Source organism: Mustela lutreola, chromosome 4 (assembly GCF_030435805.1).
Source record: "Mustela lutreola isolate mMusLut2 chromosome 4, mMusLut2.pri, whole genome shotgun sequence".
Classification (NCBI taxonomy): domain Eukaryota; kingdom Metazoa; phylum Chordata; class Mammalia; order Carnivora; family Mustelidae; genus Mustela; species Mustela lutreola.
Window position 1 is genome coordinate 185,227,349 of NC_081293.1, and position 142,531 is coordinate 185,369,879.

Genomic DNA, 142,531 nt, shown 5'->3' on the forward strand with positions numbered 1-142,531 from the left:
CAGAAAAAACAAAAGGCAAAATGAGAGAACAAGGAAGCAGATATATGGAGAAAAGCAGAGATGGAGAGAAAATGCTGCTTAGTTCTGGATACCTTTCCTATTCCCCATCATTGTCCTCTGTATCTCCATAACATACTCCCATATAGTTTACACCTATATGATTTGGTTGTTACAGTTTGGGACCAGAGTTCCACTTAATATAACAGATAAGGGTGAACTCAGAAGGCTGAGAAGAAGGAAAAAGGTCTTGCTTTGGAAGTGTGTGTGTTAATGGAGGTCGTTGAATGATTTGAAGACCAGGAGCGGGAGGTGGCCCATAGTATGAGAGGGTAGCTCTGTGTGGAGACAGGATGAGGAAAGGTCTTCTAGAACTCAGTCCACCCCAGACATGTGACGAGCATTTTTTGATTCCTCACGTTGTCTCATTTGATTCACACAGCAGGTCATCGGGGAGCTGGAATCAGCCCCATTTGCAGAGAAGGAATGCGAGCCTGAGAGAGGTTAAGCAGCCAGGAATGAATTGGACACGGCTGTGCCAGTTTCCAAAGCCGTCTAGCTTAACCACTTAAGCCTCTAACCTCTACAGAAAGTGCTCACTGCGGTTACATGACACACCCGTGGCACTTTGGAAACCCACAGCTCTCCCCGCCCACAGATTCTGCGTGGGGTCTGGGTAGATTATGTTGCAAAAGCGCCACGGAGGATTCCCCTTTGCACATAGGCATGGGATCCGCTACTTCTGCAGTCCTTCTAGGTGACCGAGTCCTAAGCCTGGTTATGCATCAGAATCGTTGGGGTGCTGGGAGTAATCTAGATCCCGGGCCCGACCCAGGTTTACAGTAGCGGGACTTGGGAACTGGCACGTCCTAGAATCCGAACCATCAAACCTGTAAGTCCAGGCCTGCCTGGGACTTGAGGTTTCTCCCAGCCCCGCGGGCCTTCTCTCCTAGTCGGCCAGCCCAGGAGGTAATTCCGGGGCTCTCCGCCAGGGGGCGCGAGGGCGCCGCGCGCGGCTTTGGGCGAGGCTAGGAGCGGCGGGAGGCGCGGGCGGGGTCGGGCGTGACCCGGAAGCCCACGGCGGGTTCCGCCCCCTCGCTCGGGGAGAGGCAGGCTCGGACCGGCCCACCGAGCTGCAGCCGCCCTTCGCGCCTCTCCTCGCCGACGCCATGCTGCAGTTCCTGGTCAGTGCAGTTGCCCTGGAGTGGCGGGGTCGCGGGGAGTGGTGGGGGTTGGTTCGGGGCCCGGCCGGCCTGGGTCCGGGTTTCGGGGGGTCTGGGCGTACGTCCGGGTCCGCGCGGCGCCCGCTCGTCGCCTGTCCGGGGTGGGGAGGGCGCGGGGTTTTGTGTGTGCGGGGCCCAAGCCCCTTTGCCCGTTCTTGTGGAGTCGTCCGAGTCTCTCAGGCGTGGAGGTGTCGGCGGGCATTTTCGCAGCCACTGCGGTGCCGTCCCGGCGGGCACTGTGGGACGCCCGAGTTAAAGCTGTGGGGGCCGCAGAAGACTAGGAGGCGCCCCTCCCGTGCCCTCCCGCCCGCACACCCCATCCCGGCCTCGGAGCCCCGCCGGAAGGTTTTCTGGAAACGTGGGAGGGCCGGCCGCGGACTCTGAGTTAGCGAGCCACCTCACGAGGCGGAAGCACGGGGTCCGAGCTGGGGCTTGCGGAGCGCTCGCCGGGCCTTGTCTAGCGTCCAGACTTTGAGGGTGGCGGGCGGCCGGCGCGAGTCAGACCCTGGTGTGCGCGGAAGTCCCGCAGGGGGCTCATTCTGGGGGGGAAAGTGTTAGTTTGAGTAAAGAAACTCGATCGCACGGCTGTTTATTGCGGGTAAAAGCTGCCTTTCTGGCGCCGCGCGTTTCCGGCGGCCGGCCGAGCGTCGCCGGGCCAGAGTCGGCCTCGCCAGCGTTCGAGGCTTCCCAACTCGGTGCGTCCTCCCTCGGGTTCGGTGAGGGGCGCGCCACGGTGCCAGGTTACCTCCCCGGTTATCCTCCACACTGAGTGCTCTGGGGAGGAGACGCTTTCCCCAATGTCAACGTTCTTTATCGAAGAGAATTTTTTCTAAAGTGCCCCCCCCCCCCGTCTTCTTTGAGGTGGTCATTGATTTTTTTTTAAATCCTCAGAGGGAAAGAGATATCCTTGACTCACATCGCCCAAGTAAGACGGGGCTGTTCCTTTGCCTCGGGAAGTTTTCCCAGTGTCCTAACTAGGTGTTAGCTTAGGAGTCAGTAGGAATCATTCCTGTCTTTTTGTTGGAGGAGACAGGTTAAAGACAGTGTCAGCCTCAGAGAGTGAGATGATAGCGTTGAGCCTAGTATAGCTGTAGCGCATTGACAGACTGGGAGGGCATTGATTATTATTATTATTTGTTTTGTAAGTCTTTTTTTAAGATTTTATTTATTCGATAGAGAGTGGCAGAGGGACAGAGCATAAGCAGGGGGAGAGGGCGAAGCAGACTCCTCCGTGAGCAGGAAGCCCTTTGAGGGGCTGGTTCCCAGGACCCCCTCTGATCATGACCTGAGCGGTTGGCGGACACAGCCGTCTGAGCCACCCAGGCGCCCCTGATAATTACTTTGTAAGTGCTTTTGCGGAGTGAATTTACTTGGTTTTGGAATAAACTTTTGCTGTGTGTAAATATGCGTGTACCTGATTTGAGAATTCAGAATCCTCAGCATTGAAGGCGAAAGGCTGCAGCCATGCATTAAATTCCTAGCTCAGAAGTCGCTGGAACAGGGATGTTCTCGTGTCCTCTTGTTCCCCCTCTCCTCATCGCATCTGTTGGAAGAAGCAGGATAGTATGACTTCTCACCTTGGTTCCACCCCTGTCGAATGATTCACTAATTCTGTGAACTTGGGCATGTCTTTCTCTTGCTATAAGCCATTTGATTTATAAAACAGCGAGTTGAAGCAGGTGATTCCTGAGTTGTCCTCGAGCTTTTAGCCTGTGCCCAGCTGTCTTGTCCACTAGCTTAAGAGGTCAGATGTCTGGGTTCCAAGCCCAGCTCCATCATTGGCAAGCTGTGGGAACTCGGGGAGGTCCCTTGAATTCACTCTGCTTCAGTTTCCACAAATGAAAATGGGAACCTACCTCATGGTTTTGTTGTGAGGAGTAAAAATGAATTACTACATGAAGGTGCTTTAGAGAACTTAGTAAGGACTCAGGTAAAATTCAGTTTCTCTTTTACAAGATACCAGCTGATACGGTTTCTTCTCAAATTGGGGGTTCCTTTGCCCTCAGGAAAGTAGGCGATGGCAACGGGACAAGTTTTGAAAGGGATGAAATTATTACAACTGAAGCCACAGTCATCCCGCGTTTTGAAACTGTCCAGGTTGCTTCCTATATTTGTCACTTCCTGGAACTCTATTCCAAACTACCGCAGCTGAATGGGCTGCTTATCTTCTCCTTCATTGTTCATTCCTCCGTGGATTAAAATATTTGCCCATCGTTCCTGTCCCAGAAACCTGTTCTGTGGTCCTGCTGCCCTTCGCTTTTACTACAGTGGCTTCTTTAAGGTTTCACTCCAGGTTTTGTAAGGAAACTTGGGAAGCTTTTCAGGGCAGCCTGACAGGACAGGCGCCGCTGGGAGCTCAGTGTCCGCTGTCTGTCGGACTGTTACTGGCATTGGCTGTTGCTGGTCACTTTCTGAGGTGGCAGCTCTTGGTGCCCTTTATCACGACCTCCTTAATCCCTCCTCCCTTGGCTTTTGGATCCTCCATCTCCATATTTTCTGACATTCTTTAACATTACAACACATACGGATTTATCTTCACAGAAGAACCCGTGAAGGTGACTGGCTCGGGTGCTGGCCCCTCCAAGGGCTGAGAGGATCAGTATCTTGGTGCAGCAGCTGGGAAGGGGCCCTATCTAATCTCGCCTGTTTGTGCTGACTGCTTTTCCCTTTTTTTGGTTACTAGGTGTTCCTCAGGGCTCAGTCCTTCACTCTTCACTCTTTTCTTCAAACCCACCCTCAGGGAGTGTGTTTCTTGTCATGCTGCCACCTTCTCCTCTTTGCTGCTTCCAAAACTACCTTCCATCCCATTTCTCTGAGTTCCAGTTGGCGGTCATCAGCTGTCTGCTGAACATCTCTCGTCATCCCCTCTATCTCAGATGCAGCACCTCTGGACCCATTACCTCCTCGTTCCCCACCCTGCAATGCATGCCTCACACCTAACTTCTCTGTTCTCCCATCCTGGCTTTCTCAAATTTGAAATACTGACATAATCCTTGATTTATTTCTCTCCTTCATTCTCCATATCATTTAGCTGCTATGCCTAGCACATATATTTGCCTGTGTATTCTTTTTTTTTTTTTTTTAAATTTCATTCATTTATTTGACAGAAATCACAAGTAGGCAGAGAAGTAGGCAGAGAGAGAGGAGGAAGCAGGCCCCCTGCTGAGCAGAGAACCCGATGCGGGGCTCGATCCCAGGACCCTGGAATCATGACCTGAGCCGAAGGCTGAGGCCTTAACCCACTGTGTATAACCCACTGTGTATAACCCAGGCGCCCTCTCTGTGTATTCTTTTTTTTTTTTTTTTTAAAGATTTTATTTATTTATTTGACAGAGATCACAAGTAGGCAGAGACGCAGGTAGAGAGAGAGAGAGGAGGAAGCAGGCTCCCTGCTGAGCAGAGAGCCCGATGCGGGACTCGATCCTAGGACCCTGAGATCATGACCTGAGCCGAAGGCAGCGGCTTAACCCACTGAGCCACCCAGGCGCCCGTCCCTGTGTATTCTTGAGCAAGTTACTTTTCTGCTCTCTGCCTCAGTTTCCCCAACATAAATTGGGCAATAATAGTATCTGCTTATAAGGCTATGAAATTCATTCATGAAAAAGAGAATACTGCCTTGCACACAGCTCTCAGTAAATGTTAGCTATTGTTTTAAGCCATTGGGTCTTCTCTACTCACCTTATGAGAGTTCCATCTTTATGTTCCTGCTGCCTGGTTTGTAGAGTAGGTGTCTTTTTACTCCACTGTGGCACTAACTACACCAGCCTTGCTGGGGTACGAATGTGGGTTTTGAGTTGGAAGAGTTGTTTTAGTTTCTCTACTTCTGCTAAGATGCTGACGTGTCAGTTTCTACTACTAAGGGGGCATCCGGTTTATGTTTCATCACCTCCCATTGAAATTGGTGCTCTAGTTCCTCAGATGATCTATATCATTTTTGGTCAGTGTCTCCCTAACTAGTTCTTGGTATTAAAGAGTAGTTCTTTTTTTTTTTTTAATAGTTTGCATTTTTTGAAGATTTTATTTATTTATTTGACAGAAATCACAAGTAGACGGAGAGGCAGGCAGAGAGAGCGAGAGGGAAGCAGGCTCCCTGCTGAGCAGAGAGCCCGATGCGGGACTTGATCCCAGGACCCTGAGATCATGACCTGAGCCGAAGGCAGTGGCTTAACCCACTGAACCACCCAGGCGCCCCTTAAAGAGCAGTTCTAATCCACATAACAACCCTGTACATATTTGAAGAGCATCTTGGTACCTCTCTCAACCCCCCTGACCCCCATTAGTCTGTTCTTCAGATGAAACATTTCTGATTTTTCCATCTATTCTTTATGGTTTCAGGTTTATTCCAGTTAGCCTTCTTTCCCCCAAATATTACAGTTTTTCGGTTCTCCCCCACTGTTCTTATTGAAACATGGCACTCCTGTTCCAGTCTGATCAGCCATAGAAAAGTAAGGCTGTCTTCTCTAGTTCTGTGTTTCCCTTGATACTTTTGGTGTTCTGTTCAGTCTTGCAGCTGCCAAAGTAATCATCTAGTAGTAATTGTCTAATTCACATGCTCAGAAACTGTCAGTGGTCTTTATGTCCCTGCACATCAGGTAGTAACCACTTGCACTTGATTTTCAAGATTTGCTCATCTGACTCCATTTTCCCTTACTACTGCCCTTCAACATATCTCCTGTGTTTTAGACTGACCAGGCTATCTTACCAACCTGGACCACCAGTGGACCTTCCTGCCTTCAGACCTTCCCATCTGGTTTTCCCTTTGTCCTCTGTTTTTTTTTTTTTTATGCCTCCTCAACTACTCTCAACTCCCATGTTTTCTCAGGAGCTTTTCTTTTCATAAAGAAAGCTCATGGATCACTTATGATCCACCTACCTGTTAATTTAGTCTTAAATGTCTTTCATCATTGTTTTATTGTCCTCTCAGTAATAGCCTTTTTTTTTTTTTTTTTTTTTAGTATTTCCAGGTGCTTTTTAGTTGTTGTGAGTGGCATCCTTTTTTTTTTTTTTTTTTTTTAAAAGATTTTACTTATGTATTTGGCATGTAGAGATCAAAAGTAGGCAGAGAGGGAGGCAGTGAGAAAGGAGGAAGCAGGCTCTCTGCTGAGCAGAGAGCCCGATGTGGGGCTTGATCCCAGGACCCTGGGATCATGACCTGAGCCGAAGGCAGAGGCTTTAACCCACTGAGCCACCCAGGTGTCCCGTGAGTGGCATCCTTTTTAAAATTAGATTTTCAAATTTGTTGCTGATGTATGGAAATGCTAAGTTTGGTGTACTGATTTTTGTATCTAGCAATCTTACCTATCTTTTAGCTCTCATAGTTTGTAGATTGACTTAGAAGTGAATGACTGACAGGGTGCCTGGCTGGCTCAGTGGGTAGAACATGCAACTCTTGATCTCTGGGTTGTGAATTTGAGCCTTACGTTGAGCTTAGTTAAAATAGTTTTTTAATTAAAAAAAAAAAAAAGTTGGGCACCTGGCTGGCTCAGTTAGAGGAGTGTATGGCTGTTGATCTTGGGGGTCATGAGTTTGAGTTCCACATGGAGTATAGAGATTAAATAAGTAAGACTTTTGGAGCACCTGGGTGGCTCAGGGGGTTAAAGCCTCTGCCTTCAGCTCAGGTCATGATCCTAAGGTCCTGGGATTGAGCCCCACATCCGGCTCTCTGCTCAGCAGGGAGCCTGCTTCCTCCTCTCTCTAACTGCCTCTCTGCCTACTTGTAATCTCTGTCTGTCAAATAAATAAATAAAATCTTAAAAAAAAAAGTCTTTAAAAAAAATAAGACTTTTATTTTATTTTTTAAAAAAGATTTTATTTATTTGACACACAGAGATCACAAGTAGGCAGAGAGAGGGGGATGCAGGCTCCCTGCTGAGCGGAGAGCCCGATGCAGGTTCGATCCCAGGGCCAGAGGTCATGAGCCGAAGGTAGTCAGTCGCTGAAGGCAGTTGCTTAACGACTGAGCCACCCAGGCGCCCCTAGATTAAATAAGTAAGACTTTTTAAAAAAATTTAAAAAAGGAAGTAAGTCAATGAATGCAGTACTGTGAAGGCAGTCATATTTCTGGTGAAGGCAAAAATGACAGTTTTGTGTTCTTTTCCAATTCTTGTCTTTCTCGAGTTAGGACTTCCAATAGGAGAGTGGATATCCTAGTTTTTTCTAGGAAATGCTTCTCAGGTTTTTGTATGATGTTTGTATTTCTGGTATTTCCTAATATTAAGGGAATTCTCTTCTATTCCTTTCTTTTTTTTTTTTTTTTAAGATTTTATTTATTTATTGGTCTCATAGAGAGACAGATCGAGCACACAAGCAGGGGGAGCGGCAGGCTTCTGCTAAGCAAGGGGTCTGATCAATGTAGGACTCGATCCTAGGACCCTGGGATTATGAACTGAGCCAAAGGCAGTCGGTTAACATACTGAGCCACCCAGGCATCCCCTCTCTTCTGTTTCTAGTATAAGAGTTTTTGTTGTGATTGACTATTGAATTTTATCATGCTATTTCCCCCTCTGATGATAAATGATTTTTCTCCTTTAATATGTTCATACAGATTATGTTCAATTTCTAACATGATGCCCTTGAACTATGCGGCCCATTCAGACCATCATTTGGAGATGTGCTGCTGTGTTTTGTTCCCTGCGCCTCCACTTGTTTTAGTCTTACCTTTCTAGAATAGATCATAAATTCCAGGGGAAGAAGCAACATGGCTTATGCTTAGATTTCCTAAGCACATGGCACTTAGCTAATACTGTGTGATTGATTTAATTAGATATTCCTTCTTTACTTGATTACTACTCTTAGATATTCATAAAATACTTGAATATTTGAATCAGCTTCTTTGAGAACGGGCAGACCGGTTCTACCTGATTGACCTCTTTCCAAAGTGTTAGATCTATCTTTTTCATGAATGTCCCTATTTAATTTACTGGCTCAATTGAAGAATTAACAGCCTCCTCCTTTCACTATCTAAGGAAAATTATTGAATATAAAACCGGCCTTATATTTTAAAAATGCACATCTCTGTGGTGGTAGTAGAAGAGATACAGGTTATATCCTCAGCAGGTTTTTGTTTTAATGTATAGAATATGGGTTTTATTATTACTTGAAGCAGATGTTAAACACAGTTTCTTTGCAACAAGTCTGAAACGTTTAAAGACTAAAGATGAAATTTTTTCTTGCCTCCTTGGAATGAGCAGTCTTCAGATAGTTTCTGTAGGTCTCTCGATTTAAATGGAGAAATAAAACTATCAATTTATTTTTTTATTAATGTTAGATAATGTATACTTCTGGGTTTTCTTGTCATTGTGTAGCTTTTCTCACCTGAGACCATACAACATTTTTAGGTATCCTGTTGAATGCTAGTTGTAGCTATATTTGCTAAATAAAATGAGATTACTTTTATTTTTTATTTTTAATGAGATTATTTTTAGATTTCTTAAGCCTTTGTCAGTGAATATGAGATGGTTCAGATTCTTTGTCATAACTTGGGTTTGGGTGTGTACTCATTGAAAATGTAATTTGATGAGTCTTTCAGAATTGTTAGGTAGTATTCAGTTGGGGTTATTGACAGGATCCATCCCTGGGTAAAAATTATAGCTTTATTTACTAAATGACAGAAGTAACTTTTTGATTGGGGAAGACATTAAGCAACAAATGATGAGAAGAGTCAGATTGCTCTGGAGTTAGCTTTCTTATTTTTAAGACTTGGTGCTTCTTTATGTTGATACAGTGTTGAGATTAACTTGCTTATGTGTCCTTACATAAAAAAGAGTTGATTTTTTGTGGTTTTCATATACAAAGCCAACTGTTTATCTCAGTGGTCCTCATTTTTTTCAGTCCAACATTTTCATTCTTTTTAAACATTTGTCCAGTCTGGAAACCTTGAAGTTGTCTGTGATTTCCAGTTTTATCCCATATAGCTGATATTTTACCAAATATTAATGATTTTTTAAAAAATATTTTTTAAAGATTTTATTCTTTTATTCACAAGAGACCTGGAGATAGGCAGAGGGAGAAGCAGGCTCCTCAAGGAGCAGGGAGCCCGATGCGGGACTTGATGCCAGGACTCTGCAATCAGGACCCAAGCTGAAGGCAGATGCTTAACTGACTGAGCCAAACAGGTGCCCCCAAATATTTTTAAGATACAATATTCGTCATACAACTCACCCATTTGTAGTGTAGAATTCCCTGGTTTCTTACATATTCATAGAGTTGTGCAACCATCACCACTATAATTTTATATCCAATATTTCATTGGCCCCCAAAGAAACCCCATATCCATTAGCATTCGTTTTTCATTCTCCTCTTCCCCAGTTTTGGACAACCACTAATTTATTGTGTGTCTTTATGGATTTACCTATTCTGGACATTTCCTTTAAGTGGAGTCATGTAACATGTGGTCTCTTCCGACTGCTTTTCACTCAGAACAGTGTTACCAAAGTTCATCCATGTTATAGCACAAATTAGTACTTTCATAGCTGAATAATATTAAATTGTATGGATATACCACATTTTATTAATCCATTCACCAGCTTATAGGCATTTAGGTTGTTTCCACCTTTTGGCTATTATGGATAATCTTGTGAACATTTGTGTACAAGTTTTTGTGTGGATGTATGTTTTAGTTCTCTTGAGTATACACCCTACAGTAAGATTGCTGCATCATATGGTAACTGTATGCTTAACTTTGAGAGATTGCCAGACCACTTTCCAGAGTGTCTCTATGATTTTGTATTCCCATCAGCCGTGGATGAAGGTTCCATTTTCTCCACTTCTTTTTCAACACTTTTTGACTGAAGTCATCCCTAGTGGGTGTAATATGGCACCTCACTGTGGTTTTGATTTGCATTTCCTTAATAACTAGTGATATTGAGCATCTTTTCATGTGCCCATGGGCCATGTATATCTTATTTGGAGAACTGTCTGGGGCGCCTGGGTGGCTCAGTTGGTTGGGCAACTGCCTTCAGCTGAGGTCATGATCTTGGGGTCCTAGGATTGAGTCCCACTTTGGGCTCCTGCTTCTCCCTCTCTGGTTCCCTTGTTTGTGCGCTCTCTCTATCAAATAAATAAAAATAAAATCTTAAAAAAAAGAAATGTCTATCAGATCCTTTGCTCAGGGGTGCCTGGGTGGTTTAGTCAATTGAGTGTCTGCCTTTGGCTTGGGTCATGATCTCAGGGTCCTGGGATCAAGCCCTGCATCTGGCTCTCTGCTCAGTGGTGAATCTGCTTCCCCGTCTCCCTCCCACTCTGTGATCTCTCTGGCTCTCTCTCTCTCTCTAAGATAAATAAATAAAATCTTAAAAAAAAAATCCTTTGCTCAGTTTTAAATTGGGTTGTCGTTTTATTGTTAGGTCATAAGGATTCTTATATTCTGGATACAAGTCCTTTATCAATACGTGATTTGAAAATATTTAATTCTATTCTATTGGGTTGTTTTTTCATTTTCTGGATGGTATTCTTTAAAACATAAATATTTTTAATTTTGATGAAGTCCAATGTGTCTTTTTTTGGTCACTTGTGCTTTTGATGCCATATTTAAGAAACTGTTGCCTAATGCAAAGTCATGAGATTTAATACTTTGTGCTCTTACAAGAGATTTATAGTTCTAGCTTTTACATTTAGGTTTTTTTTTTTTAAGATTTTATTTATTTATTTGACAGAGATCATAAGTAGGCAGAGAGGCAGGCAGAGAGAGAGGAAGAAGCAGACTCCCTGCTGAGCGGAGAGTCTGATGATGCGGGGCTCAATCCCATGACCCTGGGATCATGACCTGAGCCAGAGGCAGAGGTTTTAACCCACTGAGCCACCCAGGAGCCTCTACATTTAGGTCTTGACCCATTTGGAGTTAGTTTTTGTTTATGATGTGAGATAGGGGTCCATATTCATTCTTTGGCTTGTGGATATCCAGTTGTCCTAGCATCATTTCTTGAAAAGACTATTCTTTTTCCATTGAATATATCAGCACCCTTGTTAAAATCACTTGACCAGGGGTACCTGGGTGGCTCAGTTGGCCTGTTGACCCACCCAGGTCATGATCTCCGGGTGATGAGATCGAGCCCCATGTCCACCTCTGAGTTTGGTGGGGAGTCTGCTTGAGATTCTCTCTCCCTTTGCCCTTCCCTTTTCTTCCCTTACACACTCTCTCTCAAATAAATAAATCTTTAAAAAAAAAATTATTTGACCATGAATGTAAAGGTTGGTTCCTGGACTCTCCATTCTATATCATTGGTCATCATTGATTTTTATTTTATTTTTTAAATTTATTTTTATTCCAGTATAGTTGACACACAGTGTTATATTAGTTTCAGGTGTACAATATAGTGATTCAGCAATTCTGTATATTACTCCGTGCTCACCTATTTCACCCATTTCCCCACCCATCTCCTTTCTGGTACCCATCAGTTCTCTATAGTTAAGAGCCTGTTTTGGGGATTATCACTGACTTAAGAAGAAAAGCAATTTAGTGATGATGTTTGCTCTCTGTCCCCTATGCTACCACACTAATCTGGGCCTTCCCGATCTGTACTTACTAACTGTTCAGCCTTTTTTGAGTACAGTTGCTAGGTGAATACTTCCAAAGCAGTGCTTTTATCGTGTTGTTGCTGGTAAATAGTAGCCATTGGCTTGATATCAAGGTTACTTGGGAACTAAACTACTTTGCCTGTTTTGAGGTCCCTGAGCCAGCCCTATCCAGGGCTCCATAATTGTTTCTCTGCATTTCTAAATTCAAGTCCTCTCCTAATCAGTCCTATTTCTTTTAGTCATCACCTCCACATTCATACCTTATGCCTTGATTCTCCACGTTCAGTTCCCTTCTCAGTTTAAATTTTTTTATACTTACTCAGCATAGTTAGAGGCTTGAATAAATTTGGGTACATTGATCTCTTTCAGATATGGTTTCTTAGAAGAATCACTTCTGTTTCATTCATGTGACTTCATGCATGACCCATTTCTGGTTCTTCCTGCATCTGTTATATTCAGGGTCCTGTACTGGCTGCTGCCTCATATAACTATTTTATGTATCTATAGCTTTTTTTCCTATACATTCCTGTACACTGAAATATGTAGGTACTGTTTTAGAATCCCTTCACAGGGCTGAATATGAATTTATTTTTAGTATATAAGGGTCTTCAGTCTTCTAATCAAAACCTTTGGGGGCCAGATGTATTTGAGCGATTTTTTAAAAGATTTTATAAAGGTTTACGCTGCATATACTTATTATTTAACCGATAGCACTCTGGGATAGCACTCTTTAATGACATACATTAATATTTACTGTTACACATATTCTCCAGTGGGATGTAGGGCAGGATCCTTTGTTTAAAGATTGCTTTTTCTGTAGCAAAAAGTGAATATTCACACTGAAATGTGATAGACTATAAATAGTATCATACAGGTTCTGGTCAGGTGTGATTTTGCTGCCAGTTGGATTACAGTGAAACAGTTTGAATAGAGTTTTGCCTTTCAGAAGTGTGGATAATGGATTGAAGAACCTCACCGATTTTACCTGTACGGTACCTGTATGGTGTAAATGTAGAGCTGGAAAATTCTGTCTCTTACGTGCGCTGCCCTGACCCAGTCTAGACTTGCCTCCTGTGTCTCTTAGCTGCAGCCTCTTCCCTCCATCCATTTGTTCTCAACCACTTTGCTCAGGTCACTCCTGTGTCCCTACACTTGTGATGTCTTACCATTTATTGTCCACCATGTGCGTGTGAGAAGTAGCCACATATTCCTAAAGTCTCAAAATGATTGCAGAAGGAATGCGATAGTCATTCGTTTAGTCAGTGACTGCTGGGGAAATCATTGCCTTTTCTCTACACTGCCTTCCCTGCAGCGCCTACTGTGGGGGGGGTGTCGGTGAGTTGGAGGGGGCACCGTGGAGGATTACAGCTATCTGGATGGACGCCTGATGCAGCGTCCAGGTCTTGGCCTGGAAGAAGTTAAGCAATCTGGGCATGCAGGGACGTTGCAAACTCATTCAAGGCCTTCTATAATCTGGCTTCAGTCTAACTTGTCAGACTAACGAGTCACCATTCCTCAGATTTATATTTTATGTTTTTTATTAGATTAAGATGTTTTCTCTGGTAAACTTGCCTGGGGAGCATCCCATGGATAACATATAAATGGTTTTCTGGCTTCATGCATTTCCCTCAACATTTCACTTAATACGTGACATTTCTCTTATGTTGTGTATTTAATTTTACAATATCCCAGTGGTAGATCTGGCAGTGTTCTGAAACTGGAATTGGATACCACTTGTCTAGAGGCCCGTAGTTTTTATTTTGTTTGTGTTTTAAAATAACTTCTATTTTCTCATGTGCTAGTGAAATTGCCAAAGTGAAGCCACATTAGATACGCCATATTTTATGTTGAGACACACGTGGTTAAGAACCAGGAATCCTAGAATGTTGGAGCTTGAAGGAACATTGTTTTTGTTGTTGTTGTTTGTTTGTTTTTAAAGATTTTACTTATTTATGAAAAGAGATCACAGGTAGGCAGAGAGGCAGGCGGGGGTGGGGTGGGGTGGGGAAGCCGACTCCCTGCCTAGCAGAGAGCCCAGTGTGGGGCTTGATCCCAGGACCCTGAGATCATGACCTGAGCTGAAGGCAGAAGCTTAACCCACTGAGCCACCCAGGCGCCCCAAGAACACCGTTATTAGTATAATGTTTTATAGAACAGGAAACTCAAATCAGCTACAGCTACCCAGCTAGGTAGTGAGTAGTAGAACCAGAACTCTGTTTTTCTTGAGAATTTACACCTTTCTGTTTTTTCTGCTTTGTGTTAGAGCTAAAATTCTCGGTTGATCACCCCCCCCCACCCCCCCGCAGTTCTTACAAGTAAATTTAATACTCTTTCGGATTTGGAAAACTGTCTACCTGGTTTCAACCCACAGGAGTAAAAAAATCATTTTGCTTTTTGTGCCACCTTGGTAAAACTATTACTTGAGAGAATGTGCCTAATTAATCAAATTATTAGAAAATGGACTCTGGTTAGAGAATGGATAGCTGCTTTTATGTTCCTAACATCAACTAACAACCAATTTAAATTGTGCTTTTGGTATTTAAAGCTCAGGAAGGCTTTCCCTATATGTTTCCCTATATGTATCTCTGACTTGAAGAGAAGGTTTGACCACATTAGGTAAACTGACAGTGTTAAGTGCCACGTTTTTCTGTTAAGCTCTGCTACTTATTGAATAGGAGAAATACTGATTAGAGAAAATGATAAAAAAAAAAAAAAAAGATGCCAGTTTGAATTTATGAAATTAGAAATTAGGCGTCCTGTTGGAGATTCTTAATTATTGGAGGAAAAAACCCCAGGGAGTTATGGAACATTAGAACTCAAAGTTTAATGAGCTTTGGTTTGTTTGTGGTAAATTGAGTGCTTTAAATTTTCATGAAACAGTTTTTAAAAGTTCAGGAAAATAGTCGCCCAATGGCATAAGCATTTATAGTTCTCTGAAAATCATGCCTTTCTTTCCTCACTGAGTAAGAGCTGGTTAGGGAATCTTTGTCCCCCACAGGTCTTAAGTGTTCTGCCCATCAGGTTACACCCACGGCAGAGTGCTAAGCCATATGCTGTCTCAGTTGTATGTCAGAGTTTCCCATGCTTTTCTGTCATGATACATTTTCATTTTTGAATGAGAATCTAATTTAGGTCTGTGTTCCTTTGTTATGAATGACCCTGAAAAAGTCACTTCACTATCCTAGGCCTCAGATATAAAGAGAGTAACTGTGAAAATGTCTCCATTGTCCAAGATAATAGAGCTTAGCTGAGTATTTTTTTTTAATCGGATATTTTTTATTTGATGTAGTAAGTAACAATACTTATAACCAAAAAAGAAAGAGAAAACAAATTACTTTTAACAACAAAATCATTAGTGTGGCTTGGGTTTCTGGAGCTGACAGTTAAGTATTTATGGAGGTTGTGAGGGGACAGGGAGAATCTAGGGTAGATTTGTTTAGTGCTGCCATTTATTCTCACTTTTGTATGCTCTTTAACCTTTAGGGAGAGTATTCCTATATTTATTTTACAAAAGAATACTGAATCTCATACTGTCTAGCCCTAGACTGGAAACTGGGTGTTTTTTTTTTTTTTTTTTTTTTTTAAGATTTTATCCATTTATTGGCAGAGAGACGCAGTGAGAGAGGGAACACAAGCAGGGACAGTGGGAGAGGGAGAAGCAGGCATCCCACTGAGTAGGGATGCGGAGCTTGATCCTTGGACCCTGTGAGCATGAGTTGAGCTGAAGGCAGATGCTAAACGACTGAGCCACCTAGGCGCCCCTGGAAACTGGGGTCTTGAACTGTCCGTAGCTACTTTAAGACTACTGTCTGTATAGTTTGGCTTGGTATCAGATGGCACAGAACTTGGGATCCAGTATAACTCTTCCTGTTCTATTCTTTCAGCTTGGATTTACTCTTGGCAACGTGGTTGGAATGTATCTGGCTCAGAACTATGACGTAAGTGATTGTATCCATGTCCTCCCCAATTCCATGTCACAAATTCATATTGACTTGTCTTTGTTAGAGTCAGATATACCCTCCATTGTAAATGAAGTCCATAGATTGAGGAAAATGTCCTGAACTTTGTAGAAAGATTTTCCGTTGTTAGAAAAATACACCTCACAGAAGCATCTGTCCTCCATATCACCACAAGAGGGCAAAATTCCATCAGTTTAAGATGTTCTTGTGATCCTGAGCTGTGTTTGTTAGCCCAGAGCAATTAATTACTAAGTTAGAGTCTTCTTACAGTTCTATGGAGAATTATGTGATAAATGGGAATTTAAAGACCAATTGGATAATATTTTTAGCTCCTGCTACATGGTAATATTGGTAATAATGACTGAGAATTTTAGTGGCAGATCTTTACAGTGCAGCTCAGTTAAGGAGATCAGAGTTTTGTGAAGTGGAGAGTTATATTAGCTTCATTTTATAGACAGGAAGTTGAAAAACAGGTGAAAAAACTGCCCATGAATGGGGATTCTGGAAAGGTTGTTGTAAAGAGAGGGAAAGGAAGGAAGAGGCGGGAAGAGGGAAGGAAGGGAAACATGATAATAACTTTAGATTTTTTTGTTGTGAAGCTTTTAATGTGACAAAAGAAATTCTTTATCAACCTTCACTTGAGTTATATGGTTTTCTAGGAAGGAGCTTTATTTATATGTACGGCTTCTACTTGGTACTGGATTGAGGTGTTAAGTGAGTATATAAAGTAGAAGTAGAAAAGTAGAAGTCAGAATATCGCTTCCAGGAAGGGAGCATACATTACTTAACAACTCCTGAGATCCTCCTTATACAGTTAGGAGGCCAAGAAATTCTATTTAGCCGGTCACTTTCAGAAGAAAATAAAGACTTGTACAACAACCCTTTATTGTTGGACGAAGAAAAGTAAAAGACTATTGATTAGGTAGATGCAAAATTACAATAACCTTTTTTCTTTTTAAAGATACCAAACCTGGCTAAAAAACTAGAAGAAATAAAAAAGGACTTGGATGCCAAGAAGAAACCCCCTAGCTCATGAGGCGGACTCCAGCACTGCCTTCTGGATATACCGATTCTGCTGTTCTTGAGGGCCTCCTTACCATCTGAACCAAAAGTTTTTGTTTTAAATTCCAGCCTCAATAATTTTCCTGTTAGATCCTGCATTGCCTGAGAGCACAGATGGGGCCACAAGTTAAGAGCCACCCTTTTCCAGCTTCCTCACCTGTCCCTTCCTCCTTCCAGCCACTTGAGACGGCCTAAGACTGGAATTATGGTGCTAGATTAGTAAATGTGACCTTTAATTACTAGTCTCTCCTTTATTCTGTGGAATTTCTACTCTTTTCTAAAGAAAAATTGATGAGTTTTGTATAGCTGGTCAGACATAAATAACGCTGATTTCACAGTTTAGCAATTATAATGGATGTTTAAACATTTGGTACTAAATTATGTTGTTTTAAGGTCATTAAAATTAAAGCCAAGAAGCCAGTCACTCCTGAATTTTCCACTTATTTTATGCTGTTGTCAGGCAGCTCCATAATTGCTAATTTAATCAGTAAATCAATTTATTACTCATTAACTAAGAAACTATACTCTGAGAACTCTGTCAGGAACTAGGGAGTTTAAAAATATGTAAAATAATGGCCTTTATCCTCCGTAGAATTCATAGTCTAGTATGCATGTTTTCCTTAATTGTGTCTTTGATTTGGCTCTTTTCCCTCAAAAGAATCCTACTTATCTTAGGGGTTTACAGGTGCATTTGACGTTACATGACAGATAAATGACAAGTTGTAAAGGAAATTTTATGCCTCTTCACATTAAAAATGTATTTACAATATATCTTTATAGTGATTCTCATAAGAAACTTTGAGAGTTTTTTTGTTTGTTTCCTGCGATCAGAAATCACCATTGTATGTTGACCCATAGCTAGGGACATCTCTTAAGTCCCTCATTCAGCAGGAAGAAGCTAGTGAAAATGAGACCTTCACCCAGTTGCCAAAGATTTGTTATTGTCAGTCTGTCAGGGTAGAACACAGAAGCCACTTTTAGGCCATGGGCTTGCGCAATAGAAACCTGAGCAAGGCAAAGGGGCCCACAGTGACCACTGAGCTGATGCAAACAGGCTCATTAAGCCATAGGCCTTACCTGACCAATGGGCTACTTAAAACCAGTCACGGTCCCTATGATTGCCATAAAGGGAGAATTCCATAGTCCCTTACTTTGCCCCGTGACTAGCCCCTCACCACCACTTCTTGGTAGATAGTGTCTCCCTTGCTGTCCTGCCCGTTGCTCCCTTGCAATATATTCAGTAAACTTCTACTGCTTTGAAAAGAGTGAACAAAAGAAAGAAAATCACCATTGTAATCTGTCAAATATATAATTAGTCCATTTTTTAAAATTAAATGTTTGTAAACATCACTTTTCCCATGGGTCAGGATACAGAAGTGATTCAGAACAAAGGGCCTGTCATACTCCTGACCTTCAGTTCCTAGTTCTTCTTCCTGGAGGCAAGCACTGTCAGTAGTTTCCTATATACTTTGAGAAGGATTATGTGCCTAAACAAATACATGCATGTAAGGGGGTTTTTACACAAATCTGAAATTGCACTGAGTTCACCCCTTGCCCTTTTTTCCCTCCTCCTTAATGGAGATCATTCCATATCAGTATGTACGGGCCAAGAAACCTCTCTCCCTTTTTTGGCTACATGAGATTCTATTGAATGGATATACCATAACTTATTTAATCTGTTACTGATGAATGTTAGATTTCCTGTCTTCTGCTGTTACAATGATAACGTTTAACCTAAAGTTAAACATATCTGTGCAGGGTATAGCTGTAAGCTAAACCCTAGAAGTGTAATCTGCACAAACTGTAGATAAAGTCCCATTTGATTGTGTGTTTTGTTTTAGGGACTTGTCGGGAAGCTCACTGAAAATGCCATTTCTGAAGACATTTTAGCGGATATCAGTAAACTGGAAGAGTAATTTAGAGACACCTTATTTCAGACAGTGATGATATTAGTACTGTGTGATTCTAAAACAGAGGGGTTTTGCTGCTCTTTGGAAACAGGGTTCTCGTACATGGGTGTAGGTTTTATCTCTGGCAGCTTGTCCTGGTGTGTGATACAGATTAGCAGCATGTTATGGTTTGGCTTCACCCTAGAAGGGAGAGCATGGGCAAGGCGCTTGTTTTTCTGACACTGTTGTATTCTCTAATATGTGGATGCAATATCTACCTCCTATGGTTCACACCAGAAACAGGTGAGATAATGTATGTGATATGTTGCACAGTGCTCTGCAAATTGCCCAATAAATAATAGATATTGGTCCAAACATGCTGCTTTTGGTCAGAATACTTTATTTTTCTGCAGTCACTTTTGGAACCAGTTTATGAACCATGCAAAATTTGTCATCCTGTGGTCACTCTCTTGGTTGCTGATGAAAATCTCGAGTGTCTACCTTGATCATACCTCCTGGCTCACAAGATTTTATCTTGGATGAGGAAGTTGTCAGCAGAATGAACGACAGCCTTGAAGGATAAAGTTTTACCACCTTTGAGTGTATTGAAAATACTGCAAGTTTAGAAAGGTGCTTCCAAACAGATTCCTTGTCACAGTTACGGTAGCATGATTGCTCTTGTGTGTCTCCAGAGTGGCTTTTTTAGGGATGAAGGTAACTTAGGTATTAGGAAATGAGGTGTCCCTATATTATATCTAATCTCATTTGGATGTAAGGCTTCCTCAAGAGTGATGGTCTCTTTCCCTGGCTACTAGGCTCCTTTCCACCAGTGGAGCCATCCAGCAGCTTCGTTCTTGCTCTCGCCTTCATGTGAACTGCGACACCGTGAATACAGGCTGCCTTAGTGGTCGCTCTTCAGGAAAATTATGGTTTTAGGTTGCAGCAGCAAAAAGGGGCTCAGAGTTCTCAGACGAGATTATCCTCACTGAGACAGAGGAGGAGCTCAGAACCATCACGCATTGTAGGGTGTAGTTGAAACTCTGTAACACGGGGGCGGGTTGCAGTGATTGTGACTGTGTCACTAAGAGTTGTGTTCCCTGGGGGTTTTGTTGGGACTTTGGCTCACAAATCACTGGAGGGATGGGAAGAATCACCTCAAGATATACTCTTCTCCTTTTAAAAATATTTGAAAACTCCTGCTGATGTGATTTAAGAAAACTTTTGACCATACCTGATCATAAAAGGAAGTTTACCGACATGTACAAAATAAGACTTTAGGATTGATGTTGGGAACTTCATAAACACAGTGAACTTGAAAAGTTTATCCTTAAACCACCATCCTCCCAAAGAAAGGGAGAGAAAAACCCAAACAGCTGCATTTAAAATCACCAAAAGGGGCTATATTTTAGGCCTTGAAGTTACCAGTTGATGCCTTTAGACATTTCTTTTGATTTGGTGTTTTATGCAATTAAGCAGTGACCTGATTTAGAGGAACAGTTCCTTTTTTTCTAACCCATTTACTCATTTTCATTTGCAGGACTGTAAAAGTTATGATGTGTATTTTTTCTAGTTGTTTTGCATACAGGTTCGTAGAGCATATGTACACGTATATATAGTTTTCATTTCCACTAAGCATTTCACTCCCTAGATGCTCTGCTGGTATTTGTTTTTCCACTGAGGTCTCTTGCCTTTTTAGTACTTCTTCTGTTACTCCCCCGGCAGGAACACCACAGACCTTACTGGAGCAAATGAGGCTTTTCTTAACTTCCCATCTTGGACTTTGCACACAGCATTTCCATTCCTTAGTCATGAATGAGTCCTTTTTTCCCTAGTGACTGTTCGGGCCTTGTGGACAGCAACAGGGTGGTGAAAGGAACATAAGTGTCACAGTCTTAATAGGGGAGATTGTGACACTTAGATATTCATGTTTACTCTATACCTTTTCTAAATCTCCGTGCATCATAATTTAGTCAAGTCCATTTTTTTTTGCAAGGCACTGGGCAATGGCACAACAGCAGGGCTTCATGGAAAGTGAACAGGGTGGGGCATTGCAAAACCTCAGTCGTGTGTCTGCTTGGATCACTGCCCGTGTGGCAAGGCCTTATGAAAGGGGCAGTGTGGTGGTGTCATTCCTGCATTTATGGTTGTACCAGCATTGGGACAAGAAGGAGTCACCATGGAAATAGCTGGGCAGTTGTGCTTTGAATTCATTTAGTGATGGCAGCCGCAGGATCGGTAATCTGTGTACTTGGGTCGTCTCGGGCCTTTGTGTGCCAATGGTTTGAACATTTTGCTATACAGTTACTCTGTTTAAATGTTCTTTTTTTTTTTTTTTTTTTTTAAAGATTTTTAGAGAACGGACAGAGTAAGCATGAGCAGGAGATAGGGGCAGAGGAAAAGGGAAGAGGCAGACTCCTTGCTGTAGGGAGTCTGACCTGGGGCTCGATCCCAGGATCCTGGGATCATGACGTGAGCCAAAGGTAGATGCTTAACTAACTGAGCCACCCAAGCACCTCTAGATGTACTTTTTCAAACATGGTCCCTTAGTGTGAGGCCAGTGATGTTATTTGGTATTCAACTGGAAAAACAAAAACAAAACAAAACAAAAAAACAGATTGATTCTGAGATTGCTGAGGGAAAACTAGCTAGCTTTTATTAATTAAAAGATGGTTCATGAGTCTTTGCCATGTAAATCCCATTATAAAAGATTGTACCATGTACTTCATGGGTGACTTTACAGGAATTTCAAAGGCAATTTTCAAAGGCAATAAGCAAGTTTGATATATAATTGACTTGACAGTAAGGTGCAACTATACTTAATGTCTTTGTTTCTCAGTCATCTATAAAATTGAGCTGGTATAAGATGATCATTACTGCTTTCCACTCATAGTGTGATATTAGAAGACAAAAATCAAATTAGAATATATTTGCAAGAGACATAAGTCTACTAATACTAAAGAGAACGCTTAGTTTTTGTCCACCAGTGGAGTGGTTTTAGATGACAAAGAGTTGTTAGTCATCTCTGACGTCTCCTGTCACGGGACGGAACAGGCTTGGCTACCCTGCGCTCTGGCTTTGGGCAGGACAAATGTTGCTCTTGAGAATATTCAGTAGAGCCGACTGAAATAAATGCCATTTCTAAACCAAGGGCACTAGCTCCTTGGAGAATGTGGCCACAACCGCCCAGGGAAGTTATGCTCCTTTCACTGTAGGACTGAGTGAGGTTTTCAAATGCTGAACAGTGGCCAGGAGTTCTAAGTCACCTCTTCTTTCTCTTTTTTAAAATTTATTCTCCCAGAATCTTATTATTTGTACCTTTGTCTTAATGTCACTAGAGGCTTGGTGTCTAAGTTCTGCAGTGGAACAGACAGTTGAAAATTTGGCAGCCATAACAATACGAGAACACCCTAACTCTCTGAACATTTTATAGCAAAATGCCTGCTGTAGAGATGCTGACTTTATCAAAGCAGCTATAGTGTACATAACACCAGTATTTTATTTGGGCTCCGTAGGTCTTTTTAAGGAGTCAGATAATGTGGCTTCTTCCAATGGGGTGAAGCAGTAATATTCTTGGTTACATCTGGCCAGTTGTGCTGTGGTGAGAGCATGTGAGTGTTGGCTGGCACGAAAATTTTAGAATTCATAGATAACTTGATAAACTAAGGAGGTGACTTTATTGATAAGTTACTGTATGGGAAAACTGCTATCAATAGTAACTTAAAATCAGTTAAAAGAATGGAGTAACGGTGGGGTTATTCCTTTTCCAAAAAGACTGATATAGCAAGGAACTGGTGGTAGAAATCGGAAATATGTATTGCCTACAAGCCAGGGGGTATTGGGAGCTGTATCCAGTCGTATAGCAAGGACATTTATAATGGAGAAAATGGCATGGTTTTTAGGAAGAAGCAGGAGGTCTTGATTTCCAGAGTGATTTCTCATGGGCAGCATTTATTGAGTAGTTAGTTCACTATATTGTATAAGTTGCTGGAGACTTTAAGGAACATAAGACATCTTCTCTCTCCTCAAGGGGCTCATTGACTTGTAGAAAGTGACAAGATGGGTTTGGAACTTTCTGTACTTGTCTTCTCAGGAACAAACTCCTTATATCCAGAAGAAAGCTAGTCAGTCATTAATAGTACTGTGGTCTTAATGATAGTTTTGGCCTCATTAGTAAGACAGCTGTGAGTTTTTACTCCCTCCCAACTGACCCAATGCAGTGGTATTGAGGATTAGTGGTAAGTGATGAGAGAGACAAGTATCCCCTGCTATCCAGAAGTAGAGCATTCCTATGAAACCTTTTGTAAGCTGAAATGACATTGATCAAAGAAGCAGTTACCATTCATTTATGTAGAAAAATATTTGAGCATTCACAGACCCAAAAAAAAAAAAAAACATCTCTTAGGTTCCTCTAATACCTTTGGACACTTTCTAGTGGGTGCACAAAATAAAGCACAGATATTCACAGCTTTGGCAGCTGAATGCTGAGATGCTGGGTGTAGGTTCCCAGGAGGGAGCACGGTGGCCCCACTCCAGCCGCTCAGGTTGTGCACTGCTCCTCTGAGGGCTCACTGCAAAACCAGTGCTGAACGCTACTTGGACATTTCTCATAAACCCAAAAATCCTCTTCAGATTTCTTCCAGTTAGTGAAAACAGGTACTAATGTAAGTCTTTTGTGAAAGTGAAGTGGTACAACTGGAACTTTTGAAAAGTGGGGGATACCTGTACTAATATCAGTGTGCCTTCTTCCCCTTTGACCAAGAGAACCCTGCTCACCCCTTTCTAAAGGAGGACACTATTTCTTTATGGGAATTTGGTGCCAAAGGTAGAGAGAAGCCATTGAAGGGAGATGCTTAAGTAATGTTAAAAGAGTACTGAATGCCACAAAGAGGACTTACCAAGATTGCCTTTTTGTGGTGAGAGCTTAGGATAGAAACACTGAAGGGAAAATTCTGAGGGGAGATTGTCCTCCAAAAGAGGAGATGTAACTGAAGGGAAAATTCTGAGGGGAGATTGTCCTCCAAAAGAGGAGATGTAACTGGTTTCATTATTAGTGCATAGGGAGGATGATTTGGATTTCCCCTCAATTCCTAAAAAGGGATTAAGATATTAAGAATAAACCTAGTGAGGCTAGTTTGTGAGGCTTAGCCTCTGAGGGGTAACTAAGGTTTTCTTCTCTTCTGGTCTTTAGAAGGAATTGGAGAGCTCAAGATACAGGAAGTGAGCAAGACCACAGGTTTTCCTGAACTAGGGTGCTAAGGAAGGAGAGCAGAGCAGAAGGCACTAACATCCAGGCATGTGTTTCGGTTGTCAGAGGCTTGCTGCACTTCACTTGAGGTGGCAGATGGCAGAATCCTCTGGTGTCGTTTGTGTGCTCCTGGTGGCTTTCTTGGCCTCTTGGTCAGATTCTGGTAGGTGCTGGCAGCTCCTTCAGTTGGACCGTTTGCCCACCTGTGTTAGGCCTGATCAGTGATGTTACTGACCTTCGCCCAGGCAGGAAAAGTGTCCAAGTGGAAGAGGCTGACTCCCCATGTGTTGATGGCCACCATGACGATCACCAGGCCAATGACATTGACCCCCAGGCCAGCTTTCACCTGTAGGACACAAACCAGCCCACTGTAGTCACTGAGCAGGCAGTAGCCCAGACCCCCCAGTGCTCCTTAGCAGTGCCCCCCACCCAAGCCTTGGCCCTGATCTGTGCCCAGTCACTGCCAGGGATCTGTAGTGCTGCCTCCAGGAGTGGCTTGGGACTGTGGAAGGGTGGGAGAAGCCCTCAGGACCATCTCCGCTTGGGTTCTCACTCCCAAGTGGAAGCCTGGAAGGCGTGTACTAGGAACACCAGGTCTTAGAATGTTAGGAGTTAACGCTACGCAAGGATCCTGTAGCTACATGATCGGGAAATACTTTAAGGCGGGAACTTCTTGAAGCCTTTAATGTGCTGACACATACGGGGACCTGTAGGAGAGGCCTGATTTTCCGAAGCCTCTGCTACTGTTAACTGTTTTTTCCTTCCAAAAGGAACAGCTTATGAAAGGTGGTGTATCTTGGGTTCACCTGGAGAACTAGGTCAGCTGCCTGTGCTCAGCCCTTCCATGGGAGGGTGACACAGACATGTTAGCTTTGCTTCTTTCTGCTGAGGGAATGTCACCTCCATGACCCTGAACCCTCCCATTTCTGCCATGGAACTGAATCAGGCTGAGGGAGGTGTGAGGGCTAATGGATGGCAGAGCCAGGGCCAGATGGAAAAATGGACAGTAAGCATAGCTGGCAGCCTGTCAGGGAGGACCCAAACACACTGCTGTAGCCACCACGGGTCTGCTGGCTGGCACAGAGTTGGGAAAGCTGTGAGGGAAAATGAATGCTAGGAGATTGTTCCAAGCAGGTGACTAGATGTATTGCTTCTCCATTTTCTGGCCAGAGCCCCAGACTTAGAAATCATTTTTCCCCTGGTCTTTGGGTGTGGAAAACTGCCCAGGTCTGTAGCCAGAGAAGGCAGGTTCTAAAGGGGCTCAATTAAAGTCCTCCAGACCTGAAAGGAACCCCACAGAGCATATAACCTCCATCTTTCGCAGATGAGGAAATGGAGGCCTCAGGTCAGTGCCCGGGCTGGAAACAGAACAAACGACTGGCCTACTTCTTGTCATCTGGTGCCTTTGAAAGGCGCTGTCTCTGATTGCTTGATTCCAGATAAGATGGCGGGGGGTATTGGGGGGCAGCAGTGAATGGTGGGGTACCCAGAAGAGGAAGTGGTAGAACGGGAGAGTTAGGACTGAGCTTGGTCCCAACTCTCCTGAGCAGACACTGTTGTGCACTAAGAGATGGGGCGGGGGGGTCGTGGCTGTGACCTCCCTTCCCTGAAGTGTCACAGATGACTTCCATGAGCGGTTTGATTGGTAGAAAGGATCTGAGCATCTGCCACTAGCCTGAAGCTCTCCCTTTCCTCCGTTTGCTTTTTACAGGGCTGCTGGGAACAAGTTTGGACTTTAGTGAACAAAAGTGTGTGAGACCCTCAGCAAGGCAGACTGAGCCCTATTTCAGACAGCCCAGCCCCAGTAACTAGGAGTTGCTTTCCCCTTTCCTCCATCCCCCAGTGGCCTGGATATCCAGGAGCCCAGCAGTGAGTATAGGTTGAGGGGTGGAGGGTAAACAGGCCCAACGCTGACCAGATGTCTCCTCAGCGCCATCTTGTGGGGGGGCCAGCTGAGAACTAGGAAATGAAGTGTGGGCGCCCCATTTTGCCATTGTTGCTTCAGGGGCTGGCATTGGGGAGAGTTCAGTGGGAGCGCCCTGTCCCCTCAGACCTTTCATCTTAGGTTCCTATGGTTTCTCCTACTTCGCTTCTGTGAGTAAACCAGCAGCTTTTGCAATGAATGTCCCCACTGGCCCCGTGAGGAAACTGAGGCAGAGCCTTGAGCCTCCCCTGGGCCGCATCTCGCGTCTGTTCCAGCTGTCTCTGTATATCCCGGGTAAGGGTGGGAGAGCACACTCCTGCTGTCCTCGGTGCTTGTGGGCCGGCAGAAGGCCTTTTTGCCAGCACCGTTCTTCTGACCACACTAGACAGTGTTGACAGACCACAGACACTGCTCCAAAGTGATAAGCTTCAGGAGGCCGTGGAGCCACTGGCTCGTCCCTGTCCTCCCTGCAGCAAGAGGGTGCCCATGACTTACCATATCTTTGATCTGGCAGTGCCCATAGCTGAAGACGATGGCATTGGGGGGATTGCCCACAGGCAGCATCACTGCAAAGGAGATGCACATGGTGACTGGGATCAGAGTGTAGAGTGGATTAATGTGCAGCGTTTCAGACTAGGAGAAGAGAGAATTCACAGAAACATCAGTGTTGAGATGCAGCTTGCATTTCTTGGGCTTAACATCACAAACATGCTTTAAATGCTGGCTTGGTGGTGGCTAACCGTGGCTGGATACTGTGTGTTGGGGGCCGTGAAATCACTACAGTCGAGGGCATACAGTGCTGGGCAGCCCAAGTGGGCTTAAGCTGCTCAGTCACTTCCCGTGGAAACATGGGCTCTGAGTTCCTTCCTAGAAGGGATGTTTCATTTCTTGGTGCTGGACTAATTTTATCCTTTTGCCAAGAGAGTCATTCTTCAAACTCAAATCCCATGAATAAGCTGCTTTGGTTGAGGTGGGGGTCCCTCATCCGTGGAGTGTAGAACTAAGGTGTTTTCTAGGTGATGCTTGCTTTGGATGGGGTTTGAAACCTGTGGTCTCGCCCTCCGTGTCGCTGTTTTCACTGCGTGCACTCCCGCGCTCACACAGATGAGAGGGCAGCGCAGTTGGAAGGAGACATCCGAGCAGACAGCGAAGACAGGGGCTGGGGTAGTTTGGGATTAAAGAGAGTGGAAGGGTTTCATTTTGTTGGGGGTGGGGAGGAGCCTTCATTTGCTGGGTCCACCTCACTGGTGGGACAGAGGCAGCCCTGTGTCTGGTGCATTACTCGAGGGGCTGCTTAGCCAGGCTGAGATCTGGGAGATGCGCCCCTCCCCTCACTCATGAATAACAGATTGTTCTGAGACCATGCGGTAAGGCTGGCGTTGCCTCAATTCTCAGACCCTCCCAGACAGAGAAACGGGGAAGGCAGTGATGGAGCTGAGTGTACTTGTGGGAGCATTTTGGCCCCATTTTCTGTAGTTACTCCTCCCTCTGGCCCTACTCTTAGGTCTTAGGAGAGAAAGAAATGATGATTGTGAGGAACTGGAATCCTAGGGTTTTACGGATATTCTGTGCATTCTTGTTTCCATTCAAGACTGCCTCTAAACTAATCCTACTCTTTCGGAAAAGGGTTTCTAGGACATTTGCTACAATTTATGTCTGTCTCTTTGTCTGTCTGTCTATCTGTCTATCTAATTTGAAATGCTTCATTTCCAAATTGTGGCTGGAGCACCCATCAGTGAAGTCTGTGGCAATGACCGGAGGAGAGAGTAGAGCTGGGAAGCTGTTCGCTGGGCCCGAGGAAGCCCGTCCTGACATCTGGGAGCCCTGCCCTACTCACCAGGCTGCACAGGATGGGCAGGAAGATGGTGATGGTGGCTGGGTTGCTCACGAACTCTGTGACAATGGACACCAGGATGCATGCCAACAGGGTGACAGCCCACGGTGGGAGGCCACTCAGAGACAACATCTGGTGCCCAATCCACGTGGAGAGGCCAGAGCTCTGCAGGGAGATGGTGATACAGTAAGGAGAGGAGGAAGAGCACATTCCCCCTGGAATTCTTAGACTCCAGAATGTCAGGGATGTTGGGGGGCTGGAAGGAAGCACTAGGAGTCATCTAATCTGCCTTCCTACTTTCAGGCACACTGGATCCAGAGGCATTCCTGACCTGATGATGAGGTGGTTTTTACAGCCTAGAAAATTCCTTATGATCGTGTAACATTCAGTCTCGGGGTTTTCTGGACAATCATCACAGCGCATGGAGAGCTGCCCATCCTATTGGCTATGATTCTTGTCAGGATTATGCAGGGGCTGGAGATCTTCGGGGCCACAGGCCTCTCAGCTTCAATCTCCTCACTCTCTCCAGCCTCTGACATTCTCACTCTGTGCATCCAGTCAACGGTGATTCTGACACAGACTCCGCAGTATAATCCTTAATTCTGCTTTTGAAATCTAGCTCTCTTATCACTAGTAAAAGGGGAGAAATTATCAACATCCTTGGACAGTAACCTTTCCTGTGGTTTGTGGGGAGTCAGTGGGCAGGGCTGAACACCAGAAGCTTTGCATACACGGATTCCCAGTCTATCCGCTCTCAGTGGGAGAGTGCCACCTGGCTGGCCTACAAAGCTAGTCATGGTGGTCTGTCCTGTGTCAGGTTCAGTCTCATCACGGCTGACGACGGGATCTGCAATCCACCAGTGCTTTTTCACAACACAAGATAAGAAGGCATGTTGCCGCTCTTGAACCTTTTCCATTAGCAAAATTTATATAGATCTACTCCAATAAATGAGTTATTTCCCACTTGGACTAACTTTGGTTGGAGGCTGTTCCTTTGCCAGTGGTGAAGATTCCTTCCCTCCCTTAGAAAATAAAGGACACCGCTGACATTTTGTACTAAACACAGGTTGCCGTGTGCATTCTCCTGCCCTCCCTGCCTTCTCTCCCTTCTGTGGGTGATGTGCTCTGTTTCTGCTGACCCTAGAGCCTGCAAATCCACTAAAGACATGGAGAGTAGGGCCCAAAGCAAGGAGGGACATTTTATGATTCCTCAAGCCTTAAGTCCTACTCATATTTTACTGTTAAGGACAGCCTCACCATTGCCGGCAGACTGCTTTTTCTCCCCTTTTCCGAATTCACCAAAGACTATTTGATGTTGACAGCACCCTGGCCACCATAAGGCAAGCCCGTAGTAGACAGCTGGTGCCCAGAAGCCTTCAGAATTCTCTCTGCTGTGGCCATTTTACCTGGGAGCACTTTCTTTCTTTCTTCTTCTTCTTCTTCTTCTTTTTTTTAAAGATTGCATTTGTTTATTTGTTAGAACACAAACAGGGGGAGCAGGAGGGAGAGGGAGAAGCTGACTCCGCACTGAGCAGAGAGCCTGATGATGTGGGACTCATTCGCAGGACCTTTGGATCATGACTGGAGCCAAAGGCAGATGCCCAACTGACTGAGCCACCCAGGCACCCCCTTAGAGCACTTTTCTCTTTTTGTTCTACTGCCCGTGAGCTGCAAATCCAACGTGTGAGAACTACAGCAATTCATGGTTGGTACAGAGCCTTGAGGCTGACAGGAACTCTGTGACTGTTACCTCTTAGAGCACATTAAACCTTACCCAGGGGACAAAGGGGAGGAAGAGCAGTTAGCTGAGTGGAAACAGCACTTATAAAGAAATGGGGTTCCACTGAGCACATTATCCAGATAGTATTCAGAAGTAAAGTGGAAAAAATTTAATAGCAATTTTTTCCAGAAGCTATTTTATACTGTAATTTGAAATAAATTGATAAATTAGATTGCCAAGTTAGAAAAAAGCACAACAAAGGAAGTCTTATTTTTTTAAACCTTGATACAAAAACATTTTATATGAGATTTTCCTCATATCAAGACTGAAATTATTTCAAACTTGGTAGGAATCACCTATAGCATACTTGAATTCTATTACTAAAATGAGTAGAGTCAGTAGATTTTATAGAAATACCAAGTATGCTATCTGTAATACATAAAAATTTTGGTTAAAAAAAATTTTCCCAGGCTGGACTCGGGCCAAAACTGACAACTGAAATTCAGTAAAGGTAAGTATGATATTTTGAACTTGGAATTAGAAATAACGTATACAGGATTGGTTGCAAGATGGGACATTTAATAGTGGCTAACAATTAAAAGAATGAGGGTTTTAGTTGGCTGCAAGTTCAATATAAATGTTGATCTGAGTGCCAGTGATGCCTTATAAAAGCTTCCACAAAAATACAGATTGGTGCTTGCATCAGAGGTGAGAGGTAATACGGCTTGGGTAATAGGACTCCTTTACTCTGCAGCAGACTGACTACCTCTGGACCACGTTTAAATAAGGCCAAGGGCAAACTGTATTGAGTCCTGAGGAGAGACCAGCATGGTAAGGCGTCACTACTTCTTGAAGAATGGTTGAAGGAACTAGGGAGTTTTAGTTTCTTGGGGGGAAAAAGATGATCTAAGGGGATCTAGTAACTTTTTATGACTTTGATAATTATTACCTAGGCTGGGGTTTCAGAGGACAGAGCCAGAGCCAACAGTGGAAGGCACACAGAAGATCTGAGCGAAAAGAAAAGAACAATTCTTCATTCCCTGCCCAGGGAGGGCCCTGTCACTGGTGCTGTCCAAGCCCAGGGGTGTCACGCAGGGAACTCTCTCACCGGGTAGGAGACCGGACTCGGTGTCCAAGGTTCCTTCCTAGTGGAAAGTTCTGTGATCTTACTATTAGTGATGCAGATAGGCGTGGCCCTCAACGAGTAGGCAAAGAGTGAGCCACATTAATGAACAGCGAAAGCCAAGGGAGAAACTGTGAACCTGATTGATTTGGAGGATCATTTCCTATTTCAGGAAGGGCTAACATTTGAGGAAACCCAACTATTTCCCACCGGCCCCCTTTATAAGATTGCATCCCGGCTCCTCCCCATCAGGAAATCAGGGCACGTGCACAGCAGGTACATCAGCTTTAGCACACATTCTCCAACGGGGCTGAACGTAAGCAGATGGACTGACTGAGGGGCAGTTTGCTGTGTGTCCATGTGGGGTGTCCTGGACCCTTAGAGACACATGTCTTACCACCACTGTCAAATGCCCAGGAGATGACTATACAAGCCGATAAATCTTTTGCCTGTGGCCCTGTGGGCCCGTGAGTGAGGCGGGAGGGACTCCCTAGCACAGCTGATCTGTACGTCTGTTCTCAGCACGAGCTTAGAAGCTCAGAGCAGGACGGAGGATCCACATCTGGCTCCACTGTTCCCTGGGGTGAACCTTCACCTCTCCCTCAGCGCCTCTGAATCTTCCTCCCGGAATAAAAATGACTCATTAGGTAAAGTGGCTTAAAAAAATCTTTGGTCCAAGAGCAGAACTCAAGAGTTACCTTGCTGCCAGAAGCCAGAGCGTAGCCTCCTCCCACCAGAATGACAATCTCCCAGGGCATGGTCTTCTGGAAGTCCTTCCAGGTGATGATGGGCTCTGTCCCCAGTGAGGGCTCTTCGTTCTTTCCTGGACCACAGGTAGACGGGAAGAGCCCGATGAATCCTCATGGGTGGGCTTTGTGGAGATAGAGCCTAACTAATGAACCAATGACTCGTGGGGGGACTCAGAATGGCCTTGGTAAGGCTCTTCTGAAAATTCTAACTTGGGTCTGATTGACCAAAGCCAGCCCTGACCTCTTCCCTTGAACTTCTCTCACCGTCCGTCTTCTTTCCAAAGCAGGGCTTCTTTGCTGGGATCAGGAAGAGCAGGAAGCCGAGGAAAACAGAGACGGTGGCGTCGGTGCGGTAGCCCTTCCTAGCAAAGAGAGGAGCAGGGCTGGAGGCGGAGGGTCAGGACGGGGGTGGGGGTGGGGTTGGGGAGCACAGTGTTTCAGGACTGTCTGGACACAGTGCCTCTTTTTAGAACCCAGTGTAGGGGCTGGTCAGCCTGCCTTGCAGCAGCTGCTGCCATGCTAGCCAGCAATGGATTCAGCGGGCAAGGCTTAGAATCTGGAGGCTGGGCCTGGCTAGGGTAGACGTCTGGTGTGGCTGTATGCGCCTGTTCAAAGGAGAGAGCGGGAGTTATTTCGGTCAAGGAAACTCGAAAAGGATGAGTTCTCTTTCCTGCAAGGGTTGCATCTCTGTGTGTGTCTTTGCTCAGCTGAGAAGCCAAGCGGAGAGATCTGTGGGCCGGCCTTCCGGGGTCCTGCAGGGGTGGCCCGGGGGCCAAGGCGTTGGCCACTCCCTCCATCTCTTCCAGGGGCATTTGGTCTTTAAGCGTCAGAGCCACCTGCAAGACGACTGAGGTTTCCAGAGCTTAAGTAACAAGACAAGGTCACATGGCTGGTCCTTGGCATCTGGCAGCACCAGATGCCAACCCCGTACTCAGACGCAGCACACTGTGTTTTCTTCCTGACTCCACGCTGGCTTCCCTGAGAAGGGGGCACTTTCAGGGGGACGGAGTGCTTCCTGGGCTCACCGCTGCCCCTGCGAGTGCAGGAGGGACGCTGGTGGGAGCCACCTGAAGGGTCCAGTCGGGGTGATTCTTAAGGAGGGGACAGTACCACTTACTTTTCAAAGAAAGAATCCCAGCCAGGAACAAAGCCAGGCTCGCGGGTAAACCACAGCACGGTCATCAGGATGAAGAAAAATCCAGTTACCATTTCAGGGTAGCTGTAAGATACAATAGGGAAAGCCGCTCCAGGACCCGGGAGGTTTCTGTGCACTTTTTCACTTTGCGTGGGGCGCGCCTGCGTTCAGAACCCCCGTCCTGGAGACAGAACAGTGGCTGCCCCACTGCTCCAAGTGGCTGAAGCGGAAGAAGGCTGAGAAGAGGCCAGAAACCGTGACGTCACCCACGTCACCCACGTCTCCTAGCGCAGCAGAGGCGGGAAGGGAGGAGGTGGCCTGGCGGCACACATTTCTACGACACAGAGTATGGCCTCCGGGAGAAGGCCCTGGAAAAGGCCCGCAGTGCTTGGCGGGTGGGATTGGAGCAGCTGCCACCTTTCAGAGGGAATCTGATGGTGTATTAGCTATTTAAAAATTAAACACTGAAAGTAGAAGCAATCTACGCATTCAGTGGTACCCCGTGGAGTCAGCTACTTTTTGGTGTAACTGTAGGTTCGGGTGAGATGGGCCCAGCCATCAGGCCCGCACTGCAGAGCTCACGGCCTGGGAATAGAAGGACAGTCTAATGCTAAGTGAAAAAAGACAAGCTATAAAACCGTGTTCAGTTTGGACTGCAGTTTAGCCAAAATACATAAAATTTTGTACAAAAAAAGCATGGAAGGAAGAGTACATTATGGTAACAGTTGTTAACAGTTAACACTGAATAAAGAGAAGTCATTTTTAGTTTTTTCTTTATATTTTCCTGTATTTTCTAAATGCTCTACAACGAACGGGTATTCCTTTTATAAATTAAAACATTTAAAAAATACTGCTTATACCAGGATCCTTTTGCCCAAAGCTATAGCTGCCTGTTGCCCTAAAAGGAGAGAAATGGCACCAAATAGGCTGTGGGGGTCACTGAGGGAAGCTGAAAATGGCTGGCGGGGTGGTGAATCCTCGGGCCCTCTGTCTTCAGGCCTGTATTTGATGGCGTCAAATGGTCGTGGCCCATGCAGAGCAGTGTGGGGTGCTGGCTGTATGGGGAATCGGACCTGCCCCAAGAGGGTGGCTGTGCTGTCTCACACTCCTTTCCCCAGCCACCCCGTGCGCGCCATCCCTCCCTGACACCGCGGCTATACCTTGAACTTGGGAAATGGCAAAGGGGAAGGGCGGCCACCTGGAATCTGGCCCACTAGACTTGGGCGTTCAATAGCATCTCTAAATGCCTGGATTCACAGCTGTGGAAAATCCCCCAGCTCCAGGGGCCGCGGAGGACCAGGCTGCTTGTGTGCTCACTACACCTGCTATGTTTTCTCTCCTGGAGAAGGAGAGAGGGCGAATGGCTGATTTTTACCTAATGGCTCCCAGCTTTTCATATTCCTCTTGGATTCTCTTCTCTGACACCTCTTCCCTTTTGGTCTTCTTCTTCTTGCTCAGAGAGCAGGTCTCTCTAAAACTGAGAAGGAAGAAAGAAAGAACAGAAGAATAAAGGAAACGGGTTTCTGAGGCCAGGAGAAATCAAGGATTAAGCAGATGCTGAACTCCTGGCTTGCTGTGGTCACTTGTCCCCTCTTCTCTCCTGTGACTTTCATCTGCCAGGTTACATGGCCTCCCACCAGCCCTCCCCTAGGCTTCCGGGTATATCCATTCAGGTACATCTCTGGTGTATCGATGTGAAGTATCATGTCATACAGACTTGGGTGAGTGTGTTTATGTGCAGTAGTTTCTACATACCGGAGATACAGAATATACAGCTACCACTGTTTGACAGTAGCCTTTGAGTTATTAAAAAAAAAAAAAAAAAAAAAAGGCAGCTCAGAGAACATTCCCTGAACAAAGGGGGTCATATATATCTTCCCTTTATGTGTTTGAGGCTGATTGAAATATGGTTATGAAGAAAGCTTGCTAGGCAGATTAATGTCAGAAGTAACATTGCAAGGGGAGTATCTAACTTACGATTTTGAGAGGTACATGAATATTTCATGCAACTACTAAGTGTGAATCGCTCAGGTCTATAAAACTAAGCCTCAGGAAACTTCTACTTGGAGTCACATTTCTGTTGAAGTTAGTTCAAATTACTCTGTTTTGAGAGAGATGAAACTAAGTTAATCACCCTCCCATTCAGACTTTTTATAAGTCTGACGGTTCCTTTAACCAGTGAGTTGGAATTAAGAACATTCCATGGCAGAGCTCATAGTGAGGTGCCGAGGCCATGTACGTTTAGACTGTCTAGAAGGGGGTGCCCTGACACCTCCCCCAACCGTCTAGTCCGGTGTCTTCTCCTCACGCATCCTCTGTCGTCACTCAGCAGCTCCCCCTCAGGTGCTGCTCCCCAGGGCTCCTGCCATGACTGTGGACGGATAGCAGAGCCTCGGGGCCTCGCGGGCAGGGCCCTGGGACTCACTTGCAGCCGAGGAACAGCCAGTGCATCCAGAACCAGCTGACCACCAGCATGATGAGGGAGATGGGGAAGCTGAAGAGGAACCAGGTGCCGAAGTTGACCACCTCCGCAGCTGGGTACTGGCTGGAGGGAAAGAACCAGGTCAGTGATGAGAACAGGCTGGATTCCCATGTGGTTTCTGGGGGCAATAAGCCAACGGCTCCCTAAGAAGACACACATCAGAGCTAATGGTAAGGGCGTGGTGACACATTAGAACTCACGTATGTGACAGCTGGGAACTGTACAGGGCCCCGCCGAGCATTATGAAGTAAGCTAGAAACGGCACTAAGCAAACAGACTTGACACCACTGATGCCCGTGTGCATTGCACTCAGGAAAACCATGCAGGAGCTGTTTTGCTCTTAAATTATGTAAAGATTCTTACAAGTTTACTCATCTGGTGTTCAGGACAACAGAGAATGCAAAGGGGCATCTGGTATACTTGGTTTATAAAGTCCCTGAAGGAACGTGAGCTGCCCTGAGCTGCGGTTGGGGGCATGCATGGCACTGACTTGGGACAAGTCTGGACTCTAGAGCATCATGAAAGTTCCAGGTATGAATGGCGCCCCTAGGAGAACCGTGACTTAGAATCTCCAAACTGTTCATCAACGTCCACTGCTGTCCCAGGGCTTCAGGGAGGTGACCTGGACGACTCGTCATTTATCAGGAAGAGCTGTGGCCCCTTGCGCAGGTGTTGTTTCCTGGGGAGCCTGGATGGGCTATATGTGAGCCATGACTTCAGCCTAGACAACACCTGTGTTCCTTTCCTCTTGGGCTCTTTTCCCCCCTCTAAGGTGGGAGGAAACTGCCCCTCTTTTCACACTAGGCGCTGTGTGGAAAAAGAGAAAGACCAAAAGCAGAACCCCCCCACCCCGAGAGAATGCTCTGGAAGCACAGGACGTAAAGAGGGTTTCATCGTCTGTCCTTGCAGGGACGTCTGCTTTTTTGCCCTGTGGCCTTGTCAGGGACTTACCTTTACCATCCACACACTTCTTGGGAAATTGTAACAGCTTGAGCCTACCCTAACGGCCAGTGAGTCACTGTTTGCGGGGGTGGGGGTGGAAAGAAAGGCTTTAGGATACCAGAGGGTAGAAGTCATTGAGTGACTCACTCTGGCCTGTACTGGGCTAACAGGCATCAAGTCTGTTGCATCGTCTCTTCTCCACACACAGAAATCTAGGCCCTATTCCTGGACCCAGGAAAGGGAATGAGTTTTAGAATAGATTAAGTAACTTCTGTGGATACATGTGTGAGCCTATTCCCATTTATAGCACTTTAGAAAGAGTAACAGCTAATTTCTAAATTTTTGAAACACAGCCAGAATGAACTGTGGGGGCGGTCTGTTCACCAATGCCAAGAAAACCAGCATGGTGGCTATTCAGACCAGTGGAGATCCTTTCACAGGATCCCTGTTGTCCACATAAGCCACAGTTACGACTAAATGTACCACGACAAAACCCAGGAAGGAGACTAAGAGAATATGAATTTGCCCAACCACAGAGTAAATGAGAAACTAAAGAGCAGAAACTCAGAGTCTGGACAGAGTGATGAGGTGTGAGGAACGCTGAAGCTCAGATCTTGGAGACTTGGGTCTTAACCTTTCATTCCTCCTCCCCAATCCTCCCTCCCTTCCTTCCTGGATTCTTTCCTTCCTTCCTTTTCCTGCTAAAGTGGAAGGTCTATTTCTCCTCTTGTCTGTGATCCGTTTCCCTACTCTCTGCTCTCGAGGCCTTCTTGTGTTCTCAGTGACATCACTCTATCAACCATCCCCTTTCTCAATCTTTAATTTTCCTCTCACTTGGACACCCCATCAACATTCCAATGTGTCCCATCTTAAACCCTCCTTGGCCCCACTCGACTGGCCCTGTATCATCATCCCATACCTCCTGCTTGTCACAGACCGCTCTGTCTACACACCTCCGGCTCACTCAACTCCCTGAGATCTGGCTTCACTTTCCAATCACTTGGCCAATTGCTCTTGCCTAGGTCCCAGTCACCTCCACATCACCAACTCGAATTGACACATTTTGGTCCTTCTTTTGCTCAGTCATTCAGCCACTGTAAACAGTGTGGTCCACTCCTTCCTCCTTGAACACTTTCTTCCCTTGGACAGAATGACACCAGATTTTCCTCTTCCCCGTGTGATACCTATTGTTCTCTCATTTATAGTCTACTTTAAATATTTCAGTTTGATATTTATGGCCTCTGCTCTTCTTACTTTATACAGTCTCCCTGAGTGATCGACTCCTTCCCTCCCCTGGATTCAGTTTCCATATGCATCCCAGCAGGACCCACTACCATCTAATTTGTGGGCCCTGGTGCAAAATGCAAATATAGGGCCACTTGCTCAAAAATGATTAAGAATTTCCAGATGAGAGGAGCCTGGGTGGCTCAGTGGGTTAAAGCCTCTGCCTTCAGCTCAGGTCACGATCCTGGGGTCCTGGGATCGACCCCTGCATCGGGCTCTCTGCTCAGCAGGGAGCCTGCTTCCTCCTCTCTCTGCCTGCCTCTCTGCCTACTTGTGATCTCTGTCAAATAAATAAATAAAATCTTAAAAAAAAAAAAAAAAAAAAAAGAATTTCCAGATGACGAAAGCAGGGCATAAAGCTAAGTGTGGGGCCCTTCCCAGCACGGTGGTCTGGTGTGACTCTACAGGTTGGGTGCTCATGAAGACAGCTCTGAAGGCCACTGACTCCAAATCTATGACTTTAGCCTAGAAACTTCTCTTAAGATTCAGTGCTGTGTATCCACCTGGCCATCTCAACCTCTCTGTCAATGTTTCCTTACTTTTTTTGCTCATTTAGATCAAGGGCAACTCTGTTCCCCCAGCTGTGGAGGCCTTGAGTCTGACAATCAGACTTGGCCTCTCCCTCTTTCTGGTTCTTTCTGGTCAAGCCTACCTCTGCCTATCTCTCAAATCTGACCATCCCTCCTCACCACTGCTTCGGTCAGCAGGCCACCGCCAGCTCTCTCCGGGGCGTCTGCAGTGGTGTCCGAGTTGTCTTTCTGCTGAAAGGAAGCATGCTTTGTCTTCATTATTTTAGTCCAGAGCCTGCTTTCAAAACTATAAATCTTATCACCTCACTCCCTGCCTACAATTCTTCAAAGGCTTCCCATGGCCTTTCAGATGAAATCTAAGGTCCTTCGTGGGCCTCAAGAAGTCCTCTGTGATCTGCATGTCCACCTCCCTGGCCTCCCTTTGCCCTCTCCCAGTCTCTCGGATCATTACATGTTCTGCTCTCTTGCCTCTGAGTCCTCCCACTCTCTGCTGTCTTGGTCCGGAACACCCCCCTTCACCCAGTGTGGCCCACGGTGCTTCCAGTCTTGCTTCCCTGGCTGCGTCCTTGGGGAGGCGTGTCCTCTCCGTGGACTGGGTGGCCCCCGTGGTCTCTCCCAGCAGAACCCCACTTGTCTCCAGTCACCCTGAACTGTCATGCTCCATTGTCTCTTTTCTCTCTCAGCACGGAAACGGCTCTAGTTCCTTTTCCAGCTCTATCCTCAGCCCCTGGTGCTGCTCCTGACACACAGTGGGCAGTTAGTACATCTTTGGTCGGCCAGGCGAGCTACCTACTTGTTGAAGTGTTCCAAGAAAATCAGGCTGGTGGACGTGCCGATGATGGTGGTCAGGCCCCCAATGGTAGCAGCGTAAGATATGCTCAGCGAGAGGCACTTGCAGATCATCTGGTCATGCTGGGACTTGTACCTTCTGTTGAGCTCCTGGTTCCTGGAGCCGGGGAGCAGGACGAGTGGCTTTTCCTATTAAAAAACAAAAACAAAAACAAACAAAAAAATCCACAGTGAATCTTCCTAACCCCACGTGGGCTGTCCAGCACATGAAGCATGAAGGCAAGGGTACCAGAGTGCCGTGGAAAGGTTTTATGTTTGGGTGTCAGAAAGACAAATCCCAATCCTAGTTCTACTGTGCACCAAATTGGGCGGCCCCTCTGAGCGGCAGATGCTTCTGCAAAAAGAAGAAAATTCTCTTTTCTCCACCAGATCATTGGGAAGAGTCACTGAAGTAACATATGTAAAGTGCTTAGAACACGTCCTGCATTTAATGCATGGTAAGCTATTACTACTTGAGTTCTTAGTCTCCGCATGCTGTTTTCCCTTGAACTCCAGCAAAAGTGGTTGCTCTCCGCTTTGGGTGTGAATGACACATGGAAGACGGTGGTTCTTCCTGGAGCTGGGGGGAGGGTCCGGACTGGGAGGTGACCGAGAAAGAAGCCTTGGGTGGCAGAGGGAATCCAGTGTGTGATTCTCTCCTCACTCTTCTCTGCTTCTTGCCTCTTGGTTTTCCTCCCTACTTTCCCCGTCGCCTTGCATATAAGGCTAGCCTTCGGGGCTCCTCTCCGGCCCTGCTTGGCCCAGATGGTGGCCTTGCTGACCTCTGGCCTCTAGTGTAGATAAAGGAGCAAGTGGGCACCTGGGTGGCTCAGTGAAGTGTCTGACTCCCATGTCAGGCTCCCAGCTCGGCATGGAGCCTGCTTACGACTCTTTCTCCTTCTCCCTCTGCCCCTCCCCACTGCACAGCCCGCTCTCTCTCAGATAAATAAATAAATATTTAAAGAAGAAAAGAGAAGAAGAGAAAAGAAAAGAAGAAGCAAAAACCCTCTGCCCCACACCCCCACCCCCAAGCCTGGGCTCCCCCCACCGAGTCTTTCTGAGACCAGGAGCTGCCTGCGGCAAATGTCAGCAGGAGAGATCCTGGGAAAACCTGGAAAAACCTCCCTTCTCAAAGCCCTTAACCAGTGCCCCACCTCATAGGAGGGCCCAAGTCAGTCTGGACCCTTGAAGCCTTCCTGAGACATTCATTATCAGCGCTGTTAAGAGACCTCATAGATTCTCTGGGCCCGTGGTTTTCTATGATCCTTTCTTCTAATGAAAATCTTTATGGACCTCTGATATATAAGACATAATGTAGCATTTAATCAGCATCCATCTGTTTTATTACTGAAAGCAGACACATGTGGTCAGGGAGACTTGGATTTGAATGGAGATGCTCCTCTCTCTACTGGCTCCGAGGCCTTGGGCACGTGACGTCATCTCTTTGCCTCATTTGCAGGAATGGAATTCAAGACTGCCACCTCCCTGAGCCCAGAGAGGGACAAAACGCTCAGCAAACTGTGCTTGGTACACAATCAGAGTTTCAGAAATGATGTCGCTTACTTATACTGATGATGGATGTGAAGTATTTGAGGTTATTTGGATGGACACAAAAATGTGCAATCAAGGATTATAAATCAAGGATTACAATTTTAGGCCAGCTTCAAGATCTATTTTGTTCCCGCATTTTGTTTCCGTGGTATAGCAAGTAACAGGAAGATACTCATTCGCACAAAAAAGCAGTTTCCTTACAATCTCAGGACACTCAAATATTTGAGTATTTGCATTGTCCCCGAAGCACCTTCGAGAAAATATTTGAACACCTCTGACCTAGTCCAACCCCCAGCTTTTAGAGTTGAAGAAACAAACAGGCTCAGATGGTGGCATGACTTGCTAAATTAGACCTTTTACCTCCATGCAACCCACAGGCCAGACTTTGTGGTTGGAGGGCCTGGTGACAGCACCAGACCGATGTCCTCATTACCTCAAGACTAGGGCCCCTTGGGAAGCTCCAAGTTCCATTACGTGGGGCTGAGTTCCATTACCTGGGACCGGCGCTGCTTCTTGCCCTGGGGATTTGCTGTTTTGCCCGGGCTGGTGATCGTGGGCACACCATTCACGTTCTGTGGGGACAAAGACCAACCCATCGTCAGGAAGAGGACATGGTGGGCGTCAAGAGGGGCCGCGTCACCGCCCCACAGCATCCCACGCCTCAGCACTGTGGCCGTCGGAGACCAGAAACCAGGGAGAGGGTGCCGCGGGGAGCCAGTCCACCAGGCCTCCAAGACACAGAGTCCCAACCAGCGGGTATGAAGCAGCCCATTTGCAGAGACTTTTGAAATCTGGCAGGATAGTGCTCTGTCCTTGTCAGACAGCTTCACTTTCTGGCACTTCATTAGCTAATGAAGAATCCTTCATTTTTCTTTAACACAAAGAAAACAAAACAAAACAAAATAATCTCACCACAAGAGTCTACAGTTGGGTAATCAAAATTTGGGCTGATGTAAGTAAATGTGAAACCAGTTCTGGGGGAAGAGGTAAGGCCATAAACTCTGCTTTCCTTTATAAATGTGACCCTTTTGGGGCACCTGGATGGTGCAGTCGGTTAAGGGTCTGGCTCTTGGTTTCAGCTCAGGTCATGATCTCCTGGCCAGTGGGATCGATCCCTATGGCGGGCTCTGCACTCAGCAGGAAGTCTGCTTGAAGATTCCCTCCCTCTGCTCCTCCCACCACTCACACACAGGCATGCTCTCTTTCTCTAAAATAGGTAAGTAAATCTTTAAATGTGACCCTTTTTATATGGAATCCCCACTGCGGGGAATCTTGAGGGTGAATCTGTGACTCTTGGAAATCTGGCTGGCTGAGTACTGGGTTTCCACGGAAAAGGCTAGCCTGCCCTTTAGGAGGCTAAGCTGTCTCAGAGCCAAGGTTCAGAGGTCCGCAGGCCCTCGCCCAGAGCCGGTCCAGCCCTTCTCATATTCGGGCTTGGGTGAGCATCTCTGTGTCCTTGCATCAGTGGCTGCTGCTGGGCTCCAGGATAAGCTGCCTGGCATCTCTGTCCCTGAGGTATCTTGAGGGACTTCCCAGGAATCTTAAAGCACAGAAAAACCCCAAAGCCTTACCTTGCTGTGCATCAGCGAGGTGAAGTCTGCAGTCGATGTGCTGGAACAAAGCAAAGGAAATGGGAAAACACTAGTGGACCGGATTTTGTGAGATGGGAATGCCCCCACCCCACTGGTGTTTGGTGTAAGTGGCCGCTCTAGAGTTGGGTAAGATTAGAAGACTAATCTCACCCGAGTCTTCCTGGCCTTCCAGAGATGCTGTCAGGATTTGTGGGGACACAGCATTTCCTTAGAAGCAGTGCTGACCCTCCTAGCAAATAACAGGGAGGGCTTTCTAGGAGCCGAGCACTTAAATATGGACCTCAGTCCTCATGACACTGTTATCGTCACCACAGAGGGACGGCGCGTATTACTACCATTACTACCTGCACGTACACAGTAGGCAGTGGGCCCAGAGAGGAGCCCCGGGGCTCCTGCAACCCCAGATGAGCATTTTACAAGTTTCTCCTTCTAGACAGCGACCTTCACCGAGTCAGCTGGTGAGAGTTGCAGGAGCAGGGGGGGCCTGGGCTGCACGTGGAGAAAGGCAGGTGAGAGCAAGAGGTTGGGGGTGAGAGAGGAAGGTGGGAACTGGACCACAGCAGTACTGGCTGCGCTCAGGGCTAAACGTGTGCTTTGGTTTGTCGTAGTTCTGAGGACAGTGGGTACCGTGAGGTCTGTGTGAAGATAGCGGTTGGACACGTGTGCAGGACTGAAGTCCCGTGGCAGACAATCGTGTCCAGGCTACCCAAGGGGAGGGTAAGGAGTTGATGGGGCTCAGAGGGAAGCATTCTTCGGAGGGGGTTGCTAGCGTGGAAGGAGTGGAGCAGTCCGATGTTTCCCCCATTCCTTCCCAGGCTGGGTGAGGAGGGCGGGCCCGGAGCCCCTCAGACAGCATGGGAGGTGCCGGCCACCCCGGAAGATGGCCGTTCTCACCCTCACTCTGCTGAGGGAGTTCTAGGGCCAACTTGAGCTTTTGCTTTGGAGTTTGGGGGACATAGATTTAGGTCTAGAGAAGAACAAAAGCAGGTCATGATTCTGAGTCTCATAGTGGGTGGCGCACACAGAAGGTGGCCAGGCCAGAGCTGTCTCGAAGAGGCCCTACCCAAGAGGCCGAGGCCACCCCAAAAGGAAGAGGCTGTGGGGGACTGAGGCAGCAGAGCACAGAAGCGAGGGCTGGGGATGCGTGGTCATCCAGGAGGGCCTCACCGCTGTCATCAGGCCTGGCGCTCTGCAAAGGGCACCCCAAGGGGACGCTCCAGAGGCGCTGAATGTGGGCACTTGGCAAGGGAGGGAGCCAGGGAGTCTCAGAGGGGGAGGGCACCGGGAGGGGCCGGAGGCAACAGAGGGAGCGGCAGGGGTCCGGAGGATGGGGGGAGGAGAGGTGAGAGTCTGTCCCCACGCACTCTGACCTCTGACCGCCTGGGTGACAGCAGGTAGGACGTGCTGTGGCTGAGAGACGGAAGTTTTGGGGAGTCTGGACCAGACTGCTGACTCTCTGCAAAGGAGGTCATTCTGCTCTAACACCTTAAAGAACCAGAGAGCAGTGAAGTTTGCCTGAGATCTCATCCAGGGCCGTGGAGGGGAATGGGCTGCTGTGACTGAAGGCCACAGAGCCGGGGAGAGCAGAGCTGTCCCCCACCCTGCCGCGTTCTCCCCTCACACACACTGGTTGTGCTCAGGGCAGCTCTCATTGCCCAAGAAGACACGAAACTGCAAAACTCAGCTCTGCTTCACACCCAGCCTTTAAAGGCAATATTCATCACAGTAACCCTTGAAGACCACATTTTGACATAGAATTTCTGGAAGAAATAAGCTCTTAATGGATCTGTCTCACATGAATGTTTGGGGGGTGTATTTCTCCTTTTTTAGCTTCTCTCCACCCTCACACAGCTCTCTCATCAATTGTCCTCAGATCTGCCACCCGTCACCTCACCCTTCTTTGTCATATCTGACAAGGCTAAATCTAGTGAGACCACAAGTATCTAGAAGATACTTCGCGATTCTCTCAGAATCTCCTGCGACATCTATTCTGTGAATGTTTTTCTATTAATTAGTTAAATGTACTATTCTTCTACTTCAGTTCTACTTGGTAGGCGTGTAGGCAATCAGATTGTCTTCCTGTCTCTTCCCTCATGGCTGCAACGCCCTGTGGTCGAGGGAGTTGTCCTCAGGCTCCTGGCAGGTGGTGCCCAGGTACAGAGAGGAACTCAGGGCAGAGGGGAGGGTGGTGTGGCATGACACGAGCCTGGCCCATACTTCTAGAAGAGCTGTTTAGGAGCTCAAGGACTGGCTTTCCTGACCTCCGGGATAGACCTGGCCAGGCTCTGTCTGGGAGGAGGGCAGTCATACTTACTCTTCATTGACAAAGATGAGTTCCAGAGAGGGTGGGCTGTTGTTTGCCTCAAGACCTACAGGAGCAAAGGAAAGCAGACGTGAGATGCGGAGGCTGGAGCCGACCATACTGGGCAGGGGCTCAGGGATGGGGCCGAACGGGGGAGACGAGGGCATGTCCTGCTGGAGGCAGGCTTGACCTCCACCCCTCCCTCCGCTCTGAAAGCATGGCAGGGCTTGCGGGCACGGACAGGCCTGGGGTGTTGTCAGAACCCTTGGGTGCTTCCTCCCCCCGAGGAGCAGCGGTGGCTGCCGTGAGCAGGGGAGGAAGGAAGAGCCAGGAACGCAGGGTCAGGAGGGAGCTTCAGGGTCCAAGGGCTGGCCTGGGATGGGGGGGAGGGGCAGGGCACGGGTGAGGATCCTGGGGGCAGCACTGAGCCCGGCGGTGTCCCGGGGAGGGGGGGCCCCGGGGCAAAGGGGAGGTGAACTCCAGCAAACTGTACTGATGGGCTCGGCCTCTTCGGTGCTGGAGCTGCCAGCCACGAGCTGCTCCTCCTCGGCACTGACCAGCTCCTGCAGCACGGCCTCCACGATGGGCATCACCATGGCGGTGGTGGACGTGTTGGAGAGCCACATGGACAGCAGCGTGGTGCAGCACATGAAGCAGAGCAGCAGCCTGCAAGGCGGGGCAGTCAGGGCGCCGGGTCACAGGGGGGCTGCCGACCCAGGGTGGCCCCCCGCTTCTCTCACGGGGATCCTCTGGGGCCTCCTACAAACCCGATGGAGCTGGCCTTGAGAAGGGGCGGCGCGGTCAGGAGGCGCTGCCGTGGAGCCAGAAGGTCAGGGTTTTAAGTCAAGCTTTCGGCTTTGTACTCCCAGGGCTTGGCATGGAGTAAACATTACCTTCGTGTTTGTTGAATGAATAAATCACACCTCTTGGGCTAATGGCCTCAGCCAGCAGGAAGCCCTTCCTTAAGCAAAGACTAGCTTTGGTTGTAGGGTCACTCAGTCTGGGACTTACTGATGGCTCGGCTCTGCAGATGTTGGCTTGGTAATGAGGTGTGCTTTGGGTGCATAAAGGAATTCTTTTTTTTTTTGCCCTCCAGCCAACAGTTCTTCAGGGCCCATGACAGTCCCTTCTCTGCAGCCTCATCACTCTAGTTACTAGTGACCAAACAGAGACTAACATATGGAGGTCACAGTTCTGTCCATCACTTGCCCGCTGCCCACTTGCTGAAAGGCTAGCGCCCACCCCCGCCCCTGCCCTGCCCCAAGCCACACAAGGGTCCCATGTCACTGCATGAATCTCTTCAGCCGGTATCTTGAAGAGTCAACCCTTGGAAAACATTAACAAAAAATAACCGTCAAGTTATTTCACTTTGGCTTTGGAAACACAGTGTGTTGCTGGTATAGACATGGTTCTGACTTCCGTGAGACCAGCCTGCATAGAGACTCCCCATGTTTCTTACTTGAGGTGGGATCCCTGGCATGGTGCAATGTGGGAGCACCTTTTGTGTGGATTACGTCAGGCAGGCCAAATGGTGCTGTTTCTGTTTAGGCTGAGCGCAACAGGAGTTTGCCTGCCCCATGGTGGGGGGGCAGGTGTGGAAACAGACATGGGGAGGAGTTTAGTGAAGAAGCATGGAAATGCAGTGGGATCAGCTTTCTTGAGTTTGAGTGTGAGTACACAGTGGTTTCAAAGAGCTGCGGAGTCCCCAGCACAACTGCAGATGCCGTTGTGTGTCTGGGAGGTTGAGTGTGGAGTCCAAGATGATTACTAAGTGACAGGGCAAGTGACACCAAATTAAGCTGTGGTTAAGTGCAAAACAGGAACCTCCTTTGAGGCTTAACCTGTATTCATCCAGAGGACTCATGTTGGAAACTGGTACCATGTTGTTCATTTATACCCCATCAGACTCCCAAAGGAGTCAGGGCCGCTTACAGAAAATGTCCCAAGAAAGCTGTAAATAGGAGGTGGGACCCAGATGCTGAAGGAAAGAGAAGGGTAGGGTTGTTCCACGCAGCAGAACTGTCAACACAGAACTGTCAATCCCGACTTTGCCACACATTCCCCAGGGTTGGGAGTGTTTCCCTCCAGTGTTGCCAACAGCAGACAAAGAAGAGGACAGGGCTGGGGGCCTGCAGGGCATCTCAGATGCCTGGTCAGAGCCAACATGTCTGAGCTGTGGTCTGAGCCAGTGACAACAAAAACTCAGGATGGATGGGAGGAAACCTCCACCTCTCCTTAAGGAGAGGAGAAGACAGAGCCGAGGAGAAGACAGAGGAGAAGACACCATTTCCTTGTCCAGCCCGTTCCCTGTTAACACCGGAAAAAAGGTTGAGAAACAACTTGCATTGGTCCATCTCCTTTTACCCAATGGGCCCCTTGGATTTTGTAACCTGCTGCCTGTGAAGTCTACGTGGCCCGGATAAATTATTGAGACTGTGGTAATAAATGACACCAACGTCACCCGCACATCTCTCTTCCATGATCGACGGCCCAGCAGCCCTGACGTCATTCCATCCCCATTAGTAGTAAAACACCCGGACCCGGAGTCACCCGGGGACCCAGGAGCCCTGTCCAGGTGGCCCCCTGGCAGCTGGGGGCCGCAGAGTGCTTGGGTACCCCAAAGGCTACTTACATGCCCGGCTTGGCTCCGGCCATCATGACCATTCGCAGAGCAATGCGCTTGTGCAGGTTCCACTTCTCCACGGCAGCCGCCACGCAGATGACGCCCACCAGCAGCAGCGTGGTGTTCTTGAAGTACTCCGCGGCCACCTGCGGGAAGGCAGCGCGTCGGCCCCTCCCGCCCGGCCCAGCGCATGTGTCCGGCCCGGCGCATGCGCCCAGCCCGGCGCATGCGCCCAGCCCAACTCAGGATGCTCCCCTAGAGACCCCGCAAGCAGGAGGCACGGACGGAGGTGAGGGCTGTTGGCGTCGCCGACCGCTTGACATTATGTCTGTTTGACGTATATAATATAAACCCTCTTTAAAGGGGGGAAAACAAGGACATTTCTCATTGCAGGAGAAATGAAAATGGCAGGAAATGTAAATATAGTAAAATATGTGGTGTTGGAAAGAAACAAAATCTGTATAATCATACTGTTAAACTTTGATGACTGAATTAACCAAAACCGTGGGGGTACCTATACCGGGAAGCCGGAGGCAGAAGGAGAGGGTGCTAGGAGGATAAAATCCTCATCGGCTGTCGTTGGAAATCAACTGATAATGTCTACAAGTGATAACTCAAGAATTAACATAATATCAAATAAGAGGGGCGCCTGGGCCCCTGCCTTCGGCTCAGGTCATGATCCTGGAGTCCTTGGATCGAGACCCTCATCAGGCTCCCAGCTCTGCAAGGAGTCTGCTTCTCCCCTTTCATGCTCTCTCTCATCTCTCTCAAATAAATAAATAAAAAGAATATAAAATAAGAAGGGCGCCTGGCTGGCTCACTAGGGATAGCATGCGACTCTTGATCTTGGGATTGTGAGTTCCGGCCCCAGGTTGGGTATAAAGATTAAAAATAAACTCTTAAAAAAATAGAATATTAAATAAGAATACTATATGGTGCTTAATTCCAGAAGAATCTGTTAATAAAGATGGAAGTTGTTGACCCTGGATGGGGGTTGGGCAGAGGTGGGGGACTTGTTGGGGGTCACAGAGGGGGAAGGCAACCCCCTGCTTCTGCTTAATCTAGTTCTTGTCCCCAAACCCAATCGCCAGTTGGCACTGTCACTAATGTTTCCCGAGGGGAGAGATGTGCTGCTGGGCTGGTGACTCTAGGGCAGAGTCCCCTCTGGGAGGGGCGGATAGGCCTCTGGGCTGCGTGGGCATGGGTGAAGTTGCTGCCCCCTAGTGGGTCGTGGAGGCACCGCGGGATGCCCGAGGCTTAGGCTGGGGACTGGGAAGGGGTGCAGGGGAGGAGTTGAGAGAGGGATGCAGGGGAGGGGGTGGGGAAGGCTGGTATCTAGGACCTTTCTCACTGCACCCTAACTTTCCTAGAGGTCTAGGAGGCAGCTCTGGGGGCGGAATTGGTGTTCGCTTTTCCTCTGTCTCCCCAGGAGGGAAACCCACAGAAGACACAAGACTCAGTACAGGTTCCTCCCCTGGCCCTGCGACTTGAGGCCCCTGCAAGGCCTTCCAAAAGGTCAGTGCTATTGTGGTTACTTTCCCAGGGTACTGGCTGGCAACATTTTCCTTTTCTGCCTCTTTGGCACATATCATAGTAGAATACCAGTTTGTGAGGGCCTTTTAGGAGCCCAGAGCCTACAGGACAGGCGAGGTCACTTTCTCAGGATTCCTTTCAGGGGGAAGGAGAAAGGAACCTCCCTGCTGAGAGGGCCCTCTCGTTGCCAGGAGATTTCCATTTCACATTCACTTTCTCATCAACAGTCTAGGAGGCAGGCGCTGTTAGTACCTCACTTCGCAAGTGACGAAGCTGACTCAGAGGGGTTAAGGAAATCTTCCAAGATCAGAGCGCAAGAGGCGGGGCAGGGGTGGGATATCAATCCAGGTGTGTCTGAATCCAAAGCTACTACACAACACATCTGGGTGGGCCAACCGGAAGCCGTGCGTCTAATTCAACTCTAGGGGAGTCTTCTTGGTCTCCGTGAGAGCATGCGTAGGCACACATTGCTGTCTTCATTCATGATCACAGTCCTGACTCTGGCCCTAAATAGCTGGGACACGGGCTCTGGGCTGTTTTCATACTTGGTGTTTGGTGGGCTTAGGTCTATTTGCGTGCCGTCCTGCCGCCCCGTGATGGGTGTCATGTGCTTGGGCCACGCAGCCTGGCTGTAGTCTGTGCTTAAGAGGCAGCACAGCCAAGTAGGCAAGAATGAGGACTCTCGAGTCAGCCAGGACTCAGCTGTGTGACCCCAGGCAAGTTAGTCAACCTCTCTGGGCTTCATTTAGGCATCTAAGATCATGTGCGTCTCTACCTTTTGTAAAGCTGTTGTCAAGAGTAAATGACAGATGCAAATCAGCTAGCCTGTGGGGCGGGCGACCAGGATTTTTTGGCAGCTCTTTCCGTCCCTCGGTGTTCCACGCAAAGGCTGACCTGCTCTGTGGCCATTAGCACACAGAGTGGACCCAGCCACGAAGCTGCCTTTCCACCTTCACAAATCAAAATTCTATCCGATAGTGGTGTTTGTTAGTTGTGCAGCCCAGTGGGTTTTTTTGTTTGGTTGGTTTTACAATAAAACCTTGGTTATTCAGAACCCCTCAGGGAACACATGGGTTCCAGGATTCTTGAGGGTTATTTTCATCGTTTTCCAACCTGCGTTGCTTACTCCTGCTTGCTGTGGGCATTCCTTTCCCCACTACCTAATTTCCAAAACTGATATTCTCTGAGTTGGGAAACTAGATAACAAAGCTCGTTAGAATTGTGTGCCAAGAGGAACAGGATCTCCAAACGCGCGCTCCTTTTGGGAGCAGAGTCCATGGTGTCTGTAATGTTTGCAGTAGTGGTTTTATTCTTGCCTTTTCTGCTTTTCTGCTCTGTGGTTTTTCTCTGTTTGCCCGAGCCCTGAGCTTGGAGAGTAGAGGTGTTCCTGGACAGTGTTTTAGAAGAGATGTGCTCAGGGAGGCCGCCTGGAAAGGCGGGGCAGAGAGGAGCAACACCGTGGGCTCTGGAGTTCTGATGAGCTGGGTTTGAAGGGTGGCTTCCCCGCAGAGGAGCTGGAGGCTCTTGGGCAACCCATGGAACCCCGTGGCCCCGTCATTCCAATGTCTTCCGTGGCGAGAGTCAAGATACACAGTTCGTTTAATCCGTCACCGTGTGGCCTCGAGTCAGATAATGGAGGCAGGGTCTTAGAATGGTGCCTGGCATACAGGAAGTGCTCAATAAATGTCCATGTTATTAAAGAAGTGGAAAAAGGATAAAAAGCTTCAAGATGAGATTGAGGGCGATGCCAGGGAGGTCAGCACAACCGAAGGAGGGAAGAAGAGAAAGAAATGAAATAAGGAGCAAGGTGGGGCCTGAAAATCAAAAGATTCCCCCAAGTTTTCTCAGCGAAGTGGGAGCCGGGCTGGAGGCAGAGGCCCAAGGACAGAAGGGCCGGCTCATGGGGTCCTTCACTAACTAGCTCAAAGTGAGTGAATCACAGGCGACATCCATTAGTGATGAGCTTTTAAAACACTATTTTCTTTGAAGGTGGAGTTATTGGTTGATCTCTAGACAGGTTAGGTTTTAAATGTTTAGAACAATTTTTGTAAAGGTTGTGGCTCTGTTCCTAGACTTTGGAGAAGGGCACTCCGGACAGCAGGCTTAGCTCAGGAGGAATGTGAGTTGGCCTCCCTGGGGCCACCCCGATGGAGGAGGCCTGAGGGCCAGCCCATCCTCCCTCCCCCTCCTCTGGAAGGCGCTTGCGCATGGGGAGAACGCTTAGCTCCCTGAAAGGTGGCTGTTTTCTAGATCCTCCCTTTTCAGGCGAGTAAAGAGTAAAGGGCAGTTTGTACAGATTACAACTTGTTCAAGACTGGTTAGTGACAAAACTGGATTCAAACTCAGGTTTACCCTACTCCCAGCTTGGACCCCCAACCCTTTCCACACTGCCACTCTACTTGCTCCTGGTGGCAGCAGCCAGAGACCGCAGGAGGTGGGGTGGATCTCACCGTGCTCTGACGTGGCCATCTGGCAGCTCTTGGGGGAGGGACCCCAGAAATGCAGACGCTCTGCAGGTCAGCTGTGGGCGCCTCTAGGAATGGTGGGAATATGGCAAGCTCTCAGGAGACCAGGGGTGGCCTCTGGCAACGGACTTACTTTGAGGCTCTTCTGGACATCCAAACAATTTTGCAGGAAAATCCTCTAGACCCCAGGAGTGGGTGATGGGGGTGGCTCTCCCTCAGCACGGAGCTAAGCCCCTAGCCCGAGCTGGAGCCCAGGGAACAGCATTCCAGCCAGTGCCGCGGCAAGGTGGCCAAATCCAGCGCACCTGACTCCGGGACTTTCCCTGGGGAAAGGAATGCTGTTCCTGCTGGATAAGCCTCTGCGGGCTCCAACACGCTCCTGAGCACCTGATTGCACTCCCCAAGGCCAGAGGTTTGCCAACCACACTCACTGTGTCTGAAATGTCAGGAAGCCCGTGGGAAGGGCCTCTGCAGCCGGGGCCCTGGGCCTCCTTGCCCAATTTGAGCAGGAGTTCCTCTTCCATCTGTTTTATGTATTGAGTCTCCCAAGATGTGGTTTAAAGCGAAGGTTTTGTTGCTAAAAAAACATTCTTTGCAAACCTTGCCCTAGAGAAGCTTAAAGCAGGGAGACTCTGATGAGCGCTGACCCGGGCCGGAAGTCTGTTTAGCTAACTCGTAAAGCATCCCCAGTTTCTTCTCTGGGACCTCATGGACCACCTCCAATGGAGGAAACTGAGGCAGGGGGCTGGGCTCTGAGTCCACTGGTAAAGGGGCTGGCTCCTATGTAGGGAGTAGCTCTTGGCCCAGAAGCATTAAGTTGGCCTGAGGAGGCCGCAGTGTCTGGAGATTCCCGGTTCCAGGCCCCACAGGAGCTCAGCTCTGGGCTGCATCTGGCTGGCTGTGGGTGAGGGATGGCTGGGGTTCAGGCAGGGGGCCGGGCCCCGAGGCTCAGCCTCCCTCCTCGTGGGCCTGTATGGAGGGGGTCAGCCCCCGTGGTGAGCAGAGACCAGAAAGGCAGAGCAGAGAGTGGTACGTGGAGTGTGCCCAGGTCTAAACAGACAGAGAAAGTCAGGGTCTGGGGGCTGGTCGGCAACCTGGCAGGTCAGAAGGATCAGGAACCGACAGGGAAGCAGATTTGTGACATTGAACTCCGGTGTCATGGGGCTGCTGAGGCTGTTCTGTTATCGCAGCTGGAGCCGCCCTGCTCCCTCTCCTCTCCTGGCGGGGGCTGGAATGCCACGGACACTTGCCAGGGGCCGGCAGCACAGGGCCGTGGATACAGCAGAGGGGGTGTGTTTGTGTGTGCACACCTGTGTGGGTGTCTGTTGGGCAGGGGAGAGATAGAAAGCAGATGTCATCTCTACTGGAAGTCGTTCCTGCCCCTGGACACCCTGGAGACTCCTCCGGAGCCGCAGCATTCCAACCATGCCTCTTCCTGCCCCAGAGAGTGCTCTCGCTCCCGGCCTCCTAGAAACAGTAAATCTTAGCTAATTTGATTGTCCCCGGCTGTGGCAGCACCTTAGAAAGGCATAGATGATTCCTGAGGCAGATACAATGATAGTCGTGAGGGTCACAACAGAGGTAAAATAAAGAACAAACCTAAACTCCTGGCCTTAGCTCTGTACGCCCACAGGCGGAAATAGCGGCAGGATGCCAACCCGAAGACCATGGAATCCCAAAGTCAAAGAGCCCTTTGAGTCCGTCCCCTCTCCCAAGGCACAAAATCTACCTCGAATGTCCCTGACTTGGTCACCTGGCTTGCCTTCGCAGGACCAGGAATACTCAGACCCCACCTGGCTGCCCAGTCCGGCATCTTCCCACACATGGAGTGGGTCTCTCTTACCGTGCGTGGACTCTGGTTCTGGTTTGAGCCTCTGAGCCTTGTGTGCTGAGATGCAGAAGCCAGAAATCACGTCCCTCTTGAGTCTTCTCATCTTTCCTCGGGTGACTCACATTCTAGATGGGGGACATCTCAGCGACCCACCACCGCACGACCTCCTGATCTAGAATCTGACGCTCTGGGCACAGACGTTTATTAACTCAGCAGACTTCAGTACCTATTGGCCAGTGGTTAAGAGCACACGTTCTGGGGGCACACACTCCTGGGTCCAATCGTGACTTCTCTGAACTTCCATTTCTGAACTTGTCCGTAAAGACAGAGCTGAGAACCTCGTTACAGGGAGTTAAGTGACACGGAGCACGTCAAGAACCTCCCAGAGTGCTTGGCATATGGTACGTGCTCCAGATTTTGGCAGCTACGCTGGGCTGATAGATGATTCATGCTGCCTCTGGACTCAGCTAAGAGCCAAGGTATTTTCCACACACACTGTGAACATTTATCCCTATGAAATGTCATTCTGTCACTCCCAGGCCATTGTCTCATCCTGTCAGCCTTGTTTCTGTCCTCATTAATCAGTTGGCCCATCCAGCTTCGGGTCATCTGCAGATCTGATAACGTACCTCTCGTATTTCCACCTGGGCTCTCCCTCTAGTCTACTGCCAATACGTTACTCGAGATTCTTAAGGTTCAGCTGGTCAGCCAGCACTCGAGTCACTCGACTGTGCCATCATCCAGTCCACACTGGCTCTTTAGATTGAGAAATTTTTTCCCCCTGGAAATTGTGAAGTTTCCGGAGAAAAAGTTAATTTGTTTTCAACAACTTCTGTTTAAAAGGCCGGGGAAAATTATAAAGCCTCCTAGAAAGACGTCGATCAAAAAGTGGTCAAAATAAAGTTTGGCAGGTGGGGTGTATTTCATTTATCTAGAACATTCCCTCTTGGGGAATTGGGTGAATCCTCCACAGGGCCAGAAAACGAGGCATTACCGCATGGGTCTTCTGTGTTTTCCCATTTGGCTTGTGCCTTCTCTTTTTTAGAGGAGAAACTCTCAAGGTCAGGAGTCTATCATTTTGTATCACTTTTTAGCAAGGCAGAAAGAAGGAAGTCTAAGCTTTGCACACAACAAACTCTTAACCCCTGCTGACTATCAAGTCATCACCATAAAAATGAACCATTTGTATGCATACATCAGCTGTGAGACTCGAGAGGGCAGAAATTCCGTGTTTCATTTTTGCCACAGTCAGGGTCCTGTAATGTCCCAAATGGTGCCTGGTAGATACAGAACTCAGGAAATATTTTTCTGAATGTTGAATGAATAACATGAGGGACAAAAGCCACGGTTCTAGGGGCACCTGGGTGGCTCAGGGGGTTAAAGCCTCTGCCTTCGGCTCAGGTCATGATCCCAGGGTCCTAGGATTGAGCTCCGCATTGCATCGGGCTCTCTGCTCAGTGGGGAGTCTACTTCCTCCTCTCTCTCTGCCTGCTTCTCTGCCTACTCATGATCTCTGTCTGTCAAATAAATTAAAAAAAAAAATCTTTAAAAAAAAAAGCCACGGTTCTAGATTCACACTGATCCTACCCACAGGCCTTCCTTCAGGTGGAAAGCACACTATTGCACACCGTCTGGAAACCCTGCAACCAAAAACCCTTCACTGAAGGCCAGCACAAGGATCTAGTCCACAGATGCCACAAATCCCAGGGGCTGCAAATCTTTGTGGTGAGGTGACATGTCCGCGGAAAGTTGCTGTCAAGTGTGTCTGATGTACCCCTTCAAGGCTAAGGACATCAGATCGGCTCCAAGGGAAGGGAGCAACACTTTTAGCTGAGGTCTTTGGAAAGGCTTCACTGTAGAGGGTAACTGGGCAGGATTTTAACAGTGGAGGAAAGTGGAGAGAACTTTGAGTCAAAGCAAGATGAGGCAAGCACAATGTGGGTTTGGGGAGTGACAAGTAGATGATCTGACTGCCTTTTCCCGGGGAGCCCTGCACATGCTGATGTGGGGGTGTGGCTGCTGGTGGTGGACAAGGTCTCCATCTGCAAAGTTGAGTGGCTCACGAAGGGTCATAAGCCCTGTCCTCTACTTACTGGCATTTTCCTCTACTCTGAGTTTAAAAAGCTAACTAAACAGACTACCTTTGGCTAAATGTGCTTCCTATAGACCAACTGTTAATTATCATTGCCAGCCACCACTACTTTTTCAGATGGGGTAGGAATTTTCACCTCAAATGACAAGATTTGCCCTCTAGCTCCTCCAGAACTTTCCAGAACTTGCCTAGCCTTTCACCGGACAGTCTTCCTTTTCTCCTCACAAAGTCATGTTATGCCCACAAACCACTGACTCAATAGATGCCTTCTAGGTCAGGCCTTCCTGGCTGTGCAGAGGGGCGGGCCCTTGGATGAACCATTGCCTAGCAACATCTCTACTGTGCAGAGGCACTGAGTGGGCCACCCCTCTGGACGACTCCTGCTGCAGGCAGCCCTTGGAGAAAGAGGGACGTCATCTACTTCAAGGCTGTCATGCTGTTGGCTTTGGGGCTGCCCATTGTGAAATACAAGATAGAAATCTTTTAATTAGTAGTTAGCTCACGTTAAATGTTAGTTAAGATTCAATTCTTTCTATAATGTCATTTTTTTCTCTGCCCTCTGTTTTCACCCCCTGATTCATGAGCTTCTGGTGTCTCACTTTTAAAGAGAAATCTGTAGAATACGTTTAAATGCTCTTCTTAAGAACAGTCGTGTTTAAGGTTGGTGGTTCTTTTAGGCAGGCCCACAGACCAAACTACCTATTCTTGTTTCCACAAAGGAAGGGGACACTTTGGAGCAACTGCCGGGTGATGCAGGTCACAGGCTAGCTTTTCTGTGGCCCTCCAGGATATTGGTGTTGTACCCATTTCCGGGAATAAAAGCACTGCTGATGGTTGGGGGGCTCCCATCCTTTTTGACTACTACAGCCCCCCATCGCCACCAACTCTTCCACCCCAAACAAGAACAATACAGAAAAAAACGATAGCAACAAAAAACTCAGTGAAGACCAAAAACCCAAATACCCCAGACACAAACTAACAATCAGATTGGTCAGTTGAGTCTGTCTGGTAGAACAGCAAGCAAGAATATACTTTGAAATCGAATGGATATGAGTTTGAATCCAGTTCTGCTACTTCCTACCTTGTGATTTTGAGTGTGATTCTTAACTCTCTGAGTCTCTTCACTCATCCGCAGAATGGATCTCCACCTTGCAGAGATCTCAGGGGTATTACATTAAGTAATATAGTACTTCCACTCTGGTGCCCGGTTGCTCGTAGGCCTGCAAACATTGGTTCCCTTTCATCCTTCTTTGCCTCTGTCCTTTGTTGCTACCATTCAATCTTTATCAGAAGCCCTAAGCAGAGACCAGGTGCTGTGACAAGGGTCTAAACAGAACCAGGTAGTAATGGATGGGGACCATCTTTCATCTTGCTTCTGGGTTTTGGTTGTGTTTTTCTTCTTTCCCACTTGTGCTGGGTGTTAAGTGTATGCCCTGAAATCTGACCACAACCTGGGCTCGATATTGACAATTTCTGGATGAGTTTTTAAGGATGCCGTAGAGAGAGAGAGAGAGAGTGGACAGAGAGGGCAGGTTCTAGGTAGACAGAGGTCAAGGAAAGAATATGCAGTAATCTTGAGTTGGGGAAGAAGGAATAGAATTTTTTTTTTCTTTTTTTACGGGAAGTCGATGAAAACATTGTCAGGACTCAGGAAAACATCATGAGTCTCTCTGTCAACACACATTTATTGAGCACTTACTGTATAGGGGCTGAGGTTTATGAGATTCCAAAGACCTGGGAAACCCAATTTCTACCTTTGATTCCTGCCTTATAGTGTAAGTGGATACAAAAGACTGAGAAAAGTCAACAGCAGGTTGCTTATAGGTGCTAACCCTCCAGTTCCTAGAGGGTTTCAGACTGAAGAAGCAATTGGATGTGATCAGTCAAGTAAGGCTTCCTGAAAGAGGCAGTTTGAGGGAAATGAGGGTCATGGGGGAGGAACTCAGGGCCTGGAATGGCAGCTGCAAAGGCTTAGTGCTAAGAGGTTTTTCCAGAGGGTGAAGAAAGCCCTGTTCTCAAGTGCTTTGGGATTCTCCCTTCACCTCGAGCCCTCTTTCAGTGGCCCAGGGGGGCCCTGAGCAGGGAGCTGGGCCATCAATGTTCTAACCTCGCTGGACCGGAGGACTCCGAAGAACGGGTACAGGAAGGCAGGCACCAGCGCTGCAGCTCCGAGAGGCACGGCCTCAGACACCCAGTACACAGCGGTCACGATCAACACGTAAGCACACGAAGCCTCCTGGAAGGGAAAGAAAGTAGGCGGTTAGTCACAGGGAGAACCACTGCCATGGAGAATCCAAATGGGACCCCGGGGTGGAGGCAATAGGCATCCAGACTCGAACACGGGCCCCAGGACACAGCCCTGGGAGGTGCAAAGCTGGCCTTGGCAGGGCCATGTGGGGATCCGTGGCGGGGCCCACACTTGGGTGTGTGCTGTAATGGCTGCTCCCTAGGTGGACCGGCGCCTGGCATGTGGTCTGTGGCAATGGAGCCACCAGACTTAGGGTATCACGGCTCTGCCGGTGCCTGAAACTGTGCAGGATGGGGACTGAAATGAACTGTGTCCAGACCCACGATCACAGGCTCTAAAGATGGAGTGCGCAGCTCGGGCATGCAGCCGAATATTTTGGCATCGAGTTGATTGGATGCTAGGTGTTCTTGGGGTGGTTGAAATTTGGGATCCATTTGTGTAACTGACTGACATGTGAGCTCTGAGATTGGCCCATTGTAGGGCTGGAAAAGTCTACGTCGTGGGGGGCCGTCCTGGGCGTGAAGAGGTTTAACAGCATCCCTGGCCTCTACCCACTAGATGTCAGTAGTACCTCCGGATTGTGACAACCACAGATGCCTTCAGACATTGCTAAATGTCCCTGGGGGGAATATTTGTGCCTGGTTGAGAACCCGTGTCCCTACCAGTGTCTGATTCTCACCGCTCTGGGACTTCATCCCCCCCTGCCTGATACACATGGAAACATCCCTCCAGTAAAGGGAATCAAAAGTGCTATCTACCTGCAAGGGAAGGCCTGGAAATTTACCAGTTTTCCCCAACACCGCCACGTGGCTGGCTGTACAGCCTTGCGGTGCTTCAAATAAAAAAGCACAACAATGTTCTCGACAACCAGCCCTCCTTAACCTCAGCCTCTAGTAGTGCTGGCCGCTCGGTATCGCACTGATTAACGGAGTTGAGAAAAGTCACTGGCTTACTCTCAGGGGTGGGGGGGTGACTGTCCAAGGACCTTAACAGTGGTCTTGGAGGGCCATTGCACAGAGGGTCCAAGCAAACTCTGGGTTCCTCAATTTATACATCATCCTAAACCATCTGTGCTCCGATCTGACCTGCCCTGGGGCTGGGCTGGCGATCAAGGAGCCTGACGAATCTTGTTCTGTTTATCTCTCCCTTGGGTTCAGAACAAGCGTCCTCAAACTCTTGCACAAAAGTTACAAAAGGTCGCCAGGATCCGTGAGGGGCGTCAGGAGTGATTAACCCAGCTTGGCTGGATGGGACCTTGCTCCCTCCTGATATGCACGGATTACCGCCTTGGGGTTTGAGAAATGGGAACAGGGCCCAATGATTGTTGACTGTGTAGCTCCCACTGAGATGTCCTCTGGGGCCGAAAGATCAGAGAGAAGTTAAAACTTTTAGAAGTTGCTGATAAGAAAACAGAATCAGGAAGGGGGGGGGGTAGATTCCATTGGAAAATAATGCAATTTAGAGAAATACTCCCTTTTGTTGCAGAAATAAAACTATATAAAGAATTTCAAAGCCTTTAGCCCCCTTGAGCCTACTTACTCCTATCTCTTCCCTGGGACACAGAATGGCAGGTCTCAACTCTAGCTGAAGATAAAAGGGACAGGCTATCTGTCCCTCCCTGAGAACCTTATTCCCTCCTAAGGACCTTTAGTCTTTCTTGTCCTTACAGGGCCACAGATTAAGGTTAAGGGAGAAGGGAAGGGAAGACAGATGGAGAGAAACAGAGAATCAACCTTCTCCTGGGTACCCTCTTAGTTTGAATTAGGAGGATTTGGGTAAGCTAAGGTATACTTGTTGACTGTAATTACTGTTATAAATTAAAATAGGTTGGCTTGGAGGAAGTCAGCAAGCCCCCTTAAGAACAGGGTAAACCACCATCATCATTTTTATCTGGACTTTCCTTACAGCACGAGAATGGCCAAGAGTCTACCTCCAGGGGCCCTTTTCCATGTTTCTTCCCCGTTCACCCATGGAATTTACATAAACTTCCTTTTGCTCCTTCTGAACCTTCTCAAAATTCAGTGGGTAAGCTTGTATTTAGATACCCTCTCCAAAAGCTTTGTGAGGTTTGATTACAGGAATCCTGGGGCCCCACATCCGTCCAGTGTCTGGCAGGTGGCTCAATTAAAGTTGGTTGAACTGAACTGGGTTCCCCTGCTGGCTACCGGATTTCTCTTATCTATCTATTGGAGAGAATATTCTGGACACCCTCGGCCCCTTATCACTGCCACTAGTTAGCTGGTGTGCAGGGGCTGAGGAGTTATTCGGGCAGTGCCTTTAAAGCTTAGTATTATCAGTTCTTTTTGGCTTCTGTTTACAAATAAAGGAGGGAGCTCAAAAGTGGCATTTCCCATATGGGATGTTTCCTGACTCTGCTACCAACTGATGTGTCCATCTGGTCTTTTCCCGGGCTGTCCGATCATCTCAGTGATGTTCCACTCAAACTTCACCAGAAGGGGCTTGAGGTCTGTTTATTTGCTGTCATACATGACCATGAGGCCTTTCTGAAATTTCATTTGGGACTTGGGTGTAGCCTTTATCCCACCAGGGACACTGAGGCAGGTCTTGGTTATGGACAAGCCCCTCCTATGCCCTTCTCTTTTGGAACACAGGAGACCAAGTCTGGGCCCCTGGTGTTAGAGAGCTGGGCAGGAAAAAGGGGAGGGTCCTTCTAATGCTTCCTAGGTTGTAGCTGGGGCTTATCTTTTGAAGAACCATTAGAAAGGCAGGCTGGGAACTTGGGCCGGGTCCCTTCCCTCAGCTCCAGCCTGGAGCAGCCAGGTCCCATTTAGAATCCTGAGGATTCAATATCAGAATCTAAAAGTTTGACACGTGGGAGTAAGAATGGGTAGAGAGACCTTCTATGTGTTGGTTTGTGCTTACTGTGGGCATTGGTCACCTCAAGGTGATTTTATGTCCTGGTAGAAGAAGAGCAGAGCTCTCGCTGATACAGTGACACAAACAGAAATCACCTTTGGCGGGCACCCTGGGTAAGTGGCAAGTGAGCTGCATCCAGCTCTGAGGTCACTGGCCATACCGGGCTCCATCTAGCTGTCCCCAGGGCTATGGGAGAGGCCCTGAGGGAGTGTTAGGTTTACTTTCCTTAAAGGCACTTGTTCTTAAAGGGGGCGAATTTGCACCTCCCCGGCCCCCCTGCAGTCCAGGGGATATTGGGCAGGGGATATTGGGCGATATCTGGAAGCATTTTAGGTTGTCATAGTGGGAGGGGGGAAGAGACAGAGTCCCTTGGTCTCCGTAAGTCCAGCTGTAAAAATCTCTTCAAAGATTATGTACAAATCCAAACAGACCAGAGCTTCACCTGCTTTTCCTTTGCTCTCCTCTCCCCCCGCCAGGACTTTTCCCCTTCTTTTAAAAATAACACCTGTCTTCCATCAGATTTATAGATTCTTTTGCCTACTTCAATAACTGGTTATTTTATTTTGTTTCTTCTTGTGGATTCTTCTTACGAGTCATTGGTGACTGAGGCGCTCAAAGCCAGGTCCCCAGAATGAAAACCGGGCAACACCACACCCTAGAGTCATGGTCCTCCCAAATGGGGCTGACTTAGGGGGACACAGAGTGCCTGATACCACCACGGAGAGGAGGGCACTGTGTCTCTGGTGAACATTCCCTTAAGTGCATCAAATATTGAGTGAAAAAAAACAACAACAAACTTTGAAAAAAGAAAGAAAGAACAATCAGCCCATTTGGACAGAGCAGAGCATGGACTAGCAGGAGCCCAAAAAAACTGTCAGCAGCAATCACTGTCTCTGCTAATCCCAGGGCGGCTGTTACTCTGAGGCTCCCGGCACTCTGGGGTATTTATTCTAGTAAAGATTTAGGCCCGTTTGTTTTTAAGACATTCTAATCCCCTCTATTTAAGTTTCTAACTCAATGTTGGTTACCAAGTTACTCTGGGAGCTGCCTGGAAAAATCTCTTCCCCTCTCACAAACATGATTAACCTCTCTTAGCTTATTTTTCCTAAAGTCTTAAGGGTAGTGCCTGCAGGACAAGGGGCATAGCCCCGGAGAGGAGGAGGGGGAGGAAGAGGAGGGGGCAGAGGAGGAGGAGGGAGACAGGGAGGGAAGGAAGGCAGGCAAAGGCAGACCCAAAGCTTTGGCACCACTGCTCATGCAAACTGCTCAAAAATTGGGTCATGGTCTAGAGTTGGGGGCTCTTATTTCTTTTTTTATCGCGTCCTTGAATGTGCCTCCTTCAGGGGCATAGAGAAGGAAACACAGAGGATACACATGATCAAAGGGCCGTAGGCATGGGACTGGGGCAAGATGCCAAGCTCCGCTTCAATGTAAAGTTCAGAAGGACTTCGGAGACTGCATTTCAAAGTGTGGATAACAGAACAACAGCCCCTGGTGGGTGCAAAGGAGTTCCAGTGCCCCCCCCCTCCCCCATGCCACCCCCCAGCTTCGCCCAAGACCCCCCCAGTCCTGCAGGGTCATCCCCTCCCTCTGGCATCACTCCCCCTACCCCACTGTGTCCTTCCTGGGAGGCCTCCCTGCTCTCCAGCTTCTTCGCAGAGAGCCGGTCACATGGTGATCCTGTTGAGCCCGGGACAAATGCCGGCCCAGCAGCGTGTCCCTCTCCGCAGGGGCACAGTGCGTGGCCCCCGCTCCGGCGGCCCGAGGACGGGGTAGCACCCCTTAGCCGGTTCAGCAGCCCCCCCGCCAACCTCAGCCCTGGCTGGGGGCCATGTGGTCGGGGCCCTGGGAAAGGTGCGGAGGGACAAAAGTGGCAGCGTGGGGGGAAGAAAGCGTTCGAGCCTCCCCCAGAAAGACCTGTCCATGCCCGGATCCCGGGAGCAAAGCTCACGGAGGAGCTGCCTCGCACCCCATCCCTCGGCCCCCCTGCCCTCGCCCCCCACGGCCGGCCCGCAGGGGCAGGAGACGACGCGCGGTACTCACGCTGCTGGGGTGGAGCATGGGCAGGGGCAGCAGCAGGAGCGGCACGAAGATGACGAGCAGCAGGTTTCGCGCCCCGAGGAGGCCCTTGAGCAGGCCCATGGTGGCCCTGGGCGCCCCCTCCCGCCTCCCGCCGGCCGCCGGGGCCCTTCGCCTCTCACCACGCTGGGCTCAGTCCAGAAAGACTTCTGAAACCCTACTCGGCTTCCAAGAGTCCTCTCTTGTCTTGGGGGCAGAAAAGGAGGCCAGTGACGGCTCCTGTGTGCACAAAAAGGCTGGGCTCCTTGCTTCCTGCTTTAGGTGGGATTGGTGAGCATCGTTTCACGCCCAGCAGAAAGGGACCAGGAGAGGAGGCTGAACCGAGGCATAGTGGGGGCCCCCGTCCCTTGCTCAGTAGTAGAGAAACGTCATTCTAGGGCTCGCAGAAAGCCCCCTAGCCAATCAAAGGCACAGCTCTGCTGCGGCCGGTTAGCCTTGAAGAAATCATGTAAAGGCTTTAACCGATTAAAGATACCGAGCGCATGGACTGGTGCCCTCCATCAGTTGGCCTCTTTGGGGCAGTATCAGTTTCTCTTCCACCTGTGCTGGCCGAACCCCTCTTCCCTTAACCCAGGCCCCCAAGTTGGTCAGCTGCCGGTGCAGACTTCGGACAGGGCTGGTCTTCTCTCCCAGGACCTGCCACCTGAACTCGGTTCCAATTTCTTTCCTTCAAATTGGTTCCCCACTTATAATTTGCCTTGAACCTGGGCCTCCAAAGCAGGGAAAAAAAGAAAAAAAAAAAATTCTCCGAGACTTTCCTTGCTGTCACCGGACAAAAATCCTGCTGGAGGCTCACCTTAACTTTCCCTCACCTACGGGGAGCCGACCCAGGCAGTGGCCCCGCCCAGGCCTCAAAGCCAATCAGTACGTCGGAAAGATCGGGCCGTAGCTCTTGCAGAGGCGGTCGGTGATTGGTCCCAGCAGGGGCCTGCTGAGTCCGCAGAACCTAGGCAACTTGCAAAGCTTATTTTTGTTTCTCAAACATCCTAGGGGCTGCGGTGATGATCGTCATTGTGAACATAATCCCACGCACGCAGACCTTTCCCTGGGAGAGCACTTACGAGCCTAGTCCTTAGGAAGATGCGTTTGCGGGCAGGGAGAAAATGAAATAATAATTCTGGAGAAATTCTTCCCCAGAGCGTACAATATTAAGCCCTTCGGACTTCCCTAATGACAAAGATCATTTACTTCGGAGTCTGAGTGAATAGGAAGCATCTGGGTCAGCAGAGGGTGTTAGCCTATAAGAAAGACCACAGACTCTGAGGGAGGTTGGGTAGTATAGCTACCTCTCTGGAAAAGTCTAGATGCCTGTCTCATTTCAAAAGGCTCTTTCTTGGAGCCCAGATGTCAGTGGTCTTTCTTGACTGGAGTAGGTGCTCAAAGGCTCGTCTCTGAGGTTCTTTAGCAAAAAACAAGCAGAAAGCTCCCTTTGAGGGGGATGCTAGGAGGAAGGAGGTGGGAGGGTAGGGAAGAAGTTGACAAGTTCAGGGTCAGGGCCTTGGCAGCTGTTGCGCTCTGCAGTTTCTGCTGGTTAGAGATTGGGAGAAGCTGTCAGCCTCCTTTCTCAGAAGGGACATGTGGATAAGGTTACCCATGTTTTTCTTGAATTCACAGAATGCAAGAATGGCATTCCAAGGTCTACAGTTGGAAATGCTCCCCAGGCTAAACGCAGAGAGACTGGAGAAGTGGCTCCAGAAAACCAGTTCTTCTAGACTTCCAAGGCAGGGGCAATTATGGACAGTCAAGGTTCCCTTCGAGGTTATCTTGCCATTGTAGGATGGGCTATGATGACCCATCTCTTTAAATGCATGTGCAAGTCTAGCTACCATATTTGTTACATTCACACCTCATCTTGGGCTGATTTTGAGACTCAGAACGAACAAGACCACAGGTATGATGTTTGGGTGGCAAATATTAAAGAGGCTGGAAAATAATAAACAGCTGCGGAACTCAACATCCACCATTCAACCCCTAGATCATTTCAAAGTCCTTGGTGAGATAATCTGACATAACAAAGGTCCCACCGAGCCTTGTAAACTTGATCAGGACATGTTTATTACACCGTAAGTGAATAATTGTTAAATAAAATTAGGTAAGGTGAGCGACACAGTTAAGACCAGTAGTTCTTCTTTGGAACTCTACTGTTTTTCAGATGAAGAAAACACTTTCCAGAACACTATGCTTGAGAGATAGAAGGCAGGTTCCACTCAGATGAGGTATCTAAAGTAGTCAAACTCTTAGTAACATCCAGTAGAAAGGCAGTTGCCAGCCATTGTGGGGTAGAGGGGGGAGGGGAGTTGTTCCAGAGGTATCATTTTTTTGTAAGACAAAAAGTTCTAGAGATCTGTCCTGCCATTTGGCTAACACTATTGTACTGCCCAGTTAGACATTCACATGGTAAATTTCATGTATTTTTTTTACCACAATAAAAAATAACGTAAGATGTTAAAATGGGTTAGGAAACCAAGGGGGCGCCATGTAAAGACCTTTGACAAGCGTTCACCTGTGGAAATCTCTTCTGATTTATCACTCAGTTGATTCTCTTTTAGATTCAAGGTAAGATGATGTTTTTTCACTGTCTCTTGAGTGACACCAGAGGTAGCCAGGAGGATGCCAACTCTAGAAGACGCTTCCAGAATTTTTAGATCCTAAAAGTCCCCAGCGGTATAGAGATGGCAGAATTAGTTACAGGCAAATTGCATAAGTTACAGGAAAGTTTCCAAAAGTTCCATAAGTTACAGGCAAATTTCCATGGCAGCCACCATGCTCTAGATTACTGTCTATGCATACATATGGCAAAATGTGACCCGGTTGTGATTGTGGTGTTACGGTGTGGTATTAATGAGGCAAAATGGGATAGTCCGTTTCTGTCCAGTCTACTGCTTTACTGTTCATTGAGCAGAGGGTGGCATCTTGGGGTGGAGGTGGTGAGTGTTATATTTGATTTTGCATGTAGATGAAGTTCTTATTATAAACTGTTCCTGTGGGTAAACAGTCAATTTGTATTCAGCCTAAAATAGTCATTAATAGGGTCATCTAGTTAGTATGAAAATGGAATTTTCTTTTGTCTTTAAAAAGATCATCCTTCTTGTTTCTATTTCTTTTACAGTCATTGGCTGCCAGCTGCATAAACATGGGCCCCAATTTATAACTACATAAGGCCTTCAATTTTTTGCTGCAGGTTGAACGAACCACCATTTTAGCACTGGTCCTGGGAACCATCCTCCCATTCGTGGACCTCCTACTCCTCGGAGCAGCCATGTATATCATCACATGGAAGGCAGGGCTTACAGGCAGCCTTTCTACCCAGTGACGGGAAGAAAGCACTCAGATCCAACCTAAGGGGAATGGTACCCCAGGATGGGATGCAAGACTCTGAGGTCAGGCTTTTGCACAACATGGAAGGGTTGAGGCCTCTGCTCACCTCCTCCCTGCCCCACACCGAGGGAAAGGACAAATAGTGAAGGCAGACCATGAGACCAATCCTCCTTTTGGGAAATCCCAACCCTATACCTTGACCTTTGTTTGAGTCAGACAGTGATACCCAAAGGGGGTAGAAAGACAGTGCAGGTCAGAGTGCAGGCAGGCAGAGCCCAAGTGAGCAAAAGTCAGCCAAAAGAGACTGGGAGATGCCTCTAAGAAGTGGATACAAAGATAATCAGAATTGGGCCCAAAGATAGAGCAGAAGAGACACCAACTAAAATAAAGAGACCAGCTTAGTGACCATGTCAAAGAGAACACATTAGAAAGAGAAAAGCTGAACAAAAAGCAAATATCAGAGACTGCACTTGAGGGAGGTAAGAGAGAAGCACAACCAAGGAATGAGAACCAGAGAGACTGACAGTTATTAATCTTCTGAACCCAAGAACATGAGGATGCCAAGCTGTATTCTTCTCTGACGATGAATACCTTCTTCCTCCATCCTACTATTTCTCCAAAGTGATTATGCAGCTCATGCTGCTCGGCGATCACTTCTTCAAAGTTTTTAAGAAGTCCAGAGCAGCTTTGGGCATCATCAGATGAAAACTGTTAAATACCCATTTCACAATCAAAGTTAGCCCGATGAGGTCTCACTCTTTCGAAGATTAGATCTCTTGCAACGTTGGCCTCCAAAACTCAGTGTCCACCTAGGAGAGCCAGAAAGATCTCTGAGCTGGTGGGGAGTCTACATTAGAGCCCAGTGCTTTCCTGCTAGCAGAGATCTTCATCCATTTTCTCATATTTAATGTAGAATTATAACAAGCCTAGCCATCTTGTGGGATAGCAGGTGCTAAGAAAAGAACATGCTGTGAAGGGTGGGTTCTGTTGGCAAGAAAGAAAAGTGCATCTTACAGCCTCACAGTGAGGAAGGTAGCAGAAAAGCTCACAGCACATGCAGAATTAGCAAAGCCTGGGGCCTTCCAGGATTGGGACAAACAGTCCAGTGGACCCTTAGGTCCTGCTGTCCTCCCCGTAATAGCTCACTTAGCTCAGTGATTATGGACCTTTCAGAAGTAGAACGATCTTAGAATTTATTTTATCCAACTCCTTTATCAGAGTGTTTCAAAGATATTGAATAAAAGCCTAAGGTGTTTCATATGTAGAGCTTAAAAATATACCAAGTTAATGTTGCTCAAAGGAAAGTTTTGGCCTTTGAAAGGGGAAATCCCGTCATCCAAAAAATTTGTTTTACTGGAAGCACCTCATTTTCTGATGACACTAAATGATTTTAAGCATCTGGATAGACATGGCCTTTGATGCCACCACTGCATTAGGGTGACGAGGGTGACCCTCTCTGCATTAGCCTGCTCTCTCTGTTCAGAAGGCAAGGCATGACTGCTCGCAGCCTTCCTGTGGGCCCCTTCTTGTTTCTCCTCTGTATTAGGTCAGCTTTCAGAGAAGAAGAATCAAGACCTATAGGTCCTAAAATTACTGATTCTCCAACTGACTCTTCTTTGTGACTTTTGGAAAAGGTGAGAAGTATATCTTTGACCAACAATGTATTTATTTGGCTATAGCTCTAGGTTGGGTTTTGTTGTTGTTGTTGCTGTTGTTTTTAATCTCTTACTATAGAACCTTTGGAAAGATGTTCAATCAACCTCGCAGCCTGATGTCTGTCCCTGGTCTTCCCGCCATGCCCAAACCTCGGTGCTGTCTCCTCTAACTCTGTGCTTGGCCTTGGGTGCTCATGGCGGTCGCTCAGTGTTGGAGCATGGCTGAGACTTCTACATGTCACCAGGCAAATCACTGGGCCTTTGGAGGCATCTCAAATTCCCGGTCTAGCCCTTTCTTCCAGCACAGGTTGCACTGTGACACGAGTCAGACGTGCTGGTCAGGAATCTATAAGGGGCAAAGAACATGGCGGTGTTTATTTTAACCTTGGCTACTCTGAGTTGGTGGGATGGGCTTTGTTGCTGGGCTCTGTAAACGGAGTAGGAGTAAAGAGTATTTGGATTACTGTGTGCGTGGGTCCCTGCTCTGTGGTCCTGGTGCAGGCCAGTCTCTCAGGGAGACACTCTGGGGCTCGAGGACCGCATCAGGTCGTGCCGCAGGGCCTGGAAGAGGCTACGGAGGGACTGGGCCCAGATGTCCTTCTGATGCCCTTGGGACAGGGCTGTGCGGTAGGCCGTGTAGGCCAGGGTCAGCGCTGTCCTTTCAAAGTCCTCTTTCTTGAGGATGCCGGGGTGGCTGGAGAGGCTGGCAGTCAGCCGGCGGATGTCCGGGATGCGCTTGGGGATCACGTCGTTGCAGATGGTGCGGAAGTCAGAAGCCTTCCTCAGGGAGGCGAGCTCCTCGTCCTTGATGGAGATCTGCAGGTCCGGGCTGATGTCAAGTTCAGCTAGCAGGAACTGGAGAGAGAGGAAGCATTCAAGCATCACTGAGGACATGATTGTATTTATTCATTATCACGTATGTTCTTGTGGGGAGGCAGCTAGCTGCGCCTCCAGTTCCGACTTTCCCACGAGCTGTGTAACCCTGGATGAGTTACTTAACTTCTCTGAGCCTCACTTTCCTCCTCTGCGAGATGATCAGTGACAACAATACTGCACTGGGATATTGTAAGTAAGTGAGACTAATACAGCTGGCGTCTAATACAGTGCCTGGTACAGAGCCACTATTTCAAGGACTGCTTATTATTCCTAGTGCCCTGGCCAGAGCACCAGTCCCTGCCTTCCTTTCTTCCTCCCATCCACCAAAGATCTCCTGGAGCACAAACTGACTATTTTGGGTAATTTAAAATCCGAAGCTGAATTCAAAGAATGCAGAGAATTGTGCTAGGAATTTAGGTAGGATACAGAGATCTGTCCTCATTTCTCAACTGTTCTTTAAGAGTAGCAAGGAGTTTTCTATGTGCTTCCCCGGCTCCGAGCCAGGCTCATTCCAGGAACCTCATAAATACCTCTTGTCTGAATTCTAACTTGTCTCCCTGTCTCCGAGTCCTCCTGGCTCTAACCCATTCTCCATGCTACTGTCTGCTGTCTTTCTAGAACAGATCTGTTCCTGTGGCTCCCAAGTTCCAGACTTGGCCAAGTTTGTCCCCCAGGGCAGGATTTGAAATCTCTTCGTCTTCTGCCAGCTCAGCTGCTCGGCCTCCGTAGGCTGTGTCTCAGCCAGACAGTGCTGGGGCGTGGAGGACGTGAGAGGATGTCAAGACAGGAGGGGAATCTTGGAGATCATTGTAGTTCCTCATTTAACAGTGGAGGGGATTCAGGCCCAGAGTGGGTGACGCAATGTCACCCAGTTGATGGGGGCAGAACCAGAACGACAGCTCCGATCTTGAACCTGGAATTTGATCACTGAACCCATCCAAGCAGCCTTGGGGGATTCACCTGTGGCTTGGAGGAGGAGTGGGGTGTCAGGGGCCTGGGAGGGGGGCAGAGGAAGAGAGCCTCGGGGCGGCCCTTGCCTGTCAGAAACGGAGCTATCCCAGCTGTGAAGTTACTGGAGACATGGCTCTGCTTAGACACCAGGCGTGGCATTGCCCGAGCCCTCCAGACCAGTCCTGCCTCAAAGCCTCTGCTTGGAAATGTTGCCTGACTCTGCGGCTGGCGGTGGTGCCTGGGGACCAGACGGAAATCTCTTATTTTGCCTTGACTGAACCCCTGATGCCATCATTCCCTGTCACAACGTGTGGGAAAGGGGAGGAGAGGCGAGGAAGACCTGACTCTGGGATGGGCGGGAGGCCACGAATCCACAAAGTCGTCTAGACTAGTCCCTCCGGCGCTTAGGTCCCTTCTCCAAAATACACGTTTTTTGCGTGACTTCAGTTGACCACCTTCCCTTCTGCCTACCTCATAGAGCAGTTCGACCTCCTCCAGGGAGCTCTGCAGGACGGGGTTCAAGGGCATCGATGAGGATCTCTTTGGCCGATGGGCAGCAGGAAAGAGCACGGCTGCAAGAAACGAGAGTTAGCTCGAGGGGCTGCGGTGTGCATGCGTCCCGGAGGCCAGCCAGCCGGTCTGGAGGGTGACCGACGCCAGGTGGTGGTAGACCAGAAGTGGGGAGAGGTGGCAGATGACACTGGGGTGTCCCCAAGAGCTCCCAGGCATGTCAGATGTTACTGTTTCAGGCCAATGATTTCAAACCTGGCTGCTCACCAGAATCATCCCAGAAAGTTTTGAAAAAATACATATGTCTAAGGGTATGTATGCCCTAGGGAATGTATGTCAAAATATAAAACCGAAATGAGCAAACTGACACTCCCCTCCCAATTCAATAGATGAGTTCTCTAATAATACTGTTCCCTTTATCAATAGGAGGGGCTGGTTTATATTTATTGACAATCTTTTTATTTTATTTTATTTATTTTTTTGTGAAAAAAATCTTTATTATTTTATTTTATTTTTTAAAAAGATTTTATTTATTTATCTGACAGAGAGAGAGAGATCACAAGTAGGCAGGCAGAGGGACAGGCAGGGAGAGAGAGGGAAGCAGGCTCCCTGCTGAGCAGGAAGCCAGATGCAGGGCTCTGTCCCAGGACCCTGAGATCATGACCTGAGCCGAAGGCAGCGGCTTTAACCCCCTGAGCCACCCAGGCACCCCTTGATAACCCTTTTAATCAGAGGAGCAGACTTCTGGCTGGTCCCCGACCATCTGAGACATAGCTGCCAAGAATGTGAATACAGGTGACAAAGTACAGGAAGGGAGCTGCCACAAGACCCTCATGCTTGGCCGTAGGGGTGTGAGGAGCCAAGCTCAGCGCTTCCCCCAGGGGCTGGCTGATTTAGAGATACGTTTGGTGGAGTCAATGACTTGTCAGTGTTATGCCTTGGTGCTTGCATTTAGAAGTTGGAGGAAGATGGATAAGCTGCTAGAGGTAGAGGAGGGAACAGAATCGGGAACGGACAGAGAGGACAGGTGAAGAAGACCAGCTATTACAGAGTATGGGAATACTCAGGACAAACTGCCGTTCCCAGGATCATGCTGGGTGGGAGCAGACAGCCCCGTTCACCCCGCAGCCCCACCTTGTACCCGGGCACTGTGCAGGAGTGACTGGTCACCCTGCTGCCTGCTGACAAAAAAAAGATGCACCTTCTTCAAGACATTGGTTCTTTTCTGCTGGAAGCTGGGGCAACCCACTGTAAAAACCCAAGAGATTTGGAGTAAGTAGCGCCCCCTGAAGTTGTGTGAACCTGAGTTGCACAACCGTATGTCACAGCTCTCCTTCTTGATCATGGTGCCCTTGGAACCACAAGAGTCTAGGGACGTCCAGTATACTCTGGCTAAGGAAGGAAGGGCACTGCCGAAGCATTTTAGAAGGTTTTCTATTGGAAATGATAAAAATGAAACATCTTCAGTGTAAAGAACATTTCCTGAAAAGCTCACTGATGGGCATCTCCTACTTCCTGGAAAAAGGTGGTTGGGTGTCGTATTGCTATAATACTGTTTACTCTGTAACTTATTTATTATTATTTTTAAATATATTTTTAAAGATTTTATTTATTTATTTAACTGAGAGAGAGCACAGAGGCAAGGGGAACAGCAGTGGGAGAGGGAGAAGCAGGGTCCCCCCTGGGCAGAAAGCCTGATGCGGGGCTCCATCCCGGGACCCTGGGATCATGACCAGAGCCGAAGTCAGGTGCCTAACCGGCTGAACCCCCCAGGCGCTGCCTGTAACTCATTTATTATCTCTAGCACAGGTTCCTCCCGGGCTAGCATAAATATGGTTTCAGCACCCCCCACAGAGCCTGGCAGGCTGACACAATCCTTGCATCAAAGGAGGCCTTGACGGGCAGAGTGACCATCTCTGCTTCCCCAGGGCACTTCCCCAGAGCCTATGAATTGCCAAGCATTAGATCCTATGCTGGCAGTTTAGCAAAAATTGTTTTCTTTGCCAGCAAAGTGCCAACTTCCCACAGAACCATGGTTTTTAGGGCTTGAGAAGACCTTGGCCTCTGTTCACTCATTGCCTCTGCCTACAGTATCAGGTGGACGGAGGCATCTCCTGCTCCACTGACTTGCAACCTTGACCGCACAGTAGAATCACCCAAGGGGCGGATGCGTGGGTCCTGGCTGCAGAGGCTCTGATGTAATGGAACAGGGTGCACATGGGACAGGAAGATTTTTTTTCCAAAGCTTCCAAGGCTTCTAATGGCAGCTCCTTATGGCAGCTGAAGTTGAGAATCAGAGGGTGGTTGGCTTGACATTGTAGAGAAGGAGCTGCCCCACCCCTTTGGCCACTCTTGGGTTAATCCAGTGGTTCTCACCCTTGACGGTATATCAGGATAACCTGGGAGCTTGGGAAATCCTGAATGCCCAAGGCCAGCTCCCAAGTCATTACAGTGGGCAGGCATTGGGTTATCCGGCCCCACAACCAAGCAGAGGGTGCCCTGTTGCGAGGCACACCCCACTCTTATCTGATGGGGTCATCAGAAGAGACCAGGGCCAACTTGTCCTTGGAGACAAAGGAGCAGAGGCCCAAAGAGGGTGCGTACTATGACTTCACTTTCTCCTCGGTGGGAGATGACACCGGGATCAGGTCCAGTCCTAGAATGAGATGTGACCTGCTTTTTTTCTGCGCGTCCTTCTTTTCTTCTTACCATGGAAGAGTGGATGAAATCCCCTTCCCAGGATAGGATCCGAGAGCAATTTTATTTCTTTAATTCTTGTCCCCGGATTCCATTCTTATTGTGAAATTACAGGTATTGGTCCCTTAGGAAAAAAAAATTCATACCCCAGCAGGTGAAGAGGATAAGAGGGAATGAATGCCTTGGGCATGGAGGCCTTTCTGCTTCCCGTCATCTCAGACTTGGGGTTGGCTGCCTTCCAGGAAGTTCTTCACAGCTGAACTGTCTCCCTGTGAACACCAAGACCCCTTTAACCCACACACCCCAAGTGGACCCTGAGTTCTCAAAGAATGGGCAAGAAAATACTTCCGGATTCAGAGCTCAACTTAATAATGAAAACAATGTTGTTTCCAAGAGTCCTTATTCTGATTCTTTTAAAAATGATAACACAGTTTGGGGAAGACTGTTAGAAATAGCTTCATTTTCAGGGCACCTGGGTGGCTCAGTGGGTTAAGCCTCTGCCTTCAGCTCAGGTCATGATCTCAGGGTCCTGGGATTGAGTCCTGCATTGGGCTCTCTACTCAGCGGGAAGCCTGCTTCTCCCTCTGCCTGCTGCTCCCCCTGCTTATACTCTCTTTCTGCCAGATAAATAAATAAAATCTTTAAAAAAATTAAAAAAAAAAAAAAAAAAGGACGAGCCAGGCATTTTTAAAAAGCCTCACAAAACCAAAACAGCCACAGGGACTCCTCAGGCTCTGCTGGGGTTTTCCTGTCCTGCCAGCAGCTAGCTCATTGCCCACCTTGATGGAGGTCATTGTTAAGTTCGCTGTGGGTGATTAGTAAACTGCCTAGGGCAGCCCAGCCTTCACCAAACTGATGGGAGGGAGACCTGAGGATGGCCATTAGTGACAACACCTTCTCTGAGAGAGGGGACAGCGGGGAGCTGTGTGGGAGGCTCCAGACCGGCAGAAGGGCCCCATCTGAGCACAGAGCCTCAGGCAAGCAGGCTACTGGGACAGGTTCGTTGAAATCATTGACTTTTTGTGCCTTTTGCTTAATGTAAAACTGGGCCAATTTATTTTCCTCTTCTCCACTCAATACTCGGCAACCCGCCCACTCTCCAGCTGTTTCTTGAGGACACGAATATGCGCACCAGGGGACATCAGAAGCTTCCACGTCTCCTAGCACTAAGGTCTGCTGCACACGGCTGGTCTCGGGGCAGGAGGACCGTGAGCGTCTCCCCTTCTCCCGGATTCCCTGGACATAGGAGCCTTTGCTGGGGGGACATTGAGGGTCTAGGATACATTGGACAGACCAGCACAGAACAACGGATTTGCTTGCTACAAGTCATGCAGGTGCACTGAGCCATTGGGGATCTGGATCCAGAGATTCGAGAGTCCTGTGCTAGGGCATGTTCTGTCCCTGTCTTCTGCTCAAAGATGCGTTGGGACCGCAGACCCAGGTTGCTAGAACGTGAAGCTCAGATACCGTAACGGCACATGAGCCCACGGTGTGCTAGTCAGCGTGCCTTGGGCTTTCCGTCCGCACTTTGGGAGGTGAGTACTAACATGCCATTGCGTAGATGAAGAAACGTGCAGGTTAAGAAACTTGCCCTAGGCCACCCAATTTGTTTGCCGTAGGACTGAGATTAAATCCAGACCTCACGGGCTCCCAGACCCTGTCTCACTGATAGGGAGAACAATGCTATCTTTCTGTAGGTGTATCGGGCCTCAGCCTGGGCTCAGGAAAGATAGTGTAGTTAATTATGAATGAATGCAGTTGGTATGATACAGATTCTGAAATGAACCATACGTAATTTTTTTTTTTTTTTTTAAGAGAGAGAGAGAGTGCAGTCGAGTGAGGCAAGGCAGAGGGAGAGAGCATCTTAAGCAGGCTCCACACCCAGCACAGAGCCCGGTGGGGGCCCTGATCTCACGACTCTGGGATCATGATCTGTGCCGATATCAAGAGTTGGTTGCTTAACCGACTGAGCCACCCAGGCGCCCCTTGCCACACACAATTTTAAAAATTCTCTAACTTTGATTTGTAATCCTGTGACACGCAAGGTCCCGTCACTACAGGCCTGTGATCACTCTCCTACATAGACCCCCCAACTCCTTTGCTTCCCCTTTGTGCCTCTGCAACCACTTGGCGAAATCATAGCCCGTCTCGTCCCCTGTCCCCTGCCGAGCCTGTGCCCCCGAACGTGGCCAGGGGAAACCACAGCCGTGTTACCTGTTCTCGTTCTGAGCTCACGACCGTTCCGCTGGCAGAGGCCTCTCCGTGCCGCCCGACCGCGCTCTGGCTCTCCTGGTTCCCCTCACTTGGCTGCCTGCGTCTTGTCCACTCACTTGGACTTGTCCTCAGCCCTTGTGCCTGTGCGCCCCCCGGGGCAGACGTCTCCCTGTGTGCGAGTGACCCGTCCGTGGAGGCGCTCTCAGCCTTGCACCTGTTCTCTCTCCTCTCCTGCGTCTGGCCTCTCCCCTCGCTGCTGGATCTTGCGCATCAGCACGAACACTTCGGTCTTTGAAAATTAAAGCCCGCAGTACCAGCTGCCCTGCTCACCTCCCTCTTCGCGGTGCGAGCCCCTCATCCCCGCACTCAACCCTCTTCGGGCCGCACGCACTGCCAGGCTGACCTCCAGCCTCGCCCTCCCGGCCCGACCTCAGGCTGCCCAGCTGCCGGCGGGCGTGTTCTTGCCCCTTTGTAACAGCTGCCTCTCCTGACGCCAGACCCAGGCCAACCCCAACACACACACACACACACACACACTCACCGAGACCACCCCCATACCCTTACCACCCCCCACCCCCCATGCCACACACGTACCATGTATGCACACACACACACACACACACACACACACACACACACTACCCCCCACACTCCCCATGCCACACATGTACCACGTACGCACACGTCAGACGCATGCCACAAGGCAGACACATACGCCACACACCACACCACACACCATGCACTCCACACATGCCACATATGCACACAGCAGACACATATCATACACATACACACATACACCACCCCCACACCCTTACTACACCACACACACACACACACACACACACCCCTGCACACCCCACGCTACACACATACCACGTACCCATACACCAGATGCATGCCACACCACACACACATACACCACACCACACACCACACAAACTCCACATATGCATGCACCACACCCTCACACCCCCACACATACCAGACACATGCCACACACACAGGCACACACACCACACTCATGCGTACACCCTATGCCCCCATCCCCCACACAAACACTCATACACACCATGTGCGTGTGAGCACTGCTCTCCCCGCACACCCATCCTGCTGTCTGTGGTCTTCCCCACCTCTCTCAGTTGCTCAGGCCAAAAACCTTGGGATCATCCTCTATTTTTCTCTTTCACATTGCACATGCCTCCAGTCAGCGAATCTTCCCGGCTCTACCGGAATCCGTCTACTACTTGCAACATCTTGGCTAGACTCTGGTTCAAGGCTTGGGCGCCTCTCCTAAAGTTGTCTTAGCTTCCATCCTTGGCTCCCATTCTCGTTCTATTCTATTCTTTTTTTTTTTTTTTTTTTATTCATTTATTTGAGAGGGAGAGAGAGAGAGCATGTGTGAGCAGGGGGAGCGACAGAGGGACAGAGAATGTCAAGCAGATTCCCTGCTGAGCCTGGAGCCCAATGTGTGTCTTGAACTCATAACCCTGAGATCATGACCCAAGCTGAAATCAAGAGTCGGATGCTTAACCGACTGAGTCACCCAGGAGCCCCATCATTCTGCTCTTAATGCATCTAAAGTGAGTCTGTGAAAACATAGGTCAGAGGCCGTCACTCCTTTGTCCAGAACTGTCAGGGCTTTTCATCTCACTCAGAGTAGAAGCCAAAGACCATCAAATGATCTTGTAGCTATGAGGTGCTACATGATTTGCCTTCTTCCTGCCTCTCTGAGCCTGTTATTTCCCCGTACCCCACCCCTGCTGCTGCCACCACAGCCACAGGCTTCTTCACTGCTCTGTGAGCATACCAGGCATCTTCTGCCACAGGGCTTTTGCACTTCTGTTTCCTCTGCCTGGGATACTTTCTCCAGGGATTGCATGGCTTACTACTCCGTTTCCTTCAGGCCTTTAGTCACCTCCTCAGGGACGCCCTCCCTGATTTCTCTAAAAATTGTGATCCTTTATAGTCTGTCCCTAATTTATTCTCATCAAAAAAGCCAGATGTCTTATTTATAGACATGTTTATATCTGTTTCCCTCACTTCCTGAGGGCCTGGGTTCTTGTCTGTTTTGTTTGGTGCTGTATTCCCAGTGCATAGCATCCTGCCCACAGCTATTGAAGGAGTACATGATCCCACAGAAACACATTAATTACCCTTGTCACGAAACCCCATTCTTTCCAAACAGAGTGTTTACTAAATCCTTCTCTCCCCTCCCCCGCAAATTTTAAAATAGACTCCATACCCAGTGTGGAGCCCAAGGCGGGGCTTGAACTCCAGACCCTGAGATCAAGACCAAGCCGAAATCAAGAGTCAGATGCTTAACCGACTAACCACCCTGTGCCCCTAAGTTCTTTCTTTCTTTCTAACAGGATAATTCTAGAACTTATTTTTAGTTCCAAGTGCCGACTAATTATCAAAATGTAGATGTGGTCTCCTATCTCTACCACCTCTTCCCTTTATCTTCGAGGAGCCTGCATTCCTGCCTGGGAGAAGCTCCTTTTAATAATCTCAGTCAAGGCTGACACCTGTCTCCCCCACACCTCTGAGCTTTCTTGCCCAGACATACAGACAGAAGTCGCTTACATGGAAGAGCCCGTCTTTTCTCTGCAGCCTGACCTTCTCGTTGACTTCTTGTAATCTGGGGTAAAAATTTTCCTTCCCACAATCTTCCAAATATGTTTAATAGAACAGAACGGTATTAAGGCTAACCACGGCTCCCACACAACTGTACACGCCATTTGTACCAAGGAGCTTGCTGGAAAGGATTCAGACTGCGCACGATATCAAGCCAAAATACGATGCTTTTAACGAAGCAGTCGAAGCAACTCCATGGAAATGGCGGGTGTGGATAGGAAAAACTCTCCTTTATGAAAGATCTTTTGTGAGATCTTACTGATGTCATTTACTTTTCTGCTCCTGGGCCAACCCTTCAGAAACGCAGTGACATTCTGAGGGATCCAGGATCTTGGCCCGGTGTGTTGGGGTCTTCTGGGAGTGGTCCTGAAGGGGCCAAATTGCCCCCCCCCCGACCCCCCCCTGCCCCCCTGGGTGGGGAGTCCTAGGGCTGCAGGGAGGACCTGAGACTGATGCCACAGACGCGGGGTAGGCGACAATATCCAGCTCTAGCCTTCCAGCTGAGTGATCCGGGGCTCCTCGACTGCTGGCCGGTCCTCCAGTTTCCTTACCTGTGTGCGGATGGTCACCGGGGGTGACTGGGGCTGCGGGGTGGGGGGCGCTCAGTTACACGAGTCCTGTTAGTCAGTGCTTACTGGACACTCATCACAGGCCCTTCCCTTCATGCCTGAAAACACACCCAGCACTAAAAGGGACTCCTGACAATGACATAAATTCCACCAGGTAACTGAAGGGCCAGCCTTCCCTATTAACCTACTTTTAAAAAGAATGATTTGCATGTATTTAATAAAAACAGTTAAAGTATGTAATACATACATTTTTTTCCCCTTTCTTCTTCTTTTTTTTTTTTTTAAAGACCAGTTAGTTCCCCTCAGGCCCCCAAGTGGGGTTCTGGCAGGACCTGGGGGCTTGGGCCAGGTGTGTCCGGCTTCCGGACGGGCCTCGCTAACCACAGGTGAGTCATCAGGTCTGGGTGATGTTGGTGGGGCTGGAGCAGCGGGCTGGCAGGGCTGGCATGGAGAGCCGCCTCCCAGGGCGGAATCCTAGAGAGCGCGTCTAGGGAGAGGCCCCGAGAATGGTAGGAAAATGTCCTGACAGCAGGGTGTGTTCTTTTTGGGTTTATTTCTACATTTCCACTTGGGGGCAGGGGGTGGGGGAGGAGGGATAGAGGTGGAATGGAGGAGGGTTTTTGGGCAGAGGGGCAGGAGACGTGTGGGAAGACCCTCAGGCTGAGTCAGAATTCTTCTCTCTCTCTCTTTTAAAGATTATTTATTTGGGGCGCCTGGGTGGCTCAGTGGGTTAAAGCCTCTGCCTTTGGCTCAGGTCATGATCTCGGGGTCCTGGGATCGAGCCCCACATTGGGCCCTCTGCTCGGCGGGGAGCCTGCTTCCCTTCCCCTCTCTCTGCCTACTTGTGATCTCTCTCTCTCTCTGTGTCAAATAAATAAATAAAATCTTAAAAAAAAGATTATTTATTTATTTGACACAGACACAGCCAGAAAGGGAACACAAGCAGGGAGAGTGGAAGAGGGAGAAGCAGGCTTCAGGTTGAGCAGGGAGCCCGATGGGGCTTGATCCCAGCACCCTGGGCTGAAGGCAGATGCTTAAGCACTGAGCCATCCAGGAGCCCCGGCTGGGAATTCTTCTAAGTTAGGCGTGGCGCTGGGGTGGGGTTTGGGGTAAGAATGAAGGCGAAAGGAAGAGTTAAATACATTAGGAAAAATTATTTTTATTTGGGTGTGACTCCCATTCCGTTTTGAAAAAATGGCAATTGGGTATTCCTTTTATAATTAGGAAAAAATGTTAAAAATGAAAAAAAAAAAAAAACTATCTGGAAGACTTTTGATGATGGTTGGAAGGACGCTATCACTTGTTGACTTTGCCGGGAACCACTAATCTAGGATTTAACAAAGCTGCCTCATCAGTGCCTCTGTTCCAGCTGTGCTGGCTTCCTGTCTCTAGATAGATTTGTTATTATTATTTAGGGGCCGACCTTCCCCACGATGTTGCTATAGAACCATCTGTTAAGTGAGAACCTCAAATTTTCCTTAATGAATTTTTTTTTGTTGGTTTAAGTGATAGGTAATAATTCACAATTGATAAGCTTCTTCACCATTTACAAAACATTTTATTTACATTTTGAATATGGCCCTCACCACACACAGTGAAGATTAGCTCTGTTACGTGATTTGTTAGTGAACCGAAGCTCAGAGAGGTTAAGAGACTTGCCAGACATCACACAGCCAATGAGAGGCAGAGCTTAAATCCTTGAATTTCTTGCAGGATTGCCCATGACGTGGCTGTGGTGTTTACAGCCTTGTTAGATATCCACTTATCTCATTTGGCTTTCTAACAGCCCGTGCATCGGGGGGTGGGTGGGTATTACCATCTTTTTCTAATAGGCAAGTGGGGAAGGCTCCCGGTAGCACATAGGGTTAAGTGGCCGAATGTAATGCCATGGTCTCTTTGCTCTCCTAAGTGTTGCCTCCAAAATTTGCGCACATCATGAACAGGGAGGGTGTGATGTTTCCAGAAGAAAAAGGAAAATGCTCCATTAATTATTTGCCTCTGGGTATAACAATCATTTCACAGCTCAGCTCAGAGAAAGCTCAGAGAATTGGCAAATCACTGATCTCAAGCTTGAAAGTGAGAGAATAAAACCCAAATAAGTGGATGGCTTTTGCTCCCACCTGTGTCAGTTCATTTGCTCTGTGCATCTCCCGTCCACACCGGCGGCTCCTTCTTTCCCCAGCACTTTCCTTGAGAACCTGGAGGCTCAGCCCCACCCCCACCCCTCCCGCCATGCCAGTCTGACGTCCTCTTTTGGATCTCTAGAAACACCTATGGGCCTGCCTTCTTTTTACAGTGCTTCTAGGGAGAGAGACTTCAGCTGACTTTAGGCAGTGGAGAGGGTTGAGTTCTGCACAGAGGGGTCCACACTACTGCTCCCTTGGTCCCCAGCAGTGATCATGCTGCCAGGCTCTACCACCTGGAGCCAGTCCTGAGCATACAGAAAAGATGCCATGGGGTCCTGAGGGAAAGGGAGTTGGCCACGAGGGAACAGCCTTGCCGGGCTCCCTCCTTTTTGAGGTGGACCACTGGGCGGTGGGAGCTCACTCACACCTGAGGGAACACTAAAGGGTCACTCTTCTCCTGCCACTGGGCCGGCTCTGCCCAGATGGAAAGATTGTCCACCCCTGCTCAGAAGCAGCATGGAGACCTCCATGTGGACAGCCAATGCCCTGGGCCTCTTGTCGGGATCCCCCATTTAGCAGGCCTTCTGCACCCCAGCACCCACCATCCCACGACACTAGCATCAGTCTTGGTACCCACTCTTCACAGGCCCTGCCTGGCTGCGGCAGCTGGGGGTGGGGGAGCTGCTCAAGAATGCTCACATTCTTAGAAGCAAAGATGACTTAGCTCTGGCATGTCAGAAAGGCATGCCCTCTGTGCTCTTCACCTCGACTGAGTTCCCTCAGCGGCTTTGGTATTTTTCAGTGTCCCATCCCTCATCAGCTTCTAGCACCTTCTAACATGTCCAGAAGCATCAAGCCATTGGCAGAGAGGAGATAAAAGGGGGGGGGTGTGATGTAGGGCTTCTGCCTTTTACCACCTTATTCTTTCTCCCCCCAATTCCTATTTGTATTTATAAAAGAGTAATGCACGTCAAGCAGACAAATAGAAAGCAACTTACCCCTGCTCCACCTATGGGACACAGTAGCCTGGGCATTGTAGCACAACAGCAGAAGCAGCAGCGTTTTCCAGCACATCTTCTCTTCCAGAAAGGTGAAAAGTTGTCCTCAAACCCAGTGGGACCTCAGGAGCTACAGGTATGCCCGTACCAGTCCGCCCAGAGTGAAGATATAGTTCGTACCCCCCTTCCCTTTACAGAAGTGCACAGATGCCCTCTCCTGCCCCAGAAGGGTGGAGGCAGAGGCAGCCTCTTGGGGGAGGTGTGGGGGGGGCAGGAATTGGGACTTCTGCTAATTCGACTCTCTCCGGGATTGGGGGACTGGGCTTCCACAGAGAGACTCTGTTTTTGAGCACATCTGGAGTGACTCACGGGGCATGTGATCTCCTTGGCAGTAGGGCGGATAAATATAATTTCTGTACTTGAGTTCCATGTGTTGGATGGACCCACTGGAATTTTTCTTTAACAAACAGACTCGTGGAACTTGTTAGAGAGCCCGGCAGAGAGCTGGCTGCTGTCCCCGTCCACACACACACACATACACACACACACACACACACACACACACAGCAGGAGAGCCAGGGGCGAGGGCTGCAGGGAGAGCTGGGTGGCTTGGCTGGCAGACACAGGGGCTGACAGCCCAGAGTTGCCTTCAGGACAGCGGAGTCATTGTGGTGTCTGGGCTGAGTGTCACTTGCCGCCCTTCCCTGGAGCTGGACCTAGCCATCTTGGTGCCTGGCGTCAGCTCTGAGAGCCTTCCCCAGGCTGTACATGGACGGGGAGTCAGCAGTTGTGAGGAGCAGAGGTAGAGTACTGCTCTGGTCCATGGATATTGTATAAGCAGCTAATGATCTGGGGACCTGCGGTGGCTCTCTCCTCCCATTCGTGTTTATGACACCCCAATTTCCGGACTGTATCTAGCTAGACCCGGGACCAAACCACTTTGATTCTCCCAGGCAAAACAGTAGTGGTTTTACATGATCTCGTTTTGGGTAATTGATTAATTAACTTTTATTGAGATGTAATTGACATATGACATTGCGTAGGTTTAAGGTGTACATGGGTTGATTGGATTTGGCACACTTCCATATTGCAATATGGTGACCACTGGAGCGTTAGCTAACATGTCTATCATGTTATGTGATTATCATTCCTTTTTTCTGGCAAGAACATTTGAAATCCATGGTCATTTTTCAAGTACTGCCATTGACAGGCAGACATCATGGTTTTTGTCTCATATCACTCCTTCATCTTCTCTGAAGGTTCTAGAGCTTTAAGGACATTTTAGGATGACTTGACCGTATGGGTTTCCCATCTATGGAGGTGGTGCCCAGGGTGAATTTGTCCCTGGGGAGAACTCAAGTTCTCTCTGCTTTGATCAGAACACCATTTTTTTTTTTCAGATTTTATTTATTTGAGACATAGAGAAAGAGAACATGAGCTGTGTGTGTGTTGGTGGGGGGGGGGCAAGCAGACTCCCTGCTGGGCAAAGAGCCTGAGGACTCGATTCCAGGACCCTGGGATCATGACCTGAGCCGAAGGCAGACGCTTAACTGACAGAGCCACCCAGGTGCCCCCAGAACTCCTTTCCTAAATTTGTTAGAAGAAGTGGCTTGAAAAACAAACGACTATAAAATTTGAAAACCACTAATCTTACTAATATTAACAATAATTCTTGTGCTTAATTTGTTTCAGGCTCTGCACTAGGCCCTCTCCTTGTCTTGGTTGATTTAATGCTGGCCCCAAGCTATGAGGTCAGTAGAGGACTGCCCTCCTGTCCTGCAGACGTACAAGGTGAGTCACAAATGTAATTTAAAATTTGCTGGGAGTCCTGTTAAAAAAAGTGAAGAGAAACAGTGTTGCAGCGATCATAATAAGACATTTTATTCAACTAAATATATCTGAAATATAATTTCTATGGGCAATCAATATAAATATCAACATGATATTTTCGATTTATTTTTCAGGCCAAATCTTTGAAGTCCAGTGTGTATTTCCCTCAGCACATCTCCGTTCGGACTAGCCACACTCTCAGTCTTCCACAGCTGTATGTGACCAGTGACTACTGCAGTAGGCAGAGCAAGGCTAGAAGGTAAGAGGGTAGGTTCTATAGCCAGAGCAACACAGCAAGTGTGGTTAACATTAATTACCTCCCATAAGATCTACTTTGTTAGCAACTGTCACGTGTACGGTGAATTACTATGAGATATAATAACTGTGATGTTCATCATATACCGCAGACATAGTTCTTTTATAACTGGAAGTTTGTACCTTTGACCCATCTTCACCCATTTCTTCTACCTCTGGCAACCACTAATCTGTTCTGTTTCTTAAAGGTTGGCTTTTTAAAAAAATTCCACATGTAAGTGAGATCATATAGAATTAGTCTTTATTTGACTTCTTTCTTTCTTTTTTTTTTTTTTTTTTAATTTATCAGAGAGAGAGAGAGAGGGAGAGAGAGCGAGCTCAGGCAGACAGAATGGCAGGCAGAGGCAGAGGGAGAAGCAGGCTCCCTGCCGAGCAAGGAGCCCGATGTGGGACTCGATCCCAGGACGCTGGGATCATGACCTGAGCCGAAGGCAGCTGCCCAACCAGCCGAGCCACCCAGACGTCCCTATTTGACTTATTTCACTTAGTATAATGCCCTTAAGTTCTGCCCATGTTATAGCAAATGGTGTGATTTCCTCCTTTTCCTATGGCTGAAAATATTCCTCTGTGTGTGTGTGTGTGTGTGTGTGTGTGTGTGTAATGTCTTCTTTAACCATTCATCTGTTAGTAGATGCTAGCTTGTTTCCATGTCTTGGCTATTGTAAATAATGCTGCAATGACCATGGGGGTGTGGATGTCACTTTGAGATAGGGATTTCATTTCCTTTTGGATATATACCTGGAAGTGGCATTGTTGGATCATAAGATAATTCTATTATTAATTTTTTGAGGACCCTCTGTACTGTTTTCCACAGTGGCTGCACCAATTTACACTTTCACTCACAGTGCTCAAGGGTTCTCTTTTTTCCACATTCTCATCACCACTTAGAATTGATTGTCTTTTAATGATAGACAATCTAACAGGTATGAGGTGATATCCCATTGTGGTTTTGATTTACATTTCTCTGGTGATGAGTGACGTTGAGTGTCTTTTCATATACCTGTTGGTCATTTGTATGTATTCTTTGGAAGTTGCTCAGCTCTTCTGCCTGTTTTTTAATCAGATTGTCTTTTTGCTATTGAGTTGTATGAGTTCATTTTTTTGTTTGTTTGAGTTCTTTATATATCTTGGATATTAATCCCTTAGCAGATATATGATGGCAAATATTTTCTCTTGTTCTGTAGGTTGTGTTTTCATTTTGTTGATGGTTTTTGCTATCCAGTGTCCTTCCTTCTTAAATCTGTGAAGATTACTCAAAGGACCTAGCGCAGGGCTAGACACTCTAGCTGTTCATTGAATATTTATTGGTAGCAGAGAAAGCCCCCTACAGCTTTTTTACCAACACTCCCCTGAGTGAGGCAGTGCTGGGGAGGGAATATGGAAATGACTGCCTGGCCGCAGGGAAATCAGGGCCAGAAATCACACTCTTGGCTTCCAGTCCTGGACTATTTCATAGGTAGGCTCAAATCCCCAAACTGTCACCTCCTAATTCTTAAACTGGATTGAGGATTGGCTTTTGGATTTGGGCTGGGAACGAATGTGTTTGTAACAAATTTCATTTCGGAAGATGATGAACTAGGCCTTCTCTCCCACTACTACAACCTGGCAGCAGGAGGGAAATGCGTCACTCCTCCAGGAGCCTCACTGAAGTCTTGGGAAACCCTGGCCTAATTGCACTGATCTCCACCACCCCCTTCTTGCTTTTCTTGTTTGAGGCGCAATTCTACGCACATGGGTAAGACTGGCAAGCAGATGGAAGCAGATGGAAGCCTTTTGTGACGACACAATAAGCCCACAACATTGGAACTTCCCTGATTTTGTAAAGAGCCCTTAGAGGGTGGGGGGAGGGGCTCCTTAAGGCAACAGTTTTCAAGGACATTTTTGCCTCCAACTCCACCCACCCCCCATCCCCTGCACTTTCCCGCATACTTCTTGTCAGCCCTGGTCGCCTTACAGCTTGGTTACTCTGACCACTTACTGAGTTCTGACCACACACCTTATTTTATTTCATTCCGTTTTCATAGTGGTTCTGTTCAGTGGATTCGGTAAATGAGCCCTCTCTACCCAGGGCCAACCCAAGCTTACAAAAGATCAAGGGCTGGGGTCGCACAACTGTCAAATGGCGAGCGCTCCCGTGTCCTCCCTCGAAGGGGTGGAGAGGAACACTCGACACCAGGAAAGCAGCTTCTCCATGTGAGAAGCATCATGGAGCCGAGGGACTGGTGGGCTGGGCCCAGGTGATAGGGAGTGACAGGTGGGGAGGATTCTGTCCATTCCGACGGCTCTGGCACAGACGCCACACGGTCCACAGGCATTTGTTGGTCATACACTCCTTCATTCATCTAGTCTTTGAGCATCAGCTCCGTGCCCGGCAGTAGGCACGTCAAACCAAATGACACATGGCCCCTGGCCTCAAGCATCATTATTCTTTTTTTTTTTTTTTTATAAATTAATTAATTTATTTATTTGACAGGCAGAGATCACAAGTAGGCAGAGAGGCAGGCAGAGAGAGAGAGAGGTGGAAGCAGGCTCCCCGCTGAGCAGAGAGTCCGATGCGGGGCTCAATCCCAGGACCCTGGGATCATGTCCTGAGCCGAAGGCAGAGGCTTTAACCCACTGAGCCACCCAGGCGCCCCAAGCATCTTTATTCTAATCGGGGAGATAGACACCTTGATAGCTATTTAAAATACGTGATGTTTATGGATGGAGGACCCTGTGGTAGAAAAGGAGAGGGAAGGGTTATCTGGGAAGGCTTCTTGGAGGAGCTGACATTTGAATTAAGGTTTTAGGGATGAGCTGGATTTAATTAGGTTGTGTGGGAAGGGATGGTGGGGGCGGGGGGACAATCTGAAGAAATGGCGCAGCGGGGAGAGAGACAACTTGATGTGTACATGGAGCTGAAAGTGGTGGCCTTGCTGGTAGGTCAAGGGTGAATCAGGGAGCAGTGGGAGGCAGGCTGGTAAGGAGGCAGGGCCCTGTCATGGAGAATCTTCTGTGCCACACTTGGACCGTTCTCTGCCAGGAATAGAGAGTGCTGGAGGCCGCCCCTGAGTTTATGGTGGCTTTGCTACAGAGGCTGGATTTGATAGGGTAGAGGCCAGTCAAGGAAGGGGCAGAGGCAAAGTTCTAGGGAAAGATGAAAAGGACCTGAATCAGGGCAGGAGCTAGTAGCAAAGGAGAGGAGGGCATGATTCGAGAATGATCGAAGAGGCCAAATCAGGGACACACAGTGATCCCTCGGAGTAAGAGCTGAGAGAGGGACAGAGGGGCAGACAGGAAGTTCTGCGGTGTCCCCAGCTGAGACTGGGAGCACAGAAGAGGAGGAGCTGGTTTCAGGGACGCTCTGATTCCGGTGTGGAAGTGTTGAGGTCGTGTGCAGGGCCTCGTGTTACTCGGTTTTGAGGCGCTCGCTCCCTGCAGTGCCCTCTGGACTGTGCTGAGCCCCGGGCATGGCTTCTCACTCTCTGAGCATCCCCTTGACAGACAGATTCTCTACTGTGCTCTGCAGCCATGAGGATGGGAGAGAGTGTCAAGTCTTCTCAGAGAGGACGGTCACTAGTGGGTGGGTTGGGATATGAATGCGAATAGATCCCCCAGTGGAAGGAATTAAGACCATGACGTAACTCTTCAGGGGTCTTCTCCCTTAGCCAAGAAGGGGACCAAAGCTCCCCCCTTTATCTGGTTGACTCCACTCATCCTTTGCTTTCTGGCGCAGGTGTCCTTCTCCCTGGGAAGCCCTTCCCGGACTCCCTGACTAGAGTGATTCCCCCAGTCATGCACCGTGAACCTAACTTCTGTGTCTCAGCCCAGTTGCAGTTTTACTTTGTGATATTTTGATTAAGGCTCTTCAGCTGTGGACTGTGAGCCCCATGAATGCAGGGACTCAGCTAGTGTCTGCTCACCATTGTATCCCTAGAACCTTCTGGCACTCTGTGGGTGCTCTACCAGCCAGGCAGTCAGGCAGTAGGAGTTTCCATCAAGGTTCTGGCAAAAAACTGGCGGCACCTCTGAAAAAGGAATCGGAGAGTCCGATGAAGGCACTCTTTCTAAAGGAGTGAAAGGGTTAAGGGACCGATGTGGGGACTCATCCCAGTGGAGGCTGTTACCACGTGTTGTGGATTGAAATCTGTCCTTGTAGAAGATACCCTGAAGGCCTAGCCCCGAGTTTCTGGGAATGCAATCTTAGTTTGAAATAGGGTCTTTGCGGATGTCATCAAGTTAAAATGAGGTCATTAGGGTGGGCCTTCAGCCAATATGACTGGTATCCTCAGAAGAGGAGATACGGACAGAGACACATAAGGCAAGACAGCCACGTGAGCAAGGGGGCGGAGACGGGAACCATGGCCGTGTAAGCCAAGGAAGGAGCACAATTGTTGGCAATGATCAGAAGCTAGAAGAGGCAAGGAATGATCCTCCCCTACATGTTTCTGAGGGAGCATGGCCCGGCCAACGCCTTGATTTCCCACTTCTAGCCTCCAGACCCGGGAGACAATACCCTTCTGTTGTTTGCGACCCTTCGATTTAGTGGCACTTTGTGACAACAGCCCCGAGACACTCATATGCCCCTCCTAGGCTTCCAGGACAAGGGAAGGAAATCCACTGTTTGCAATGACCTGTAGCGGAGGGGCCCGCTGCCAGGAGCTGTGGCCCCGGGTGGAAGGATGCACCCACGGCAAACTCTAGCCTAGCGGGGAACGGGGGAGAGGATGCTTTGCTCTCTCTCCTCTCCCACTTCCTAATTCCCATCTGCTCTCATCAGCCTAATCCAGCGGGCAGCCAGAGGGCAAGGGAGTGGGGTCTGTGGAAGTCTCCGAGGTGCAAAGCAGAGTGGCCAAGGGGGAGAGTGATGTGGAAGGCTCGGGGAGCAGATCCTTTCCAGTAAGTAGGTAAAATGAATGGGAGCATGGCAGGGACAGAACTCCAAGGTTATTCTCGCTTGTCTTTGGGAACAGACAATTTTATGGCACCGCTCTGTTTCCACCAGGAGGAGACAAGAGAGGAGACACAGGTTTTAACAGTGAGGACTTTTGCGTCTGGCTTCGAGCCCTGCCCCCTGGCTCTGCACCCGGGTTCTGGGTCTTGTGAAGCCTCCCTCTGTGTTTGTGCAGTTAGCACCTTGAGGCTGGATGCTATTTTAAGGCTGGAAGTGAGGTAATTTGGTACGACAACAGAAACCCAGCTGTAATTATGAACACCAGCCTCTCAAGCAGAGAAGTCACCGGCCTGGAAGAGTTGCCAGTGTCAGTGACTCAGTGGTACGTGCTCACTCGAGCCAGCCCGGGCCTGGCCACCCTCCGGCCACGCAGAGGTCCGCTGTGCACGGAGTACAAGGAACACGAGGGTAATTCATCTCTCCTACCATGCAACGCCTCCACCTCTAGTTGTTGCCAGCTCTGCGAGCCAGAGCGGTAATTTGGGGGAGAAAAGCTGAGGCCCGTGAATTGATGGGCCAATTGAACAGAATGGGCCAGATCTCTCCACTGATGGAAATACTGTCAAGCTTGGCCGCCCGGGCAAAGCCTCTGGAGCTGGGTGTACACGGCCCTGCAACATCTGCAGTGCGATCTGCTGGGCCGCCTGGCTGCTGTGTAGACTATGTGACCGTCTCCGTGCAGGTTCAGGTGCCTTGTCTCTGGAGGTCAGAGAGAGAAGACTGTATTTTTGTTGGACTTTGTCCAGTCTGGGATCTTTGCATTTCTCAGATTAACCCATTACACTCCTTGTTTCGAGGGCGTGTGTATGTGTGTGTGTGTGGGGGGGGGAGGCGGTAACTAAAACAGGGACATAGCATATGTACAGATTTAGCTGGAACAAATACTAGAGGTTCCCATCCATCCTTTAGATTTTTGAATGACAACAATGATGCTACTAGTCCCTCTTAGAATTGTCCCAATTGCCTTTAGATGGCGAACATTCACTGGCATCCACCGCTACAAGCCCCTGGGGGAAAACTAAGTGGTGGCGTTGTCCTTTGAGAGGGGATGATTTTTTTCTTCTTTAGGAAAAGGAACTGCCAAATGGGATTCCCCAAACAAAGTTACCAGGGAGACTGAGACAGACAGACAGACAGATTGATAGATCCACCTGACTGATGCGGGGGAGAAGGGTAGGGGGTTCTGGGTCTGTGAGGTGCTTGCTGGAACCTGTCCTGATTTAGTTCTCCTGGGGTGGCCTCAGCAGCTGAAGGAATCTCTCTCTTTCTCTCTTTTTCTGTTTTATGGATAAGTAATCGACACACGTTGCCATATAATTTAAGATACACAGCATGACGGTCTGATTTATGTGTGTTGTGAGGTAATGACTGTGAAAGCTTCGGCTAACACCCACCTCCTCACGTAGATACAACAAAAGGAAAGAAATTCTCCTCATGCTGAGAATGCTCAGGATCTCCAGGATTCGTCACAGCCGTGTTAGCTGTGGTCATCGCATGGTGCGTCCTGTCCCTAGTCCTTGTTTATCTGATAACTGGAATTTTGTATCTCTGGACCACCTTCCTCCCATGCCCCTCCCCACTTGGCGTAGTTTTCTTGCCTGAGCACTGTCAGGGAGATCACCGCTGTGGCTTCCAGAAGGCAACCTGCTTGTCGTGACTCCGTACCCGGGGAAGTGAAAGTCTTCTCTGGCCCTCAGCTCGGCACTGCCGACGGCACAGCTAGAGAGGACTAAAGACCACTTGATCCCTCCGCAAGACTTCTCATTTCCTTTGCGTTTTCTCCTCCGTGCCCTGCCTACATACTAATGAGAACGTGGGTATTTCGGGATATGCCAAGGCGAAGGCACTAGGGCCTTGGAAAACATAAACTGGGTTTCCAGCTGCTACTAGCCATGGGATGTGGTCGAGGTTGGTGGTTGCTATTTGTGCTGCAAACGAGAAAGTGGGGCATTTCCATGACATCAAAATAGAGAAGTCACGCTCCCTCAAAGAACTGTGACCTAGAAGGCAAGACATTTAATTAGAAAAAAACTTTACCATCAAGGCACTCTCTGGTAAGAGCAACAGGCATTAAATGAGAGACGCACCCCTTCCAGTGGTGCATCTGGGATGCTGGGAGTGTGTGTTACAGGGATGAGATCTATCCTGACCAAAATAACTGTGTGTGTGTGTGTGTGTGTGTGTGTTGGGGGGAGGTGGGAGTAAGTGTCAGAGAGGTGGAGGTGGTGGCTGGGTGATTCCAGAAGGAATTTCTCAGAATGGCTAGTTCTCTGGGGAGGGCATTGGGGCTGCTCTTTGGCGAGGATTCTAAACAAGACATGGCCAAGACTCCATAAAGAAGGAAATATTGGCGTTTCTGCAAGTTGGGTTTTTTTTTTTTTTTTTTTTAAAGATTTTATTTATTTATTTGACAGAGAGAGATCACAAGTAGACAGAGAGGCAGGCAGAGAGAGAGGAAGAAGCAGGCTCCCCGCTGAGCAGAGAGCCCCATGCGGGGCTTGATCCCAGGATCCTGGGATCATGACCTGAGCCGAAGGCAGAGGCTTTAACCCACTGAGCCACCCAGGCGCCCCCATTTCTGCAAGTTGAATCCCATCTTCTACCCTGAATTCTTCTTGCCCAGCAGGGATTGGATGAGCGGACGTGAAAATACGCTACAAAGCTGTCACTTACAGTAAATGGCGGGTCGCCTCCGCTCAGAGCCAGTGGGTGGCTGGGCTGGGACTGGGGAGAACGGGCCAGGGAGGGGCGTTGGAGGCTCCTGATCCCAGCAGGCTCCGGGAAGAGCGGCCAGTTATGCAGGGAATTTCCTGCCTCTGAACCCGGAATGCCAATAACCACAGTTGAGCAAATTTACCTCCAGGCCGCTTTTGATAAATTTTCAAAAATGAGACCTCAGAAGCTCTTTCAGGTTCGTCCTTAAAATCCAAATCCAGTCCGGGGCTGGTTCAGTTCTGAATCAAATTTTGGTAAAGAGCTGACAACTAGGTTATTCTCATCAGCTGTCGATATGGAAGAAACCCTCCTCTCACTTTTCCTCTTAATGTAGAGATGCTGGGGGAAAGAATTTGCCCCGGAAAGAAGAGGTGGGGGGAGGGAGGGGGGAGGTGAGAAAAATACCTTGAATTTTGGTTTGCGTGCCAGGGCTAGAGTGCCCCAGGGGCTGGGCTGGGGCTGTCCGGAGCTGATTGTACATGGGGTTGGCATTTTAAGAAAAGGGTGAGAGCAGATTTGGGGAAGGAACAAGAAGGAGTCAGGGGACAGATAAGCAGCACCCGGCTTGTTGGGCAGATGAATCCGAGAGGTGAGCACAGGGACCTCCTCCTGCTTAAGCGGAGGCCGTTCTGTTGTGCCACCCTTTTCCCTTTTCTTGTGACCCCGTTTGTAGAGATCAGTAGGGAGATGGAATTAATCAGTAGGAAAAGGGAGAGGAGAGACGTTTGGAAAAGGTGAGAGCAAGGGCTGAGCTAGGAGGGATGATCTGTGTTGCCCCCCTCCCTCCCCCACTGCTCTGCCCATTGTATATTCCCCCGGAGGAAGTTCAGTGTGAGCAGGGAGGCCGTTGTTGGTTGAAACCCATGCACACGGGGAGCACAACAGTAATAATTTGGACGATTAAGGGCTTCAGGACTTTGTGGTTCAGTAAATATCTGTTGAATGAATCCGAAGGCCAAGAGATGTCTGGTTTTTCTATGTGTCTCATCCCAGGGATTGTTCCCAGTCTTTTGTTTGCATGTCCAGGAGGAGGATCAGAGTCCCTCGCCATGATTAAATGGAGGCCTGACTTTATGATAGAGTTTGTGCCCTGCAGTTAGACTCTTAAGGTATCATATGGATTTGTTAGACAAAATAAGAATCAGAAAGAATAAGAATGAGCAGTAAGAATTCATTCAAGCGTCTGTAAACTCTGATGGAAGTGCTTTGGAGACCTGGTTAATGGTCCCGTGTTGGCTTTACTCTTTCGCGCATATCTCAAGGGAGAACGGTTGTTTCCCACGGAGGACAGAGACGTTGGCTGAACTAGATCCATTCGTTTATGTCCATCATGTCTGCGGGCCTCCCACAAGTGGCTTCCAGTGGGGGAGAACAGGGGAGTGTCTTTCCTTTGAGATAGCTCTCATCTGGTGAAGAGAAACAGGTGTGTTTCTTGTTCTTCCTCTAGTCTCTGTTGGTGAACCGAGAGGTACAGCGTAGTATCCCCGTGTGTGAGGAAACGAGCACTCTCTGCCCTGAGAGTGGTTCCTGCTGTTCCGAGAGGACATCGTCACAGCCCTGTGCAAGGAGGTGCTTGGCAGCCCCTCTGAGAGATGAGGTTGGAGGAGAGGGTCTCATGGCTGAAAGGACCTTAGCTCATCTAGTACCTCTTTCTTTCTCCTCGTCCTGTGACCTGTGGAGGGTGACCGTCATTACAGTTCATTGGAACAAAGAGTTGAAATATGCACGTAAGACTAATTACCAAAAAAAAAAAAAAAAAAAAAAAAAAAAATCAAATGAACATTATAGCCCCAAACTAAAACCAGTGCAAATATCCATCGGTAAGAGAGTGGATAATGTGCTGTGGTATGTTCGTACAGTGGGATGTTATCCAGCGATGACGAAGAGCACATTTCTGACACCCCATGGAGGGAAGAGAATTGTGTAGAGCAAAAGCCCATGAAGAGGATGGGAGGCTGAGGAATAGGCAAAACCAGACTATGGCAATAGAAGTGTTAAACAAAGGTGACTTCCTGGGTTGAGGGAGCCTAGAGAGAACTTTCTGGAATGATGGACATGTTTTATATTTTTATCCTCGTGAATGCTTTATGGATGCGTGTGTGTATGTGAGTGAGTGTGTGTGTATGTGCGCACGGTGTGTGTGTGATTGAACTGTATTCTTAAGGTTTGCACATTTTCCTGAATGTAAATTGTACCATAAAAAAAAACAAGCAAACCCTCAAAACCAAAAGCCAAACAACAGACACGTAGAGAATGGGAAATATGTGGTGAGGGGACTTAGGTACATTTCTGGTTGACCCACTCAGGAAGCAGATCTAACAGTCAGCAACACTCAGAGAAGTCCCCTTGCCTAGCATTTTACGTAACTTGGGCATATTACTTGATGTCTCTGAGTTTTTAGTTTTTTCCCTACTAAAAGAAAAAAAAGGGGTTCATCCATTCCTTGCACACAGAATCTGCCACGTCGAATGGTCTCGCAGGAGAGAGGACACACAGACTCCAGTTACAGACCTCGGTGCTGTTCTGCCAGCACTGTGAGCCTAGTCACACAGAAATAGCCGTAGGGGCCAGTGCCTGCCCTGGCCCGGCTCCCTGCTGCTGCCTCTGTCTACAGTCAGCACCACAGGAGTCCTAGAAAGGCCTTATGGTTGGGCCAGACGGGAGCTTCTCTCCCTCCTCCAGGGCCTGCTTCCCCTGTGCTCCAATGCTGCTCTTGTCCTCCAGTCCCCTGGCCCTGGAAGGGTCTTTCTGTTTCGTGAAGGAGAGGGAAGCCAGAGAGAGGGAGAGAGAAGAAACAGAAAGAATGAGAGAGAGTGAGAGAATGAGTCCGAGGGCCCTGGACTCACCCCCAGCCCCAGGGCCTCAAATATGTGGCCAAGAATCCGAGTCTAACTTCCCCTCAGGGAGGCAAATGACAGAGATCCTCCTTGAGGCACTTCCAAAGACCTATGAAGAGATACTAACCCCTCCCCAGCCCAGCCTACCTCCCTAGGCCAGAGAGTGGGTCCTGAGAGGAGTCTCTCATACCCTTCCATTGCCTCAGAGCCCCCAGGAAGGAGAGATGCGGCCTGTAGCGTTTGGGCTTCATCCCTGGAGCAAGATCCGGGTAATTTTCCATCCTGCCTCACTTACTCATTCCTTTCCTCCTGACACAGGGAGGTGGATGAATTAAGTGGTTCTTCTTTGCTGATGGGAAACAGCCTCTGAAGATGGAGGTTCCTAACTGGAGGTCCTTGGGCAGAGGTCACACTTCACCATCCCGGATTTAGCCTCAGGATCAACCCAGGAGACATGCTTATCTCCTCCAGCTGGGTGGAGTCAACAGTCCCTGGTGGAGGCGATCTCCGAACAGGAGCCCGGCTCAGAGCAGGCACTCTATTGGCCCAATAAAACCATAGATTCTTAGACAGGAAGGGATTGGAGATTAGAGACTCCAACCCAATTTTATAGACAAGAAAACTGAAGCCAGATGGGGACTAACTTGCTTAGGGGCAGGAGCCCATCAATGACAGAGCCCGGGAAAGAGCGCCAGTGGCCGCCATGATAGGAATGACTCCTTCATATTCACTCAGTTATACTGGGCTCCTCAACCTCCATACGATTCCTGTTTGGGGCTGGGTAGTTCCTTGTTGTGGGGGACTGGCGTGTGCATTGTAGGATGTTTAGGAATTTCCCTGGCTTCTGCCCACTAGACACCAGCAGTATCCCTTTACCCCAGTTGTTACAACCCAGAATGCCCCCAGACATTGCCCAAAGTCGCTGGGAGGACAAACTTGTCCATGGTTGAGAACCCCTGCAACAGAAAGCCCGTTCTTACAGTTCAACACATAGAGATGCATTGTGATCTGTTTATTATTTGTAGATCTGTCTCATGCATTAGGCCAAAAGTTCTCTGAGGTCATAGACTGGGTCCCATTCACCTTGATGTCTTCTGTGTGTGGCACAGTACTTGGCATGGGAGAGATAGGCCATAAATGTTTTTTTTTTTTTTTTTTTTTTTTAAAGATTTTATTTATTTATTTATTTGACAGAGAGAGATCACAGGTAGGTAGAGAGACTGGCAGAGAGAGAGAGAGAGAGAGCGGGAAGCAGGCTCCCTGCTGAGCAGAGAGCCCGACGCGGGACTCGATCCCAGGACCCTGAGATCATGACCCGAGCCGAAGGCAGCGGCTTAACCCACTGAGCCACCCAGGCGCCCCCCATAAATGGTTTTGAATGAATGAATGAACCAGCTCACTGAACATCAGCTTTCATTTTCCGGGTATCTAGTATCATATGAAACACCAGCCTGGAGGACAGGCAGAGGAAGGACCTTCAGAGGGAAGTGGGGACCTCCTCATCTGCTTTGTCATCTACTGCCATGGTGCCACCAAGGCCTCTTTTCCTGGAGCTCCTTTTCTCATGCTCCAGGCTTAATTATGTGGCTTCATTTCATTCTTACAAAACAATAGAAATAGATACTATACCAAAGAGGTTTTTCTCACTGGGGATAAAGCCAGCATTCTGGAATGTGAAGCCTTGAGATTCTCAAGTTAAAAGGAAAAAGCCCCAAAATACTGCCCTTGGCAGCCATGAGAGCCTCAGGAGGATATTTGTTGTAGAGTCATAAATTTTGGCATTGGGAAAATCACAAGAAAATGTGAAAGGAAAAAGTCTGTACCACAAAATCCCATCTTTTTGTTTTTTTCTTAATCTTAGAAATTTTCACCAGTGTTGGCTTTGGGCAAGTGGTAAACTCTTCTGTGTCTGTTTTCCAAACAATAGCATGCTTGAGAGGGTAGAGGTTTCCCCCCCCCCCCCCCCGTTTTTGTTTTTATTTTGTTTTGTAGGGGGAAAAAAGTGTTTTCGGAAGACCTTATATGAAAAACGTTATAAAATATAAGTTCCAGTGAATCTCAAAATTCTGGAACTTTTTTTATTTTATGGTGTGCTTTGGGCAGAAAGAAACCCGACAGAGGCTGAGAGAAAATACCAGTTGTTGGCTGGATAGGTCCTACAGGGGAATTCAGTTAAAAAGATGGACTGACTTTGCCAAGGACTTTATTAGTCAATGAATGCAAATGGACACATTGATTTCAGTGTGATTGGCGAAAGAGAACACAGTTAAAATAGAACAAAAGGACCAAGAAGGGAATGAAGACAGGGCAGCAAGAGGGATGGATGGGTGTTATTGGGTTAATATCATTTTAAAAGTGACTTTTCCCAGTGTAGTGCTTTTCCAGGTATAGTGCTTTCTGCTTACACGTGAGTAGATGTCTGTCTCTCAGGGATGATGACTGTTGCTTATTATTGACTGGTTGTTCTCAGGGGAGAGGGAGATAGGTACACCAGGACCAGTGAGAGAGCCAGAGGCTTGGGGTGCTAATCAGATAATGACCTCCGAACAGGACCCCCACGCAGGATGGAGGGTGAAGTGTCAGATGCGTCAGGAGTGATTGGGAGACAGTGCCGCTGGGGGTGCCGTTGGGGAAGTCGTTGGGGCAGAAGCCAGGCTCCGGATGGCCTGGGACTAGAGCAAGTCTGAGCAGCGCCGGAGGGAGGAAGACTAGACTTCGCAGCCAGCCAGGGGCAGACAAACTCCCAGAATTTCAAGCAGGAAAGGATTTTTGGCGTCTCTCAGTTTTCAGATGGGGCGGAGGGAGATTGACATAAACAAGCCACAGGCCTCCCTCCAACTGTCTCCTCTAGAGAAGTGTTTTATGAGACCATAGAACACATTTATTGAGTTTTTTTTTTTTTTTTTTAGGTATTCAGCATGACCTCAGGCAAGTACGTCTGAAGCAACCAGAGGTGAAACATCTCCCAGTGGGATTTTTTTTTTTTTTGGGAAGATTTTATTTATTTATTTGACAGAAAGACACAGCTAGAGAGGGAACACAAGCAGGGGGAGTCGGAGAGGGAGAAGCAGGCTTCCCGCAGAGCAGGGAGCCTGATGGTGGGGTTCGATCCTAGAACCCCAGGATCATGACCTGAGCTGAAGGCAGCCACTTAACCACTGAGCCACCCAGGCACCCCTCCCAGTGGGATTTATCTCTGACACTGTTCAATGCTCAGCACAGCTCGACATCATTCTAGATGCTTCTGGCGTGGGCCCCCAGAAACCCTCATCGGCAGGAAAGGCATTCCATTGCACTTCTGGTTTTCAGGGTTGGACCATGTAGAGACCAGAGCCAATGGGGGCAGAGGGTACCGGGGATGGGGGTCAGAAGGAAGAGATGATGTGGTTCGGGTGCCATGTTAAGCAGCATATCTGAAAAATGAATGCTTTTTTAGTTTAGGTATGTCCCAAATGTTGCATGAGATAATACTTAAATACTAAACACTTACTCAGTGTTTATGTGAAATTCAGATCGAACTAGGTGTCCCGTGTTTTATCTGGCAGTCCTCTCGGGGCAGCCAAGGAGCCCACATCCTTGCTGGGGGTGGTGAGGTTGAGGGTGTGGTTCTGCGCCTCTTTCAGGGGGAAGACGGCCGCCTGCGGCCTCTTTTCTCATACCTTCTCTTATTCGCCTGGGTTTCGGGAAAAGACGGAAGTCCTATGGTTTTGGAGACGTGCAGGCAGCAAAGGAAGGAGAGAGAAGCTTTCGTAGGTCATTGCTACAACAAATTTCTTTCTCCAGTTCCCTTTTGTCTTGTTCCAGAGAGAGGAACAACACACTCTTTAAGAATTTGAGGACAGAAGGAAATGTGGCTAGATAAAGCTAGCATACACTGTAGCATGTGTCCTGCGGAGATAATGGCTCTGAACCTGCTAAAATAAATGGTCTGCTTTGTTCTTGAATAATAATCAGCTGGCAGCTTTGTTCTCTCTTCTCAGCAGCTGGATGAGGAGATTCTGATTGCCGAGGAAAAGCAGTGACCGAGGAAGGACCACAGTGGACAGAGTGGGCGTGGAGGTGGGGGGGGGGTGAGAATTTACCACACCAGACAGTCCCCTCTCCGGTGGGGGATACAACCCCTTGCTACTCTTATTTCCTCGCTGCCTGTTGTAATGCCCCAAGGTCTACATTAAGTCTTAAGATAAATGACCTTCTCCTTTAAAAATCCACATACACCCGAGAAACAACCTATTAAACCATTATCCTTTTAGAATGATTTTATTCTTCAGAGTTTTCTAACCCCACATTTGGTTGAGAACAGGGTCTTGGGGTTGGTTCTTGGATCCTAGGATAGGAGTGGCAGAGGGGTTGACCCACAGAGACAGAATATGAAGAAAGCCCAGAAGGTAAAGGGTCTGGGCAGTTCAGGAGAACAGGGGAAGGGAGCGGGGGAGGGGGAGAGAGCAAGAGGGCGTGTGGGGTGAAGCTGCCTGCTTTGCCGCCATCTCTGCTGGGGCTCCCATGAGTGGAAGTGTCCCCAGCTTTTCAGACAAATTGGGACTGGACGTTGCCAAGATCAGGGCCACCTGAATCCCTGTCCTGCTCTTCTGTGTCGTTCAGAGCAAGTCATTTCTGCTCAGTTCTTACCCCTCCTCCCAGACGCCAGGAGGACACACGAGAGCCAGGAGAGGAAGGCTCTGCTGGGTCACAGCAGGGAAAGAACCCACATCCAGTGGCTTGAACCTCAAGGGGGTCTTTTTGTCTCATGTGACAGCAGACACAAGGCAGTCAGGACAGGCTCACTTAGTGCTTGAGCACGCCACCTGGGATAGACTCTACCGACCACCCTAATCCCAGAAGAGGGCAATGGGTGAGGGCTGGGAATCGTCGTTAAGGAAGCTGCTGTGCCCCGGAAGAGAATTGCTAGAAGCTATTCGGTGTAGCCCTGGCTTTCTGGGCCTTTTTGCCCATTTGAAGGAAAGTCTACCATTCTGATGTTGGGGTTTCCAGTGCCATTGACTTTGATGGGTGGTTGAATGTTCTATTTCCTGTCAAATACTTGGCCCTGTCTAGGTTCCCTGTGTGGTTTCCCCTCTATGCGGGAGGGTACTGAGGGGTCCAGCTCGGTGCGTGGGTCTCCAGTGGATTCTCTGGGCACAGGATGATCTTGCCCAAGCCCTCCACCCAAAACCTTTACAGGAAATCAGCCATCAGTACCCTCACTCAGCTTACACTGAGAAGGCTGACCCTGCAGTCAGTGCGGTTTCGTTTCTTTCCTGAAGACCAAACCTTGAGAAGAGACATAGTGTGGGCGTGAAGGTCAGAAAGCTTGGATCAGTTGGAACAGTAGATGCAATCCTCATCAAGGATGACTTGTGCTGTCCTCCTTCCCCTAACCGGCCTATAAGGAAAGTCCCAGTGATTTCCCTCTCCTCAGGCTGGTCCCGCGGACGGAATAGTTTTAATTCAGGTAACGGTAGAATTTGGAGCATGATAATGCCAGTTGCAAAATTCCCTCCTTGGATGGACAGATCATGACCTAAATGAAGATTAGGGCTTCTAGAGCCATAACCCATACCTGGGCACGAGCCAGTTCTCCTAGAAATGTGCTTTCTAGAACACATCCTAAAGACTTTTCAGTGTGCTCCCTCCACGTGACAAAACCCGTCTGATTTAGTGACAGAGCTCTGGAATCAGGAGGCCACAGTTGAGTGGGGCTGGACTTTATTGCATAAGCTCTTGGAGACTGTCTCCTCCTCTGGAGGATAAGCATCAAATCCCGATCGCCTCCGTCATAGGGAGGACACAGATACGCATGCGTATTTCCAATGCTGAGCGGTTAAACAGCTGTGGGCGAACATCGTTCACAGATCACGATCACAGCTGTGGATGGAGAGCGTGGATTTCATAATCAAGGGGCAACCCGTTTGGCAACTCTGCCCTCACCCTCCCAGGCTTTGACAGAGATTTCTTTTCTTTTCTTTCTTTTTTTTAAAAACGGTTTTATTTATTTATTTGACAGAGAGAGATCACAAGTAGGCAGAGAGGCAGACAGAGAGAAAGAGGAGGAAGCAGGCTCCCTGCTGAACAGAGAGCCCGATGTTGGGCTCGATCCCAGGACCCTGGGATCATGACCTGAGCCAAAGGCAGAGGCTTAACCCATGAGCCACCCTGGCACCCTTGACAGTGATTTCTAAAACAGGGCCCTTGAACATAGTAGCTGCTATTCAAAGTCAAAGTGATGTGAATGGGTCTAAATAAGGCAGTGGCCTTTGCCATCTCTACTTCTGCTCATCCCGGGACTTGGTACACCAAGGCTATTTAAAGGGATTTCCCACAGTGAGACATCACACAGTACTCAATGTGCCCATGAGGAGAGGTGGGGTCCCAGAAGGAAAAGTCCCACGAAATAAGGCCCTCTGCTCGAAAGGACATGGGAACCCACTTCCTGGCAGACACCCTTGCCGTAGCTCTGGTCTTCTCTGAGAACTCTTCTTTGCTACTAGAGAGTATCTTTTCATTTTCTGGTTTAAAAAGAAAAAACTAGTATAAAGTATTGTTAGTTCTCTCCAAAATGATCCCATAAAGGCAGTTGTCCTGGGCACCTGGGTGGCTCAGTTGGTTGAGTGTCTGTTTTCAGCTAAGGTCATGATCCTGGGGTCCTGGGATCGAGACCCACATCAGGCTCCCTGCTCCTGCCTCTGCCTCTGCCTCTCTCTCTCTCGCTGTCTCTCATGAATAGATAAATAAAATCTTTAAAAAAAAAAAAAAGGTCAGTCGATTCAGGCATCCCATGCATGGACATGGGGGATGCAAATGGACAGAAAAAACAATGGCGGAGTTTATTGAGTAGCTACTATGTGCTAGAGGCTGCACGAAGCGTTTACACATGTTACTGCCTTTAATCTTTACAATGAGCCACTGGGGTGAGTAGTGTTATTATACCCCCTTTACAGATGGGGAAACAGGTTCAGGGAGATCGAGGAATGAGCCTAACCAGCTGGGACATAGCAGGGCTGGGACTTAGACCCAGCACTGTCTGATTCCAAAGCTCAGGTTCTTTTTTTAAATTTTTTATTTATTTTATTTTATTTTTTTAAAATAAAATTTATTTACTTGACAGAGTGAGATCACAAGTAGGCAGAGAGGCAGGAAGAGAGAGGAAGAAGCAGGCCCCCTGCTGAGCAGAGAGCCCGATGTGGGACTCGATCCCAGGACCCTGAGATCATGACCTGAGCCGAAGGCAGAGGCTTAACCCACTGAGCCACCCAGGTGCCCCAAAGCTCAGGTTCTTAACCGCCATGCAATTATTTAACTGTTTGCCTTAGTTTTCTTTTCAGTTTGTAACTTCCCATCGATCCAAGTGAAAAGATACCCCTTTTGCCCTCCAGCTACCCATGTCTCCTTTCTTCGGTTGGGCAGCCCTGGGTTAAACTCCACGGAAAGTTCTGCCCCACTGAAGGGGAGTGGGATTTGGTGTTGGGCTCTGGCCCAGGCAGGCTTTGAAGCCATTCACTGGCTGACTCCCTCTCTGGCAACGATGACCACCCCCCCCAACCCCGCCCTGGCACTAAGGGTTCTGCGGTGTCCCTGGCAGCCCTTGTCGGGGGCAGGGGTGCCGAGCTGAAAGGGTCAGGGACAGGGTGTTCTGCCCCCATGAGGCACTCTGTGAAGTTGGCAGGGGATCTGCCTCACCTTGCCAGCGCCTCCCCGCCCCCCTTCTATCCCCCACCCCAGCAGCAACCCCATAGGCCACCTAGAGCAGAGCTGAAGTCTTTCTTCTCGCTTTCTCCCTCTTTGAAATGGGCATAATGATGGAATGCCAAGGGACGAAAGAAGGAGAAAATGGACTCTGCCCATTCTTTTTTTTTTTTTTTTTAAGATTTTATTTATTTATTTGGCACACAGAGATCAAAAGTAGGAGAGAGGCAGGCGGAGAGAGAGGAAGAAGCAGGCTCCCTGCTGAGCAGAGAGCCCGATTTGGGGCTCTATCCCAGGAGTCTGAGATCATGACCTGAACTGAAGACAGACACTCAACCAACTGAGCCACCCAGGTGCCCCTCTGCCCATTCTTTTAAAGATGCTCAGCATCAACCCCATGCCTCCTCTTTTGCAAGCCTTGGAGAGGGGCTTCTGATTGTTCCTTCTCATCTTTCTTAAATCGATGTTGGAGTTCCATCTCCACCTCTTCCTTGAGGATCCAGACTAGATTAGGACCCCCCGCCCATGCATTCTGCTGTAGAGTGCATTCCTAGTGCATCTGTGCTATCAGTGGCTTTCCTACCCCTTTCCTCCTCTGTCTCCCCCTAGGCTGGGCACTCCCTGAGGGCAGGACTGCATTTCAGGGCTCAAAGCAGATGCTTAGGCATGTTTGTTGATCTGAACCATTAAACTGAACTGAAGGAAAGATCCGTATCCATTCCCGAGGTTTCTTGTATGTTTGTTTTGTGCGTGTTTGTCTTTCAATGCCCGCCTCTTCCACCTCTTAGGCAGAACAGCTCCCCAGAATTTTTAGATATCTTTGGAAGTTTGCTTGCCTCCTTCAGCTCTCTAGGTCATAACTGAGTGTTCCAGGGAATTCCAAGGGAGAAAAATTATTTGCTTCTGCAAACCCTAATGTCCACTGTTCTGATAAAGGACCCCAGCTGTGACAAGGAGATTATTTACTTGAAACTAACGAGAAAGCTAATTATTGCAAGTAGATTGGGGCAGGGACAGAGTGTACCCGAGCAGGCTGCAAATGTTCCCAGCCCTGCGACTTGGCAACTGAGCCAGGGAGTCCACCAGACGTGCCGGTGCCTTTTGGTCTTGGAATCGCCTTTTCAATAGCAAACAGACTGTGGGACTGTGGTTTGGTACTCAATTGTCTGATAGGAGCCAAGAACGAATTTCTGTGGCTTGTTCTTTTTCTCCCTGGTTCCCATTTTTTGTAGAATATATAATAAGACAATTAAAGTCTGACTTTTTTGAGGAAGTGGGATCCACCCTTCGCTTCCACAACTCCATTCCTCACAACTCCTGCATGAGTCCTTTCCTCTACTTCTTGTCTGTTCCCTTCGCTGCCTGGGGTCTGAGCCATGTCCCTCCTAGAGCAGCTCGAGCTCACCTGCCAGGAAATCCGTGCCATGGACCCCAGCTGATGCCGCGCATGCCTCTAGTTGGCATTCTGAGCTTCGCTTGTACCAGATGCCAAATCCCATTATAATGAACTATGTGGGATATCCAAATTCTTTCCTCTTGGTGGAATTTTGTTAAAATTAGACCTGAAAGAAGGTAATAGTGGTACGGTGTAAGAATTAAACATGTGGATTAAATTAAATCACACAAAGTGCCTGGTCTAGTGCTTGGCACAATTTATGTACACCTTTTTTTTTTTTTTAAGATTTTATTTATTTATTTGACAGAGATCATGAGTAGGCAGAGAGGCAGGCAGAGAGAGGAGGAAGCAGGCTCCCTGCTGAGCAAAGAGCCCAATGCAGGTCTCCATCCCAGGACCCTGGGATCATGACCTGATCCGAAGGCAGGGGCTTTAACCCACTAAGCCATCCAGGCGCCCCTTATGTACACTTCTTAATTTAATTTCTTATGTCTTTAGATCATGTATTGGGAAGCCCAGTCCTGTTCTCTGTATCCAAAGAGGGAAAAAACCCACACGTATAAATCAGGGTCTCTGCTCTCAAAGGGTTTGTGGTTTCACGGGGAATGATAAGATGTATGCGTGACCGTCTGGAAGCAGTCCTTATGTGATGGACTGGTGACAGGGAGAGAGAGAGATGGCCTGGGCAGCAGGCAGAGGAACACTAGGATTTAAAATGAAGCAGGAACAGCCATGGGTGAGGCCAACTGGAAGAGGCTTAATGGGGAAGGACTGTCAGAATGCGGAGGTGTTCTTTGGCCAGAGACTATTGGAGAAGGCACCATGGGCATGAGGCGTTGGGGCCGGAACCCAGAGATGGTTTCCACGGCAACGAAGGATGCGTGGACTTTGAGAGGCAGGGTCTACAGGAGCCCAGGGCATGATGGCACCTGGGGCTGAGTCATTAGTGAAGCTGTCAGGGACCCAAGCCGTCATGGCTTCAGGAGAGAGGGGGGTAGATGATGGGCATTTCAAAATCTGCATAAGGAAAACATTGGCTTTCCTTGGAATTCTGGAGTGAGAAGAATCCCTCAGCTTAAGTTAGAAGCAGGCAGGGGAAGAGAGAGTCTCCATGTTTGAGAGAAATGGGGTTGAGGTGCCCCCTGGAAAGCAGCAGTTTTGGCCAAGGTGCCAGTGGGGACAAGAGGTGAAAATGGCCTACCAGAAAGGTGATAGAGTAGTAGGAATTGACACTTCACATTATGAATGAAAGCTTCCTGTGTCAGGAAGCTCTGGGGCAAAAAAGAGTGCCCCCGCTCCGCCACTGAATTAGCAAATATGTTCCATGCTTGGTGCTTTGGCCCTGAGGACAAATAAGGACTTGTCAGGGACCTAGTTCCTTGAATTTAAAAAAAAAAAAAAATTACGCTAGATTCTTATCTCATACAATTGGTCAAAATAAAGAAAAAAAAGTTGTGGAATCAATATAAAAAAGATCTATATATCTTAAGCATTTTATTGTAATTTGCAACGTAAAATGTACATTCATTCCCTCATAGTTTGATGTTGAGGCTAGGTTTTCTCTCTGACCATGGGTATGCTGATTGGAGTTTGCTCTTGTCTATCTTATTTGGGCCACATTCATAAGGATCAGTAATGGCTTTGCTACTCCTTCCATTGAGAGGTGGGGTTCATTTTTCCTCTACTTGAATCTGAGCTTGTCTTAGTGATTTTCTTGACTGACAGAATGCAGCAGAAATGACACTCTGGGATTTCCGTGGCTAGGCTCAGAACTCCCTGCTGGGCTCCTTGGAACTTTCTTCTGGGAGCCCTGAGCTCCAGGAGGCTTATGGGAGCTGCCAGGTAAGAATTTACTACCTTGAGTTGTCCAGACTTGACAGGCCACAGGTGCATGCTCCAGAGAACCTTCCCAGCTGGGCTCAGCCTTCCAGCCATCTCTGTGAGGGCGTAAGCCATCTCGGGTGCTCCCTCATTGATCCCCGGGGAGCCGAAACATGGAACATCTGAGCCCTGTCTGAATTCCTAATCCACAAAATGGTGAGATATTATAAAATGGTGGTTTCTTTTTTTTTTGCAAGATTTTATTTATTTATTTGACAGAGCGAGAGAGAGAGAACGTAAGCAGAGGGAGCAGCAGGCAGAGGGAGAGGGAGAAGCAGGCTCCCCGCTGGGCAGAGAGCCTGATGTGGGACTTGATCCCAGGACCCTAGGATCATCACGTGAGCCGAAGGCAGATGCTTAACCAATTGAGTCACCCAGGTGCCCTGCAATGGTGGTTGTTTTAAGCCACCAAGTTTTAGGTGGCTTAACCACCTAACCAAGTTTTCAGGCCCTGGAAAGTCTCTGAGATCAGGTCCTATTTGTTTGACAGGAAATAGGGAGCAGCAGCCCAGTTTAGGGAGAGCTTGGAGCTTCCCACCTCAGGGCTCCTATAGATGATCCCAGGGCTGGCTCTGGCCCCATGGGCATGTGACTGGTGTGGCTGGCCAGAACTGCATGCATAGAGGAGCTCCATGCTTGGTTTGATGCTCTACTGTCGCCATCTTGAAATTCTTAATGCATTTTGAACGAGGGGCCCTGCGATCTCATTTTACACGGGGCCCTGGAAATTACGTGCTCAGTCCTGCCATGACTCACGCTGCGCATGGCCAAGACCTGGACCTGTGGCTGTTTTACTGGTATTGCCTGGATCCTCTCACTGAAAACCGGTGGGAAGGTGGGGTCAGTGAAGAAGGAAAAGCACATGGACACATGAACGCTGTAATCTGGTCTCCCTTGTTAGGAGATAAATTGAGGCATCTTGAAAACTTTAAGAGTTTATTTGAACAAAAATCGATCTGAATCAGGCAGCATCACATCAGAAGGGGTTAGGAGCGCCCTGCCCCCGAGAGCCGGGACAAAGACTTACATGGAGACAACGAGGAAGGAAAATAAGGAAATTATTGAATTAGCTGCAGCGTAAAGCCTAGCTGGCTTTCGTGGTTGGTTGGCTTGAGTGTTTTGACTTTGTAGTCTTGAGCCATTACAAGCTTAGATCTTGGTTTGGTAGGCCGCTGTGGCAGTAGAACCATCCTGGTCTGATGGCCGCCTCGTCTCATGACTAACACCCTCCAGACGACAGATGCCCCCCCACAAGATGGATACAATGACCCACCTCTGTCAGGATGGACAGTTTGAGAGGGCTGCTTGGCCAGGGAGGCAGTGAGAGGTAGACAGTGCCCTCCAGCTCAGGCCTGAAACGATATCACCCAGAATGTGCTGACTCTGAGCCCGTCTCTCTAGAAACCAAGCTGAGGAAGCTCCCTCCTCCAACAGCAGGGTTTTCCAGCCCGGGGACATATGGGGCAATGGGGAGCAAGAGTTGAGCAACTCCTGGGGGTCCGGACAGCCACAGCTTCTAAGAGAGGGAAGACATGCAGAGCGAGACCCTGCCTGGGGCTTCAGTAGAGACCCAGGAAGCTGGGGCGGGGGTGAAGGAGGCCCATCCCCACCCCTGCGGCAGATGTGAAGCCCCCTCTCTGGTTAACTAACCCCTCCTCCCAACAGATCATCTCTCACTTGGTAATCCTTTAAAAAAAAAAAACAACCCTTCTGCTTGCTCTCAGTTTGCCCTTGCACAAACCTGCTCTGATCTCTGCAGCTCTCTCTCCCTTGTCTACTGGCTGCATCTCAAAATACCCACAGGCTAGGTCAGAGGTCACCAAGCCCATAATTCTTCGCCTTTTCTCTTTCTCTTTATTGTCCTAGAACAGCGATCCTCAAAGCGCCATCTCGGCTCCGGCTCCGGCTCCGGCAGGCAGCCGGCCTTGCCTTACCGAGTGAGTTATTAGAAATGCTAATTCTTGGACTCCAGCCCAGCCCTACTGAATCAAAATCAGACACTGCCCGGGGGTGGTGGGGGCAAGGCTGGTAATCGGCCATTTAACAAGCCCTCCAGATGATTCTGATGATCCCTGAAGTTTGAGAACCCCCCACTCCTTACGATAAGAGTTTGAACAAGGCTCCTCACCAGCACATCCAAAATTTTTGGAGTTGACTCCGGTGTGATGGGATGGCACGGCGTTTTTGCAAAGGAGGCAATAGTCATTCTTATATGTACGAGCCCACAAAAATACACTAGAGGGGGAAAAGCTTTGCTTCTCATTCCTCCTCTATTTAACATCTGTTATCCACACTCGAGTTGTTTGAACAAGAGAATCTGCGTTAGCATAAACTTGCTTGGAGGGTGTCAGGAAGGCAGGTGCAGTCTGCCATTTTTAGGGCAAGCTGAGAACAAACACAGCACACCGAGCCCAGATCAGCCTTCTGCTGCTGGAGACAGACGTGGAATTTCTGTTTTGCTGCGATGATGCCCCCTGAAGTGCTGCCTCACCTTGGGGCCTTAATTAGAAGCAGCGGTGGCCCGCGGGCCTGCTGAGTTTCCATTTGAAGTGATTGCCCAAAAGAGCTGAGATGGAAAAGCAGACCTTTTGTTATTTCACACATTCTGAGAAGCTTTCTCATAAAAGCCCCTTTCTGGGTTCTTATTTGGCGTACACGTACCGGGGTCATTTTAAAAAGGTTTCTTATACAGGGTAAATGGTTGGTGAGATCTGGTTTTCCCTTGTTTGCCATAGATGATCAGACTCAATATACGTCATCTGGGCCCCAGCTCCGCTCTCTCACGGTGGGTGGGGGGGGATGGGAGTGTTTCTGTCCCTTCCCACCTCCTTCCTGTCCACGCACAATTGCCCATCCTGCCCCAGCTCCCTGTGGGGCTCTCTCCTTTCTCTCCTGGTCTTCCTGGAGATGTCTTAGGGGCTGGTATTGGCTTGGAGTCTTGGACATTTGAAAAAATATATTCAATATAAGTGAAACAACCCACTCGACAGGTAGATATTTTAATTTCCTGATGCACCCTCAAATCGACCTGAGAAGCTCTGGAGATTTTCTTATGTTTTTCTTTATACCACTACAGGCAACAGAGGATAGACTGCAGGGCTGAGAGACACCAGCCATAAGTCTGCCGAATGAATGATGGGAAGTTGGAAAGGGGAGAAGTGTGACTGTCTTCCTGGATCTGTTGTGGGAATGAGCTCATAGGCTTAACTCTGTGCAACTCTTGGCTCATGGTAAGTCCCAGCTGCCTGTCTTCCACATGCCACTGAACTGCACAGTGGAGTCCTCTGATCTTGGGTTAACAGGAAGCATGCAAAAACTGATGTCTTCTGACACAGAGAGGAGGTCTTGCACCTGGACCTGTGGAGAAGCATCCATTGGACAGTCTTACATCCAATCAATGTGTCTGTCTTGATTCTCTGATTTTCAGCTTGTGGGTTAGGTTTTTTTTTTTTTAATGCACTGTTTAAGCACAAAGGGGGCATTTCCTGGGGAACAGCCGAGTACTGCACAGCACCCAAGGCTGAGAGCTGCCGCCTAAGCTTCATGAAGTCTTGGAATCAGGAAGTAGATGGGAAGTCATCAAGAACCTCATTGGTTCTTTTATCTCGACTCTTCTCTCTCACTTGTGGTCTCTTTTGTCTCTTTCTCCATGTTTGATCTGTGCTCTTTTTCGTGTTCTTTCTCTCTGGTCAAGCTTTTGCTTCTTTGGCATGAACATGGATAAACATGGCTGTCGCAAATTGGCAGACCACTCCCTAGCTCAAGGAGGAGCCTTGAGGTTGCCCCAATTCCCAATAGCTGGTAGAGAATCTGGGCAACCCAGGTTGGGTCAGTGGCGACCTAGTCTGTGGCTGGGGCAGAGTCGTGTGATACCAGCATTACTGCTGTGGTTCATTGCAATAGGTGGAGATTTGTTCTGTTAAGAAAAGTGATCTCAGTTTTGGAATTAAGGCAAAAGAAGGACAGCATGTTCTTTCGATGTTGTGTTGAAGCATTGTTTAACCACGTAAAGATTCTTTACATGGTTATATCTTTAGGATATAACCTTTAAGGAGATATATCTTTATTTGATTCACTTCCTGCTGCTGATAAAAGACCCAGATTCTATGAAGTTTATGTGCTAATTTATAGATCTTTGTCCAGCAGATATTCAAATTATTTCTGTCTGGTAGAAAATATAACCGAAGCTTATGGTTTTATTGCCCAAAGCACACTGAGTAGTTTTGTACTTAACCTAACCTTTTTTTTTTTTTTTATTTTGACTTACAAAATTTAAATAATTATTTATAATTACTCTTGCTCTATACACATATGTAGTAGAGAATTTAAGTTTTACTATTTATAAATAGTTATTTCTGCCATAAGGAGCCATAGGCATTTTAAAATTAACATATAATGTATTATGTGCTTCAGGGGTACAGATCTGTGAATCATACACAATTCACAGCACTCACCATAGCACATGCCTTCCCCAATGTCCATCACCCAGTCACCCTATCCCTTACCCACCCATGCCCCAGTAACCCTTAGTTTGTTTCCTGAGATTAAGAGTCTCTTATGGTTTGTCTCCCTCCCCAGTCTCATCTTATTTCGTTTTTCCCCTACCTACCCACCATGACCCCCCACCCTGCCTCTCAAATTCCTCCTATCAGAGAGATCATATGATAATTGTCTTTCTCTGATTCATTTATTTCACTTAGCATAATACCCTCTAGTTCCATCCACCTCGTGGCAAATCTTTTTTTTCCTCGTTGCAAATCTAACCTATCAATCTTATTCCAACATTTTCTCTCTTTAAGGATGATATAATCCTTCACTGTCTGCTCCTCCTTTGAACCAACCCCCACCATCCTGCTGATTACCCCATACGTGAGTTGCACGGATCTTGACATATGTTTATTCGTATGAGAATCACGTTAACAGAAAATTGTATTTCTGTAGTTCCTGGAAAAAAGGGGAAGATTGGATTGACACCTCAATATTATATTTTCTTTTCTGGTTCCTGTGAATCTCTTGTTCCTTAATGACTGCCATAGTGTTTTACCAATGATCTGGTCTTTTGCTTTAGTGAGAGTCTAGTGTCAGTAAACGTTTTTCAGTCTTTGTTGGTATGAAAGATATTTATTTCATCCTTGCTCCTGAAAGAAACTATCATTGGATATCCATTCTAAGGTGACAGTCTGAGGTGACTCTCTGTTAGGCCTTTGAAAATATGATGCCTCTGGGTTCTGGCTTCATTTATAGCTGTTCAGAAGTCAGAAGTCAATTTAATCGTTACTCCATTGTAGGTAATTTTTCTGTTCTCTCCAGTTGCTTTTAAGATCTTTTCTTTCTCTTTAGTATTTTGTGTTTGACTGTCAGAATCTTTTTTTAAATTTATTTTTAAAATTAAAAAAAAAGATTTTATTTATTTGACAGAGAGAGACACACAGAGTGAGGGACACAAGCAGGGGGAGTGGGAGAGGGAGAAGCAGGCTTCCGGCAGAGCAGGGAGCTGATGCAGGGCTTGATCCCAGGATCCTGGGGATCATGACCTGAGCCGAAAGCAGATGTTTAACTGATTGAGCCTCCCAGGAGCCCCTAGAGTCTCTCTCTCTTTTTAAAGATTTTATTTATTTGAGAGCAAGAGAGTGAAAAAGAGAGAGAGAGATCACAAGCAGTGGTGAGGGGTAGAGGGAGAAGTGATCTCCCTGCTGAGCAGGAACCACCCCCCACCCCGCCCACAATGCGGGACTTGATTCCAGGACCCTGGGATCAGGACCTGAGCCAAAGGCAGAGGCATAACCAACTGAGTCACCCAGGTGCCCTGACTATCAGAATCTTAAAGCAGATTTTTTTCTTATTTGTACTTTTTGAAATTCACTAGGATTCCTGACTCTGATGACTCTTGGAAACATTCAGTTAATATCTGCTCAAATATTACTTTCTTCCATTATTTAGATTATCTTATTCCAGAATTCTAAGAAATGATACATTAAATATTCTTCCTCTGTCTTCCATTTCCTATAACTTCAATTTCATCCTCTTTCTTTCCCTCTATGCTGTATTCTGGGCGAGTCCTCTAAATCTGTCTTCCAGTTTACAATTCCTTCTTTAGCAGTGACTAATATTCTCTTCTGCCAAAGAAACCTATGAAGCATTATAGTCACGAAAATGCAAGTAGAAATGATTAGCCTCTCATCAGAATGATAAAAGCGGAAACCAAAGTCAATTTCAAGTGTTGATAAGACTGTGAGACTGTAACCCCACCATTGATGGGAGCGTAACTTGGTACGGCTCTCTTAGAGAATGATCGTCATATTACCAATGTTGAAGATTCTCATACCTGTGGAGCTAGTGCTTCTACTGATAGGTGTTTAATTAACATAAAATATGGACACCTATGTGCTAAGAGACTTCTAAGCTTGCTCACAGCAATGTGACTCATAATAGCTCAAGTGTCCATTAAGAGCCGAATGATAACGAATTTGTGATCTATTCATACAACAAAAACTATAGCAATCTAGAGGAACAAACTCTACCTATAAACAACCATATGGAAACATTACACAAGCATCATGTTGAGTGAAAGAAACTGGGATTTGAAAGAATATATTCTGATGAGCCCATTTATATAAAGAAATAGAAAAACCAAAACATTGTGAAACAAAACTGTTCTATTTAGGGGTGAACACTTAAGAGCATAAAACTATTAAAAAAGGGGCACCTGGGTGGCTCAGTGGGTTAAGCCTCTGCCTTCAGCTCAAGTCATGATCTCAGGGTCCTGGGATCGAGCCCAGCATCGGGCTCTCTGCTCAGCAGGTAGCCTGCTTCCCACCCCCTCTGCCTGCCTCTCTGCCTACTTGTGATCTCTCTGTCTCTGTCAAATAAATAAATAAACTCTTAAAAAAAAAACTATTAAAAAAGGATAGGATAGCCATAAAAGTCAGGATAATGGTTAGCTTCAGAGAGGGTGGCTGAGTATGCTGACTGAGAAGGAATACTCCAGGGTTGGGGGGGTACAAGTAATATTCTATTTTTTAACCTGATTGTTGGTTAACCAAATGTTCATTTTGTAAGAAATCATGGAGCTCTATGCTGTTTGGTGAAAAAATAAAATGCTCTGATTTGAAAATAATGGAAGTGTAACATATCTAAATTTGTGAGATATAGTTGTAAAGGATTTATAGCCTTAAACACTTATATTATAAAGTAAAAATGGCTAAAAATCTAGGAATTAAATATTAGATTTAGGAAGTTAGAAGAAGAACATTAAAATAGCCCAAAGAAAGTAGAATCAAGAAAGCAATAGAGATTGGAGAAGAAACTGATGAAACGATAAACACATAGAGAATAAAATGTAGAATAAAATTGATGATCAATACAAAAAGTTCGTTCTTCGATATTATGAACAAAGTTAACAGACTTCTAGCAAGATTGAAAAAGAGAGAAGACAGAAATGGCCAATATTAGGAAATGAGAAGGGGACTATGTAACAGAGACAGCAGAGGTTACAAATACAGTAAGAAACTATTCAGAACAAATATATGCTAATAAAATAGAAACTTAGGTGAAATGGGCAAATTAATGGGGAAAATACAACTTATCAACACTGATTGAAAAGGAGAAGAAAAATGGAATACTTCCATAATTGTTGAATCAAATAAACTGAATTAGTACTAAAGACCCTTCCCACTGGGAACGTGGAAGACCTAGAGAGTGTCAGAAGCAGGTTTCACAGACTTCAAAAAACAGATTATCAAAATATCACGGAAACTCTTACACAGAACAGAAAAAGAGGAAACACTCCCCATCTCGGTTATGAAGCTCATAAAAAAAATCTTCCTTCCGAAAGCAGATGAAGGCAATATGAGAAAGGAAGATTATAGACTGATTGCACTCATGAACACAGATACAAATAGCCTAAACAGAATTTTAGCAAACCGAATGAAACAAGATATAAAAAGACAGCATATCATGGTTAAATTGGGACGAGAGTATATCCCAGAAATGTAAGACTGGCTCCACATTGAAATCAACTAATATAGTTATCCCGTTCATGGACCAAATGAGAAAATTCATGTGGAATTCTCTTCCAATAAAAGCAGAAGAATTGTTTGATAAAATCCAACATCAGCTTATGGTAGAGTCTTAGCAAACCGGGACTAGAAGAGAACTTTCTGAACCTGATCAGGGTCAACTACCTCTAAAAAAATAACTTACACAAAGGCTAAACTAAATGACGAAGAAAAATGCGGTTCCTTTAGACATTAGGAACAGGACAAGGATTCTTGCTTTCACTAGTTTTTAACCAGTATAATAAGGCCAAAAAAAAAAAAAAAAAAAAGATTAGTAAGGTTTAAGGATTAGAAAGGAAGAAAAAACTTGTCATTTATACATGATATAATTGTTTGCAGAGTTATAGGCAATTTGTTAGAATTTATAAGAGAGTTTAGCAAGGTTGCCAATTACAAACCCAATATAAACAAGTCAATTGTATTTTTATATACCAGTACCATTTGGGAAATTTAATTAAAGCTGTCATTTACAATAACAATAAAAAATATAAGGAAATTATGTCCAGTTTTTCCAAATTTGAACTCGAGATCCAAAGCATTTCCCATAAAAATACCAGCCTGGTTTTCATTTAAGTTGGCAAGCTGATTCTAATATTTACATGGAAGAGTGAAAGTCCAAGAATAGCCACAGACTCTTAAGAAAAAAGGACAGAATGGAGGAATTTGCCCTACTAGCTATCAAGCCTCATCATAAAGCAGTAGTAACTAAGACAGTGAGATATCCATATAGCTAACGACAAAAAGATGACAAGCAAAATGGAGAGCCAAGAGATGGACCTATGCATGTTAGGAAACTTGATAAATGACAGAAGTGACATTGCAGAAAAGTGGGGAAGTGCTGGACTATTCGATAATCATCCATATGGAAAATAAATGGAATTGCAGCCTATATCTTTGCATGTGCAAAACCCAATTCTGTATTAAGACCTCAAAGGTATGGGTGCCTGGGCGGCTCAATTGGTTAAGCGTCTGCCTTCAGCTCAGGTCATGATCTCAGGGTCCTGGGATCAAGTCCCACATCGGGTTCCCTGCTCAGCATGGAGTCTGCTTCTCCTTCTCCCTCTGCCCCTCCCCCTGTTTGTGCTCTCTCGTGCTCTCTCTGTCAAATAAATTAAAAATCTTAAAAAAAAAAAGAAGACCTCAAAGGTAAAGGTAAAACTGAAGTCTTTTAGAAAAAACACAGAACATCTTTAAGACCTAGGGCGGGGAAGGCTTTCTTAAGCATTACACAAAAGTACAATCCATCAAGAAGAAGACTGATAACCCAACTACCTGACTTAAAAATGATTGTAAGACTCTATAAAAAGAGGGAGAATAGAAGCTCTGAGCGGAAAGACATCTTTAACACATGGAAACAAGAAGAGATTGTTATCCAGAATGTATAAAAAAACTCCCAGAAATCGTTAAGAAACCAGTAAATCACAATATGCAAATAAGGAAGACGTGAGAACAGTAAAAACATAGAAAAAGATACACAGGTAAGAGCAGATGAGAAAAGGTTTGGCTCCATTATGAATCATGGGATGCAAATCAAGACAAGGAGGAGATACTGTCTTATGCCATCGGACTGGCAAAAATTAATAATTCAGACAACACGTGGATATAGAGCAAATCACTCCTGGTGGGAGTGTAAATCAGCACTCTGGGAGAACACTGGCATTATTTAGAAAAGCTAAAGATGCACAATACCTCAATGGTCCAGAAATTCCATTATATCCTCCCTGGAGACATTCTGTCACAATGAACATCCAGAGAGAGGCACACGAATTTTCATAGCAGAGCTGTGGCTCATAACAAAAACCGGAAAATCACCCAAATATCCACCCAAGAGAAAATGAATATATAAGCTGTTCCACATAAGTGAAAAAATAAATGAATGACACGTCCTATGTTAACCCGAGGTGGGACGACCATTCAGCCGCCGCGTTGAGCGAAAGGAGCCATTCGCAGATGAACGCATCTCCAGTGACTCCATTTACGTCAAGTTGACAAACATGGAAAAATCAAACAAGGTTTCATTCAGGGATACATAGATACGCTGAGATGTTTTTAAGGAGAGCCTTATAACAGACCCCTTTTATAGGCTAGGCTCCCAGCTGCCCCCCATTTCTGACAGGAGAACACTTACCTGTTTCTCTGAGGGAGGAGGGCGCTCTGAGTCGGGACGGCAGCCCTCCTCAGGCTGGCCCACGTTCCTTGCTCTGCTTACCCGGGTAGTTCTCCACAGTAACCCCATGGAGACCAGCCTGGCTGTCTGGACTCTCCCACCCCAGAGAGGGGGCCATTTAGCTGTCTCTGTCTTCATGCTCTCTTTGCTGCTGGGCTCCGGGGAAGAGCCAGGCCCGATTTTCAGCCAGGAGAGAGAGATGGGCTCCTGAATCCCCAGTAAGATGTGTTGACTTGAATTTAGTCTTATTCAAGCCAATCACCCTGGTTCTAAGGTTCTTGGTTCTTTTATCTGGTATGTCAACCCTGCCAACTGATACTATTTTTCATCCCAAAGTTATTCATAGGACATAATCTAGGAGGCATACCCTGTGACATTTTTGGGTACAACCAGAGTAGAAGTCATTAAACTTGGTCCTGCCTGTGTGTAGCCACTGAAAGACCCAGTTTCTGGTGATGTGTTCATCTGGGAAAGGGTCCTGTGACTGACTGGTGGGCTCTAGCTGTCCCCACCTCCTCCCGCCCCTCTTTGCCAAGGCAGCGGCCTGGTGCAGTCTTAAAGGGGAGTAGGGCAGGTGACAAGGGAAGGCCAAGAAGGAAAGGGAGTGGGGGTGGACAGGGAAGGCAACCGGGCAGGCCTGGAAATGGAGCTCTCTGCTGTCTCTGAGCCAGGATTCCTTTTGAAATACACGGAGACCGTTTCCAGCAAGTGCCCGGACAGACCCTCCATTCATCTGGACAGCACATTTTTCTTTGCAGAAAAGCACCATTCATCAGCCAGCAGCTCCTGGAATGTGGGCTGAGAAGCGCAGGCCGCTAATGGCCATTGGCAGGTGACATCACGGCCTAAAAAAAGCCTCCAGCTCACCCCCACCCATCCGGGGCCCTGCGCTTTCCAGGGACTCCCTCCCCCTGTGGACTGGGTTTGGGACAGGAAGGGTTTATCTGGAAGACCAATGTTTCTCTCCGGAGCTGCTTTTTCCTTTCAAGTAAGTCATTTACCTTCAACGAAACATTCAGCGAGAGAAGACGCAGTTCCTATGAAGTTTGAACACTCAAGTCAAAGCCGAACTCCATGAGAGGCCAAGCTCCTATCAGTGGTGTTAAGTGAAATGTACAAACACATAATTAACGGGAGAGCCGGAAGGTAAAACCGTCCGGCCCACAGATAGGGGAGCAGAACCACCCGAGTGTGGCCCAATCAGAGCTTGTCACTTGAAGCCCGTCACACCCAGGGACGCTTTGAGTTCAAAAAGGGGGGCCCCCGAAGAACAGTAAATCGTTAAATCTCAGAAGAGTTTTCGGGCAGGGGACTTCAATATCACACAGCGTAAAAGTTGTCCTTGAGTTAAAATACGATAACACGTACCAAAGTCGCAGAGTGTAGAGCATAGAGACCATAAAGACAGGCTGAGATTCTTCTTCTAAGGGCAGAACCACGCGGTGGTGGTGGGGGGCTAGTCCAGATGATTCTGCCGTCACCTTGACTTACTCCTCCTACAACCTCACTAATCTCCTGTTAACCTTGTCAATCATCTGCCTATCGTGAATCCTGGTGGTGGTGGGGGGTGCGGAGAGGGGCCGGGGGAAGGAAGGTGGTAGGGAAAGAGAGGGGCTCATTTCCACTTCCGTGGTTGGCTTGTCCTAGCCACCCTGCCATTCGTCTCTGTCCTCTTCTCCGGCCATCCAGGTCTTGAACATCCTTTCTTTTTCTTTCTTTTTTTTAAAAATCATTTTAATTAACATATAATGTATTATTTGCTCCAGGGGTACAGGTCTGTGAATCATTAGGCTTATACATTTCACAGCACATACGATCCCCAATGTCCATCACCCAGCCACCCCATCCCTACCCCCCCAGCAACCCTCAGTTTGTTTTGTGAGATTTAAGAGTCTCTTATGGTTTGTCTCCTTCCCGATCCCATCTTGTTTCATTTTTCCCTTCTCTACCCACCACAACTCCCCGCCTTGTCTCTCAAATTCTTCATATAACAGAGATCATATGATGATTGTCTTTCTCTGATTGACTTACTTTGCTCAGCATAATACCCTCTAGTTCCATCCATGTCGTTGCAAATGGCAAGATTTTGGTTTTTGGATGGCTGCATAGTATTCCATTGTGTGTATCTACCACATCTTCTTTATCCATTCATCTGTTGATGGACATGTAGGTTCTTTCCATAGTTTGGCTATTGTGGACATTGCTGCCATAAACTTTCAGGTGCACGTGCCCCTTTGGATCACTACATTTTTACCTTTAGGGTAAATACCCAGCAGTGTGACTGCTGGGTCATAGGGTAGCTCTATTTTCAACTTTTTGAGGAACCTCCGTACTCTTTTCCAGAGTGGCCGCACCAGCTTGCATCCCCACCAACAGTGTAGGAGGGCTCCCCTTTCTCCGCATCCTCGCCAACATCTGTCGTTTCCTGACTCGTTAATTTTAGCCATTCTGCCTGGTGTGAGGTGGCAACTCTTGAGGGTTTGATTTTTATTTCCCTGATGCCGAGGGATGTGGAGCACTTTTTCATATGTCTGTTGGCCATCTGGATGTCTTCTTTGCAGAAATGTCTGTTCATGTCTTCTGCCCATTTCTTGATTGGATTATGTGTTCTCTGGGTGTTGAGTTTGATAAAATCTTTATAGATTTGGGATACTAAACCTTTATCTGATATGTCGTTTGCAAATATCTTCTCCCATTCTGTCAGTTGTCTTTTGGTTTTGTTCATCCTTTCTTTGAGATCCAGGTTTCCCCTGGGGTCTTCGCATTAGGAACACCTTACTCCCTGCCCTTCTGAGCTCCTTCAGCCCCTGTGGGTTCAGTTTCTTTGACTCAGGGGCTTTATGGGGAAGTATGCTGGTGCAGGTATTGTCCTACTGGTCATGCCCAGCTGTTGACAGAAGCTAAAATGACCCACTTGAAGATTTGCAAACAGAGATGAAATTTCATGGACTGCTTAGGTCTCTGGGCATTCCCCAGGCTTCCTGAATAATCCTCCTGTGTTTTCTAACTGTAATAGAAGGGAAGAGCTTGAACTCTGCTCTTTCCTAACCATTGGTAGGTGATACTTCCTCTCCCTGAACTGTTCTTCGTTTATCAGATCTTTGGTGAGCACTTATGATGTGCCCAGGGATACTCTTGTCTGAGGATTCAGACAGATAAGGCACAGCTCCTGGCTTCAGAGAGCTTACAGTTTAGGATAAAGTAGACATACGGTAAGACAGTTAGAGTGTGATATGACTGGTGCTTTGATAAGAGATGCCCACAGGACACTAAGGAAGAAATCATGATGGGCACTCAGTGCAGCAGGAGAGTCAGGGAGGGTTTCTTGGAGGAGGTAATATCTTACCTGTGTCTTGAAGAATGAAAAGGGCTGAAACAGGCAAGGAAGGCCAAAGAGTTCGCTGGAGCGGGGTGGGCAGTGATGCCAGACACCCACAGAAACACTGCTTTTCTCATGCCTTCTCCCCTTCTCTCCTTTATCCCTGCTACGTTGGGACACCTGGCTGAGACTAGAGCAAATATTGCAGTAGGAGCTTAACCACTCAGAAGAAGCAAAACTGGGCTTTCCAAACATGCTCTCTTGCTTCACGCACAGGTCTAGGGAGGAGAGAGATCAACAGTGGGAACCATGAAGGGCCCCCGTGTCCCCATTTTAACTCAGAGAGTGACAGCCCATGTCAAGATGCTCCAATGGCTTCAACCATTCTCGTGGAACGAAAGGAATCGATAGATTTGCCTATGATTGTGTTATCTAAGACATACAAACTTGCACAACACATCCTATAGTCAGCTAGCAAGACAGCTCAGGAGGATGAAGTGTTGCTTGTGAGAGATCTGTGAACCGCCGCCATGTTTGAAAGTACACATTATGGACAACCAGTGGGAGATGTCAGCCGCATTCCATCTGTGTTCTTTTGTATCCTTGCTCCAAAAGGAATGTTTATCTTGCAGTATAATCACAGATTATTCAGTCACATTTTCATAATGAGTATTGAATTTGCATAAACTCATTAAAATTTTACTCTGTGGTTTGGGAGATAAGCTTTAGTTTCCCAAAGAAAGGCTGTTTGGGTCAGGCTGTCTGTTTTGTATCTTTTTACTGACTCAGGAATGCTCTGGGTGGGGCTCCAGACCAGGGACTAGGAGCCCACAGTTCACTGGCCCCTGTCCTGGGGACAGAGACTCGTGGGTTGAGGAGTGGAATGTGAGCACGGTGTCCCCTCTGCAGTCAGCAGACAGTGACCCCGCTTCTGTTTATGACGGGATATTTCGTCTGGACACCTTGAGCAACCGGCATTAAGCGAGGGAAGTATCACTGAAGCCCCTGGATTGACGTAGTCTTTTAAAAAATTACCATTTTCTTTTAAAAATAGGTAATACATCCCCATAGGTGATTTCCCCCCATACATTGTCATTGTTTAAAAATGAAAATTGTAAATAAATTGGATGTTGCCCGTATCTGTCCTGAGTGCTCCCGAGTCCTCCCGGTTTCCGTTCCTCCAGCAGGTGTCCAAGATGATTTAGTTCCTTCGGGTGTTCTCTAAGAGGTATTACGGAAGGTGTAAACAGATGTGAATGTTGTCTTTCCTCTTCCAGCTTTTTTTTTTTTTTTTAAGATTTTATTGGTTTATTTGAGAGGGAGGGAGAGAGAGAGAGCACGAACAGGGAGGGGAGGGAGAGGCAGGTTTGCTGTGAGTAGGGAGCCCGGCATGGGGCTCCATCCCAGGACCCTGGGATCATGACCTGAGCTGAAGGCAGATGCTCAATCAACTGAGCCACCCAGGCACACCCTTTCCCCACTTTTAAAGAACAACTAACAAGAGTGCCTGGGTGGCTCAGTGGGTTAAGCCTCTGCCTTTGGCTCAGGTCATGATTTCAGGGTCCTGGGATCAAGCCCCACATCGGGCTCTCTGCTCAGTGGGGAGCCTGCTTCCCCTGCCCCCTCTCTGGCTGCCTCTCTGCCTACTTGTGATCTGGGTCAAATAAATAAATAAAATCTTAAAAACAAACAAACCAACCTAACAGTGTTCTTTGTATTCTGTACTTATATTTTTCTTCTTACACCTAACATCTTCTCTATCAGTTCTTTCTGGGCATTCTCGTCCCCGCTTAGGGCTGTGTGCTATTGCACTGTGGGGCTGGACTGTCATTTCTTACTGATGTACATCTAATTGATTCCAATCTTTTGCTCCCACATACAACACTTCCACTAAGAATTCTGTATGTTGGTCATTTGGCATGTGTAAAAAAAAATGACTGTGGGATAAATCCCTGGAAGTGGAATTGTTTGGCCAAAGAGAACATGCTTTTGTGATTTAGCAGACATTGCCGAATTGCTTCCAAACAGATTGTATCACTTTGCACTCCCACTAGCCATAAGGGAGAGGACCTGTTTCCGCTACCGCCTTCCGCCTTATTAAACATTTGGATTTTTGCCAATTTGTTAAGTAGGAAAATGAAATCTTCATGGCTTTAATTTGCATCCTTTATTGTGAATGAGGGAGCGCATTGCTATGTCCTTTTGTGGGCTGTCCTTTGCCCATTTCTCTTGGGCCATTGATCATTTTACTTGTTGATGTGTTAGAACTTTTTGTATGTATGGGGTGTGAGTTGCAAGTATTTTTCTATTTGTCATTTGTCTTTATAATAAGTCATTTGGCTGTTTGTTTTTCTTCATGCAGAAGTTTTAATTTTTTTTTTTTTTTTAAGAGAGAGAGAGAGAGCAAGAGCAGGATGGGGAGGGGCAGAGAGAACGAGAGGGAGAGAGAGAGAGAATCTTAAGCAAGCACCATGCCCAGCACGGAGCCAACAAGGGACTCGATCTCACGACCCTGAGATCATGACCTGAGTGAAACCAAGAGCTGGACGCTTAACTGACTGAGCCCTGCAAGCACCCTTATTTTTCTCTGAGAAGTTTATTTTATTTTTATTTTTTTTAAGAAGATAACATTTTTTTTTAATTTAAAGATTTTATTTATTTGTCAGAGAGAGAGAGACAGCTCAAGCAGGGGGAACAGCAGGCAGAGGGAAAAGCCAGTTCCCCACTGAGCAAGGAGCCCAATGTGGGACTCAATTCCAGGACTCTGAGATCATGACCTGAGTTGAAGGCAGATACTAAACAAACTGAGCCACCCAGGCACCCCATCTATGAGAACTTTGGACTCCTGTTGTCTAGTTCCAGAAAAAAAAAAAGTTTGCTGGCACTTACTATTGATATAATGTTAAATTATAAACTCATTTAGAGAATGTGGACATATCACAACATGGCATGTCTGTTTAAATCTTCTTTTGTTTCTTTCAGAATTTTTTTTTTCTGCAGGACTTAAACTTTTTTGGTTGTTTATCTTTTTGTCTCTCTGTTTCCTATTGTAAAACGTCTCCCTCCCCTTCTATCTTCTGGCTGGTTACTGTTTCCTTGTGAATTTTATAGCCTGCTACTTTACCAAATATTCTTATTGTTTGAGGCATTTTTTTGGTTAGTTTTCTTGGGTTGTCTGGTGTGTCATCATAGAATCCATAAATAATGACATTTCACTTCTTCTTTTCTAATTTTCATGTCTCTAACTGCTTTCTTTTATCTTGTTCTCGGAATATTATTGGTGAGATGGCTTTTTAGTAATTGACATGCAAAGCAAGTTCAGTATAACAGAGAGAGTGTGGGCACATTGACAGATGGAGCACAGGAATCTCCAGGGAGGGAAGAGATGGAGACTTTAATCCCCTCTCTAGAAAATTCAGGTAGGAATGTAAATTTGGGCAGCCAGTGTGGAAAACAGTATGGCGGTTCCTTAAAAAAGTTAAAAATAGAACTACCACATGGCCCAGTCATTCCATTTCTGGGTATTTATCCTAAGGAGATGAAATTACTACTCTGGAAAACATGTCTGTGCCCCGATAGTAACATAGTTACATTACATGTTATTTTGTCACATTTTTCATTACAGCAAGCATTATTCACCATAACCACACTATAGAAACAACCTCAGGGTCCAATGATGGATGAATGAAGAAAATGTGATACGCACACATACATACATGCTCTGGAATGTTATTCAGCCATAAAAATGAAGGAAACCTTGTCATTTGTGACAGCATGGTTGGAAGTCAGACAGAGAAAGACAAATACTATATGATCTCACTTATATGTAGAATCTGAAAAAAACAAACTCATAGAAACACAGAGAAGATTTGTGGTTGCTGGAGGCAGAGGGTGAGGGATGGGGAAATGGGTGATGGTGGTCAAAAGGTTTAAATTTCTGTTTATAAGATAGATCAGTCTTGGGGCTGAAATGGGGAACGTCATGACTGGGGTTGACATTATTGCGTTGCGTATTTGAAGGTTGCTAAGTTAGGAGATCTTAAAAGTTTTCACCAGGAAAAAAGAAAAAGTAGAAGTAAGGTAATAAATATAACCCCTTTTTGAAATGCTGGATGTTAACTAAGCTTGGCATGTGATCATTCTGCAATATATACATCTATCACATCAGTATGTCGTATCCCTTAAACTTTTATAATGTTGTATGTCCATTTTATCTCAATAACAACAGGAAAACATATGTGGTGCACTGAGTTGCCCAACAGAGGTCAGATGGCAGGAAAGGGTAAGAGGAGGGTCTAAGGGTATGTTGGCCACAGGGCAGGAGGGTTGGGCCCAGGACTCAGAGAAGGCTAATTTTGGCTGTGGCGTTTGGCTGATTCAGGAACTACTCTAGATCCATCTGTCTTGGAGCCATGAATGTAGCTTTTGGGGGAGATGGCTCTGTGTGTGTGTGTGTGTGTGTGTGTGTGTGTGTGTGTGTGTTCCTGCATGCATGAATGGGGAGAGTAAGTTGTTGGACTTTGTACCATTTGAGTTTCAAGTTTCCACTCTCTTCCACGTGGGATACATGTGGCTGGAGACAAAGCTGAGAGATGAGGCGCCGGGCGTGCCCTGCAGCTATAGAGAGCACTGCACCTGTTGTGGCCTCTCTGAGGTTTGGAGTCTCCACTACATTGCCCTAGTCACTCCTGGCATCAGTGGGCATGTCCTGGGTTGCTGGGCCCCTGGTAATGGAAGTGATGACATGTCTTACGAGCAAAGGAATCAGGATGGAGAACAGGGGCTGTCGGGCAACTAAACAGAGCCCAGAAACCTTTCCATCTCCCAGCTTTGAACCCACAGAGCCCTGCTCTGGCGCCCCAGTGCACCAACTCTGCCTGCCCCCAGCAGGTGGCGGTAGTAGAGCTCCCGCAGGGCCCTTTCCTGGCAGCCATATTGTTCATTACTCTGCTCGGTGCTTGCAAATCCGTGAATTATCACCAGAGTAGGGAGGTTAGAAGGGCAAAGAGTAGATCAGTAGATCAACACAGGAGATGTGTGTCAAGTCATAAGAAGACAAGGAGAAGTGGTTGATGAAGTAAAAATTTGCAGCTATGATGAGAGGATTAGCACCATTGTTGGAAGCCTTGGCTTACTGTTGATTCAGGTGATGGGTGGGAGTTTGTTCAGGACTTTAAAGTCTAAAAATGGCAAAAATGTGGCTGCTGAACCATCACAAGCCATATGTGGCCCAGAAGTTCAAAGCCTGTGCTTGAGAAATAAAGTTTTTGAAAAAACGGAAGACCTTAGTATTATGTATTTTGGGGTCTACCACATCTCCTCTGTTTCCTTGTTGCAACTGAGGATACAACTAGAGATTTCATGGAAGAAAGGGCAGGATCTAACTTCTCTTTCTCATATATTGTCTGCTCAACATCAAAGGGTGAGTTTGAGGAGGTGATGGTAGATACAGTGGCCTGGAGGTCAAAGCTGCTAAAGAATTCCTTAAAAATACTTGCAGAGATCATCCAGGAAGGGGGTTCCCTGACTCAACAGGTGATCAGGGTAGGTGACAGTGACCTGTTCTGGCATTACAAATTAATTTATTATTTTCCCAGGTTTATTGAGATATAATTGACATATGTAATTTTAAGGTGTGTGGGGTGTTGATTTGATACACTTTTCTATTGCAAAATCATTACCACTGGAGTGTTAGGTAACATCTCTATGCCACATTTAAGATTTGCTCTCCTTGTAACTTTCAAATATGTAATTTCTATATATATAATTTCAAATATAAAAATATATTATTAGCTATAATCCTCATGTTGTTAGATCCCTAAACTTGTTCATCTTATAATTGAACATTTGTGCCCTTTGGTCAACTGTTTCCCCGCCAGCCCTTGGTAACCATCATGCTTCTCTCTGTCTCTCTGAGTTTGGCTTTTTTAGATTCCACAAATAAGTGGTATAATATTTGTCTTTCTCCGTCCAACTTATTTCACTTAACATAATGTCCTCAAGATTCATTCACGTTGTAGCAAATAGGAGCATTTCACAGCTTTCATGTATATACTGCCTCTTTAGCAGTCATTCTTTCATGGACGGACCCTTATTTTGTTATCATTTCTTGGCTGTTGTAATGTTGCAATGAACACAGGGGGCGCAACTATCCCTTCAAGATCCTTTTTTAATTTCCTGTGGGTATATACCCAGAAGTCAGAGGGATGGAGGACGTGGTTGTTCTGTTCTTAATTTTTTGAGGAACTTCTACGCTGTTTTTCATAGTGGCTGCACCAATTCACTTTCCCACCAACAGCACACAGGGCTGCCTTTCCTCTACACCTTTGCCAACATTTATCTCTTGTCTTTTTTTTTTTTTTAAAGATTTCATTTATTTATTTGACAGAGAGAGAGAGAGAGAGAGAGAGATCACAAGTACGCAGAGAGGCAGGCAGAGAGATGGGAGGGGGAGAAGCAAGCTCCCTGCTGAGCAGAGAGCCCAATGTGGGGCTCCATCCCAGGACTCTGGGATCATGACCTGAGCCGACGGCAGAGGCTTATACCGCTGAGCCACCCAGGCGCCCCGTCTCTTGTCTTTTTGATGACAGCCACACTGGCCTCGCATAGAGGAGACCGCCCCCAAACACATGTATCATCCACAAGTGGCTTTAAAGCTTTGCATGGTGGAATCACAATCCTATTGGTAGCCTTGAATCTAGAAATGGTCTGTTAACTTTAGATGGACGGCCCCTTGGAATCTGATCTGCTTTAAGCAGGAAAGCTTATGTGCCTCACTGCTGTGCGGGGAGGCTAGGCGGAAAGCCTTTTGGCAAGTAGTAGATCCTCAAAATATGCAGAGGTCTTCTGATTGTTTCCAAAGTTTATGTCTCAACTATGATTGCCAAACCACCAAAATTGGCTGGAAGCTGTGCCGGTAGCAGTCCTCTCAAACAGTAGACCTGCAGGCCCGAGTTCTTAGTCAGAATCTGGTGTCTGGGGTGTGAGTGTGAAAAGAACCAAAAGACCTTGTCAGGAGCTTCGATTCTGGCCTAGGTCGGATTGCTAAGAGCTCCTGGAGCATTTACAAATCTCAATTGCTCAGGCCTCTCCCCTCAGAAATCCTGAGTCAGTGGGTCTGGGTTAGGGCCCAGTGAGTGACTCAGATGTCCAGTCAGGGTTAGAAACCACCCACCTAGGCTGGTCCGAGCATTGTCACCAGGGACCTGAGTGACCCTTGGCAAATCATTTTACTTCTTTGAATTGCGGTTTCTCATCTCTAAAATAAGAACTTGGCGGATTGGAGGCACCCAAACTCCTGCAAATCTGCAGCTCCCAGAGAGCTTTAGAAATACAGATTCTTTTTTTCTTTTCCTTTTCTTTTTTTAATTAAATTTTTTAAAAGAAATTACTTTCCCCTATTTTTTTTAAAAAAATATTTAATTAATTAGTTTATTTGACAGAGATCACAAGTAGGCAGAGAGGCAGGCAGAGAGAGACAGGAGGAAGGCAGGCTCCCCGCTGAGCAGAGAGCCCGATGCGGGGCTCGATCCCAGGACCCTGAGATCATGACCTGAGCTGAAGGCAGAGGCTTTAACCCACTGAGCCACCCAGGTGCCCTCTTTTTTTCTTTTTAAAAAATTTTTATTTAAATTCAACTAGTCAACATAAAAAAAAAAAAAAAAAAAGATTTCTGAATCTCACTCCAGACTTACTGAGTCTGAATCTTTGGGGCCAGAGCCTAGGAACCTGTATTTAAAAAATTGTGGTAAAATACCCATGATGTAATTTGGACCAGTTTCACTATTTGTAACTGTACGTTTCAGCTGTGTTACATATATTCGCACTGTTGAGCAAACGGTCTCCAGGACTTTTTCGTCTTACTGAACTCCAACTTGGTACCCATTACACAACTCCCCGTTCTCTCCCTCCCCACCCTGGTCCCTGGCAACCACCATTTTACTTTCCATCTCTGTGAATCTGACGACTCTCTGTGCTTCGTAATAATTGGGACTGTAAAGTATTTGTTGTCTTCATTGGGACTGGCTTCTTTCACTTAGCCTAACGTCCTCAAGGTTTGTTTGTGTTGTACTATATGACAGCATCTTCTTCCTATTTTAAGGCTGAATTATATTGTTTTTACATATTTTTCTTGCCTGAGGATCCATCCACGGTCCCTTGGGTTGCTTTCACCATTTAGTAACACGGCTACGAATAAGAGTGTACAAGCGTGTCTTGGAGTTAGGTGGACGGCCGGAAGTGGAATCCCTGGTCACAGGGGAACTTCTATTTTTTGAAAATTTTTGAGAAGTGGCTATACTGCGTCCCAGAGGCCCTGTGCCATTTTACCTTCCCACCAGCAATGTACAATGGTTCCAATTACCCCACGTGGTCTCCCGTCCTGGTACGTGTGAGGAACCTGTGTGTGTAAGCAGCTCTCCAGGAGAGTCTAATGAGCTAGTCCCTGGGCAGGGGGCCTAGGACCACAGTGGTCATTTGGGCCCCTTCTAGCTCAAAAGGGCCTGAATTCACAAAAATGCCTTCTGCTGATCACGAATGTCTCCCAGTGCCGGGCAGGGTGCTGGTAATGTAGTCGATACTAACAAGTGTTTGAGTGTGCAACAGACACCTACGTGTCATTTCTGCTAGTGTCGAAGTTGGCCCTTGCAGCAGGCTGAGCGCTGAGTGAGACCCCAGGTGGCAGTGTTTGGGTTTTTCCCTTGTACCAGTGTTTTCCGGTTAAGGCAAAGCCTGTGTAGGCAGCACCAGAATGCGCAGGGCCTGGAGGAAGGTGTTTGGGTGACTCTGGGCGTTTCTCCTCCTTGTGTGCCGGAGCTCCCCAGGCCAACCGGTGGCTGGCAGACACGACAGGGTGGCACCCTGGAGCGGAATCCATCCTCCCCAGGGAGCCTCCCATCCAGCCGTGGCCTGACTTGCCCCGTAGGGTTGCTGGAGCCAGCGTTGCTCGGCGCTGCCCCGGGGGAGCTGGAGTCCTGCCCTGCAGCGTGGCCTGGACAACCAGGAGGGAAAATGTGGCCTCTGTTCTCTGGAAGGTGGTTCTACCATGCCCTGCAGATTGCAGCCTCTGGGATGTGTCTGCAGTTATGTCCTGTGAGGCCAGCCCAGCCTGCTGCCCTTCTGGTCCGGAGAAAGCAGCCCTGGAGCCCCCTCGCCAGCATGGTCCTCACTTCCAGTGCTCCCTGGCCCAGTGGGGCGAGGCACTGGCTTGTCACTGCTGATGGGCTCGGCCCGTTCTTGCCTCTTAGATGTTCCCATGGTTACAAATCAGCTCTTCCCTGGACTTGGCAGCCTTAGAATTTACCAATCACGTCTACATACAATGCCTTCTTTAATCTTACAGGTGGGTGATTTATGGACTTGGCAAGATGGCGAAGAGAACTGGATTTTCCTTAACAACATTGGCCAGAAGCCTGCCTGTACCCCCAACTCGGTAATTGTTGGCTCTGCTTTGCCTCTCGCCTTCCCTCGTGCACCACAAAATGTTTTTTTTAGAACAGTGGGCTCTTCTGGTCTCTGTGACATGGAGTCTTGTCTTGGAAGTTGGCTGTAATTGAACTTGCGAACTGATTCAAAGACCAGGATGCCTCTAGGAGAAGGTCATTAGAGAAGACCGTAGAGATCTATAACATTAATAATAATAAAGTCCCAAAAAGTAACTAACATCTGGCTAGTTTGCTGGGAGCTGGCAGTTCTCCCAGAGCAGAGAACGGGGGCCCTGAGAGTGTGGGGGGACTTACCCCCAGTCACAAGGCTGGCCTCAGCAGAGGTGGTGTCTCCTCCACGTTGGTCTCTGCCTCTCACCCCCATGCTGCTTCCTCTGATGTTTTTGTAGGTCCTCTTTATTCTGCATTCTCTACCCCCTGATCCTGGCCCTTAAAAAAAAAATTAAGGCAAAATTCATGTAATACAGAATTAATCATTTTAATGAGTACAGCTCAGGGACACCCCGTGCGGTCACAGTTTTGTGCAACTGTCACCTCTATCTTGTTCCAGAACATTCTTATTTTCCCTAATGGAAATATTAAACCTATGAAGCAATCACTCTGCATTCCCTCTGCTTCCCAGTCCCTGGCAACCACTAATCTGTTTTCTCTCTCTATGGATTTGTGTTCTGGACATCTCACAGAGGGACAATCATGTGGTGTGTGGCCTCTTGTGTCTGGCTTCTGTCATGTAGCATGTTTTTGAGGTTTGTCAAAGCTGGTATAGCAGGAGTCACTGGCTCATCCCTTTTTATGGCTGAATACTATTCCACCATGTGGAGAGACCACGTTTTATTTGTCGGTTTGTCTGTTGGCTGCACTTGGGTCCTTTCCACCTTTTGGCCATTATGAATAATGCCACTGGGAGCATTTGCGGGTGGGCAAGTATGTGCGCGAAGACCCATTTTCCCTTCTTTTGGCTTATACACACCGGAGAGTGGAAGAGCTGGGTCAAATGGTGATTATATGTTTTGCACTCTGAGGAACGTTCTAGTGCTTTGAAGTGGAATAAATCTCCCCTTTCTTTGAGACTGAAACATGCTGGTAGTCCAGAAAATGCTGAGGCAGGCCTCCTTTCTCACCTGGAACCAGTCCCCTGGTGTCCCTGTCATCTTGGGGCAGGGGGCAGAAACAGTGATGGGGGTAGGGGGAAGAAAGCTGTGTGAGTTGGCCAGCTGCCAGGACCAAGTACCCCAGACTGTGGGACTGACACAAAAGAAATGTACTTTTCAGAGTCCTGAAGCCTGGAAGTCTGAGATCAAGGTGTCAGCAGGGCTGTTTTCTTCCGAGGTCTCGCTCCTTGATCTGCAGGCGGCCATCTTCTCCCTGCGTCTCCTGCATCTTCCCTCTGCGTTTGTCTGTGTCCTGATCTCCTCCCCTCATAGGTCAGATGGGACCGGTGCTTCCCCACATGACCTCATTCTGTCCCCTTTCCCTCTCTAATGGCCCTTTTCCCAAATAGTCACATTCTGAGGTTCTGGGGATCCAGGCTTCCACATAGGAGTTTTGGGGAGCCACAATTCAGTGTGTAACAGCTGCTTTGAGACTTGTCACAGGATTTTGACTTCAATGCCTGGTTCCTGCCCTGCCAGGTAACAGGTGCAGAATGTGGGTCAGGGACAAACTTGCTAACTTGTCTATTAGCCGTAAAAGGAAGAGAATAATACCAGTCCTAAAAATCAGTAGATGTGAGGTAAAGTGTGCATGTGTTTCTAGAACTGTGTCTGGCATGAAGTGGACACAAATAACAACTTGGGCTTTCGTTCCCTCTCACCTCCAGGGCTTTCTGTGTTTTATTTTCCCCAGCAAGTTCATTTGAAACAGGGATCTTTCTCAGGGGGCACCGTGAGGGGGCTGGCTCTGTAGGGTTTCTCAGTTGCTAGCCCTAGCCATAGCATTTTTATATATTAAAAAAATATAAATATATATATATAGTAAAATATAAAGTATATAAAAATATATACTTACATATACTTTTTGGTATGAGATACTGGTAGTACATAAAAACGGTCCTTTTAAGTTCTCTAAGCACTGAACTCCTCCATATTTGAGAAGTTAAAAGGGAGCTCAGTCTGTGCCTTCACCGTCTCCTTTCCCACGGCCACCGTCCCTCCAGCCAGGCGCGTCCCTCCTTTTCCATGAGCGCCCGCGCTCTCAGCTCCCAGACCTCTGCCTTCCCAGCCAAGCCACCCACAGTGTCATGTTCCAGAGGTACAGTTCTTCTCCTACCATTCCCCTACGCAAAAACACCGTGCGCTTTCCCACCACCAAATGTAAACTTTTCACCTGACACGAGGCTCTTCAGCTTGCCTTTCCAGCCTGGTTTTTTTCTGTTCCCTTGTCTGCTTCTAACAAATCAGGGTTTACTCACCGTTCCTTGCAAGTGCTGTGTGTTTTCCCTCTCTCTTGCTCTGTGCCCATCAGGAAGGCATTCAGCTGCAAGTCATAGAGCCTCTGCAGCCGTGACAAGAACAAGAACATCCAATCTTTCACACAATAGGAAGTCCAGAAGCGGGCTTTTCAGGGCTCAGCATGTCATCAGAGACTCCATTCCTGTGGATCCTTCTTTTCGGTCATTTCCACACCTCGGCGTGTTGCCATATGATTGCAAAGGGTCTGTTCTAGCTTCAGACATCACGTCCATGTTCAGAGTAAGAAGAAGCCAAAAGATGTCACTATCCATTGATTTCCCTTTTATCAAACAGTGCAATCTTTTCTAGAAGCCTCTATAATTCTCCTTTCGTGTTTCATGTCCAGCCTTGTGTCACATGGCCAGCCCGGAAGCTAGGAAAGTGAATATTTAACTGGGAAGTGAGCAAGAGGGCACGGAGGTGGGCATGGCCCTAGGGTGAGCCCAGCATCAGTGTCCGTTACACCACTCCATTCTCCACGAGGCTCCATCCTCTCACCCAGATACAGGGAGTCTTTCTCCCTTCTTGCTCCTAATCCTTTTTGAATTTTGATTTCAGCACACATCTACTCTCTTATATGGGGATTAGCAGTTATTTTTGTGTTTATCTGATCTTCCCTTTTAGACTAGAAACTCCTCAAGAGCAAAGACCATTATTAGTTCATCTTTGCATTCCCTGTAGCACCTAGGACTCAAACGTACCCTGTATACAGATGCTTTAATAGTTCAAGTAGTGACTTGAATTTAAACACTTGCCTTTTGGAGGGGGGTGGGGCGTGTGGGTGGCTCAGTTGGTTAAGGAGCTCTTTTTTTTTTTTTTTTTAAAGGTTTTATTTATTTATTTGACAGAGAGAGAAAGATCACAAGTAGGCAGAGAGGCAGACAGAGAGAGAGGGGGAAGCAAGCTCCCCGCTGAGCAGAGAGCCCGATGCAGGGCTTGTGATCATGACCTGAGCCAAAGGCAGAGGCTTAACCCACTGAGCCACCCAAGCGCCCCGTAGCTGACTCTTAATCTCAGTTCAGGTCTTGATTTCAGGGTCTTAATTTCAGGGTTGTGAGTTCAAGCCCTGCACTGGGCTCCTTACTGGGCGTGGAGCCTACTTAAAAAAACTACAATAAAAACTTGCCTTTTGTGTTGCTTGGTTAAAACTCTTTATGCTGTATTTCCTTTGTGACTATTTTAGAATATAGATGGTTATTATAGCAAACATTTGTGTTCTTACCATTTGCCAAACATGATATTACATGTAAGATGGTCAGCACTCTGTAAGGACTCAAGACACATCAGCTACTGCCATGTCCTTCACGCCGTCTAGAATTCCAGTAGAGTGGGAACCATCATTACAATAGCTTATATGCTTACTTTATGGATGGGGTAGCTGAGGTTTTAGGGAAATTAGTCCCCTGTTCTCAAACACCTCCTGAGTTGCAGAGTTGGGATCTGGATGCTTGTATGTCTGTATGAATTCGAGGTCCATGATTATAACCGTTAGCTATAGGATTTCTAGTCTAGACTACATTTTCTTCCTTACCTCCTACAGGACCTGAAATTCCATGGAGGTTATGTTCTTGGGCACCAATTTCTGTTTTTCAGACCCTCTCCATCCACCTGGTCAGGTCAGGGATTTGGTATATTGGCCTGCATGACCCTAAAGAAAACCTTCTGTCCTTATCAGGCTGAGAATGGCCTATAGAGGTGTTGTTCTGGAACGGCTGTGGACTGTCACTCTCAGTGACCAGGAGAGTCCCCTGAGAGAGCTGTTCCTGAACAGACACCTCAAATCTATGCCCTATAAGAGTCTTTGCCAAACCTGTACCTTCAAACCAGCACTTAGCATGAATTTGATCAAGACACAGCCCACACATGTCAGCCCCATTGATGGAAACAATCCTGAACCTCCTTCCTCTTTTTTTTTCTGATCTTTCAATGATTACTGCGTGATTCCTGACCCCTTTGGTTTTGTATCTGACGATGAAATTTGGCTTCTCTAACCTGGCCAAAAAAACCTTAGATCACAGTGTTATTTGTTCTTCATGTTCTTGGCTTCATTGTGTCAAATTTGAGTTCAGCTCAACCCCAGCAGCTGTGATCTCTTCCTAGCTGTATGGTGACCCCCTTTGGCCCTCTGTGATGGGGGGAGCCTCGGACCAAGTAGAACTTTAGCTCAATAGACGTGTTCACTAGCTGGGACACCCAGCTGACTCAGTCAGTGGAACGCATGACTCTTGATCTCAGGGTCATGAGTTTAAGCCCCATGTTGGGTGTGGAGCCTACTTTAAAAAAATGTTCACTGGCTTTTAAAATACACAGTGACCTACAATGAAGTGGGATTCCCTCTTACTACTAGCCAGCACTGTCCATTCTTAGACTTTATTATTGAAACTTAACTGTCTTTACACAATGCCATCTATCTGAAGGAAAAGCCAACTCTGTATTCTCAAGGTTTTGCCTTCTAAATGTTTGGGTCTAAGGGAGCCCTGGCATCTGTATGCATTAAGCATGCAAATGACTAAACATTTGGATGAAGAATGAAAAAGTCAGTGACTATGGGGAACATGGATTTTGTAAAGATAAGTCCAAGAGCTGACTAGTCTTTAAGTTGTTTGCGGGCTGGTGGAGACAAAGCCCTGGCATTTCTTACATCAACACAGACTGTGATTAAAGACCAGTCCAAGTCAAATGAAATAAAAATGAGGGGCAGAGTTTAATACTTACCTCTCTGTCCACTTTTTTCCAGCTTCTGGACTCAAGGGCATGTGTGGACTTGCATAGCTTTTGTAACCGGCTTTCTCGGCTCTAGTCTGTCTTAGAAGGCAAAACAACTCCCTTATCCCGACATACCACAGCTGCTTAGACGTGATTTAACCTTCTTAAGAGCAAAATCCCATTACTCACCCTATCCACTACTACACTGGGAAGGGTATATAGGCTGATAGATTAATAGAAGTAGGCTAGCTAAAAATACCTCATCTATACCACATCTATTCTAAAAAACCAAGACCTCTATTAAGCTGATGATTTCCGGGAGTAAGTGCATTTGGCTTAAGGTCAGCAGACAAGGAACTTTCACACCAGCTATGCTGCTTTGTAATTTAGAGTCCTCACTGCCTGTGGGAAGCAGTGGGAAGAGTTTGGTTTTGTTTTTATTGCTTATACACTAGCTATCTTTGGTGCTGTTGTGAAGACAGAACGAGGTGATGTGTGTTGAGATCTTTTCTGTGCCAAGCATGTTAGTTCCCCATGTGCCCATATTATTTGCCATATCCTTATGTATTTTTTTGTTTTTTGTTTTTTTTTGGTCTGCGATTTAGGGGATAAAGGATGGAGGCCACAGCACAGGAGAATGGCGTACCCATGTTCCTATAACTTCATATAAAAAACTCACATATTTATTCTATCGAGGTATTCCACAAGACTTGCTTCCTTCTGCCTCTTTGTTTCCTTTCCATTGTATTGCGAGATGATTTAGATCATCCAGAAAGCACATTCTTTATGGAAAACATCAACACACCCTATTTCCTTTGAAGAGAGGAATCAAAGGAAAGCAAACAAGCAGAGCAAAGAAACCCATCGCGCAGGCAGGCTGGGCAGCTGTTGGTTGCCCCTGGAATGCTTGGACCTGAGCCCTTCGCTGCAGTTTCCACAAGTCAGAGGAGGTTGGGGCAAGGTCCATCGTTGGTGTCCGGCAGGACAGTGCCCTCTGCCTTCAAAGCCCTTTACCTTCTATTCTTGGTCCCCAAGTCTTCAAACTTTAAATAAGGGGTCCCCTCCCATCAATTGTAAGTGGCAAAATATATAGCCCTCTGGTCTCCTGCAATACGTAGGCGTTATTTGATTGAGGGCAAACATATCCATCAGGTGTTTTGGGGGTGGGGGGGTGGGGTCGCAAAAGCTTTTCCTCCCCCCCCCCCATTTCTTCTGGAGCTCTTTCAGAAGCAGGGAGAAACCTGCCTCTACCCCGCCCCTCCTCATGCCCCGGTGCCCCCCAGACCGCCCCGCCCCCGCAACAGGAAGAGGGCCGGGGGACTGAAATAATTGGCGGAATGCTGGGAAGGGCCTTTGAGCATGTGCCATGCAGGACCTTCTTGGCCAAGGAAGCTGCAGCACCAAGTCTTGCTCTCTGCGGCAGTCTCTGAACCCTCCCCCACGGTGGCATTTGTTTTCTCCGTCCATCATCTGAATTTATATAAATCAGGTATCAGCTGCGGCCTCCCAGTGTCACACCATATAGCTAAACTTGAACCTGTAGTTTCTTCAAATTTCTGGGGTGCAGAGAGGTGGTTGGAGGCAAGGCCGCTGCAGCCCTGCTGGTCCCCAAGTCTTTGTATGTGTCCCAGGCCCACACCTCAGTGGCCCAGATGTGACCACAGCTGCTGCTTCAGTGGCCGGAAAGTCCCATTCACCGCAGTTGAATATGTTTCCTGGAGTGGGGTGCTTGCGGGAGGGGGCCGGCACCCCAGCCCTTCGCGCCGTTCCAAGCCCCTGCTGACTTCTCTCCTCTCCTTTCTGTTGAGCTCCCCCTGCCTCCCTCCTTCCCCCTTCCCTCCTTGCCGCCCAGGGCACCTCCTCCCCAGCAGAGCGGCCCTGACTCCCCGTCTCGTGCAGCCCTCGTGCCCATGACATCCATGCCCCTCAAGGGTTCAGCACTAAACCCTAGTATTCCAAGTTACTTGTCCCGACCGTGTCCTCTCAAAGAGGAATTCTTGGGGCAGTTATTCAAGTTGATAATTTTGTCCCCAGTGCCGCTTGTACTGTTTGTTTGCTTTTTGAAAGATTTTATTTATTAGAGAGAGAGAAGGAACAGGGAGAAGCAGACTCCCCACTGAGCAGGGACCCTGATGCAGGACTTGATCCCATGACCCTGGGATCATGAGCAGAGCCACTCTGTAGTATTGGTAGTGTTGGTATGGCGTGTATACCCCCAGTGGTGGGGTTCGCAGAACCCCCATGAGGAGGTTGGATGTTTCATACTGCCCCTGCACACAGGAAGGTGCCCCCACTGATTTCTGTTCAGGTACCCCTTGGCCAGGAACTCAGTTGTTCCTGTCTCTGTCCCACAACGGGGTCCCTTACCCAAGGTTCCCTACCGGCAGGTCAGGGGGACTTACATATGTCTAGGATGTTATTCATGGGAGAACTTGGCAGGGAGTTTCCACTTGGGACAGTTCGTTCTCCGTCCTGCCCTCTCTGACTGAAGGGTCTCCTTTCTTCTGTTTGAAGTACTCCTCAGCCCTCCTGAGTCCAGACCATCCTCCACTCCTGTGTTTAGTGGCCACCATCTCTTCTCTCCTTTCCCTCAGGCCTCTGAAAAGAAAATCTTTGTCTTTCATTTAAGTGGAAGTGAGTGTTTTTTTGTTTTTTAAACTTCTTTTCTGCTTTAGTGTAAGCTACGGAAGAGAAAATGGCCCCAAGGGACAAGTAACAGACAAGAAACAGAGAAGAAAGAAAGTAACACAGAAGAAAGAAAACAGGGAAATAACATGCTTGGCCACAGGAGGGTGCACAAGTTGTGCACTGCACAAATGCAGGGTTCCATTTCACATGAACGGTGATGTGAGATGTAGAACGGGGTTTGCAAACTAGTGAAAATGCTTTCTTTGATCTGACTTCCCTCATTCAAGGGTGGTGTGGATGCATTGGAGAGAGTGATATACTTTGAGTCCAAAAGGTCCCAATTTGAGCCACTCAGTTGAGTCACTATCTCACCAAACAGCTGTGGACTAATCTCTTAACATGTCAGAACTCCAGTTTCTTTATGAAAGGAAAGTCATAGCATCTTATTTATAGAGTTGCTTCAAGAAAGAAATGAGATCTTTTATTAGTTGCCTGCTATGTATTAGGTGCTTAATAAATACCATTTTCCCAGACGTGTTGTGCTGGGTGATGGAGTGGTTGCCAATCTCATTACTGGCCCTTTTCCCAGTGAAAATATTCAGGGCCTTTCAGAGATGTTGAGTATATCTGTTGGGGGCTGACAAAGATACAGTTATTCCTCTTGGAACTTAATTGAAGAAATCGACAAATTTGTCAAGATATGTGCCTGTTGAGGTGAGCCCAAGACACGCGTCTGTGAACTGGGTGGTGTGCAGGAACCAGTTTGCCCCACTGCTGAGAGCACATGGTATGCATCTCCCCTCAGTTCAGCAGCAGTGATGTCATACTAGTCTTTGAAATCAGCCCTGGTAGAAGTGTTTGCAGCAAGGAAACCAACAAATGCTATGAAGCAGGACCCTTCCTCCCTGGGAGCTGGCTCACCACCATTGCACTGCACCTAGTGCTTGTGCAGAAAGCCTACCTGGGTATTTCGGACTTGAATGGAAGAGCCTGTGGAAAGCCTGTGGAAAGCCTCCACAGACATGCCTTAAATGGGGGAATTTCTGGGAGGCAGAGCTGCTACTTCTATTATGCCCCAAATGGAAGAAAACAAGTAGCAGGTCTTTAAAAACTCTGCCGAAGGGTACCTTCTAGGGACTAGGTCATCTTTAATGTCACTCCTGTACCTGGTAATAACTTCACATGCTCAGAGATACCTTACTTTTCTTATAATGCAATCAATGTCTCCGTATCGTCTGGCAATTTGGAAGACACCCAGTAGAAACCTGGTGAACTGAAAGAAAAGAATGGGTTGGCATAGCCTGGACTTCAGTGCTTCTACACAAGATGGCGCTCTGATCTTAGGAGAAGGAGGCCATGGGCCCCTTGCTAACTGTCGAAGCTGCAGCCCTAGAGCTGGACTCCCCGGCATGCTGTCATCTATTGCACGAGGGCAATTAGTTTGACCTGAGCAATATTAAGGGCAAGGTCATTGGCCTGTTGCCTCACTAACGGCTATCTGTGATCATATGACTCTGCATTAATTACTTTTACTTCTGGGGGAAGAGGAGTAGGAAAAACCCACCCTACGCAAGCCTCATTGCAGAGTTTGATGTTTACAGATGAAGGAGAGGGCATTATAATTGATCCCCCACTTCTAAGAAGTAACCAATAGGTGCGTCTGTCTCCAAACAGAAGACAGAGAAGGTGTAAGAGATCTCTGTATGTCTGCTTCGGAAAGCATGGTTCCTCCTGTTCCCATCGTGTCTGCTCCCATCAGCATTTCACATCTACGATTAGATCTGACTGCAGCTTGCAGGGATCTGAGGGAAGAAGTGCTGCTTCTTGTCCTGTCACCATCCCAGCCGCACACAGACATGCGGGCACTGACCATCTACTTAAGGTGCTCTCCTCACTGCCTCCTATACTTGGCCGTGTCCTTGCTTTGGCCAACTGGCCAGCCCTGGAATTCCCATTTTTCTTGGCTGTTCACTGCCCCTGAGCACCCCCGACTGAGGCCATGCTTTTTGCTTTGGTCCATTTTGGTCCTAGAGGCCAGCTCTTGCTTTCTGACCCGGGGTGGAAGACAGGCCACATGCCCCACTGGCCTCGCTCTTGTTTCCCCCAGTTGTCCCCTTCAGTCTTGTCTGCAGAGCTTCCTGCTGATTATGGCCCCTCAGTCTGTTCTTCTGCTTCTCTGAGCTGAGCCCTGCTCTTGAAGTCCTCTCTGGAGGCCATTCCCATGTTGTTGGCTCCCACTTTCCTCATCTGCCAGTTGCCCTGCTCCTGGGCATTTCATGGGCTCTTCCCCAAGCCCTTGGTTTGAATCTACTCACCTCAGGTTGTTCCTCTGTCTCATCAGGAAGCCAGGAGCCTTCTTCAACTTTACAGCTCTGCTCTTGGGATCCCCCTTCCTTGGGAAGTGGAGTCTTGGGAATTTTGTGAAATGAATGTCTCATCTCTTTGATAAGGTTTGAGGAGGCTGCCCACATCTTGCACAGGTTGGATTATTCCATGTCTCATAGTCGAGAGTAAAAGATACACAATGACTTCATGTTCTAAACTTCGCAATCTTTCCAATGACATAGGCAGGTCAGGATCTCATCTTCCTCTCCCCGGCTGGTCATGACCAGGCCCTTCTGCTTCTAATTTAGGTCTTACTCTGCTAATTTGAAGGCAACAGACATAGAAGGTCACCAGGATTCTCTGCATCCCATCTACTCTTTCTCTTCCTTATATTTCAAGAATGCTGGCTAGAGAGGCATATGGAGTCAAGTGAGAGTTCATTTAAGGTGGACAGATCATAGGTGAATGCAGAAGGGAAAAATCCAGTTGGTAGGGAAAGCAAAAGTATTTATGATCACCTGTGGTGAAGACCACAAGAGCCAGTCTTTGCCCGTGCTTGCACTGCTCACGGGTGTGGGGAGGCAAGAGTGTGCCATGGGGTGTGTTTGAAGCTCATCAGTCTTTCTTTCTTTCTCTTTAATAAAGATTTATTTATCCATTTTAGAGAGAGAGCAAGAGAAAGAGAACACAAGCAAGGGGAGAGGGAGAGAGAGACCTCCTATCCGACTGTAAAGCCTGATGGGGGGCTCAATCCCAGGACCCTAAGATCATGACCTGATCTGAAACCAAGAGTTGACTAACTGGACCACCTGGGCACCTCAAGGCTCATCAGTCTTTCTAACACTCAAGGTTCAATTCTCCTGGTGACCTGTTCTACATTTCCTTCCTAGTGTCACCATGGAGACTTCCTTCCTCAATCCAGGTCTTGATCTGCTTTTGGAATTCAAATCTCTTTCCGTATTTTTTCTTTCCAGGGCTGTGAAACATTGGTGTCATCAATGGCCCCCACTAATGACCTTTCTGTATCTGCCCTTTGCTGGGTGGCTTTACGGTCTCCACGCACTCTGATTCTGGGATGTGTGACTTGTTGTGGCTGATGGGTGGGGAGCAAACTGGACTGAAGTACAGACTTGTGAAAATTCGTTTGCTTTCTTCCTCGTCTTCAACTTCTGCTTCCTTATGTGAGCAAAACTGGGCTAGCTCCTGGAGGATGAGAGGCACATGGAGCTGAGTCATCCCATCTGAGGCCATCTTAAACCAGCTGGTCCCCAGCTGACCTGCCAGACACATGAGTGAGCCTGCTCAGATTAGCAGGATGGTCCAGCCAATCCATCCAGTCAAGAGCAAACAGAAATATCTATTTCTGTACTCCACTGGGGTTTTGTGGTTGTTTGTTATGCAACAACATTGTGGCAATGGATAGCTGATCCTGGCATGGGATGTGAGTGCCAATCAGGGTGCTCATACCCCCAAGATTCTGGGGATGTTTAGACATGACTCTTACCTCCCTATTGCTCTAGACTAGTGGGAGTCAACTGGAAGGTGCTGGGAGATTCTGGTGACATATTTTAATAAAAAAAAAAAAAAACACAGGAGATCATGGGTCTTTGAGCCAGACGTGTGTAGGTATGGTATCTATTGGAACACAGAGAGGGACTTTGGTAGTTCTTACCTGGGCTTCCTTACTGCTGCCTCACTAAATTTTAGCCTATTCGAGCTGAAGAAATGAGCTTCTCCTTGGTAGTTCTTACCTGGGCTTCCTTACTGCTGCCTCACTAAATTTTAGCCTATTCGAGCTGAAGAAATGAGCTTCTCCTCCTGGATGGGCAGCACGCTTGTGGACTTCGGGTTTATCACTGTGTGACCCAGCCCATTTGGAACTAGAGTCAAACAATCCGGGCTTCATTACCTGGATTATTGTAAGAACTCCTTAACTTGTGTCTGGACCAATGCATTCTGTCTACTACTGCCGGATTTATCTGTCACTTTACTTCTAAATTCTCTCTTCTCTACTCAAAGAAATAGAATGGTTCCCCATGGTCTTTTGGATTAAGCCTGAACTCAGTCTGCTAGATTAGTGACCTAGTAATCTGCCTCACCCATTGTCCCACTATTTCCTTCTGCCCCAGTGTCCTCACACTCTCCAGCCCACAGCAGGCTCTTTACCCTTCCTGAAGCCTGTTCCTCACTCTTATTTCTCCCTCTACCTGCCCCAGCCAGTGCTTCCATCCACCTATGCAGAGCCTCTCTGTCCTTTAGGGCTGACTCAGCTCTTCCCTTGTGCATGAAGCCTCCTTGATACTCAGGAAATGTTGATGTTTACGCACATTTTGAGAACCAATAGTCCTTGTAATGGAAGACAGCCTCACAGCCTCCCCTTTCCCCAAAGGCCAGTCACCAGGGGGCACAAGCCATTGGCAAAGATTTTAGATGAGTTCTCCCTAGAAGGGTCAGCTCACAGCTTTTCTTGTACTGAGGGAACAGCTACTAAGGAACGTGTGATCTCTTTTCTCAATCTGTAAGCTGAAGAGGAATAGAGGAAGAAAGTAAACACTGTTCTGTATAGTGATAGGATTTCCTAACCTCATGGATGGAGATTATTTCCTTCCCAAGAGAAGCTACAGTCTTTGAGCATGGTTTGGGCTGTGCTCTCTTTCTCTCTGTCTCTTCCTGTGTGTGTGTGTGTGTGTGTAAATGGACCTGTTTCAACAGGTCCAACAATAAAGGAACAGGAAATAACTGAGAGATCACAAAGGCAGTCTGACCTAGAAGATCCTTCTGGGCCCATTAGAAAAGGGGAGATTTCAAATCCACTGGATTGTTCTCAGGATTTTTCGGTGTTAGTGGCTGTCAGTGGCAACCTAGGAAAATTCTCTGAACCCTCCTCCAGACTAAGTGACATAGACTTGAGAAACATCCTTAAAAGAAGAAAGGGGGTGTGACAGGCATCGTGGTTGCTGCTGGTGCGCCGAGCTCTGGTTTTCCCAGAAGGTAATTGGAGATTCTAACTTGGGATACAAGGAGATGTTATGAGGAGAGAGATGGGAATTTCAGGTCTGGAGGCTGGGTGAGGAACTGAGGGTACAGCTTTTGCATGGGGATTGACATCTCAGATGCTTTTCCTTTGCAGTTTAAGTCCCATTTATTTAGTGCTCAGTTTTAGCTCTTGCCGTTCAACATTGAGTTCATATTTTTGATGTACCTGATTTTTGAGTATGCCCCCGTGTTGCCTGGCACAGAGAAGTGGGAGATGGAAAGTTGGTGTGGCGAGTAATGGGTGCAGCTCAGCCTTCTCAGGGGTTTCTGCTTCCTTCCTTCCTTCCTTCCTCTCTCTCTCTTTCTTTCTTGATTTTATTTATTTATATGAGAGGAAGAGAGAGAGAGCACGAGCAAGGGGAGGGAGACTCCCTGCTGAGTGTGAAGCCTGATGCAGAGCTCTATCCCAGGACTCAGAGATCACGACGTAAGCCAAAACCAAGAGTCAGATGTTTAACTGTCTGAGCCACCCAGGCACCCCTTCTTATTTCTCTTCAACAATTTTTGAACTTTATAATTTTGACTTGGTAAATTTGTGAAAATGCTAATCGAAGACCTCCTGGATGACCATTTGAAACTGTCATAATATTTTCGCACTGGCGTTTACACTTTTTGTATCCAATCCCATCTGCACCAAGTGAAAGCCAAAGAAGTCACAATGGTTGTAGGAATGAAGCTTTGTAGTTTCCAGTAAGGAAGCGAGGGGGAAGAGCTGTGTCCGCTTCCCGCGTGGAGCGGGGGCAGGCATGCTAGAGGCTGGAGAACCTGCACCTGCCTCAGGGGAATTTCACATGGGTGTTAGTCAGTGTTCTTGAGAGAAACGGAACCAATAGGGTGTATAAAGACATATAGAAAGAGGTTTCTTTCTTTCTTTCTTTCTTTCTTTCTTTCTTTTTTTGTAAGATTTTATCTATTTATTTGACAGACAGAGATTACAAGTAGGCAGAGAGGCAGTCAGAGAGAGAGGAAGGGAAGCAGGCTTCTTGCTGAGCAGAGAGCCCGATGTGGGGCTCGATCCCAGGACCCTGGGATCATGATGTGAGCCGAAGGCAGAGGCTTTAACCCACTGAGCCACACAGGGGCCCCTAGAAAGAGGTTTTACATGAGGGGCTGGCTTACATGATTATGGCCATTGAGAAGTCACGTGACTTGCCATCTGCAAGCTGGAAGCCCAGGGAATCTGGTGATGTGGTTCTAGTCCAATCCCAAAAGCTTGAGAACCAGGGGAACCAATGGAACCAATGGTGTGAGTCCCAGGCTCAGATCTGATGCTCGAGGACAGGAGACGCTGGATGTCCCAGCTCAAGCAGGGAGAAAATCCACTCTTCTTCCTCATTTTTATTCTATCCAGGCCCTTAATGGATGGGTTGATACCTACCTGTATTGGTGAGAGCAAATTTTTTTTTTTTTTTAAAACTCGGACTATTGATTCAAATGTTAATCTCTCCTGGAAACATTGTCGCAGACATACTCAGAAATAATATGTTTTTTGTTTGTTTGTTTGTTTGCCAGCTATCTGGGTATCCCTTAGCCTAGCCAAGCTGACATGTAAGATTAACTATCACAACATATAAGCAGATATATGGCAGCTCAGTACTTTGCAACTTGTACTTTATAAAACCTATGTATAGTAGTAAATTTACAACAAAGAAGTTTTATTCTCCAAATACAGGTAATAACAGGATTAAATTTAATGCAGATTCCAGAGTGTCACAATGTTAATCTCATCTTTAGCTGAATTCAATAGCTTTATAGTGTTATCAGATGGTATATCATTAAAATAGGCAGTTGAAAATTGCATTTGAAAATTGCATGTGGCAAGTTTTGGTGAAGTACGAGGTCTGATTATTCTGAACTAAGAGGCAAAACCTTGAAACCATGAATATCACTTTGAAAAGCATTCTTCTGTAAGTAAGCCCTCTCTGAATTAGTATTCTGAAAGTCAAAATACGAAGCCCGTGATTAAAGTAAAGAACCAGACCCGAGGCTATCTCTTTCTATTATTAAAGACTATTAATTTGCTTTCAGCAAAGCAGTATTATTAAATTGGTGTTGCTAATGTGAAAAGTATTTGGCTTTTCAGGATTTTTTTTTTTTTTTGGTATGTAATTTAAAAATTTTCTTTGGTGTTTATCAATTTAAAAAATTTATACCGATTTTTATGTTTATGCTTATTCACGTAACATTATAAGAGTTTTGAGTCAAACTGGAAGGTCTCTGAAGTTTTTTCCCTCTTAGGGAACTCTTCGTTATCCTAATTGAGAAAAACTGTGATTTGGGAGAAAGACACTTGCATTATGTACCTATTATTGGTACTACAAATTTGTCTTCTTTTCTTCTCTGATTAATCTGATGTCTGCTAAACTTAGTGCCCCAGTGATTTATTATGCTTTTTTGGTATACTCCACAGCACCTGGACAATACAGGGAACCTCGTAGCTGGTCAGTCAATCCTGGCAAAATGGGAGTGGTCTGGGCTCTGTGAGAGGGAAACTGGGAACAGATTCAAAAGGAGCAAAGTGAAATGTATCCCTCGCTTGCAAAATTCTTTAGCTAGTCTGTTAAGTTCTGATAGTGTAAGGGTTTGTGCACCCTATGGTACCTGGACATGTTCAGTCAATGCTTC

At 47.4% G+C, this 142,531-nt stretch overlaps 2 protein-coding genes and 1 long non-coding RNA gene across 3 annotated transcripts; 1 reads left to right on the forward strand and 2 right to left on the reverse strand.

The window, feature by feature from the left end:
- Window positions 1–1,033: 1,033 nt before the first annotated feature.
- Window positions 1,034–17,552, forward strand: LOC131829808 (uncharacterized). The gene is made up of 3 exons (XR_009353006.1): window positions 1,034–1,181; window positions 15,620–15,673; window positions 16,656–17,552. It is a non-coding gene; the product is annotated as an uncharacterized LOC131829808 (long non-coding RNA).
- Window positions 17,553–23,635: 6,083 nt separating this feature from the next.
- On the reverse strand, window positions 23,636–62,465 carry SLC13A4 (solute carrier family 13 member 4). The gene is made up of 16 exons (XM_059171942.1): window positions 61,599–62,465; window positions 56,538–56,666; window positions 46,519–46,655; window positions 44,380–44,552; window positions 43,899–43,953; window positions 41,564–41,603; window positions 40,487–40,564; window positions 38,407–38,591; window positions 34,801–34,920; window positions 33,751–33,852; window positions 32,358–32,459; window positions 31,505–31,602; window positions 31,190–31,314; window positions 27,652–27,813; window positions 26,310–26,447; window positions 23,636–24,236 (listed from the first exon to the last, which is right to left on the reverse strand). The coding sequence occupies exons 1-16, from the start codon at window positions 61,695–61,697 to the stop codon at window positions 24,099–24,101; spliced, it is 1,881 nt and encodes a 626-aa protein (XP_059027925.1). The 5' UTR covers window positions 61,698–62,465; the 3' UTR covers window positions 23,636–24,098.
- Window positions 62,466–63,664: 1,199 nt separating this feature from the next.
- Window positions 63,665–80,534, reverse strand: FAM180A (family with sequence similarity 180 member A). The gene is made up of 3 exons (XM_059171944.1): window positions 80,186–80,534; window positions 68,906–69,006; window positions 63,665–67,462 (listed from the first exon to the last, which is right to left on the reverse strand). The coding sequence occupies exons 1-3, from the start codon at window positions 80,259–80,261 to the stop codon at window positions 67,118–67,120; spliced, it is 522 nt and encodes a 173-aa protein (XP_059027927.1). The 5' UTR covers window positions 80,262–80,534; the 3' UTR covers window positions 63,665–67,117.
- Between the last annotated feature and the right edge of the window lie 61,997 nt (window positions 80,535–142,531).

Bases quoted from the DNA above. Each gene is read 5' to 3' on its own strand.
- SLC13A4 (XM_059171942.1), bottom strand. From the start codon at position 61,697: ATGGGCCTGCTCAAGGGCCTCCTCGGGGCGCGAAACCTGCTGCTCGTC. The intron at 31,603-32,357 runs GTAAGTGGTACT...TCTCTTTGCTAG, and splicing joins TGGGATTCTTTCTTTGAAAA to GAAGGGCTACCGCACCGACG. The intron at 26,448-27,651 runs GTGAGTAGGGCA...CTCTTCTCCTAG, and splicing joins TGCCCATCCTGTGCAGCCTG to TCTGAAACGCTGCACATTAA.
- FAM180A (XM_059171944.1), bottom strand. From the start codon at position 80,261: ATGTGCTGGAAAACGCTGCTGCTTCTGCTGTTGTGCTACAATGCCCAG. The intron at 69,007-80,185 runs GTAAGTTGCTTT...CGTTTCTTGCAG, and splicing joins GTCCCATAGGTGGAGCAGGG to CCGTGCTCTTTCCTGCTGCC. The intron at 67,463-68,905 runs GTAGGCAGAAGG...CTCTCTCTCCAG, and splicing joins AGGTCGAACTGCTCTATGAG to TTCCTGCTAGCTGAACTTGA.